Here is a 114,102-nt window from a genome sequence, read left to right as displayed (position 1 = left end):
TTCTCACTGTCGCGTTTGGGAGGGCTCCCCACCACCCGCAGCCCTGACCCTTGGGGCTGGGGCCGGGGCTGCTGCTGTCTTTCCTGAGGCAGTTTCCTGTCTGGCTCCTGGGGGCCCTCGGGATGGCTGGGAGGGCCTTTCCTCTCTTTGCCACCACCCTCCCTCCCATCCCATCAGTTAGAGGGGAGGATCCTGCAAAGTAGCGAACCTCCCTTCTACATCGGGGAACCCAGTGTGAGTCACGAGATGGATAGAGGGTGCTGCAGGAGTCCTCCATTAAAAGAATTGGAAGGAAAGGCTTAAATTCAGAAACAATTTAAGGGGGACAGAGTCTGGAGGAGCTGAGGAGCCAAGAGAGAGGGAAGGAGGAGTCACTGATGTCTGGGGAAGGGAGGGGCAGGCTGTCAAGCATCGCTACCCGCCCCCCCACCTTCCAGAGAGGACAGCTAGGCCTGTAGTGACCTCTTGTCCCAGCTCACTTATCTTCCTGCCACAAGTGGTGTTCCCCACACCCCTGCCCTTCCTTGTTGCCTTGCTTGGGTCCTGCTCCAGGGTGGGGGGTCATAGGGGGCAGGAAACAGCCGGCTTGAATGGAGCCAGGCAGACCAGGCCAGCAGACCAGGCTGAGGCTGGGAATACCATCCTCCTCTCTCCCTGATCTAAGTCCAGTCTCTGTTCTGTTATCAGCTTCTCCTTCAGGTTACATTCCCCCTGCCCCCACCTTTCCCTGCTCTCGCTCTGCACTCAGATTCTCCCCTCTAAAAGTCGTCTCCTCCTGGGCTCTTTGAATTTTCTCATTTGGTGTTGGCAGGGAGTTCATCATTACAGGTGAATCATGATTCATCAAGATGGTGCATGATAGAGACTGAGAGGCAGATGAATGAGGCAGGCCTGAGTGAGGGGCTGATGAGACAGAGGAATGAAATAGTGTAATAGCTCACTACAGACTTGAACCTTGTATTTCTGATACCTGAGGACCAGCCCCCTTCAGCTAGACAGAAGAGAACAGTTTAGGTAAGAAAATACCCAGTAGATCCCATATCATTGACTCCTCAGCTCCACCCCCAGCATATAATCCATCTCTTAGTACCTAGTGTATACCAGTAAAAGAATGAATAAAATGAAACTTTTATTGAGCATCTACTATGTGCTGGGTGATCACTGCTAATTTGCAAGATTTGTCAAACATGCTCCTGGCCTCGAAGATCTTATAACCTGGCAGAAATGCCATTACTTCCCCTTTCCATTGAGACAATAGCTGGGGTTTTTCACTCCAATACCCAGGAATCACTCTCCATCTATCCTGTGGGTGTGAGATCATTTTCTCCACCCTCTGACCACCCAGGACCACTTCCTGGTGAGCTAACTTAGTATCCACTGAATTACACTACACAGGTAAGCATCCATGTCACTACCTGACAATCAGTCCAAACAACTCTCAGGCCCTCCATTCTTTATTATCGCGGCATTTAGGGCACTTCTCTGTCCTCCCCCCCCCACACACACATGTAAGGCTGTCACCCCGTCCCCTGCCCATGATCATTATGGCAGTACCTGTGGGGAGCACCCCCACCCCAGCCCCGACTACTGGCGGGGCTTTGTTTTCTCTGTCCACATCATTATAGTCGCTTGGAGCAGTCTTGGAGTTAGGACTTTTCCTATACTTATTAAACAATTGATCATTTCTTCACCATAAACTGTAGAAATGGTCACTCCTCTTCCCATATCGCAGCCCATGTAACCCTGTCAAGTCTAGAGTTAAACTGACCTGGAAGCCCCTGAGGTTCACACTTTGGCACCTTCACCTTCCTGGCTCCTCCCAAAGGCCTAGTTAATGAGTGCCATCCATTTAAACAGTTTTTAAGGTGACTCACTGCATGAGGACATTTGAGATGGTCCTGAATCACAGCTCTTATAGGAAAGGAATCTAGCAGAGGTTTCAACCTCACCGGTAATGAATCGAAGAGAAGTTTATAAATGAAAAGCCAAAAAAGATGTTTATAAACTCTTTTTAAAAAAATATTTTATTTATTTATTTTTAGAGAGAGGCGAAGAGAAGGAGAAAGAGTGGGAGAGAAACAGCAGTGTGTGGTTGCTTCTCACGTGTCCCCTACTGGGGACCTGGCCTGCAACCCAGGCATGTGCCCTGACTGGGAATCGAACTGGCGACCTCTTGCTTCACTGGCATGTGCTCAATCCACTGAGCTACACCAGCCAGGGCTATTTATAAACTCTTTTGAGTTTATAAACTCAATGAAAGAAAAAAATAATAAATTGTTCATACTAGAGAGAAGACAGATATAAAGAGAATAGAAAATAATAATACAAAGTTATAATCATATGAAGAGGTGGTCAAAGATTACACCTGTAAGAAAAAGGTAGGATGTGAAAGTATTATAGAAGTGCATTGAGAAGTTATTTACTACAAATATTATTTATCCAGCTTATTAAAAAATAGTGCACGATTATATCTAAATACACATCTTTTGTACAACTAAAAAATAAAACATCACAGTAAAATGATAGCAAAACACATCGTTTTTCACGACATGACAAATGGTTCACATTTAGTCATAAATGAGCCCTAATCTGGCTTTTGTAATATTGTTAGTATTTGCCCGCTTAACATTTGCAACTGGTTGTGATCTCTCAATCTAAATAAACATTAACTTTACCTAATTTTACATTCACAATTTTGTTTTCTTAATAAGGGTTCCCCAAACTGTATAAGCTTCAGGACTCACAAAACAGGAACCCAGGCTTCATGTGGTGACCACGAATCTTCCTGAACTCATCCTATGCAAGGTTGTATCAGACACACGCAGAGAAGCCTTTGCTAGTTTATCAGTGATTGTAGGTTTACTTGTATGTGGCCCTAAGTTTCATGAAAGCAGGTACAACATATTCTCAGCATACACTGTCTGGCCCCCAGTAAACACTCAGTAAATCTCATTAACTGTTTATTCTTTATTGACTTGTCTTTAATTTACTGAGCAATCATTTTTGAACATTCTACTATGGGCTAGGACTGGGGACACAGTTATCCTCTGCCTTCCAGGATTTGACAGCTACTGTAAGAGGGTGCAGCCAGGGCCCCCCTAAGAGGGATTTATAATGGAGTCCAGAATTCAGGGTGTCCAGGAAATATTAAAAATATAAGATGTCCTCACCTCCACAAGTCTGAACGGTGGTGAGATACAAGGAGCAGAGCCACTGAAATTTATTTTGCATATCCACAGTTTTGCAAATAACTGCAAAAACAGTTATTTAACATATCTAAAACTTTTGGCTAGTTTCATAGATAAGTAACTGTGGCCAAGCTTTGAGCCAGGGAAATGGGAGTGACTTTGACCCATGACTTAACTGGGAGGCAACTCCCCCTGGTTACAGCGCCTGCTTGAGAGCTTGGAGATGGTTGGCTCCATGCCATGGGGCCCCGCCTGTCCAGACTTACCAGGGCAGCCCAGAAAAGCTGGAAAAATACGGGAATGCTAGCAGGTGTAGCTGATTGTGGGGAGTCAGAAATGAGGATGCAGAGGAAGATTTGCGCCAGGATTTAAACCCAGGCGCTGCAGCCATGCTGGAGACCATGCGGTTCTGGGGCTCCCTTTGCCACGCTGCTTAGAAAGCAGGAAAATGCAGAGCTCTCTCTTAGCAATTTGGAAGAACGCAGGACAGACATTGCAGGAAGGAAAGGGGTTGCTGGTGGGCCAGGAGAAGGTGCCACTGGGTCTGGATTAAGAACTGGAGATCGCTGTGGCGACACAGCTGATGCTGATGGGAACAACGGGAGGCCTGCCAGTCAGGCACAGATCACTGGGAAAGGATCGGGGGCTAGCTGAGCCACAGACTTCTGTTTTTTTCCTGAGATACAGTACCCCTGACTGGACAAGGGGGGAAGGAAGGACTGTGTGTCTGGGGATGTTTTAAGGGATTTTGGGATTGTAGTGAAGACATTAAGTCATTACTCTAAGTCTGTATAACTTTTTTTATATCCCTTTTATTAAGCTATCTTGATTTTTTAAAGATTTTATTTATTTATCTTTAGAGGGGAAGGGAAAGAGAGAGGGAGAGAAATATCAATGTATGGTTGTCTCTGGTGCATCCCCTGCCAGGAATTGGCCTGCAACCCAGGCATGTGCCCTGACTGGGAATCGAACCGTGATCCTTTGGTTCACAAGTAATTGAGCCCACCCTCAATCCACTGAGCTACACCAGCCAGGGTTCTGTATAACTTTTTAATAAATAGTCCCTTACCTTTTTATCAAACTCTGGCATTGACAGCCATAATTCCCTGGCGATGGGCAAGGTGAACCCAGTACATGGGGACCCCGGGAGAGGGGGGGCCCATTCAATAACAATATCTTATCCTCCCCCACCACAAGTCTGTCCTGTAACACTAGGAGTAGAAATAGCCATGAAATCTCTAGCACAGGAGACTATGTACTGAGCATAAATGGTGGTATACAGAGGGTCCCATGGTATCAGGAAGGAAGCACACCTGATCCAGCCAGCAGGGTCAAGGTGACCTTCTTGAAGAAGATGATGCTGTCTGAATGAGTCCTAGAGCCAATTGGCTGGAAAGGTTGCTTTAAAGGCAGAAGATAAAAAAGCGTGAACATGGTGAGATCGTTTTCAAACTGCCCAGAGTTCACAATGCCAAGGTATAGAGTGCAAAGGCAGTGACAATGGAGAAGGTAGAGAGGAGAGCAAGGGCCAGCCTTGGTCATTACAGGATTTTCCAGGAGTGCATGCTTGTCCTGATTACCTTGGGAGCCACTGAAGTACTTTAGGCAAAGAAGCAACATCGGTGAATTTGTCTAGAAAGATTCTACTTATACAACTTTGGAGAATAGACTGAAGGCAGAGAAACCAAATGCAGTTCTCCAAATGACAGCCTGAACTGACATTGGTGTGTGTATGTATCTCACGGGAGGATTTAAGAGGTGTCAAAAAGCTAGAGTAGACAGGATTTAGAACCTGGCTGTGGGGGTGAAGGAAACTGAAATAAAGCATGATTCAAGTTTCAGACTTGGGCCCTGGCTGAGCCACTCAGTTGATTAGGGCATTGTCTTAACATGGGTTTGATCCTTGGCTATGGCATGTACAGGAATCAACCAACAAATGCATAAATAAGTTGAATGGGAATTGATGTTTTGTCTGTCTGCCTCTTTCTAATTAACTTTAAAAAGTTTGACTTGGGCACCTTGGTAGGAGCTAATGAAATGGACCATGGAGGAGGAGAATGATGGGCATGTTGAGTTTGAGATCCCTGTGTACCATTTAAGAGTTCAGAGACAGCTTTTTGGCTGGAGATGCAGGTTTGGGAGGTTTTTTTTGTATATGTGGTGACCGAAGCTGCTGGGAATGAGAATGGGGGTGTGGAGGAGAAACCTTACTACTTCACTTAAAAAATTATCATATTTAAATTATCATAAGAACCTTGTCAGACAGGCAGGAAGGATGGGCATTATTATGACATCTACTTTAAATATGAGACAGGTTCAAAAGATTAAGTGACCTGTCTAGTGCACTCACTAGTAGTCAGCAGATAGGCCTGACTCCACTGGGATGCGCTTCCACTGCACTCAGCACCCAGGACAAGCTTCCAGCTGCACTTCTAAGGCCCTTTCCTTCTTCCTCTTTCTTCCAGGCCAGGCAGAGGGCATTTCTCTCCCTACAACTTGGGGACTTTCTCTTGCAGAGTTTCTACTTTCCACTAGCTATTAAACGGGTATGGTACCTCCCCTAACATTCACCAGAGCCTTGCCCATTCAAGTCTCTAATCTTGGTGCTGGGGATAGAAGAAGGGACCCCTGATGGGCTAGCAGGCGACTGTAACAGCTAGGACTGGGAGTGAGCATCAGTGGGACCTGATATGAAAGAGGGAGGGGGAAGGGCACAGCTCATGACAGAAGCCAAGGCTACCAGAGGGCCAAAAGGTAGTGAGAAGGGAGGCCAGAGCTAAAAGGGAGAGGTTGGAGCAGGCAGTGGAAGGGGAGAGAAGTAGTGGGAAGCTCATTGTCCCAGCAGGGGGAAGTCTTTTGTTTCCTCTCTTCCCTTGGCAGCCTGACAGGATATGAGGCCAAGCCCCCCTCCATGCCAACATCCCCCCACCTACTGGATGTGGCCCTTCCCTTACCATTGTGTCCTTGACAGGAATGGGGCATGGACATTGGCTCTAGGAGGGAATTTAAGGACTATTTGTGGTGGGGGGATAGGCTCTCAGGGTCCTGAAGAGACAAGAAGCTTCTGCAATGGTTCATGGAGCTTGGCAAGGGAAAGCTCTGTGCCTGGGGAGGAGCAGGAAGTCAGGCTTGGGTGGGGCCAGCACAGAGGGTAGCAGGTCAAGCTACATGGCTGTAAGCTGGGCTCCAGACTTGATGCAGGGCTTTGGTCTTCTCCCAGCCCCCACCATTCCAGCCTCGGTGGGGCCTGAGAGCTCACCTGAAGCCGTACTCCCCCACCCCCTCCATTCCCTACGACTGACATCACTCCTGCAAAGGTAGTATGCATCTCCCACTGGGCAGAGCCCAGCAAACTCAGGTGACGTGCCTGGGCCCTCTAAATCCACTTTCCTGGACGCCCTACCTCCCCGAGATCTAGGAGTCTGGCCCCCCAATGCGGTCCCTCAGGAACCCTGGAATTTCATCCCACCCCTACGCTCCCTCCAGGTCCAGTTTGCTCCATCAGCTGTTCCAGCAGGAAGAGCGCCGGGCTCAGCCTCGCCTCTCTTCCCGAGCCTTTTGTTTGCTGGGTCTGCAGGAAATTGTAGGGGCGGTGGCCAAGGGCTCATCTGCCCCAGGGGCCTGAGGGAGGGGGTTCTGAACTCATTAGACTTAATCCTAGGGAGCTAGCTCACTGCTGGGGTGGGAAGGGTGGATCACCAGGAATTAGCATTTAGGGCCTTAACTCGGAGTGGGGCACCCCTGAGTTGGCAGTTTGGAGGTCCTTTTCCCTGTTAGGCGGGCTGGGTGTGTGTCAGTGATATCTTTAAAACTGGAGGCTGAATAGAAACTCCAAAGTCACTTGGGAGACGACACGAGAGGAGAACCCAGTTATTGAATCCCACAACCTCGTCCTACCCGACTCGGATCCCGGGGATCCCAATGGGTGGAAAAGCTGGAGGCAGATCAGACCAAGCAACTTCTGAGGAGTAGGTTGGTTTCCCTCCCGCCTTTAAAAAATTGTGAGGAAGAGGACTAGCACGGACACCCCCTATTCGCGCCTTCCCAGGACGCTACCGCAGAATAGGTGGCGGAGTGGACGCTCTAGCGGCCCAGCGCTCTCTCGATGGTTGCCATCGCTCTCTGAGACCACCCCGGGCGCCGCCATCTTCCCGTTCCAGACGGTGGGGCGGGGCCACCGCAGTCACGTGAGGAGCAAGCTCCACGCCTCGGAGGGTTCCTAGCGGCAACCAAGCCTGGTTATCAGGGGCTGCTTGAGTTCTAGAGACTGTTAGGAGCATGGGAGTTATAGCAGCGAAGAAAACAAACATTCCTATTTCGTGGAGCTTAACATTATATGGGGAGGAGGCAGTCAATGACCAAGATAAATAAGTAAACCACATATTAGGTGCCATTAAGGGCTATAAGGGGGGGGGGAACAGGAAAGGGGATGGGGAAGAAAATGTGGCTCAACTTTAAATGGAGTTGATGGAGAAGATTTAACTAAAAATAATATTTGAGTCCAAAAGAGAAGGGAGGCTCAAGCCCTGTGAACCACAGCATTTTTTTCTTGACTTATAAACAATTAGTTTTCTTCTTTTTCTTTTTAGATTTTATTTATTTACTTTTAGAGAGGAGAAGGGAGGGAGAAAGGGAGCTAGACATCAATGTATGGTTGCCTCTCACACAACCCCTACTGGGAACCTGGCTGGCAACCGAGGCATGTGCCCTAACTGGGAATTAAACCCAGTTAGGGCACAGGCTGACACTCAATCCACTGAGCATACCAGCCAGGGCTGAATCACACCATTTTCTAGGTAACAGCCACTGTGGGCCAAGATCAGGTGATGAGCAGGTAGATATGGTAGGGCTTTGTGGGTAGGTTGGCCATGTAGTACCAGGTTGGCTAAAAAGTCCATTTAGGTTTTTCTTTTGTAAAATAAAATATATTTAATTTTCACTAACAACTTTATTGATTTGGATATTCTGAGCATGTCTGCTGTCTTTTGCTATTAGCTTCTAATGAGTAGAAGCCAGGGATGCTGCTAAACATCTTCCAAGCATCAGACAGCCCCACAGAAAAGAATTACTTGTCCAAAATGTCAATAGTTCTAAGAAGTTTTGCCAACCATTTTTGACTTATTTAATTGCAGTACCTTCTCCATACACTGCACAAATCTTTTTTTGTGTTTCAGTTACGTTTTTACCTTTTTTGAAATAATAAAGCATAATATGTCAAAATGTTGCATATTTTCTTGTTTTCAATATTATAATGTCTGCCCAAAAATTCACCGATTTTGATACATTTTTAAAAAAATATACCGTGATATGACAGCTGTCACAATACAATCTAACAAAATTGTTTCAAATGAAGTTAAAGACAGGTAAGCATTACAAGAGCCATGGTGTGGAAAAAACTAAACAAACTTTTTGGCCTGCTCAATAGGTAGGCCACTCTGGCTCAGAGCAAAGGAAACATTGTTAATACATATGCTGAGGCAACAGGCATAAACTGTTGTAGTAGGACTATAGTCAATGAATCAGGAGGTAATTATGGCTACCCTATGTAAGGGCTTTGAGCTGCTACTTAGAGGAAAATGGGAAGTCAATAGAGGGTTTTGAATAGAGAGGCACCATGACTAGTATTTGCTCTAATTGCATCACTCTAACTGCTGTGTTGAGAATAGACCATAAGGGCAAGGGTAGAGTAGGAAACCTGTTAAGTAATACAAGTAAGAGGTGATGGTGGCTTGGAGTAGGATGGTAAGATGTGGTTTGATACTGGTTATATTTTAAAAATAGAGGCTAAGGAATTGCTGATGGGTTGGATGTTAGGTGTAAGAAAGCATTCAAGCATAACCCCAAGGTTTTTGACCTAAGCAACTGGAAAGGTGGGAGGATAAAAAGAAGGTTGTGGGGTTAAGTTTAGGTGTTTGATTTTGTACATACCAAGTGTGAATTGCCTGTTTGATGTCCAAGCAGAGATGTTAGTACATAGTTGGACATACAGTCTGATATTCAGACTAGTGATCTGGGCTGAAGATACACCCTTGGGGGCACTATTATAGGGAACAGAGTGCAGCCAGGACCCCCCCAAAGAGGGATTTGTAATGGGGTCCAGAACTCAGGGTGTCCAGAAATATTAAAAAATATAGGATGTCCTCACTCCCACAAGACTGAACTGGGGAATGGGACACATGGAGCAAGGCCATTGAGAGTTGTTTTACATAGCAACAGCTTTGCAGCTAACCACCGTCATGGTCATTCAACGTATCTATAACTTTTAACGGGTTTCATGGATATGTTAAATAGCTATGGCCATGCTTTGAGCCAGGGAGATTGGAGTGACTTCCACCCAAGACGTAACTGGGAGGGAAATCCACCCCACCCCTTACAGTGCCTGAGTGAGAGCTTGGAGAAAGGAGAGGGACGATGTGGCTTTTGGTGAGAAAGGGAGAGCCATACAGCTTTGGGGCTCCCTTTGCCATGCAGCTTCGGAAGCTGGAAAGCAAGACGTGGTAGCAATGCAGAGTTCTCTCTTAGCAGTTTGGAATAATGCAGGAGAGATGCTGTAGGAAGGAAAGGAGTGAAAAAACTCTTGCTGGTGAGCCACAGGAAGGTGCCATGTGCATTTTGGATTAAGAACTAGAAATCACGGTGGCAACACAGCTGTTGGTGCTGTGAACCAGGGGAGGCCTGCCAGCTGAGCATGGAATACTGGGAAGAACCAGGGGCTACCTGAGCCACAGACTTCTATTTCTTTTCCTGAGATACAGTACCCTGGACTGAGCAAAAAAGGGGAAGGAAGGACTGTGTGCATTTGTGGGTATTCTAAGGGACTTTGGGATCTCAATGAAAACATTAAGTCATTACTCTTAAGTTTGTATAACTTTTGAATAAATAATTCCTTTCCTTTTCACCAATCTCTGACACTGAGAGCTATTGAGAGCTATAATTCCCTGAAGGTAGGCAAAGGTGAACCTAAAACAGGGGGACCTTGGGAGAAGGGGGGTCCATTTGGTAATAGTATTTTGTTCCACTCCACAGGTCTGTTCTGTAACAAGATGGTATTTAAAACTATGAGATTAACCACACATTGATGTTTCTCTCCCTCTCTTTCTCCCTCCATTCCCCTCTCTCTAAAAATAAAATAAGTAAAATATTTAAATAAATAAAAGTATGAGATTGGATGAGATCATCAGGAGAACGGGGGTAAATGGTGAAAAGGAAGTCCGAGAACCGAGTATCCAGTTCTCAGCAGGGCCTTTGGTCTACAGTGACCTCTTAGTTGTGCCTCCAACACCTAGGGGTGCTCCTGGGTTAAGACGAGTAATGAAGCAGAACCGGCAAAAGGGAGTGAGCAGGAGGAAATGTATGACTGTGGTGTCCTAGAAGCCAAATGAGGGAAGTGTTGGAGAGGATAAGGTAGTGATCAAGTATGTCAAATACTATTGGTAGTTCAGTAAAATGAGGACTGATCATTGACCCATGGGTTGACTAAGTGGAAGTTACTGGTGATTTGATGAGCAGTTTCCTTTTTACTGAGGGGCAAAAGCCTCAGTGTAGTGGGTTTAAGAAGAAACAGACTAGGGGATTGGAAATGACAGCTCATACAAGAAGTTTTGCTATAAGAAACAACAAGGAAATAGAGTGATAAAGGGTGTGTGTGTGTGTGTAGTAGATTCAAGAAAATCTTTTTTAAAAAATGTTTTATTTATTTATTTTTAGAGAGAGGCAAGGGGAAGGGAAGAGTGGGAGGGAAACATCAATGTGTGATTGCCTCTCATGTGTCCCCCCCCCTACTGGGGACCTGGACTGCAACCCAGGTATGTGCCCTGACTAGGAATCGAACCAGTGACCCTTTGCTTCACAGGCCCATGCTCCATCCACTGAGCTACACCAGCCAGGGAGAAAATCTTTTCTTTTTAAGACGAGAAATAGCTCTGGCTGGTATGGCTCAGTGGATTGAGTGTGGGCCTGCAAATCAAACAACCGACCGTGGTTCGATTCCCAGCCAGGGCACATGCCTGAGTTGTAGGCCAGTTTTCCGCAAGGGATGCGTGAGAAGCAACCATACACTGATATGTCTCTCCCTCTCTCCTTCTCTTCCCCTCTAAAGATAAATAACTAAAATCTAAAAATAAAAAAAGATGAGAAATAAAAACATATTGTGTACTAATGGGAATGATCCAATGGAATGGATAAACAAGTTGATGACATGGGACCTAGTAGCTGGTTAACCTTAACTGGGAGCATAATCAGTTTGTCCCTAGTAGCAGGCAGGAAGGCAGAGCAAAGTGTGGTAGGTAGATAGGAGCTTTTAGAGTCTAATCTGCTGGCTTCTGTTTTCTCATTTGGGAAGCAAGGAGGTGAGCTGAGAGTGAGAACAATGGCGGAAGCACTGGAGGGTTGAAGAGAGAGGTGAAGATTTAACAGTTATTTAGGAGTATGGGAGAGTAAATGGTCTACAGAAGTCTTGTCTGAGTGCTAAGCAGCATTAAAGACCCACTTACGTTTCATGGTCATGAATTTGAAATGAGACTGGCTGCCATGGCTGGGGGTTCTCACCAGCTACATTCAGCTACTTGAGCAGGCTCAGGATAGATGGAAAATTGTTTATCAGGGCTGTGGTTTTGACAGGAGGTATAACTAAGTGATATAGGGAAAAAGAGTGCTTTTCACTGACAGTGACCTTTAAGCTGCATAAAAAAGGAAGTGAGCTGAGGACAGTGGAAAGAGGGCAGGATCAATGGATTTGCAGTTCATTGAAATGGAGGATTGTTGGGGTCGGGGCATGACAAAGACCCTTTCCTTGACCAAACTTCAGTTAGGTTCTTGCGAACCCTCTCTGACCTGAGCCCCCATCCTTGCTGGGCCTGCCTATCCCAATTTACAGAGCTACCTGGCTTGCTTTCGGCCAGAATCCTGTTAAGTCCGTTTAGCTAGAGTCCCCCTATGCCTTCTATTTCCTCTTAGTAATTTTCCATTCACTGCCCCCCTCATTTTGCTTGTTAGGTATAAATCCCCAACTATCTTTGCAGTATTTGGGGGTTGAGCTTTCTCCTATTGTCATAGTCCTGAATAAATTCTTTCTTACCATTGTAACAAACATCTGATTTTTTCTTAACGGACCTACTAGATGAGGTGAACACAAAGAGGGAAGGCTTGCAGTTATTGATAAGAACAAGGTCCAGGCATGCCCACTGAGTGGGATAGAAGGTAAGAGCTATGCAGAAGTGGAATTTAAGTGACTGCCAGGCAAGGGTGTCGGAAGTCTTGTCAATGTGGATATAGAAACTACCAAAAATTGCAGCAGGGGTGGTACTGGCGAGATCCAGGAGCCACACCCCACATGGTGGGCAGCAGAGATGACCAATAAAAATGCCACAGTTGAACTCATGAGAACTCTCCCAGGCAAAGCCACATTTCAACTGGTTTGAGCCCTTCTGTTTACAGCCAAACACAAGTGGAGGAAAGGTGGCATTCATTTCCTGAAGCTCAAATGACAGTGTAACCATAAAGGAAAGTTAGAAACGTATTACTGAAGCTCTCTAAACTTCAATTTCCTATTGAGAAATGGAAATAATAGTATGTACCTACCTCATTGATTGGTTATGCATATATTTTTAAAAGATTTTATTTATTTATCTTTAGAGGGGAAGGGAAGGAGAGAAGGACAGAAATATCAATGCATGGTTGCCTCTTGTGAGTCCCCTGCTGGGAATTGGCCTGCAACCCAGGCATGTGCCCTGACTGGGAATCGAACCGTGATCCTGTGGTTCGCAGGCCCGCGCTCAATCCACTGAGCTACACCAGCCAGGGCTGGTTATGCATATTTTTAAAATTTACTTTTAGAGACAGGGAAAAGGAGGGAGAAATAAAGGGAGAGAAACATCAATAAGTTGCTTCTTGCCCACTCCCAACTGAGGACTTGGCCTGCAAACCAGTCATGTGCCCTGACTGGGAATTGAACCTGCAGCCTTTTGGTTGGAAGGCTATCATTCAACCCACTGAGCCATACCAGCCAGGTCTGGTAATGCATATTTAATATAGTACTGCATGCAAATGATAACATTGAGCATTTTGGCATTGTTCTCAAGCGCCTATTCCTTTAACCCTCAGAGTCACCTTATGCGGGAGGTTGTAGTTAATCCCTAGTTTATAGATGAGAAACGTTGCTAGGTGGTGCTGATATTGCTGGTACCTGATGAGAGTGGAAAGGGGCTTCTAATTCCCGGAGGTTCACAAATCCTGTAATTTATGCTAGAGGGAAGAACACCTTATGGGTTGGAATGAAAGCGGGAGGCACACGGAGCAGACCAACTGTTGCCCGCCGCCAGGACTCGTCCGGATGAGCGGCCAATGGCTCCCTCAGGTGGCGGAAACAAAAAGGGCAGCCGGTGGGCTAGGCAAGGCGCTAGGGGTGGGCCCCTGGGGTGAGGAGTGAGGCCAGGAGCTCGAGGACATTCCGGGGATTCGAGAAGCTGCGTAGGAACCCCAAGGGCTTGGACTGACCAGGCCCATTGTTCCGGAGACACACCTGGGCCAGAAGTCGTGGTCCCGCCCACCTGCAGCCTGCTTGCCACCGTAACTGCACGCTCCTTTCATCCATGGCTCTTGCGGACGCCTCTGAGTTTGGAGGGGGGCCCCTCCGGGGAGACCGGCGTTTGTTTGCACCAGGGTAATTAGCACTGTAGGAGCCGTGGCCCACACCCTGCAGGAGACCTGCGCTTGAGGGGTACCCAGGGCAGCATCCAGGGAAGCATCCAGGGCACACGTGGAGCAGGAAAAGCACTAGCTACCGGAGCCCAGAGGGGGCGGGGCTTTCCTGGGCGCACCCACGGGGCGGGGCCGAGCCCGAGGACCAATGGGACGCGTGCGCTGGGGGGGGCAGGCTCCCGGCCTGGCATCCCCGTAGCCCGAGCTATCTTTTCCGGAACCCGCGACCCCTCCGCCAGTAGCGGACCCCTCTGGCTCTCCGGGATCATCCCGGAGCAACTACGTCCTCCGGGTGGGTGAGTGAGTGTTCGGCCGCACCCGGGCTGTGGGGGTGCGCCTGGCCGGGGAGAAAGGGATTGCGGCCCCCTCCTACCCATCCCTAGAGAAAGTGGGCAGGAACCTGGGCGGGGAGGAGGACCCACCTTGGGTTACCTGCCTGTGTTTCTGTTTTGGTAGCCGAAGGGTGTGTTTGGGGGGTACCTCATGTGGCTGGAGGGGTTGGTCAGGCCAAGGTGAAGAGGAGATGGTTTGTGATGGGTTGAGGGAGAGTGGGGTGTGGGAAGATTGGGAAGTTTCTTTTTCCCTGTAGGTGAGGCGACTGTATGGGGAGCTTGAAGGGGGAGCACAGTACTGCGGAGGAGGGGTGAGGAGGGCTTCCTGCCCATAACTCACTTCCCTTTTGGGGAATTTGCTTCCTCTTCTGCTAGTTAAGAAGGGAGAGGACCTTTGCCCGTTTCCAGAACCACTGCCATCCCTAGTCTCGAGGATATGGGGGAAAGGGTGGCCCTCAGGAGCTGAAAGGGGAGGGGCCTCCCCTGAGTTCTGCCCTTGTTGGGGCAGTGGCCACGGCCAGGCAGCCCCCCACCAACTCTTTGTGTGTGTTTCTTTTGAATGAGGCTTCTGGGTATTTGCTTAGAGGTGTTTTCAGGGGCTCAGTGGAGCTGCTTTCCATTCAGGACTCTCTTGTGCAGGCCTTATAATCCATTGCTGGTTCCCTCCACCTGCTGTCAGCCATGGCCAATGAAAACTCTCCTTTGCTGGCCTACCGACTCCTGGGGGAAGATGGGGTTGCCCTCTCTGCCAATGGGGCTGGTGGGCCTGGAGGCGAATCTGCCAGGAAGCTCTCCACTTTCCTGGGTGTGGTAGTGCCCACAGTCCTGTCCATGTTCAGTATAGTTGTCTTCCTGAGGATTGGTGAGTGGATGGGGGGAGGGGCTTACTAGGGGGTGCAGTGGGGAGCAGGGGGCCTTGGGATGAGGTTGTGGAAGGGCTAGAGGTTACTGAGGACCAGTGGGTAAGGGGTAAGGGTGGAGTGTGTGAGTCATCCTCTAACCTGCTTTGCCATGCCTGTCCCAGGGTTCGTGGTGGGCCATGCTGGGCTGTTGCAGGCTTTGGCCATGCTCCTGGTTGCCTACTTCATCCTGGCACTCACCGTCCTCTCTGTCTGTGCCATTGCCACCAATGGAGCTGTTCGGGGTGGTGGAGCTTACTGTATCCTTCAACATCGATGGACTGGGGTCTGGGGTCTGGGCTCTTCCATCTTGTAGGGAGGAGGGAGGGGCCCCTCTCTCCATTCTTGGGGGGCAGGGCAAGAGGGAGGCAGGTTCTAATGAGTGATTTTGAAGAAAGGCTGGTATGGGGAAGGTGCTCAACTTGGCTTTGCCTGTTCCACTTTCTAGTCCATGAGGTATGTGCCAGCTGTCATTTTAGTTCTCTTAACAGTCTTGTCAGGTAGGTTGCATTCATTTTACAGAGGAGGAAACTGGAACTTCAGAGCATTAGGGACTTTTGTGAAGTCACGTGGCTTGGGAGGGAACATGTGCAGAGAGACTAGATGTGGAGGGTCAGCCGCAGAGTGCTTTGTGCCAGTACCCTTCCTCACGCTCCTTTTCCCTTAACACTCACCCCCTGCTCTCACGTTTAGTCATGATCAGCCGGACCCTGGGGCCTGAGGTTGGAGGCAGCATTGGCCTCATGTTCTACCTGGCTAACGTCTGTGGCTGTGCTGTCTCGCTGTTGGGGCTGGTGGAGGCTGTGCTTGATGTCTTCGGTGCTGGTCTGTTCTCCCCACTTGGTCATGGAACCTCTATGGGTTTGCTGGGATCATGAGGGAGAGAGGCCTTCTCTAGGAGATGGGCAAAATGCCCCATTAGCTTGTCTTTCTTTTTTAAAAATTTTTATTTATTTATCTTTAGAAGGGAAGGGAAGGAGAGAAGGAGAGAAATATCAATGTATGGTTGCTTCTGGTGCATCCCCTGCTGGGAACTGGCCCCTGCTGGGAACTGGCCTGCAACCCAGGCATGTGCCCTGATGGGGAATCAAACCGCAATCTTTTGGTTCGCAGGCCCGTGCTCAATCCACTGAGCTACACCAGCCAGGGCAGCTTGTCTTTCTTGAGCTTTTACCATGTACTGAGCCATGTGTAGATGTCAGAGATTGTCCTGGCCCTCAGGGAACTTACCATGTAGTCTCACAGGCCAAGCTAATATCCCTAAAGTCAACAGTAAGACGGGTGGTAGCCAACCAGCAAGGCTAGGATGCTGGTTCAGTTTAGTGAGGGAGTAGGGAAGATGGCCTTTCTGAGGACAGGTGGACCAAGGCAGGGTGTCCATTCCTGCTTCATATCATGGTTGGGTTCCCTCCTCAGGGCCTGGTCTTCTAATTTTGTTCTTTTCTCTGCAGATGCCACAGGGTCCAGTGGGTTCCGAGTCCTGCCCCAGGGCTATGGTTGGAGTTTGCTTTACGGATCCCTGCTATTGGGCCTGGTGGGTGGGGTCTGCACCCTAGGGGCAGGCCTCTATGCCCGCGCCTCTTTCCTCACATTCCTGCTAGTCTCTGGTTCCCTGGCCTCAGTGCTGGTCAGCTTTGTGGCTGTGGGGCCCAGGGTCATCCAATTGACACCTCGACCTGGCCCCAATGGCTCCACCCTGCCACCCCAGGTTGGCCACTTCACCGGCTTCAATAGCAGCACCCTGATGGCCAACCTTGGCGGTGAGCTGGGCTCAGAGGTGTTGGGGTTCTCAGGGCAAGGGGCAGGCAGGTAGGGGCTGGGCCCCATCTGGAATCCCTGCATGAGAACAGATGCCAGAGAGAATTGGGGGTAGGAGGTCAGGACCCGAAACTGTGCAGTTTAATTAAGATCAGTTTGGTGTGTACTGGCTGCTGTGTGTTTGGCCCAGTGGGGCGAGAAGAGTCGACCGCAGGACAGTCACTGCCTTAGAAGAACTTGTTCAGTTGGAGAGATAAGATGTACATTCAGGAAACAATCAAATAGCAGAATAGATTGAATGTGATTCGAGTAGAGAAGAATCGTAGCGGAGTCTAGAGGAGCCAGGTGGGATATAGGCCTTGGGTTGGGGGAGTAGGTGGACCTGGAGGTGGCCCGAGGTAGGCTGTGGAATTCAAGGTCGAGCGAGAGGGAAGATGTCTCAGGAAAGAGCATGGACAAGGCCTGGAGGGAGGAACAGAGTATACAGGAGAAACAGGTGATGAGGAGCTGAGCCAGCCCAGTGCTCTGTCAGGGATGGGATCTTGGTGAGGGTGGTGGGGGAAGCAGGGGCTTGTGGAACGTGAGGAGTGGGTGGTCAGGCCAAGACATCTGGATCACTAGGAGGGATTTTGACACCTTCTCTTCCTTGGGAACAATCTCTTCTAGCTGGCTACGCCAAGGACTACACCACAGGGGCCATGATGACCTTTGCCAGCGTCTTTGCCGTCCTTTTTAATGGCTGCACGGGCATCATGGCTGGGGCCAACATGTCTGGTGAGAGTCTCTGCCTACTGCCTCCTGGGTGTATGGGGCTGCCAGCCTGTGCCCCTACCTGGTGGCTGAAGGCTCAGGGAAGTAGGGGATGGTAGAGGGCTGACCTCTCTCCCTGTGTTCCCCTCCCTCCAGGAGAGCTGAAGGACCCTAGCCGGGCGATTCCTCTGGGTACCATTGTGGCTGTTGCCTACACATTTTTTATCTACGTTCTGCTTTTCTTCCTCTCTAGCTTCACCTGTGACAGGTACCTGGGGAGGGGCAAGCCTGGTCCTATAGGGAGCTCGGGGGTTGTTGGACAAGGGCGATGCACCTGAATCATCAAAGATCACACAGGCAGGGGAGGGGGCAGATGCCCAAGTTGTTGGGGTACGGGAAAATGGGAACTTTCTCCCATGGGAGAGAGATGGAGCTGCTGTTGCCAATGGGAGGAGTAGCTGAGTGGTGCTAGATAATCTGCAGCCAGCATTTGCCACGTGCCTGGTACTGTTGTAAGCACTTGGTTTGGGGGCAATTGGCTTTCTAGGCAATTTCCATGAACAGTTGGCTCCTTGTACATATACCGTTGGGAATGTCTGTCATGTGATTAATTCCAAAGCAGTCCAACTATAACCAATGAATGCCAAGTCTATCCCCCTGGCACACTTGATCTATTACTATGGTCCTTGAGAAAGGGGCTGGGTCAGTTGAGAATGTCCATCTCTTAACCTCACACGATGTTGTGAACCCTGTTCTCATGAGGACCGCAGATGACTGCACATTTATTCACGACGCCCTCCTCTTTCCATTCCTGTAGGATTCTGCTGCAGGAGGATTATGGGTTCTTTCGTGCCATCAGCCTGTGGCCCCCACTAGTATTGATTGGTATCTATGCCACAGCACTCTCAGCCTCCATGAGCTCCCTCATTGGTGCCTCCCGAATCCTCCACGCCCTGGCCCAGGACGACCTCTTTGGTGCGCCGTCCCCTGCCTCCTCGCCCAACTCTGAGCATGCCCTTCGTGTGTGTCTCAGTCTGGGCTTGGCCCAGGCTGATGTGTCTGCTGCGTTTCTATTTGCACAGGAGTGATCTTGGCACCTGCCAAGGTGGTGTCCCGAGGGGGGAACCCGTGGGGGGCCGTGCTCTATTCATGGGGTCTAGTACAGGTGAGCCTTCCTCTTTCAACTGCCCTTCCCTTTACCCTAAGCCCCTCCTGGCTGTGCTTGCAGGACCAGGGGGAACTTACAAGTGGGTTGGGGGACATAAATGAAAAGGCAGGATGCATTGGTGTGGGGCGTGGGGGTGGCTCAAAACTCAGCCTCTTGGTCCTTGTCCAGTTGGTGCTTCTAGCTGGGAAGTTGAATACCCTGGCTGCTGTGGTCACCGTCTTCTACTTGGTAGCCTATGCCGCAGTGGACCTGTCCTGCCTGAGCCTGGAGTGGGCCTCGGCCCCCAACTTCCGGTGAGAGAATGCCTGTGTTCCTTGAAAAAGACAGAGGGTTGGGAAGGACTCACACCAAGAGGGGTGAGGCTGGAAATGGAATAGAGTGGCCTGGTGTTCAGAGCCATCCCTGAGTGTCCTTCCTCCTCTCTGTCCATCTGCAGCCCCACCTTCAACCTGTTCTCCTGGCACACCTGCTTGTTGGGGGTCGCCTCCTGCCTGCTCATGATGTTTCTCATCAGTCCTGGGGCCGCCGGTGGCTCCTTGCTGCTCATGGGCCTGCTTTCTGCCTTGCTCACTGCTCGAGGCGGCCCCAGCAGCTGGGGCTATGTCAGCCAGGCCTTGCTCTTCCACCAGGTTTGGGGAGCTCAGAGGAGGGTGGGGAGGGGAGGGGGCAGCCTGGGAAAACCAACCCTACAAAAAAGGCCTCCTCTTCCCTTGGCTCAAGTCAGGGCTCCTGTCTGAGAGGTGGTGAGTAGGGGTTGCCCACTTGAGTCCTCCTTCCCCACCACCTCACCCTGGCCGCAGGTGCGGAAATACCTGCTCCGACTGGACGTGCGGAAGGAGCATGTGAAGTTCTGGCGACCTCAGCTGCTGCTCCTAGTGGGGAACCCCCGGGGCGCCCTGCCTCTGCTTCGGCTGGCCAATCAGCTCAAGAAGGGAGGCCTCTATGTGCTGGGCCATGTCACCCTGGGGGACCTTGGTGAGTTGCCCGCCACTCCTCCTTCCACTCTTGCTCTCAGCGTTCTTGGTGTTCTTTGTGTCCCGGAGGCCTCATGCTTCTCCCCAGATGATGCTTCCAACCAGCGCACAGCCCTGCCCAGACCTTCTTCTTTTGCCTATTTGGGATTTAGGCTCTAGGAGAAAGTACGTGAGTTTGGTCCACATTTGCTGCTGTCCTTCTCCGCAGACTCTCTGCCCTCTGACCCCGTGCAGCCACAGTACGGGGCGTGGCTGAGCCTTGTGGACCGGGCCCAAGTAAAGGCCTTTGTGGACCTCACCCTCTCATCCTCTGTGCGCCAGGGGGCTCAGCATCTGCTACGGATCTCAGGTCTTGGTGAGCTGCTCCTCCCTGGGTCCCCTCTCCCACTCTGTAGTCCTTTTTCGGTCTCTGCCATCCTCCCCCCTGCCCATCACCCTAGAGTAAACCACAGATTGCAAACTCCAAAAGGAACCCACAGTCTAGTACAGATAAGACATTATACTCAAAGATAACAGACAGTATGTGATCAAGTCTTAGAAGAAATGCTTAAGGACTAGAGATGGGGTGACACCTTATTTTTTGTAATGCAAAATTGGGGCACAGGCTCTGAAAAGAGTGTTATATTTCTGAGGACAATGGGAGTATTATTTGAAGCTGGGCGCTGCCCCATCAAATCTATGACAGATGGTTTCTAACCACCCGAGTTCAAGAAAGGAAGACCACTGTGCACTTATGTGGCCAGCAAAGGTTTTGTAACTAGATGATATCTCAGCTGGGCCTTGAAAGGGGTGGAGAGGTAGGGAGTGGCATAACACGGCCTCAGTGAAGATTCAGAGGGTGTGTGGGGCTGATGCTTTAGTGGAGTGGAAGATTCCCAGCTTGTGACTGTCTCAGTGCTGAGGCCTCTGGTCTTGCATCCCAGCTTCCTCCAAATCCGTGCTCAGCTGCCTCCTTTCTTAGTCTCAGGACTGGCATTTGTCCCCTCACTGAGTACATGCGTCCTTCTCCACTTAGAATCTGGCTAAAGATCAAGTGTTGGACATAGCTCTGCTTGGTGTAAATCAGAACCCTGGGAAATGCTCAGGAGGGGTGTAGCTAGTCTAATTTGCAAGATCAGCTAGAGTTCACACCTGTGGAGGTGTTTGGGGATGTCATAAAGCGCTATGAGATAGTCCCTTGAGCATCTTAGGGCTTGGTCTCTTTTGTGGGGAAACCTATGCCAAGACACCACTACTTGCACGAAATTTAACCTGCAGAAGACAATTCAAATAAAAGGAAAAAGAATTCCTTTAAATAGTACATTCTCCTGGCAGTCCGTTTGTTTCAAGAGAAGGGGTCTTAGAAGAGGTCTTAGGGTCTTCCTGTACAGTCAGCCCTCTTAAAGGGAGGGAGTTAATCTGATTCCACTTTGGTTGTTTAAAAATTAAAAACCAAGAGCTGTTGGCAGGAACTTGGGGTGTTGTGGTTGGTACACACACTGGCCTAGAGGCTAAGAGAATGGGCTCTTATGTCGGGTGCATTATGTTCACCTGCCACCCCAGTATCTACCAGCTGTGAACCTTTGGGCAGGTGGCTTCACTGCTCTGTGCCACGGTTTTCTTATCTTTGAAAGGGAGTGAGTAAATAGTCCCTATGTGATAGCGTTGCTTCAAGGATCAATGAGTTTAAATAAAACAGGAAGTGGTTTCCAGAGGACGTGGCCCCTGGTCAATATGCAGATGTTAGCTGTCCTTTTCCTAGAGACCATGCTCTGGACATGCCATCATTAGGGAAACATTGTGTAGCCCCAGCACCGGGCTCTCATCCTCCCCCAGCAGGGTCTGGGTGCTGTTTCCCTGGATATCGAGGCCATAAGCTTGACTAATCAGGGGTCTGGTCTGCCCAGTGGAGTCAGACTCATCTCCCATCATGAAAAAGGTGTGCTATAAGGAGCTTGGACTGAATGCATCCTACTGCCATGGGAAGTGCTCATTACTTAAAAGAATCCTAAGGTGAACTTTGCCTATTTAAGTCGGGGAGATTAGTCATGGAGATAAATCACATAAATGCATGAGAAAGTGTTTGGGAAAACTCAGTCATTACGCAAAACTGCATAATGTTGTGCTAAGAGCCCAAGCACAGTGCAAACAAATGTCATTCCTGATGTTGCCATCAGCGTGTATGAATGGATGCATATAGCGTGGTGTAAACTCAGCTGGTGAGTCTGATTCCTGTTGGTTCCTTCCTACCTCCCCCTCTGTGCCCCTAGGTGGCATGAAGCCCAACACGTTGGTTCTGGGTTTCTACGATGATGCTGTACCCCAGGATCACTTCCTGACAGACCCGGCTTTCTCTGAACCAGCTGATGGCACCCAGGAGGGTGGGGGCCCAGCCCTGAGTACTCTGTTCCCTCCACCCCGGGCTCCTGGGAGCCCCAGGGCTCTAAGTCCCCAGGACTATGTGGCCACAGTGGCAGATGCTCTCAAGATGAACAAGAATGTGGTTCTGGCAAGGGCCTGTGGGGCCTTGCCCCCTGAGCGGCTGAGCCGGGGGTCCGGGGGCACCTCTCAGCTACATCATGTGGATGTGTGGCCCCTCAACCTCCTGCGGCCCCGGGGTGGGCCTGGCTACGTGGATGTCTGCGGCCTCTTCTTGCTGCAGATGGCAACCATCTTGGGCATGGTGCCTGCTTGGCACAGTGCCCGGCTCCGGATCTTCTTGTGCCTGGGGCCTCGAGAGGCTCCTGGGGCTGCTGAGGGGCGGCTCCGGACACTACTGAGCCAACTGAGGATCCGGGCCCAGGTGCAGGAGGTGGTGTGGGGTGAGGGGGCCCGGTCTGGAGAGCCTGAGGAGGAGGAGGAGGAAGGGGACTTTGTGAATGGCAGGCGGGGAGACTCTGAGGCGGAGGCCCTGGCATGCAGCGCCAACGCCCTAGTTCGGGCCCAGCAGGGGCGTGGCAGAGGAGGGCCTGGTGGGCCTGAGGTTGGGGATGGGGAGGAGGGTCCCACCACAGCACTCACCTTCCTGTACTTGCCACGGCCGCCTGCGGATCCAGCCCGCTACCCCCACTACCTGGCACTGCTAGAGATTCTGAGCCGAGATCTGGGCCCGACACTGCTCATTCACGGTGTCACCCCTGTCACTTGCACTGATCTCTGATTCCCTGTTTCTGAAGTCGAGTGTCCAAGTCTGGCAGCCCACCTTGACTGACGACTGAGGAGGGGAAGGGCCACCTCCTGCCAGCCCTGCACATGGGACACAGAACCAGGTGGAGGTGTTAGGGGACCCTGGGCTAGGGTATCTCTAGATCTCTAGGAGAGGACCCCTGGTGCACTGATCAGTGCATAGCAGCTGCCCCTTCCAGGCCGGACGAGGGAGTCAGCGCTGCCCCCTTTCCCTTTACCGGTGCCTTGATGGGGGCTGCGTCCCTGCTTGAGACTCTAGGCTACCTCAGTCTCCCCCTCACCTGACTGACTCACTGACCCCTGAGGTTGTAATGTGTTTGTTCTGTTTTACTTTTCTAACTGCTGAACGTCAATAAAAGACAACACTACAAGCTGGCTGAACACTGCTGCTGTGGGGGTAGGGTAGGTGGGACAGGAAGAGGGAGAGATGTGTATGGCGGGGTGGAATGTGGGAAAGAGGAGTGCTGGAGTGTCCTAGCGGCGAGGAGGCCACGTGTAGGACTTGGGGCGCCAGCCTGGGTGGGGAACTCGTGGAAATGGAGGCTGCCCACAGTTCCCCAGACTGGGGCTCAGGCCGAAAGCTCTCCATGCTGGACAGCAGGGGGCTGACTTGGGTGGGGGGAAGGAACGTGGTTTAGGGCCTAGGGGGCCACGTGACCCTCCCCCAGGAATGCGCTGACGTCACCGGGGGCGTGGCCACCCCCAAATTGGGGAGGAAGGGTGGGGGGAAGCCAGGAAAAGTTTCTTTTCTGGAGTCCCAAACAAGGTGTGAGACGGAAGAAGGGGTCAAGACCAGAGGCCTGGGGCTCCGTGGGGCCCTGACCGCTGTCTGAAGTCCCTTGTTCCAGGCCATGTCGGGGCCCACTTGGCTCCCTCCCAAGCAGCCAGAGCCCGCCAGAGCCTCTCAGGGGCGACCTCACCCCCGAGGTGCCCCGGGGCCGCCCCCAGCCCACGGAGCAGGTAAGACAGCCCCAGTACCGCTGAGGAGGCCACCGGCTGGCTGGTCGGCTTTTGCAAGTCCCGCTGAGCCTGCCCCTGCCGCTCCTTCCCCAAAGCTAGGCTGGAACCAGCGTCCCCTGTCCTCTCCGCAGCCTTGCTAGACTCCTGTCTCATTCTCGGACCCCAGGTGTGGGGGGAGGTGGATTGGGGTGAGGCGGAGAGGAGAAGAGGGACCTTAGAGAGTCATCTCCACAAGTGTTACCCTTGTCTCCTTCCCCGTCTCCACCTTCACTCTTTTTTCCCCTCACCCAAGCACTCCAGCCCCACCCCAGAGTCAATTTTTGCCCCGTCCCATCTGAGCAGTGTTACCAGGCCCTGGGTGGACCAGAGGATCGGGGGCCGGCCTGGGTGGGGTGCCATGGTGCACCCCAGCGCTCGCAGGTAAGAACCCGGGATTGGGGGGCTGCATGGCATCCAGGGCAAGGGTAGAGACCATGTGATTTGAATTCTCCTTGCTTTCGCTCTATCCCCAGGGGCTCCCCCCAGACAGGGGGGGCCTGCGCCCTGGAAGTCTGGATGCTGAGATAGATTCCCTGACTAGCATGTTGGCGGAGCTGGACGGGGGTCGTGGTCATGTCCCACGGCGGCCTAACCGGCAGGTGACCCCCCCCATCCCTCCCTTGTTCCTTGCCCCTTGCTCCCCTTCCTTCAGCCTGGTCCCTTCTCTGTCTGTTCAGTGCCCTCCCCACCCCCATGTAAGTGATGCACACACCAGTGCTTGGCCACCAGAGCTCAATGGGTTGTCAGCCACTTGAGGGTGGGCCCTTGTCAAAACCATCCGTTACCTGGGTGCCACATACATGGGGTGTGCGTGTGGGTTTCCACAGGTGTATGTCCTATAATGGGCCTGCTCACTCCTTTTGGTCTGCATTTTTTCCCCAGGCTTATGATCCCCCTCAGCCCCCTGCCTACCGTCCTGGCTTGGGCTCCCAGAAGCCAAATGGAGGGGGTGTTCCTCCTCCACTGCTCCCAGCATCCCCCTATGGGGGCCCCACTCCAGCCTCCTATGCTACGGCCAGTACTCCCGCTGGCCCTGCCTTTCCTGTGCAGGTGAAGGTGGCACAGCCAGTGAGAGGCTGTGGCCCCCCCAGAGGGGGGCCCTCTCAGGCCTCAGGGCCCCTGCTGGGCCCTCACTTTCCTCTCCCAGGCCGAGGTGAAGTCTGGGGGACTGGCTATAGGAGCCACCGAGAGCCAGGGCTTGGGTGTAAAGAGGAGGCTGCTGGGGGCTCCAGTCCTGCAGGAGGAGGAAGAGGAAGTGGGTATGGCCACCAGGTAAGCCCTGGGCACTGGGATTTGGGGTTCTCATAGACAACTGGACACTGATTGGGTACTGTGGGGGTGGTGTTTTAAGTCCTGGTTATCAGAGGTCTGGGGTGTCAGAGCCTGCCGGGGGTGTGAGACAGGTCAGGAAATGTAGGAGGGAGGGGACTGGAGTGACACACTGGCTCCTCAAGGCACACCCTTGGACCCTGGGCTGAGATGTTCTCCAATGAGCTTTCTGGTCACCTTCAGGTATTTTGACGGCATTGAAAGCTAGAGGTAGTGCTGAACCCCTGATTCTCACCTCCCAGGTCCCCCTGAGCCAGCCTCCTGAGGAGGAGCTAGAGAGGCTGACCAAGAAGCTGGTGCATGACATGAGCCACCCGCCCAGCGGGGAGTACTTTGGTGAGTTGAGTCTGAGGGTGGGTGGAAAGGGTGGGGGGCTGGAGATTCAGAGGGACAACAGATATGGCTTCCTGGCCTATGCAGGTTGACCCTGTTCCTCCCTGTCCTCAGGCCGATGTGGGGGCTGTGGAGAAGATGTGGTTGGGGATGGGGCCGGGGTTGTGGCCCTGGACCGCGTCTTTCACGTTGGCTGCTTTGTGTGTTCTACGTGCCGGGCCCAGCTTCGGGGCCAACATTTCTATGCCGTGGAGAGGAGGGCGTATTGTGAGAGCTGCTATGTGGTGAGTGGTTGTGGTTAGGGGCTGGAGTCAGCAGAGGCAGGAAGTTTCCATCCAGCATAGGAACTAGATGTCCATGTCCCAAAGAGGAACAGGGCTCAGGGCTGGGGGACTAAAACTGATATACAAGAAGGGAGGAATTAGGCTGCTAAATACTTGCTGCTGAAGGGGGAAAGCAATAGCTCCTTGTAGATTTGAAGCATTTATTTTAGAGTTAAGGGAGTGTGTTAAATTCCCACAATACACTGTAAGGCAGATGTTGAAGGAAACTGAAGCTCAGGGAGGTTACGCAACTTGGCTGGGAAGCCGCAGTGCTGAGATTTGCACTCAGATCTCTCAAGACTACTTTTCACTAAATCAAATGCAGGGGCTACATAAACAGATGGGTGGGCTGTCAGGATGCCCATAGGGCTGCAGTGTGCCTTCCTAGCCTCTGACCTTCCTGTCTTCCTTCCCAACAGGCCACCTTGGAGAAGTGTTCCACGTGCTCTCAACCCATCTTGGACCGGATTCTTCGGGCTATGGGGAAGGCCTACCACCCTGGCTGCTTCACCTGTGTGGTGTGCCACCGTGGCCTTGATGGCATCCCTTTCACAGTGGATGCCACCAGTCAGATCCACTGCATTGAGGACTTCCACAGGTCAGGCCGGATTTTGCGCCTGTTTCAGGATATCTGCTTTCCCCATCTTTCTCCTCGCTCGTTCATGTCCCCGTACCAGCCTCTCCTGTTTCCCACCCTTGTCATGCCTCGTTCTCCTTAACATCAGTTTCTTCCCGACATCCAAGATCATTCTGCTGGCCTTTTCCCTTCCCTCCCACATCCCACCTTCTCTGGGCACCACTGTTACTCCCTTCCAGCCCTGGGGCTTGACAATGCCTTTGGTTCTCTTGTTCTCCAGGAAATTTGCTCCACGATGTTCAGTGTGTGGGGGGGCCATCATGCCTGAGCCAGGTCAGGAGGAGACTGTGCGAATTGTTGCTCTGGATCGCAGTTTTCACATCGGTTGTTACAAGTGTGAGGTCAGGGGGCCTGGGCAAGGGGAAAAGGAGTTCTTGGAGTCCAGGCTCACTGGGTGTGGTAGAACCCAGGGGTCTTGACCTGATTGAAAGCTGTTGCTTCTTTCCTAACAGGAGTGTGGGCTGCTGCTCTCCTCTGAGGGTGAGTGTCAGGGCTGCTACCCACTTGATGGTCACATCTTGTGCAAGGCCTGCAGTGCCTGGCGCATCCAGGAGCTCTCAGCCACTGTCACCACTGACTGCTGAGTCTTCCCAGAAGCACCTGCTGCATTCTCCCTTCCCATCCACTGCCTTCCCTGACATCTGCCTTTACAATTCTGTCACCAAATGCTATGTCCTCTTCCTCCAATCATGAAATAATAATCTCTCAAGAATTTGCAAGACACCCGAAGTCTATTGTCTCATCTGATTCTTCCAGCAAAACAAAACACAATTCTGATTCTTTCAACAAAACACAATTATTGGGACTGCATTTTTAGCTAAGAAGTGACTTTCCCAGACTGCACGGTTCTCAAGAGGCAGAACCTAGGTCTTCATAGTCCTGGCCCAGTTATTTTTGCAACTCTACTACACTCAGTCTTCTGGATCCCTGGGTTCAGTCAACTGAGGATAGAAACTATTGAGAAAAAAGTTAACATTTAATGTGTACTACATAGTTAAGCTTACCATGGCTGCACCTAGTACTGAATATGTACAGACCTTTTTTTCCTTATCATTATTCCCTTATGATAGTACAATAGAGCAACTATTTACATAGCATTTACATAGATTATAAGTAATCTAGAGATAATTTAAAGTATACAAGAGGCTATGTATAGGTTACATGCAAATACTATGACATTTAATATATGAGATTTGAAAATATGCATATTTTGGTATCCCTGGAGGTCCTGGAACAAATCCCCTGTAGATACCAAGGGACGACTGTATACACTTTTTAAAAAAAGATTTTATTCTTATTTATTTATTTATTTATTTATTTATGTATTTATTTTTAGACAGAGGGGAAAGGGAGTCAAAGGGAGAGAAACATCAGTGTGTGGTTGCCTCTTGCATGCCTCCCACTAGGGGTGGGGCCTGCAACCCAGGCATGTGCCCTGGCTGGGAATTGAACCAGTGACCTTTGGTTTGCAATTCCCTGAGCTACACAGTAAGAGCTGTATACACTCCTTTTAATGTAGTCTGGTATAAAGATACCCCACCTCTCAGTGCTGGGAGCAAAGCAGCGGCATGCTCCAGGAGACAGCATTTCCTATTGTCTTCACACTCAACTCACTGACCAAGGACTTGGTGCTATCCCTAGGGTGGTGGTGCATTTAATCTGGGCCAAGCCAGATGCTGTTGACCAAGACCTCAACCTACAACCTGTGTCATCAGAGTACTGGTTGGGATGAGGCTCAGATTTATGTTTTGCTTACAAAAGGGGGTACCTTTGCCAAAGAGAAGAAAACAATGAATGAATGGGTTTTGCACATAGCGCATACCAGGCACCAATAAAGGCTGGTTCTCCAGAAGGAGCACAAAATGGTGGGAGATGCTTTAAAATGGTTGCTCTACTCTGCTAAACGCCCGCACCCCCCACACCCCAGCCATGCGCGGGTAGTGTTAAACAATGCCTAGATGGTATAGAACCGGACACTTCCGGGTAAGTGCAACCTTCGACCTCGGCCTGAGGAAGCTTCCCTTCACTCCGCCCTCCCCAGGCTTGTCTTGGTCCAGCCCAGCCTCCGTAGTGCTTCTCGGTCAAGCAGCTCTCGTTCCGGAAAAAATCGCGAGTTTTCCGGGCCCTCGTTCCTTCCCATCATCCCCCGGTGCTTCGGGCCTTTCCCTGTTTAGTTGTAGTTAGGTCGGTGCGGGTTGTAGTTTGTAATTCCAAGACCTGTTCCGCGAGTGACGCAGGCACTGCGCGAGCAGCGCGCTGACCGCATCCTCAGCTGCCCCACTTTCTTCGCGTCTCCTCGACCCCATAGCTGAGAAACCTGTGTCTCTCACCATTTTCGCGGTCCTCATCGCGCGCCCGAGGCAAGGGGCGGGCCCTGGTTTCTTTGAGAACCTGCGGGCGGGAGCGCGTTACTAACGGCTGCGACCCCTCCCAGGTGGGGGAGGGGAGGGGCCTGGAGGGTCGGGGCTAGGGCGGGATGGCGGGGAGAGGCGGGCCAACCAGGTGGGCTGGAGACCCCTGGGGGCGAGTGGAGCGTCGGGGCCGTCCACCTGCTGTCCAGGAGGGCCTGGGATGGCCGGCACCAAGAAAGCTGGCCTTTGTTGGGAGAGGTGGATGTGCTGCTCCAGGGGGGCGAACGTTTCCTCCTCTTGTCATTAGTACCCTGAGTACCCTTGTCTGGCCTCCAGGCCTCCGATCGCGCTATGGGTGACAGTGATGACGAGTACGATCGAAGACGCAGGGACAAGTTTAGGAGAGAGCGCAGCGACTATGACCGTTCGCGGGAAAGAGATGAAAGACGTCGAGGGGACGATTGGAATGACCGGTAAGATACTTTTTCTCAGTTTTGTACCGCCGTCACACTCTGTTGCACTCCACCCTCATTGTGTTTCCTTTACAATTTTATTAGGGCAACCCATACGAAATCGCTCATCTTGACCGTTTCATGTGGTTCATTTAACCTTTTTGTTCTTGGCCAAAGATTTTTGAAATATCCAGAACGTCAAACCAATAGAGTTAAGAGAGTTTGAGTCTGGAAAAGCAATATTTATAATGTCTTTGAAATGCATCTGTTTGTTGTTTCTAAATTATATCTCGAAGAAAAATAATGTGATAGAATTGACTTCTCTTGGAGAGGTGTCAGACCAGTTTCCAGGTAGAATGTGATTTAATTTCTTGTAATTGTCTTGCTTAAAATCAGAAAGTTCTTTGGCCAGTGATAAGTTTGAGTTGGTACCGATTAGGTTTCTGGGGTATACTTGAGTTGATTATAGGTAGGGTATTTATATTAAGAAACATCTGATGTGACTTCAAATAAAGTAGTCAAAATTAGGAGGAATTGTGGGAGATTTTCTTTTCAGTATAAGAGGTGTCACCAATATCTAGTTAGCTGATGGCAATGGCTTGATTTGGAAACATTACTGGGAAAAAACTTTTGCTCAATTATTGTGATAATAGAGTTTTGAAAAATGAATTTATTATTATTTTTTTTTAATAATTTTTTTAAAAGATTTTATTTATTTATCTTTAGAGGGGAAGGGAAGGAGAGAGGGAGAGAAACATCAATGTATGGTTGCCTTTCGTGCATCCCCTGCTGGGAACTGGCCTGAAGGGAACCTGCCTGCAACCCTGGCATGTGCCCTGACTGGGAATCGAACCGTGATTGTCTGGTTCGCAGGCCCGCGCTCAATCCACTGAGCTACGCCAGCCAGGGTGAAAAATGAATTTAGTAAGTCATTCAGTCTCTAAGTAAATGTGTCTCTTCACTGTGGAGACCCTTGCACTTTGTTTTCCTAGGTATTTTCTAAGAAAGAAGAAAAGGTGTTCCGAATTCTGTAGATGAGTAAGATACGGTTATTGCCTTTAAGGAGCTTACAGTCCTTGGGCCAAATGGCCTGGAGTGTATGCTACAACAGGGTATTTGTGAGAGGTCATCATAAGGATGGTAAGCATTGAGGGAACAGATCTTTATTTTATTTTATTTTTTTACAGTAAAGGAGGGAGAAAGAGAGAGAAACATTGACTGGTTGCCTTTTGTACATGCCCTGACCAGGGACCGAACCCACAACCCACCTGACCAGGAATTGAACTGGTGATTTTTTGCTTTGCAGTACCATGCCCAGCCAACTGAGCCACACCCGTCAGGGCAAGGGAACAGATCTGTTAAGGGAGGAGAGTAATGGTGGAGGTGGTGTGTCAGGGAGAGCTGCAGGAAAGTGCCGCTTACACGTGGAAAGATGAGTGGGAATTCCCAAGACACAGGTGGTTTGAATAGCTTTAAGTTGTGGATATAACATGTGCGGAAAAAAGCATGTATTCTAGTTTTTTTCAGAGTATTGGTTCTCAAGATGGGGTCCACAGACCCTAGGCCCCAGGGCCTAGGGGATGTGTGAGATTACAGCTGTTGTTATGGTAATACTAAGTGTTGTTGTTTGCACTGTATTGACATTTGCACTGAGAGAGCTATAACAATGGTAGGTAAAACGGCTGGTGCCTTAGCACACATCAAGGCAATGTCACCAAACGGGAGGGGGGGATCCCAGCTATTTTCAGTTAATGTCCTTGATGAAGCAGCTTTTATTAAATTGGATTATTGGATATACATTTTTAAAAAGATTTTATTCGTTTTATTTTCAGAGAGAGGGGAAGGGAGGGAGAAAGAGGGAGGGAAACAGTGTGTGGTTGGTTGCCTCTTATGTGCGCCCTACTGGGGGCCTGGCCCTGCAACCCAGGCATGTGCCCTGACTGGGAATCAAACCGGTGGCACTTTGGTTCACAGCCTGCGCTCAGTCCACTGAGCCACACTAGCCAGGGCTGAATGTATTTTTTTAATACATAGGACAAATGGGAAGTATGCATATAGGAGTGAAATGGTTATCTTGAGGAAGAGCATTTGTAGGATTGAAGTGTGAGCCAAATAACAGGTCGTTTTTGTTGTTTGTATTGATTTTAGTTGTTTCTATGGGGTGTCTTTTTAAAAAATATTTATTTATCTTTAGAGGGGAAGGGAAGGAGAGAAGGAAAGAAATATCAATGTATGGTTGCCTCTCGTGGGTCCCCTGCTGGGGACTGGCCTGCAGCCCAGGCATGTGCCCTGACTGGGAATTGAACTGTGATCGTGTGGTTCGCAGGCCCGTGCTCAATTCACTGAGCTACACTAGCCAGGGCATGGGATGTCTTTTTAAAAAATCTGAGTGAAAGATTGTCTAACAGCAGTTATTCATATTTGTGTATCTGGCAGATGTTTTCATGAAAACAAACTAAAAGAACCTGTTACTTCAAGAAAAATTGTCAGGCCCTGGCCCATGTGGCTCAGTTGGTTGGAGTATTGTCCAGTAAATGGAAAGGTTGTGGGTTCGATTCCCAGTCAGGGCACATGTCTAGGTTGTGTGTTCATGCCTGTTTGGAGCACATACGAGAAGCAACCAATCTGTGTTTCTCTCTCATGTAGAAGTTTCTCTACCTCTCTCACTTCTTCTCTTCTTTTTGAAAATTAATGAGTATGTCCTTTGTTGAGGATTAAAAAAACAAACTGTCAGTTTTATAGACAAATGAGAAAGTGTAACTTTCCAGTGAAAACTAAAGTTTTGGAAAACTTATATCTATTAATGTGAAATTATCAGCTTGCCACTACTTAAAGACTTTTCTGAGGAAATAGGTAGTGATACTAAAGATGTGGTCTTTTGATATGGTGTAACAAGATATGTTAAGATCCATTCGTAGAGCAAGATAGAACAATGGATTTTAATGTAGCAAACTAACTCTTACAGGGTTTTAGGTGGTATCAAAGAATATTTCCAGTCATCTGACAAGGCTATTAAAGTATTCCCTATTTAACTACACATCAATGGGAGGTCATATTATTTACATACTTTTTAGTTGAAGAACATATCACAGTAGATTGAACACAGAAACAAATGTGAGAATCTAGCTGTCCCTGTTAAGCCAGATCTTGAAAATATTTGCAAATGTAAAAAGTACCATTTTCTCACTTTTTTTGGAGAATAGCCATTTTTAATAAAAATATGTAATTTATATTAATATACAATTTCAAATTGAATCGGTATTTTTTCTGTTGATATTTTAAATATTTTCTTTATTTATTTTTCGAGAGAGGGGAAGGGAAGGAGAAAGAGTGGGAGAGAAATATCAATGTGTGGTTGCCTCTCATGCGTCCCCTGCCGGGAACTGGCCTGCAACCCAGGCATGTGCCCTGATTGGGAATCGAACCGCGATACTCTGGTTCGCAGGCCCGTGCTCAATCCACTGAGCTACGCCAGCCAGGGCTCTGTTCATATTTTAAATACAGTAAGCATTAATAGCTATAACTCACATAAGCCAAAACTTTAACATTCAATAATTTTAAAGAATGTAAGGGGTTCCTAAGACAAAAAAGTTTGAAAAACCACTTTGAGTTCAGAGCAAAGGATTTTTTTGTTGTGATGGGGATTAAGGCAACTGGTGACTGGTGGTGAGGCTGGGGTGACAGCCAGGAGCCAAAGTTTTGAGCAGTGCTGTGTACCAGCATTTAAGCAAGGGTATGGCACCATCAGATTTTTGTTTGAGAAAGGTCACTTTGTACAGAAGGGGCAGGTAAGCAGAACCAGTGCTGCCCTCAAAGGAGGTGTGACCAGAGGATAACAAGGAAGAGGGCAGTTTTGTTAGGTTGGGAGGCAGTTAGGTTGGGACCCTTTGGTTCTCAGGTCGATGCTCAATCCACTGAGCCACATGAGCTGGGAGGTTGATTCTTGTATGTGCCCTGAGCAAGGATTGAACCTGCAATTTTGGTGTATTGCAATCATGTTCTAACCAATTGCACTTCCCAGCTAGGGCCTAGAGGGTGGTTTCATAATTTTAGGCTTTTAGTCTTGTGTCTCAGGATCGGAAGGGCCTGTCCAGAAGTGTGATCGTAGGATATCCAACTGTGTCTTCTTTACTGTTACTGTTCTTATCTCCAGGGAATGGGACCGTGGCCGGGAGCGCCGAAGTCGGGGTGAATATCGTGACTATGACAGGAATCGGCGAGAACGCTTCTCTCCTCCCCGCCATGAGCTCAGCCCCCCGCAGAAACGCATGAGGCGAGACTGGTGAGATGGCAACAGTTTCTCTATCTTCCTTCACTTATGTTGATAACTTCGATCATTTCCTTTTCTCTAACTTCCTACAAACACATCTTTCTTTGTCCCTTTAAATCCTCGGGTGAGAGATCACATTTGGTATGCTCCTCCTTCTATCCCATCCTCCTTCATGCTCTGGAGAGATGATTCTCTCCTCTGTCTGACTTTTGTGTCCCCCACCCTCAGGGATGAGCACAGCTCTGACCCATACCACAGTGGCTATGAGATGCCCTATGCTGGGGGGGGTGGGGGCCCAACTTATGGCCCCCCTCAGCCCTGGGGCCACCCAGACGTCCACATCATGCAGCATCATGTTCTGCCTATCCAAGCCAGGTAAAGACCTGGGGTTCTAGGGTTCTTGGGAAAAGGGAGTTGTTGGACTTGGGGAGTGGTTGGGATTGCTGAAGACTGTGGCAGGGAGTGGACTAGACACGCGGTGGAGTACCTGTGGGGTGGTCACCATTGATGCCTGGGGTGAGGTCCATGTGTGCAAAGGAAGAGGGCAGCTGGCTACCTCGGCTGCCCCAGCCCCTACAACCAAAACTTCCTGACCGGGCTCCCCTCAGGCTGGGTAGCATCGCAGAGATCGATTTGGGTGTGCCACCACCAGTGATGAAGACTTTCAAGGAGTTTCTCCTGTCGTTGGATGACTCTGTGGATGAGACAGAGGCAGTTAAGCGCTATAATGACTACAAGCTGGATTTTCGAAGGCAGCAGATGCAGGATTTCTTCCTGGCTCATAAGGATGAGGAGTGGTGAGTGCCCCTACTTTCCTATTACCTTTTCCCTAGCATGTTTCACCTGGCCCTGCCAGGGGAACCTGAGCCCTGTCCTTTTCCCATTTTCCCCAATCCAGAACTTCCTAGGGGGTGGGGGATGGGAATTACAGCAGCATTAGCTGATGGGTTCTCCTCCTCACTTCAACGTCTGCCACGGTCCGCCACCCATCTCCCTTCCCCACTGTCCTCAGTCAGTGGGACACCTCCAAGCAGCTGGCCAGAGCCACTTGTTCCCTTGGGGCAGCAGACAGACTGCTTCCCACTTGCTGGATTTGGGTCATTGTCATCCCTGATCACCAGGACCTTGTGTGACTGTGGCATCCTCCCAAAAGCAACGAGTGAATCCAGACAAGAAAAGCAAAGATGTCAGGGTCATTTGACAGAAAAAGAATTTTAATTTTTTCTTTTTGTGGATGTTTTAATTTTAATCAACCATCTTTTCCCCCCTTCCTGCTCCTCCTCCTCATCCTCTTTCTGCTCCTTCTCCTTGAAAAGAGCCAGAACTGGGAACTACACCCGCTCATCGACGGAGCTCGGAGCAAACCCACCTCCACCCCCACCATACCCAGCCCATACATGAGCCCCTGGGCTGAGCCGCGCTGCCCCGGCCAGGCAGACAGGCAGGGCACTGCTGTGCACAATGCAGCAGTTTAGCTGAATGTGATTGCTCAGGCAGTTAGTCAGTCAGGGCCCCCACCGCGGAGTCCCGCGGGGGTGGGGCATCCAGGCCGGGACACCCCAGCCAGGAGCCAGCCGGTGGCCCACCTGACAGCATGGGCCCTGGGCGCGCTAGTTAAATCTTGAGCTCTGTTTGACCAAGCAGCCAAGGTAAAGATCCTGGAGGTGATGCCTGCGGCTTTCCTTTCCTCTTAATGCTCAACTTGTGGCTATGTTCTGTCTTTCACTGTCCTCTTTTTTTCTTTCTCTCTTTGTCTTACTCATGTACTTTTCTCTCTATTTGTGTTCTTGCTCCTGCCTAACACTACTACCTTTTATCCCCCCCCCCCCCCCGTTTCTCTGTCTGGTCTTTAGTTTTCCCCTTTGTTTTTGATATCTGGGACTTTCTCACACTTTATCCTTTTTTTCATATTTCTAATTTTTTTTTTTAACTCAAGGTCCTGTTTTAAATGTCCTCATACTCTACCCTGACCCTCTACCCCTCTCTTCACACTCTCTCTGTGGGCAGTACCTGAGGTTAAAAGGGCACTTCAGTTTCTCCCTGTCCCTTCACCATCTGCTTATTTTTCCCAAGGGGGGGAATAAAGGTATCCTGCCTTTTGGCTTTTCCTATCTGGTACATTTCAGGTTTCACCCTGTCTTCCACCTAAGGGTGGAGGGAGTTGGTGGGAGCAATCCTTTTAACAACTCTAGTTTGGGGTTGGCAAGGAGAGGGGAGGTTCTTTGGGACCTACTATTTCCTTATCCTTCCTTTCAGAAGCTTTGGGAAACTGCACTTTTAAAGTTAGTGTTTCCCAGAGATTTAAGGCAATCAATTTGCCTTTCCAACCTTGGTTACCCCTGTAGTCATTACTCTTCCCAACTGTAGAACTTTTAATTCCTGACTCTTCCCAAAATCTTCTCAGAGCATAAACTCTGGTTCCTTTGGGGGTATTGGGTGTTTTTATTATACTCCTTTCCCCGTTCTCTCTGCTTTTATGGTCTTTTGTGGGTGTGAGAGGATGGGGGTGAAGTCCTTATTTTCCTGGGCCCCTTCCAGTGTCCTGGCCTTGGCCTTCAGTGACAATTTTGTCTATTTCCTCCCCACTTCCTTTATAGGTTTCGCTCTAAGTACCACCCAGATGAGGTGGGAAAACGCCGTCAGGAGGCCCGGGGGGCCCTACAAAACCGACTGAGGGTGTTCCTGTCCCTCATGGAGAGCGGCTGGTTTGATAATCTTTTCCTGGACATAGACAAAGCTGATGCCATTGTCAAAATGCTGGATGCAGGTGTGCAGTCTGGTTGGGCAGTGGGTATCTTGTGATCAAGGTCTTAGTTGGGAAACAGGTAGGTTGACAGAAAGCCAGAGGCTGAAGGCCAGGGCCCTTGGATTGTGACTTTTATTCCCTTTGCTGGTAGCCGTGATTAAGATGGAAGGAGGTACAGAGAATGATCTACGCATCCTGGAGCAGGAGGAGGAGGAGGAACAGGCAGGAAAGCCTGGGGAACCCAGCAAGAAGGAGGAAGGCCGGGTTGGATCAGGCCTTGTGGATGGAGAGCGCAAAGTCAATGAGAAGGAAGACAAGAAAGAAGATGGCAAACAGGTTAGTGTTGGGGCCCCTGGGTGCTGCTGGTGAGTGCCTGGGGAAGAGAATGGAGCTGTTTCATTGGTGGCGGGGTCCATAGGAGTTAGAAGTAGAGGGCTCTGTACTGGGGTAGGGGAGAGGTGGACTTGCGGGCTCAGCTGTTGAAGTGGAAGGGGTTGATGAGGAGATAGATATCCCAGTGACTGTCTTTACCTGTAGGCTGAAAATGGCAGTGCTAGTGATGACAAAACTAAGAAATCTGAGGGTGATGGGGACAAGGAAGAGAAGAAAGAAGACTCTGAGAAAGAAGCCAAAAAGGTAGGGACTCTCTTAAGTGGAGTTAATGTTAGGTAGGGCAGAGGTCCTTGTTATCTGGCTCATGTCCTCTTGCCATGGCTCCCACAGAGCAGCAAGAAGCGGAATAGGAAGCACAGTGGTGATGACAGCTTTGATGAAGGCAGTGTGTCAGAGTCGGAGTCAGAGTCAGAGAGTGGCCAGGCTGAGGAGGAGAAGGAGGAGGCCGGTAGGTTGTACTTTCTGCTTATCCATATGAACGGTGGGGTAGGTGAGAAGTTGGTGAAATTGATGGGATGGTGGTCTCTTGGGAGAGACTGAGTGGTGGGGTGGGAGTTTGACAGCTTTTCTGTCCTCTCCAAAACCAACAATAAAAACTCACCAAGTCCCACCACTTCCTGTGTAGAAGAAACACTCAAGGAAAAGGAGAAACCCAAGGAGGAAGAAAGGGAGAAGCCCAAGGACACTCCTGGGCTGGAATGTAAACCCCGGCCTCTGCATAAGACTTGCTCTCTCTTTATGCGCAACATTGCACCCAACATTTCCAGGGCTGAGATAATTTCTGTGAGTGGGGAAAAATGGCATTGGGGGCAGAGACAACACCCAGGCTCCATTCTTTCAGGGGTGGGGGGAGGCACTAGGTGGAGAGAGCATAATCTGGCAGTGCTTCTAACACTCATCACTATTTCTCTAACAGGGAGGCTCCCTTCCCGTGGGCCCATGTCTTTTGAGGGCTGGTCCTGGTTGTACCATTTACTTTCAAGTGCTACTCTTAAGTTCTTGTTTTTTCCTTATCTGAGTAGAGGCTTATAGGCAGTTCCTTAGGGTTCTGAGGACATGGGGTTTGAAGAAAGAAGTGAATCCTTGAATCACTAAGTGGAGTTTCTGTTCCTCTGCCTTTCCAGCTTTGTAAAAGATATCCAGGCTTTATGCGTGTGGCACTATCAGAGCCCCAGCCTGAGAGGAGGTGAGGAATGAGAGAAGTCTGAACCTGGGTAATTGGAAAGGTGCAGGGGAAGGTTACTGGTTAGCATCACCTCCACTCCAGGATTATGTTGACATCTTTGTTCTTGTTTAGGTTTTTCCGTCGTGGCTGGGTGACATTTGACCGCAGTGTTAACATCAAAGAAATCTGCTGGAATCTGCAGAATATTCGAGTGAGTGCTGGGAGCCAGACTGTTTTGAGGAAGAGGTGTGGCTCTGTATGCTGCACACCTCTTACTGCTTTTTTCGTTGTTTGCTTCTTTCATTTTGCTTCCTATTTCATCCATTCAGTCCGCTCACATTAATTGTGTACTGTTGTCTGTGGGCTAGGCCCTGAGACTGTCCTCAGGGAATTCACAGTCTGATCACTGCTCTCAATAGGGCCAGTCTTCTGGTGTTGGTAAGCTTTCTGTACCTTCCAGCTCCGGGAGTGTGAGCTGAGTCCTGGCGTGAACAGAGACCTGACCCGTCGTGTCCGAAATATCAATGGCATTACCCAGCACAAGCAGATAGTGCGCAATGACATCAAGCTGGCAGCCAAGCTGATCCATACGTTGGATGACAGGACCCAGCTCTGGGCCTCTGAACCTGGGACACCTCCTCTGCCAACAGTCAGTGACTCTCCATAGAACTTTTTCAAAAGCAGCCAATACCCCCTCATCTGTGGGCATCTCTGATCTTACATGATCTGTGGCATTGACCCTTTGTGCTTTCCTGCTTGTTGGCCCCTCTTTAGGCAGCACCTCCAGCTTGCAGCAGAACAGATTGGTGTTAGTGACTATTTGTGGGCTATGGTAGAACAAATACAAACATGAAGATAAATCCCAAGGCAGTGATAATAGGCCAAGTGAGCCTTGAATTCTTTCAGCCTCACTTTGCCTTTCAAATTAGGTTCCTAGGCTACATACTCAGAGGGTCTTTCTATGTCTCACTTGCCTCTCTTCTCCCTCTCAACTAGAGTCTGCCCTCTCAGAACCCAATTTTGAAGAATATCACTGACTACCTGATCGAGGAAGTGAGTGCTGAGGAGGAAGAACTGCTGGGGAGCAGTGGGGGGGCACCCCCTGAGGAGCCTCCTAAGGAAGGGAACCCAGCAGAGATCAACGTGGAACGAGATGAGAAGCTGATCAAGGTGCCAGCAAGAGCAGAGGGTGTAGTGAGAGCCTGGCTCAGGGTGGTAAAAGGCATGAGTATGATGAACTCATACTTTCTTGTTTTCTCCTAGGTTTTAGACAAACTACTCCTCTATTTGCGCATTGTGCATTCCCTGGATTATTATAACACGTGCGAGTACCCCAATGAGGATGAAATGCCCAACCGCTGTGGCATCATCCATGTTCGGGGACCCATGCCACCCAACCGCATCAGTCATGGGGAAGGTGAGCTCTTTGCCTGAGTTCCCTTTGGTTCCCCTTTCTCCCCAGCTACCTCTAGTTTTTCACTCTGGAGCAGTGCTCTGTCACTTTTTCCTCTAATCTCCTTTCATATTCCTTGGCCCTGGCTCACTTCTCCAACCTGCCATCTGTCTTTGTTCCCAAACTACAGTATTAGAGTGGCAGAAGACATTTGAGGAGAAGCTGACTCCGCTGCTGAGTGTGCGGGAATCTCTTTCAGAGGAAGAAGCCCAGAAGATGGGTCGAAAAGATCCTGAACAGGAAGTGGAAAAGTTTGTCACCTCTAACACCCAAGAATTGGGCAAGGATAAGTGGCTATGCCCTCTCAGTGGCAAGAAATTCAAGGTCTGGGATGTTAAGAGAGTTGTGGGACAGGTGGGAGGAGTGGGTTGAGCCAGGAATCTGCCTCCAGACCTGGAAGGAAACATCTTTGGGACCAGGTGGGAGGGGAGGGTGATTATCTTGGGGTATGGGGAGCTAGGGAACTGCTTGCTCAGTTCTTATCCTCTCCTCTTGGCATCCAGGGCCCTGAGTTTGTACGCAAACATATCTTCAACAAGCATGCAGAGAAAATTGAGGAAGTAAAGAAGGAAGTGGCATTTTTTAACAACTTTCTCACTGATGCTAAGCGTCCAGCTCTACCCGAGATCAAGCCAGCTCAGCCACCTGGCCCTGCCCAGAGTAAGATACGATCCATGAGGGTCTACCACATTCCCTCACCCCTGACAGTTGAAGGATTCCTGGTTCTTTAAACAGTTGCACCCTGAAATTTCTTTCTTACCCTCAGGCTTTATTCCTAAAAGCCAGTCGTCTGTGTCCTCCTGCCCCCCCCCCCCCCCCCCCAGTAATTCATGTTCCTGTCTGTGTTGTACTCCCCCCAGGTCTGACCCCAGGACTCCCCTACCCACACCAGACTCCCCAGGGCCTGATGCCCTATGGTCAGCCCCGGCCCCCCATTTTGGGCTATGGAGGTAAGTATAGGAAGGATTTCAAAGGGCTTTGTGGTTTTGAGGGGCTGGGGGAAAGAAAGCAACTAAAATGTAGTTGAAGTAATAGACAGGTTCTCAGCTCAACACTGATCTTCTTTATAGCTGGCGCTGTCCGCCCTGCAGTCCCCACAGGAGGGCCTCCATACCCTCATGCCCCTTATGGTGCTGGCCGAGGGAACTACGATGCCTTCCGAGGCCAGGGAGGTTATCCTGGGAAACCTCGCAACAGGTGAGAATGAGCTAAGATGTCCAAGTTTTATTGCCTGCTTCAAATTGGGACCCTCAACTCTCATCCCATTTTACCTCTTTCTTACCTCACAGGATGGCCCGTGGAGATCCACGGGCCATTGTGGAATATCGTGACCTGGATGCTCCAGATGATGTGGATTTCTTTTGAGCCATCTACTTTTCCTCACTCTTGGTATCCTATACTTACGACTGCTGTGTCCCATCCAGCTCTGAAAATTTTTTGTACGTCCAGCCCTACTGCCAATAAAAGCACTTCTGCATTGACTCCTGAGTACATATTATATACTTGCCAAGATCCTCCCAAATATTGGCTGGGACAGTGGTTAAGCTGGGCCTTGCCATTTTATTGATGCCAATGGTCCCAGGCTCTACTGGGGCTTCCTGGAGGCTTAACATTGGGCATTGTCTAAGCCTCTGCCTTTTGAGAATAGGTAGGTGAGTGTGAGGGACCAGAGTCTCAGTTCCAGGGACTTTGCCTCAGTTCTGGACGGGCAGCTATTTTTCAGAGTTACGGCTGGTCCAACACAGGTTGTAGAAGGAGTTGGGGTCAAAAGTTGTGTTCACCTCCTGCCAGCCCACCCACCCAGCAGCCTGTAGTTCACTGGGGTTTTTCGGAGCACCCCAGCAGTGAGGGTCCAATACTAGGACGTAGGCTTCAATGCCTGGCCCCAGGCAGACTCCCAGCAAGGCTTTGGACCGTGCATCCACATCCCCCCCAACCATTACAGGCCCCCCACCTCCTGTGAAGTGGGAATAAAGCCTCTCCAGTTCCCCCCGAAGCCCAGCTCCACGGGGAACGTGGCATAGGCGCCCCTGGGGCCCTCTGAAGTGGTCGAGACAGAGACTGGCCTCTACGCAACCGATCCAGCTGCGGGAGCCCCGAAACCCAGGGGGCTTGTCGCCCATGTCCTCCAGTGCCATCTGCACGTCCACCAACGTGGGTACGCCCGCAGTTTGGCCATCTGGCCACGAGCATAGCGTCTGTAGGGTGCGGTATCCGCAACCCCAGCCCCGGTCGTCCAGACCGTCGCAGCCGTAGTGATAGTAGAGGTAGTGGCCCGAAAGGATGGCCAAGCGAACGGGGCCATGGCCGGGTGGGGCAAGGCCCAGGTGGACATCTTTTAGCAGCTCCAGGGCGGTAGGAGGGAGCGGAGGTTGTTCAGGTAGGGCAGATGTTGCGTCTGGCGGTGTGGGGCCAACTCCAGGGGGACTCGGGCTCCAACACTTACTCTCGGCTTCGGGTCTTCGGCTAGCTGCAGGAAGGAGGGGCAGGCAGGCTTTGGCGACAACCTCTGAGGGCACTGGAAAGCAGTGGAGACCGAGTCGACCGGCAGGGTTCCCACAATGCATTGCTACGCCTACGCCACCCTTACTGCGCAGACGCGAGTTCTGCCTCCCGGGGGCAGTAGAGGGCGCCCGGTATCCCACCTCTAACTGAGCGAGGCCGCAGGTTCCAGCAACCACCCCTCCATTCCCTCAGCCCTAGTGGTTAGGCATTCTGCCAGATCCCGGCTTCCCAACTGCGCACACGCCTTTGGCTGTAACAGTTTATTGGCAGCCCAGAGGGGCAAAGGCACCGTGGGGTAGGGGCTCGGCCGAGACATGCAGAAGACGCAGAAGACTGGGAGCCCCGGGAAAGGGAGGGAATCAGGGTGGGCAAGGTCTAGGGCTCCTCTGTTATATCCCAGCCCTTAGATAAATAATATATACAGCTAGGGGACTGGGAGGGGCAGGCGGGGTGGCGGAACGTGGGGGTCCCGCCTGGGTCACAGGTCTGAGCAGCGATCCTGCTTGCTGTAATGGTCAAACTGGTTCTTCCAGTGCACCATGTAGGAGCTCCAGCGGTGGAACTCGGCCTTCCACTGGCGCTCTGCCTCATCCAGCGTGTCTGCGGCCCGGGCGCCCGGCGAGGGAGTGGGAGGATGACATGGGGAAGGCCAGGGAACGGACATGGGGTAGGGGGCGTGAGTGCAGGAGGACACAAGGAGTAAGTAGGAGACCACGTGGGGTGGTGGAAAGAGGATCAGAATGTAAGAGACGAAAGACCGGGGAAGATGAAGACAGGGGGACCAGAGAAGGATGGTAGGAATGAGGATGGAGGGGTTGAAAATGACCGGAAGACAGGAGCACGGAACGGATCAGGAGGGTGGAGCATCCATGGATTGATGGGGGGAAAAAAGAGACAGAAATGGTTGACGGTTATAGCCCCACTGGGAGGTGCTATCTAGCCCCAGGTCTTCTCTCTCCCCCCAACACCAGGCTCAGGCTCTAAGGAATAACTACAAAAAAACAGAACTGGCTTTTTCATTTGCATTTAAACAAAAGCCTGTGGGTCCCTGAGATGGGTCATAGGTCACCGCTCCCCTTGTCCAGTTTGAGGCTTTCTGAGGGAGGGGGGGCGCTGGGTCGGAGATCCCTGAGTGGGGCCCTTCCCCATGGTCCGACTACTCATTAGAGGAGGGGCCCAGTGAGGCCAGAGGAGGGGAAGAGGCTGTGGTTACAGCCGCGGGAGGCTGGAGAAGAGGAGAAAGAAAAGGAGGGGTAGGGGGAGGCCGGGCCTGGGCCTCGGGGCAGCCTCCCCGTGGGCGGGGCCTGGGCAGGTGCTGGGAGCCTCCGAGGCTGGTGGGGAGAAGAGAGGGGTTATACACCCCGCCGGCTTCCATTACCCACTCTCTCTCCGCTCCCCACTTCTCCCCGCTCTGCTCAGCCCCTGCTCACTGGCCCCTGCGTACCGGTGGCGCTGAGCAATTTGGGTAGGAAGCCATTCCAGAAGGCACAGGCCTGGGCTCGCAGCCCCCGCCGCACCTCCAGCGGCCGCAGGTTGAGGCTCACATACTGCTGCGTTTTCCCCGTGTACGGCGGCCACTGCAGGGCTTTGGGGTTCTGGGGGTCATTGGGGTCCCTGTGGAAGGAAAGGGAAGGCTCAGCCTCAGGCAAGCCCGACTTGCCCTGGGGTTGGGGAATGGAGATGGAGAGAAGGAGGAGGAGGCAGTCTGCTTCCAGACCCCATGCCCTCTTTGCTCCAAGGAGAGCCCCATCCCTTCCCTCCCAATACCGCTTTAATCCTTCTTTCTCTTCTCCAGTATCCCTCAACATCTAGAGTCTTCTCCTTCCTCCTGCCTGCTTTCTGTCCCTCCTCTCCCTTTCCTTCAACATTCCTGCTCCATCGTTGTCTTTGTTTCTCTCATTTTAAAAAATTCATGATTTATTGAGCCCTTACAGTGTAACCATGCCCAGTCCTATCTCTACAAACATCACATTTGCTTTCAACAACACCCATGTGATATTGGATTTATTGTTTCCTTCTTCGGACAGGTAAAATGTGTGCACTGCAGCTAATGAAATCACCACTGATCCAATTGATCCAGCTCTACAGTTCACACTCTTAACTACTGCGGTAACTCCTCTGACTCTCCTGTTCAGCTCTTCTCTGCCTGCCTCGGTTGCTGTCCTTGTCTTTTCAGGATCTGCCACCCCACTTCCTCCTTCCTTCCTGCCCATTCTCCTTGGTCATTCTCTCCCTCCCCTTCTGTCTCCTCTCCTTTCGGAACTTCCCCTTCTCTTTCTAGCCCTTCTCGTCTGTCTCTGCCTGTCTTCCACTTTCTCTCTCCGTCCCCCTGCCTCCCTAGCTCCCAGAGGCCATCCTCCCCTCCTCACTGCTGACCCTGTGCGGGCGAAGTTGGCCCAGTATTTCATCAGTCGCTGGGCAAAGGCTCTCTCCTCGATGGTGTAGTTTAGCGAGGGTTCCAAGGGGAGCCCAAAGATGAATTCAATCTCGTAGCCGTGGGGCACCCCCATCCAGAGGGGCCAGGAGAGCGTAGACGCACGGTGTTCAAAGATGTAGGCATAGACCCGAGCACCCTGGGCGGCCAGTCGCCCAGCCAGTTGGGCCACAGGGCACACGACATTGTGGTCACCCACCACGTTGCTCATGGCCTCTCTCAGGCGTGCTGGGTCCTCAGGGTTCAGCCAGTCTGTGTAATGCAGCACCACGGCCTCGGCAGCCAGGTCACTTGCCTGGGGGACCCCGACCCGCACCCCAGCCAGGAACTGTGCCCGGCTGATGAGAGACTCGTTGTCTTTGCTGAAGCCTGGGGCCCCGTAAACCAGAAAATAGGAGCCCTCATCCTTCACCACACCCACCAGCACCTGGGGGAACAGGAGGAAGTAATGGGAATGGGTGGAGGTGGGGACAGACATGGACAGACACGCAGACAAAAAACCGGAGAGATGAACAGTTACAGATGCAGAACCACAGAGGAAGAGAGTGTGAGATTGGGGAACAGGTGGAGAGAAGGAAAATATATACCCGTATTTTCTTTTCTCTCTGTCCCATTGGCCGCCCCGGGATCAAACCCTCAAGGAAGAGGCGCCTGGGCCTTTGGGGATGGGTCTTGTGGATCCCTCATGCCTGGGTCCCCAGGGGGAGGGTGGGTGGGAGAACAAGCCTAGAGGAACCAGTTCCACCCACTCCAGCCATTAGTCACCTGCAGGCCCTGGAAGTCTCCGGCGTTGATGAGGGCCTCGGGCGTGTCACTGAGGAAGTCTCCGTCTATCACAGGCACAAAAGAGAAGCGGAAGACGCTTTCCTGAGGCAGCACATGCCACTCGTGGTCCACCAGGTCCTGAGCTGGCCGTGTCCGCAGGCAGGCGACCAACTCTGTGTCATTGCTACCGGCCCCACCTGGGGGACAGCCTACAAGGCGGGCCAGTAGTGTGGCCCTTCGGCGGGCCTCTCCCGTGCCCACCGTAGCCCATGGCCCATTGGGTGCACCGCTCTGCAGCACAGCCCTGTGGAACAAGCTCCGGCTGGGTGGGGACAGAAGGTGCATGCCCACAGAGGCAGCACCTGCACTCTCCCCAAACAGAGTCACTGACATTGGGTCCCCCCCGAAGGCTGCTACATTCTCCTGTATCCACTGCAGAGCCAGCCTCTGGTCCAGGAGACCCACATTGCCTGGGGCCTCCCTGCTCCCTGGCAGGGCCAGGAAGCCAAAGGCTCCCACCCGGTAGTTCATGGATACCAGCACAGTCCCCTCCGCTTGGGCCAGGAAGCGGCCATCATACACATCCAGGGAGGAGGCCCCGCTGTAGAAGCCACCCCCATAGATCCAGACGAGGACAGGGGCGGGGGACGCAGGCCGAGGGTATGGTGTCCACACGTTGAGGTACAAGCAGTTCTCACTCAGCTCACGGTTGGGGTTCCACATCTCGGTGCCCTCAAAGCCAGGGTACAAGGTGTCCACGTATTGGTAGCAGACACTTTGGAAGGCGGTGGCATCCAGCACCCCTGACCAGGGCCGCTTGGGCTCCGGTGGCAGGAAGCGACGGGGGCCCACAGGTGGCTCTGCGAAGGGGATGCCCAGAAAAGCAGAGACAGGGCCCCCAGGGGCCATTAGGCGGATGCCCCGAAGATGGCCCCCACGCACTGTCACCAGCAGCTCTGGGTCCTCCGGGTGCTCGGCTTCTGCCCCTCCTCCCAGGAGGAAGAGGAGGAGGAGAAGAAGAAGTGGGGACGCTGGGAAGAGAGTGTGCAGGGGACAGCATGGGGGCCTCATGGCTACCAAGGCAGGCGGGCAGCTGCTGGGAGAAAGAAAGGCAGAGGATGAAGGCCTGAGGCTGGTAGGAAGGAGGTTAGGCAACGCTGCTGCCCGAGGGTTATCTCTAAGCTTCAGAGACGGTGGGGCAGGCTGGCAAAGAGGAAGCGGGAAATGGAGGATGGGAGACAGACCAACAGAGACAAGGACATAGGCAGAGAAGTGAGAGGGGACAGAGATCAGGCACACATACACCCAGACAGACAAATGTAAGGAACAGAGATGAGACCTTCCAAACAATACCCTCCCCTGCCCCACAGAAGACCCACTACCCTCACCTCCTTTCCCCAGCTGGGTGGACTGGTTTGGGCCCAATGCGAGCAGCGCGGGTGCCCGCACCAGAGGCCGCAGTCCACATACTGGCCACAAGACAGGGGCGGGGCCCTCGCTGACGCTAGGCGGATGGGGGCGCCTGCGGTGGCGTGAAGGCTCAGCCGCTTCTGCCGTTGGCCAGGGCCGGGGCCCGGGCCCTGGAGGGTGGGTTGGGCATTCAGGGTGTGGGAACCGCAAGTTCTAGAGCACCCCAAATCCTGCCTACTCCACACTCTACCCGCCCAAGCCGCCTCATCCGCTGCCTGGCACAGCGCGCTGGTTCCCTTGGGTGCCTGTCAGTTGCGCACCCCTGTCGTCTAGCCCCAGCGAAAGGATTCGCCAGCCTTGGACCCCAGGACTCCAGTTCTCAGTCCGTCCCATGCTGCTGTGCATGCTGCCGCCAGCGGGGGGCACTAGAGACCGAGAAAATATCGGCGCTCCCCGCCCGGAGTAAAGAAGCCGAGAACTTAGGGCGGGGGTCTAGGGGCTTGCGGACACTGCAGAGGGGTCTGACGAGCGAACCCGGACGCCTATGTTCTCGGAGCTCCGGAGATCCCCCACTGCAGGGCGGGGGCGCTATTTTGGGGCAGCAGCTGCTGTGGTTCCGGCATCTCCAGCCAAAGGATCAAAATTCCCCGGGTCGGAACTCCCCCCTCTCGCGGCGGTCACCCAGCCGCCGGCGTCCTGAGATAGGGTGGTGATGGTGCTGAGATTAACTAGGAAACTCGAGTGGGGCTAATTATAACTCGGGGCTTCCGCTGAGCCTCCCCTTCCCTCCAAATACAGACGGAATCCCCGCGGGAGGGGGATGCCTGGGCCTGGCAGGGGGCTTATGCTGGGCGCTTCGCAGGGGCCCCTGCGCTCGGGTGGCGGGACTGGGGTGGGGTCGGGGGACATGGCAGCCGGACGCCAGGGACCTGCGTGGACCGGGTTCCGCCCCAATTGGGGGGCGTCTTATAGTGGCCCCAGACCTGAGGACCAGCGAGCTAGGGGCGCTCGGGGGTCCCCACAGGAAATCGAGAGCAGAGGCAGCAGCCAGCCGTTCGGGGTGCCGGCTCCCTACGCAGGCGACCGTAAGTCTCCAGCGGCGAGCGAAGAGTTAAGGATGAGTGTGGGGTGGCGGGGGGCGTCTCTGGGCAGGCCCGGGGGCGCAGTGGGCGTCAGGTTTGGGGGCCTGGATTCCCCCGGGAGCGCACTGTGCCCCGGACGCGGAAGGGGCCGAAGGCCGGGGGAGGGTCCCGGGCGGGGCGGGAGACTCACCTGAGGCGGCCAAGCGGGGCCGGGCCGGGCCGCGCCGGGAGCTGGAGGCGGCCGATGTTCCCCGGCGCCGGCTGAGCAGACTCTGACAGCCGCCGCCTCCGGCCCCCCGCACACACCCCCTCCGGCCCGCACTGCGCCCCCGCCTCCGCCCACTGTCTCCGCCCCCTCCCCTCCCCACCGCTTGGAGCTGCCACCTCCTATCCCTCTTCTTTCCTGGAAGCCGAGACCCACAGACCCCGAGGCCCTGACAGAGCCGTGACAGACGCCGACAGACGTCCAGACACACCGTGACCCTCACTACCAAAAGACCCACAGTGACGGAGCAGAGGCCCACAAGACCGACAGATGAACAGAAATCCGAGGAAACAGACACACGCAGATCGACTGTCTCATGCAGTGACAGCCACAAACGCAGTGAGACATTGACAGACGGATGGACACTCTAGGACAGGGTGACAGCCTCGGTCGGAGCTGGGGGACGAATAAATGAGCATCCCTGGCCACAAGACAGCAGGGATGGCATGGGGGGAGGACCGGCATGAGAAAGTGTGGCTGAGGACCCCCCTCAGAGGAACGGGCGGTAGTGCTGGAGAAAAGGTGACATGGGACACTCTTGGGGACGAGGGCGCAGCTGTGGAAATGAAGATGTGAACACGAGATCATGAGTGGAAATGAAGGGGACCCCCATAAAGGAGATGGGTGGGGGAAAGTGACTCGTGGATACTTCAGATGGAAGGCCAAAGTGGTGGCACGCAAAAGGGTGCGGTGCAAGGCTGCCCTCCGCTGCCGCAGTAGAAACTTCCGGAACCCCTGCGGGTGGGTTTGCGCTGGTTTCCTGACGGGCGACCTCGGACTTTCGTCAACAGGGGCCGGTAGGTATGACATCACTATGCCAGCCTCTTATTGGCCGCTGGGACGGGCAGGTGGGAGCGGCCTGTCCAGGGGTCCCCTAGACTGTTCCGAGGGGCCGGAGCTGCACGGACCATATCCAGCCCTAAGGGATCACCCATGGGGAAGTGTGGCAGCGAAGGCGTCTCATGCTCGAGGTGGGGGCGGAAAAGTGTGAGGGGGGTGCGCGCATGATTGCGCTGCCCGAAGATGCCACACTCTCTGTGGGTGGCCCACTCCTGAACCTGCGGCCGGCTGCTCGGAGACTCGCTGGAGTGGGCAAGCGTTCTGGCGTGCGCGCGCGAGCGACGGTGCGGGGCGCCGCGTGGGGTGGCCGCGCGCGCTCACGTTCACTCAGCCGCTTAGCACCCCTCAGAGTCCCTGGGTCGCGTCTGCAACTGTGAGGGGCCGAAGGCACTGGATCTGAGGTCTCAGGAGTGTCATGGGAATCCTCACGAATCGAAAAATGTGCGCCTCCCTGGGCGGTGCGGTCCTAGTTCTCCTAGCTGGTGCTCCCCACCCCTACAGCTCGCCCGTGCGCCCTGCGGGAACTGGCCTGGCTAAGTCTGGTCCATTAGAAGGCGGTGGCCGCCAGGTGGCGGCGGTGGCCGCCAGGTGGCGCCGAAGGCAGCCGCTTGGGCCTTGAGGACTGGGTTGGAATGCAGACATTAAGCCTCACGTCATCTCTTCCCACCTTCTGGCTTTCCATGTTCCAGTCTCGAGGCACCCTAAATCCCCTGCAGGGACACCGAGGTTCCCTGCATCCTGCCCGCAGCGTCCGGGCCCCACTGGTTGAGGCCTCTCCGGTGGTCAGACCATATCCCTAGTCATTAGGGTTGTGAATAGAGATAGGAGACAGAAAAATGGACAGCTGGAGCAGCTGTGGGAGAAAAGGATATGAGGCAGGTTTCCCAGTGTGGTAATTATGAATTATTAGAATGATACTAATCAACCATGAATAAATGAACAGAGGCCTGCTCCAGGCCTAAGGCTGTGGAAATTTTTTGCCTGTAAAGGCCCTGATAGCTAGCGATGGTGGCTTGCCTCCCTGTTGCCCTCCAAAAAGGGCTGTCCCATGCAAATGCCTCATCCGACTTCTCCAATCAAGCGTCCTGAGGCCTGTACCACAAAGAGAGGGAAGGAAGAGGCAACTTATAGCTCCGGGTTATTGTGACCTAGTGATGCCTTAGACAGTAGAAGGTGAAAGGACAGGGCGTGTTCTAGGAGCTGGCCCGGCAGAGACTGCCTCAGAGGGGTCGGTGCTGAAAGCCTGGACCTGCCTTTGGAGTCAAAGACAGGATACCTGTGGTGATCTGGAATCTCTCAGGAAGGCAAGTCATACATTCATCTGGGGGGTGTTAAGTGGATTTAGCCAGAAAATGTCCAGATACGCCTGCAGAGGCTGGAGTCCTGCCTGGGAATGGCGTCAGTGAGGCAGTGAGGGATCCATGGGAGGTCAGGGCAAGGAGGGTTGTGAAACATTCTGAAGCCAGTCAGAACTTTATTTCTTTCAGGGGTGGGGACTATGGAGAGTTAGGCAGCAGGAGAGGGAACAGGAAGTAGAGTTTCCAAAGATGCTGGAGAATCTGAGGCAAGAGGGGATGCAGCCATTAATGTCAATACCCCCTCCCCACTCCCCAGGCCTGGGGAGATGGGAAGAAGGGCAGGCAAGCCCAGTACGGGAAGGAGGGATGTAAGGAGGGTTATGGGGGGAGGGTTGGAATTCAAGGAGGGTGTCCTACTACTGGAGCCCCTGAGGTACATCCCCATACCCTGGGTCAGGGAGGGGTCAGGTGAATGTTCACTTGCGTGGATCTGCAAGATGGCATGGAGTGCTAGGGCATGCAGGCCCTTTGCCTCTAATGTAGGAGTTGCGGAAGGAGGCCCGGGTCTCTACAGCTGTAAGTAGCTCTGGGAGATGTGCCCATGGGCCACGCGTGTGTCCTCGGCCTGCAGTGTGTCCGGGGTTGTGAGGGTGGAGACCATGCAGGCTGTGTTTCCATCTCTGGGAGGTTTTTTTAAATTTTAAATGTATATTTTTAAAACAGTGACGAAATATACTTTTATTTACTTTGTTGAGTCAGAGGGTTGTAAAACTCTTCCTTATCAGGAAAACAGAAAGGTGTTTTAGAAGTCCAGTTACCTTGGAGTTTATATAGACAGAGAAAAACATCATAATGTTTTCAGGCAATACATGCTTGGCTCTTTAAATAATTGTGACAAATATCAGAAAGAATTAAGGAATATTGCACTTGTGATCTGTACAAAACACCAACATTTTGGGTTGTACATAATTTAAAGAAATGTCTCAAATATTTAAAAAGAATTCTGTTATAGTCAGTACAGAATTCCTAAGGGGCCATAGGAATTCAGTTTATTATTTTTATTTTTTATTTTAGAGAGAGGGGAAGGGAGGGAGGGAGAGAGAGAGAGAGAGAAACATCGATCGGCTGCTTTCCATACCCGGAACCTGCAATAACCCAGGTATGTGTTCTGACTGGGGAATTGAACCAGTGACCTTTTGGTTTTCGGGACTGGCCAATCAACTGAGCCACACTGGCCAGGGCCATAGGAATGTGGTTTAGAAAAGAAAGGAAAAAAATCCCACTGGAACCACTCAATTTCTTCAAAAATCGCTGAGTAAGGAAAGCGACAGTGAGCTGCCATCCCGATTGTACACGGCTTCTCCACAGTACCTTGACTTAAATCCAAGAGCAAAAGTTAACACTCTTTCTGTGTTTTGGTAAACAACTGCATGGCAAACGTAGATGACCTTTCGCCCTGGATTTTACCTCGGTGTGGCCTTTTAAATGTTTTCTTTAAAAGAGGACAGGTCTGACACTTTTATACTGATGTCACCAAATATTTCTTGGGATCTCAGGAAGATTCACATTCTTTACAGATGATGCAGCACGGGCTGGAGCTCCTGTTAGACCTGCCTCTGATTTCTCCAGTTAATGCACTGGCGTGTGTCATAGTTCCACTCATGTTGATCTCCAGTACCATTCCCCCATGACCACCTCTGCAGGGATATTGTGAACCTTGTGTACATGGAACATTAAATCCAGTACACAGACATTTTCAAAACACTTGCCTAATGTTTATTTATACAGGTACTTGGATGATATCTCCAATGCCATGTTCACTCTGAAAAATCCACACAGAAGACAAAATATAACATTGCATAATGTCTATCAATCAGTTTGTTGTCAGGTTCTCCAATCAATAATCCCCTTTTAAGGAAATTGCAAACACTTGCATCGCTCTTGGATACCATATGGAACACATCCCTGATGATTTGCTGCTGTGTATCTTTGCCGTAAAGCTGGTGGAACTTGGAGAGCTGTGGGTTCCTGTGGTTGCTGAAGATGAGGATCACCTTGATCATAGCCAGGTGCTGGGGGCCAGGGCTGAGGGCGGGTGCCCAGCCTCGCCTCAGGATCTCACTGGTGAGTCTCCTTCTCAGAGGGCTTTTTAATTAGCAGGGGACCACCCCAGAGAGCCAGGATAAAGGGTGCAGGTGCTGGGAGATCCACAGGGCCTTGGAGTAAGCCCTGGACTGGATGTCCTGATTCCTGGGTTATGGCCCAGTACTCCAAGTGAGGCCTCTGGAAAGTCACACTACTTGTCTGAGCCTCAGTTTCTCCATGTGTAAAATGATGGACTGCATTTACGTCAGAATTATGGGGACCACTTATAGGGGTTGCTCCACTTGGTGTTGGGTAGAGTCCTTATGTCTGCATTTTTAGCAAGTCATCAGGGCAGTCCCATGAGGGTGCTGTGAGGACCACCTGAGGAGAAATGCTGGACTAGGTGCCCCCATAGTCAGTCCAAATGTCAGAGGACAATAAGCTGTGTAGGTCATCAGGAGGTGCTGTGGGCAGTCAGTGAGAGCAAGAACTGACAGGGACACCTCTGGCCATGAAGGGAGATGGACAAGAATTTGAGCTTGTTTTTGAAAATGGACAGAACTTCCAGGAACAATTCCTCTTTTACCACCCTTAGTCAACACGGGGCCTCGACTCATCTGTTGAGCCATGGCACCTTTCCCTAAGTAGTCCAACGTAATAACCTCCCCAGTGTTCGCTGTGATCCTGCCCTCCACAGGGATGTCCTTGATTCTTCCATTTCTTCCTTCACCATGTCTGTTTATCCAGGAATTAGTCTTGATTCTCCCACCAGTTCGACCAACTCAGGGAACACTCCTACTTCACTTGCATGTGTGTGTGTGTCTTAATTTTGCTGATACAGGGAACCCCTACTTCTATTGCAGCCCTTGCCCTACCTCTGCCAACAAAAGGGATTCTCATCCCTTCTGTTCATTGGTTAGGATTTAGTTCAGCTATTCGGTACAGGAAACCAAACAATAATGGAAATATATTTTTCTCTTACATAAAGGAGACCTAGAAGTAGGCCATGTATGGTTGGCAGGGTGCCCTGGAGGCCAGAGACCAGATTCCTTTACACAGAACTGTGTTCCTCAACCATCATAAAGCTTCAGTTTCATGGTGTGATGCAGTTGCTAGAGCATCAGTCATAACATCTGCATTCCGGCCCGCAGGAAGGAGGAAGGACTGAAGGAGGGCATTGCTCCTCCCTTTAAAGACATTTTTTGGAAATCATACACACAGCCCTTCATTTACAGCCCACTGGCCAGAACTTAATCCTAAACTCATAATTGGCTATGCAGGAGATTCAGAGGTGTAGTTTTTGTTCTAGATGACTTGGTACCTATCTAAAGTTTTGCTGTCCCAGTACTAAGGAAGAAGAGGGAGAGTAGGTACTGGGGCTAGCCCTTGCTTGAGGCCACTGCCTCAACCTGTTAAGTGGGGTTGTTAACCTGCGGAGTTGGGAGCTTGAGCCAGGCAAGAGACTTTCCTCCCTTCTCCCTACACCTTCCTCTAACACCTTCTGAAGACCAGCCTAAGGTACATCATTTTACACGATTCCTCCCTGGGCTCATCCATCCTGTTTTTACCTTTTTGCTTTTGCTAGTTTTGAGCATTTCACACAGTTTTTAGCCTGTCTCTGGGCAGGCTAATTTTATATTCACAAGTCTGTTAAACATTTAACCAGTTTACAGTATTTCTCATGCAGTTCCTTCTGCTTATTCTCACCCCCTTTCTAGCAGGAAGTAGGGTGGAGTGGCTTTCATATCCTGTACACTGAACGGATTATAGACATTGGTACCCTTCTCAGGTTGATTTCTGTCCATAAACTATAATGGTTCTGAAAGGAGTGAAATGTATAATTTAATTCACCAGGGGTATATTTTGCCTTGTGTTACCATTTATCAGCCCTGGTGTCAGAACCCGGGAGGAATTCAAGTTCCTGGAGTATGACTCAGCTCCCAACTGACAAGGTCCGTGATGTGCAGACCCACTGCCTGTGCAGACTCTGGCTCCAGCCCACCCTGATGCTGGTTTTGGTTTACATATTAGCAGCTCATTCTTGCATGACCTCTTGGGGACAGCTAGGTTGCACCAGGTACTATCTACTATATTGGACACTCCGGGAGCTCCTGAAAATGTCTCCAGCTGTTTCTGCAGGTATCAGCCAGCCAGTGAAGGCATCCCAAAGCAGAGGTTCCTTGGAGGAACCTGGCTGTGATTCCAGGGACAACAGACGTTGTACACAGGAGGGTGCAGAAGTGGGCAGGGCTTGCCTGGGGCTCCCCCATCTTCACTGGAGACAGTGCAGGCTGGCTACATGGCCAACAGTTCTGTGGACAGCTGGAGCCCCAGGTCAATGTCCACAAGGTTGGGGGAAACCAGAGTGAGTCAGTGAGTAGTCAGATCCAGTGTTACTTTCATGTTAGCGTTTACTGGGGGCTTGTTTGCCAGGCACTGGTCTGCATACTTTGCTACAAAATATCACCCCAGCTCTGGCAGGTCAGTTGGTTGGAGTGGGTTGGAGTGTCGTCCAGTACACCAAAAGTTTGCTGGTTCCATTCCCGGTCAGGACACATACCTAGGTTGTGAGTTCGATCCCCGCTTGGGGTGCATAAGGGAGGCAACCAATCAATGTTTCTCTCTCACGTTGATGTTTCTCTCTCTCCCTCTCCCCCTTCTTCTTTCTTTGAAATCAATAAATCTATTCTTTTTTTTATTTTTATTTTTATTGATTATGCTGTTACAGTTGTTCTATTCCCCCCTTCATTCCCCTCCACCCTACCTCCCCATCCCCACCGTTATCCCCCCTTTAGTTTATGACCATGTGTCTCAATTCCTTCAGATTCTATATTTCCCATGCTATTCTTGCCCCCCATTTATTTTCTATCTACTGTCTATGCTACTTATTTTCTGTACCTTCTCCCCCCTTCTCCTCCTCCCACTCCCCTGTTGCTAACCCTCCTTGAGATCTTCATTTCTATGTTTCCACTCCTGATCTAGCTGTCCTTTTAGTTTGCTTTCGTTTTAGGTGTGGTTGTTAATAACTGTGAGTTTGTTGTCCTTTCACTGTTCATGTTTCTTTAACTTCTTTTTCTTAGATAAGTCCCTTTAGCATTTCATATAATAAGGGCTTGGTGATGATGAACTCCTTGAATTTGATCTTATCTGAGAAGCACCTTATCTGTCCTTCCATTCTAAATGAAAGTTTTGCTGGATAGAGCAATCTTGGTTGTAGGTCTTTGGATTTCATGACTTGGAATACCTCTTTCCAGCCCCTTCTTGCCTGTAAGGTCTCTTTTGAGAAATCTGCTGACAGTCTGATGGGTACTCCTTTGTAGGTGACTGTCCCCTTAGCTCTTGCTGCTTCTAGGATTCTCTCCTTCATTTTAATTTTGGCTAATGTAATTATGATGTGCCTTGGTGTGTTCCTTCTTGGGTCCAACTTCTTTGGGACTCTCTGAGCTTCCTGGATTTCCTGGAAGTCTATTTCCTTTGCCAGATTGTGGAAGTTCTCCTTTATTATTTGTTCAAATAAGTTTTCCACTGGTGGCTGTTCCTTTCCCCCTTCTGGTACCCCTATAATTCGGATGTTGGAGCGTTTAAAGATGTCCTGGAGGTTCCTAAGACTCTCCTCATTTCTTTGAATTCTCGCTTCTTGACTCTTTTCTGTTTGGCCATTATTTGCTTTCTTCTGGTCCACTCCATTGATTTGAGTCCCAGTTTCCTTTTCATTGCTATTGGTGTCCTGTGCAATTCCATTCATTTCAATTAGTTTTGCCTTCATATATTTGTCTAATTTGTCGGTATAATCAACCAGTTCTGTGAGGATCCTGATGACCAGTGTTTTAAACTGTGCGTCTGAGAGTTTTGCTATTTCTTCATTGCTTAGATCTATGGGCTCTGGGGCTTTGAGATATTCTTGCGACATTTTTGGTCTGTTCTGGCCCTTTAAGTGTGAGAAGCGGTGCCTTGGACTCCCAGGTCGCTGGGTTGTGACGCTGTATGTGGGGGCGTGGTAGAGCGGGGAAATGGCGACCCCCTCTGCTGTTTCTCACAGCTGGGTGAGGATTAGCGTCTTAGGTGGTTTTCCTGGGCCGGGCCACTCAGAGTCGCTGGGTTATGACACTGTATGTGGAGGTGGGGTCAGAGCAGGGAAATGGCGGCGCCCTCCACTGCCACTTGCCGCGGGAACCCACCTGGCCCCAGTCCAACCGCCTACTCCCTCGCCTGTCCGCCCGCGCACAAATGCGAGATCATAGTCAACACGCAGCACCGCTCCCCCGCTGTCTCCCCTGCCGTCGCTCGCCTGGTGGCTCCCTCGGTCGCTCACTAGGTCCAACCCTGCGCCTGGATTCTGCGCGTCTGGATTCCGTGCCTGAGTCCGGCTGACCGAGTCCTCCTGTGCAATCCCGCTTCACCAGCCGCTGGTTTCGCCCCTTACCGGTCAGGCTGAAGAATTTGTTGTTAACGGACTTCCGAAAAGTTCAATTTTCCGTGTTCTGGCTGTGTTTTCTGTTGCTAATATTTAGTTGTCTCTAAACTTGGTTGTGTGAGAAGGCATGGCACATCCACCTATGCCTCCATCTTGGCGGAAGTCAATAAATCTATTCTTAGGTGAGGTTTAAAAAAATTGTCCCATTAACTCCTGATTACAACATTCTAGAAGGCACGCCCTATTCTTATAATGGAACAGCTGGGAAACAGAAATTGAAGTGCAGAGCGATTAAGCTTTTGTTTACTTTAATCACCTGGTAAGTGGAGGCCTTGGACTTTGGATGAGAACTCTGACCTGCACTGGTGTTGGCGTATTACAGAGCCACTCACCTGTTCTATGGCTTCCAGAAAATGAACTAGAGTTCAAAAAACAGAAAGGCAGTGGGGCAGGCCCCTTTTTTGAGTTTCTGGAGACACCGTCCCACCTGCCTCCCACTCTCCCCCACTCCCTTCCCCACTTCCATCCCTCCTCACTCCATTTTTCTCTCCATTTCTCTTTCTCTCTCTCAGGCCTCATTTGGAGATTCTGCCTGTCAGATCTTCCAGACATCTTGGACCATGAAAACAGGTCTAGGTGACAGGCTTCTGGGCATTGCTCCAGCATTCCGAAGGGGGAAGGCAGATGAAGAATACCCAACTCCGGGTGATAAGAAAGGCAGGTAATGGTTTCTACAGTTCTCAGAGATCTTTCCTCCTCTCCACTTGGGGCCTCACACCTCCACCTCACTCCCATATGCTGACAGCTCTCCTGAATGCAGGACTGGCATGTTCAGCCAGGTGAGGGCTGGAGGGCGTGGGATGCCCACCCTCCACAGTGGTCAGAGTCTCTCCATCCCATCCTGAACCCCCAGGCCACCACAGTGGTCCCTCAGCTCCCAGCATTATCTCTCTAACTCTTTCCTCACCATCCCCATCTCAGGGGCCACTTCTGAAGTCTCTTTACTCTGCCCAGACCACCTCCTTTCCTGGGGCTCCATGGTTTTCAGGGATTGAGATTAAGGGGGAAAGGGTGCCCCTTCTCCAGTTCCTTCTCTGTAGGCTGAAGGGCTCTTAGAAAAATGGGAAGTAGGGTCTGGCATCTTTAGGGACCCTGGAGTTTGAGGACAATGGAAAAAATTTAGGTAGTGAGGTAGAAGAATAAACAAAGCAAAATAAAACTCATTGATACAAAGAACAGATTGGTGGTTGCCAAAGGTGAGGGGTGAAGGTGGTCAAGAGGTACAAACTTCTAGTGACAAGATAAACAAGTCCTTCTAGTTTCAAGATAAACAGTCTTGTGGATGTAACATGTAGCGCGGTGACTGTAGTTAATAATGTATCGTGTATTTGAAAGTTGCTAAGAGAGTAAGTCTTAAAAGTTCTCATCACAAGAAAATAATTTGTAACTCTGTGAGGTCATGGACATTAACTAGACTTATTGTGGTGGTCATTTCACAATATATATGTATATTGAATCATTATGTTATATTATACCCCTGAAACTAAGGTAATGTTATATGTCAACTATATAGCAATGAAAACAGAACAAAATAAACATGCTACAGGCCATTTAGATAACCAGAAAAAGCATACTGCTAATCCTGAAAGTATTTTTGAACACATTAACTATATAGTACCCATGAGGATAGGGTTGAACAATTTGTGTTTTTTAAATATAAATTTGTGAATGCTTTTTGTATATTATAGATATTAACCCTTTATCTGTCATTCGCATTACGAATAATCTGCCCCCCCCACATCTATTTTGTCTTTGTATTGTTTTGGCATCTTTCCTTTACACACATAAAGTTACTTTTTTATGTAGTAGGATATGTGGAATTTTATTTTTATAGGTTTTGGGTTTTGCATTTTGATCAAAGTAGTTTCTTCTTCAGGTTATACACATAGTCTCATAAAGTTTCCCCCAGAATTTTTAGTTTTTTCTCATGTCTTTCATTTAGTTTGCTTTATTGCTTATTATTGCTTATTATTGTTGTTATTGCTTATTGTGCATTTCTCCTTCCTTTCTTTCTTCCTTTTTTCCCCCTTATTGTAGGTGGTCTCTGTTCTAAGGATCAGCATGAGGTGTAAACTAAAGTCTTCTCAAGCCTTTTCTCATCCTTTCCCTGTGCATGTATGGTCACTTTCTGATTTTCCCCAGGAATGCAGTTGTTTTTGAATGTCATAGTCTTTAATTTCTGATTCCTAAAAGGGAAAAGAAAAAAAAAAAAGGCGGGGAAGGAAAGCGTACCAACATTTTAAATCCCTTGAAAGTGGGGGAGGGGCCTGCAAGAATTGGGAGAGGTACAGTAACAGTGGCTGTCTCTTTTCTTGCACCTTTGTGATCAGAAGCAGCAATTACTGATTAGAACACAGACCCAAGATACAGGAATACATGGACCTTTTGCCTACCCTAGCTCCCACAAGCCATGGGCAAGCTGCTCCAGGAACACGGTGCACAACTGCTTGTCATGTGGTTGAGAGTGTGGAATGGGCAGCTGCTACTGTGCTAAAGCAGAAATTTACCAAAATTAACATCAATTTACTAACTTGGTCTTCCCCTGGAAGTTGCAAGCCCTCAACAGACTCCAGAGTTGCAAAAACCGTTATAGCAGACAGATTCTGCAAATGGAATTGTTGTCTAGATGGGGGATAGATTCTTTGTGTCATACCCCACAAAATTCCTAGAATCCTCCTCTAAATTGTTTTTTAATTACCTTCCAACACATAATACAGTCTTCAAGTTGTTAAAGATAAAGCCAGACACTAGTTAAAGTGGTAAGGACAGATTTTTAATCAGTAATACACTATTGCAATAGGAAAAAGAGTTCAGCATGAACTGAACTCCACTTTGATTTGCAGAGGTAACTAGGCATTTAAAGAGAGATTGAGGGAATAGGGAGGCAGGTAAGCAGGACCTCAGGAGAGTCAGGAAAGTGAAAAATTACAAAAAGGGGGTGTGGGGTTGGTCTATGTGAAACTCATCCAGGTTTGCTAAGTGATGTTTATTAACATCAGGCTGCCCTGGCTGGTGTAGCTCAGTGGATAGAGCGTGAGCCTGCGAATCAAAGGATCACGCTTCGATTCCCAGTCAGGGCACATGCCTGAGTTGCAGACTGCTTCCCTGCAGGCCAGTTTCCAGCAGGGGATGCATGAAAGGCAACCATGTATTGATGTTTCTCTCCCTCTCTCCTTCCCCTCTAAAGATAAATAAATAAATAAATAAATAAATAAATAAATAAAATCTTAAAAAAACCCCAAAACAAACAAACAAAAAAACATCAGGCTCCTACTCTCTCCATAGGTTGGGACAGGGGCTCTATCATCAGGTGTTGGCTGGAACAGTCAGTTATTGTGGCAGCCTTGAGTCTTCTTAGACAAGCACTCACTTTAAGGAGGGCTGAGGTCATGCTAGGGGATGGCCTTGAACTGTTAGAAACTAAGTTAATGTTTGTTCAAGTCTTTATAAGCCAAGTTTGAGGCTTAGTTGAGAAGAGAGCTCAGAGGATCCTAGCTAGAGTTTGTTCGAGGAGGTAATATTTGTTAAAGTAAAAACTATAGGTACAGCCTAAGTTCCCTATTATTCCCAACCTTGGTTCTTTTTTAAAAAAAATTTAATTATTTTTTGAGTACGGTTTTCTGTCTTTTACTCCCATCCCAGCCCACCCCCCTGCCCCGGTGCTCCCCACCTCCCTCCCATTTCCACCCCCCTTGTTGTTGTCCATGTGTCCTTTATACCAGTTCCTGTAAAACCTTGGTTCTTTCATGCTTCTTTGAACTACCCTTACCCCTGTTATTGGGGTAGGTGAGCTGCTTTACAAATTTTTAAAAATAAACTAGTTTATTAGGACTTCCGCCAAGATGAAGGCATAGGTGGAAACATTGTGCCTTCTCACACAACCAAGTTTAAAGACAACAAAGTTTTAGTAAAAAAAGGTGCAACCAAAACACAGAAAACTGAACTATACTGAAGTCCAACAACAACGAGCCCTTCAGCCAGACTGGTAAGAGGGACGGAGCCAGCAACTGGCGGAGCGGAGTTGTGCAGGAAAACTCAGCCAGACCGACCCAGGCACGCAGGTGGTGGTTGGCAGATCCCAGGCGTGGGGTTGCAATGGGCGGACCCAGTGAGGGCGCAAGGCGGCAGGCTGACTGCGGTTACACAATCACGCGCAGAAAAACCAGGTGAAGGAGTGAGCAGTGAGACACCTGTGCAGGCCCCAGTGGTGGGAAGCAGCAGAGGGGACTACTATTGCCCCTCTTTGACCCTGCCCCCACATACAGCATCACAACCCAGTGACTGAGTTGCCCCGCCCTGGTGAACATCTAGGGCTCCGCTCCTCATATGTAACAGGCGTGAACAGATGAAAACATGGCTCGAGAAGAACTCAAAGCTCCAGAGCCAATAACTGTAAATGACTATGAAATAGCCAACCTATCAGATGCACAGTTCAAAACACTGGTGATCAGGATGCTCACAGAACTGGTTGATTTTAGTCACAAATTAGAGGAACAAGTGAAGGCTAAACTAATTGACATGAAGGGAAGTACACAAGAAACCAATAGTGATGGGAAGGAAACTGGGACTCGAATCAAAGGAGTGGACCAGAAGAAAGGAAAAATTGACCAAACAGAAAAGGATGAAGAAACAAGAATTCAAAAAAAATTAGGAGAAGCTTAGGAACCTCCAGCATATCTTTAAACATTTCAACACTTGAATTATAGGGGTACCAGAAGAGGAAGAGGAACAGCCACGAGTGGAAAACTTTTTGAACAAATAATAAAGGAGAAGTCCCCCAATCTGGCAAAGGAAATAGACTTCCAGGAAATCCAGGAAACTCAGAGAGTCCCAAAGAAATTGGACCCAAGAAGGAACAGACCAAGGCACATCATAATTACATTACCCAATATTATAATGAAGGAGAGAATTCTAAAAGCAGCAAGAAATAAGGGGACAGTCACCTACAAAGGAGTTCCCATCAGACTGTCAACTGATTTCTCAAAAGAGACCTTACAGGCAAGAAGAGGCTGGAAAGAAGTATTGCAAGTCATGAAATCCAAAGACCTACAACCAAGATTGCTCTATCCAGCAAAGCTTTCATTTAAAATGGAAGGACAGTTAAAGTGCTTCTCAGATAAGATCAAATTCAATGAGTTCACCATCACCAAGCCCTTATTGTATGAAATGTTAAAGGGACTTACCTAAGAAAAAGAAGATAAAAAAGATGAACAGTGAAAGGACAGCAAACTCACAGTTATTAAGAACCACACCTAAAACAAAAGCAAACTAAGAGGACAGCTAGATCAGGATCAAACCATAGAAATGGAGATCGCATGGAGGGCTAGCAATAGGGGAGTGGAAGGAGGAGAAAGGGGGAGAAGGTACAGAGAATAAGTAGCATAGATGGTAGGTAGAGAATAGATAGGGGGAGGGCTAGAATAGTATGGGAAATATAGAATCTAAAGAACTCGTGACACATGGACATAAACTAGGGGGGGAAATGGTAGGGGAGGGGTGTGCAGGGTGGAGGGGAATGAAGGGGGGAAATGGGACAACTTTAATGGCATAATCAATAAAATTTAAAAAAAGAAAAAATAAACTAGTTTATTGATTCATTTTATTTTTAAAAAATTTTATTTATTTATCTTTAGAGGGGAAGGGGAGAGGGAGAGAAACATCAATATATGGCTGCCTCTTGTGCATCCCCTGCTGGGAACTGGCCTGCAACCCAGGCACGTGCCCTGACTGGGAATTGAACTGTGATTGTTTGGTTCACAAGACCGCACTCAATCCACTGAGCTACACCAGCCAGGGCTCGCTTTCCAAATTTTAAACTAAAATTTGGAAATTTTATACTTATGTGTGTGTGCATGTTTATAGGAAATATATATTTGTATTTTAACAAAACTGTGTCTACCGGTTCCACTGAACAAGACATCTGAGGGTCTTTCCATGTTGGTACCATTCTATTTGATTCAAGCATAGTGTGACTTTCCATAGTCATTCTAGTTTCCTATTCGGGGTTATCTGGGTTGTTTCCAATTTATATCAGAAATGCAATAAACTGGACAGCAACAATCCTCATTAATGCCTCTTTGAAGTGTTTCTTGGAATGGTGGAATTACTGGGTCCTTGAGCATTTAAATCTTATTAGGTTTAAATTGCTTTTTTAAAACAGCCCAACCCACTTACACTCCCAGCAACTGGGTAAGAGTGTTTATTTTTCATACCTTTTGTAACACTGATTGGAATCAAACTTTCAGATACTTGCTAATTGGCTGGATCAAAACTAGTTATTTTGTTTCTACTGGCCATCTGTATTTCCTTTTCTGGGACCCAGCCCAAATCCTCGGATAGTAAAATGACTTCTGATTGGATTCTGCATCGCTCTCATGGCCTTGGCCATGGGGTCACAGTTCCAGGGTCTTGCTAATGGCAAGATGGAGAGAGGGAAGGGCAAGTGGCAGTGGGAGTGAAGGAGAGTGAGGTTCCGCCTTCTTCCTGTACAGCTGGAATTGAAACTAAGGAGAGGCTGTAAGAACTGGCCCCAGACTCCAGAGTCCAAAGTCTTGGCAAAGCTTATTCTCCATCCAGTTTTGCTAGTTCTTGGTGGGGGGAAGGGTGGGAGGGGTGGGGAGGAGGCAGTGTTCTAGGAATTGCTCTGAGTATGTCAGCCAGGTGGAGGTAGGGGTGGGGAGGGTGTTTGTTTGTTTACCAGCAGCTCTCCCTTTCCGACTCCTCCTGGGCTCATCTTATCTTCTCCGTCACTTCTTACAACAAAGTCAGAGATATAGGGAGAAGTGAGATGGGGTGGGATAGTGCAAAAGAGAAGGAAGAGACCATGTGATCCACCACATGCTCAGATGGGCAGGTAATCCAGTTGGAGCTGGGTCTGCTGCATATACTGTGGCTACCTCCCTGCTGCTGTCCCCTGAGCTTGTGCCTACTCTGCCCCCAGCCCTCACCACAAGGGGCCCATGCAGCTACTTGGGCTCCTCAGCCTCCTATGGATGCTCAGGGCCTTCCTGGGGGCCACAGGTAAGGGGGTGAGGTCAGTGGGGCAGGGTTGCAGAGACCCTCCTGATGTTCTAGGCCAGGGATGTTGGGGCGAGGGTGTTAGCTCTCAGGACACAGGGAAGGTTGGGAAAGGATTGCTTTCCCTTGAGCTCTGCTGCAAGGAGAATTGAGACAGGGGAAGGAGAGGGAAGTTGGGTCCAGCTGGTATTGCTCTCCACCAGCAGGTTGTAGAGGTCTGCACTTGAATCAGAAGGCGGGGGAATAACCTCTTTCCAGAAAACTGCTCTTCCCACTTTGACTAGTTTTCTGAGAACCCCTTCTCTTCTGTCAAACACTGTCCCAGGCCTAGTGCTCACTTCACCTTGGACTCTGTGCTTCTTTTTACTTCCATTCCTGCTGCCCTCCTGCGAGTCCCTCCCTCTTGCCCTGGGATACCTCCTCTCTTTGGGGTGTCTCCAGCTTTGGTCCCTGATGTCCCCTCCTCCAGCTCTGCCTCTAACTCTCCATTCCCACTGGGCCCATGTTTCTGGGCACAGGGGTTGTTGGCAGGGCTGGGGTGGGGGATCTTGAAGTCTGATTTGTTCTCAATGGGTGGATCTTAGACCAGCTGGTGTGGGGCCCTGGATCTTTTTTATCCCACCTCTCAAGAACCCTGCAATTTATCTGCAATTACCTTCCCTCTGCCTCTCAGTGTCTGCTCCTGACCCCCAATCCTAGTCCTTCCAGAGCCAGAGGCCCACACTCCATCCCCTCACTACCCTCCAGGGCTACTGCTTCGATGAAAGGGCTCTAGCCCAAGAATCTTCATAACCTCCTTACTTCCCTGACACATATACACTAAGCTGAGGTGGGCCAAGGGTAGAGGCAGAAACAAGAGCTCTCAGAGCAAAGATATTTGGGTGGGAGGTGAGAAGGAAGCTAACCCTAAGTTCTGACCAAGACAGAGGTGTACATAGAAATGATTTGCTTCCTTGCACAACCAAAAGAAGCATAACAACCAATTTAAAAATAATAAACAACCAGAACTGACAGAAAATGAAACTGCATGGAACTCTGAAAACCAAGAAGTTAAAGATATATTCATCTAGATGAGTAAGAGGGACAGAGACGGGCAGCTGGAAGGAGAGGACCACAGCAAGGCAGCAGACTGGATGGTGGATGACGTGGGGGCTGGCTGACTGGGAAACTAAAGGCTCAAAACCTCTAGCTATAAATTTCTATGAAGTTACAAAGGTGAAAGAAACTCCTAGTTTCAGAGAGAGTTTGTTGGAGAGGTCCACAGGATCCTAGAATGAACACAAACCCAACCAGCACCTGGTTGGGAATCAGCACCCAAAAGGGCACAATCTGCTTGTGGAAAGGGGGGGAAGTGATGGAAAGTGGGGCTACAGCAGAGCCCGTTGGGTGGCATTGTTTCCTCTCTGACCCCTCCTCCACATACAGTGCCACAACACACTGAAGTGCATTGCCTCACCCTGACTATAATACCTAAGGCTCCACACCTTACAATATAACAGGTGAGCTGAGACAAAGAAATATGGCTCAAATGAAAGGTTAGATCAAAACACCAGAAAAAGAACCAAGCAACGAGAAGATAGGCAACCTGTCAGATGCAGAGTTCAAAACACTGGTAATCAGGATGCTCACAAAATGATTGCATTCAGTTGCAAAATGAAGGAAGAAATGAAGGCTACTCAAAGTGAAATAAAGGAAAATATACAGAAAACCAAAAGTGAAGGGAAAGAAATCAGGACTCAAATCAACAATTGGGAACAAAAGGAAGAAATACACATCCAACTGGAACAGGATGAAGAAACAAAAATTCAAAAAAATGAGGAGAGACTTAGGAACCTCTGGGACAACTTTATGCACTACAACATCTGAATCATAGGGGTGTCAGAAGGAGAGGAGGAAGAGTAAGAAATTGAAAACTTACTTGAACAAATAATGAAGGAGAACTTCCCCAATCTGGCAAAGGAAATAGACTTTCAGGAAGTCCAGGGAACCCAGAGAGTTCCAAAGAAGTTGGACCCAAAGAGGAGCACACCAAGGTGCATCATAATTAAGTTAGCCAAGATTAAAGATAAGAAGAGAATCTTAAAAGCAGCTGGAGGAAAGAAGACAGTTACCCACAAAAGAGTTCCCATAAGACTATCAGCTGATTTCTCAAAAGAAACCTTGCAGGCAAGATGGGGCTGGAAAGAAGTATTCAAAATCATGAAAGGAAAGGATTTACATCTGAGATTACCCTATCCAGCAAAGCTATCATTTAGAATGGAAGGGCAGATAAAGTGCCTCCCAAAGAAAGTAAAGTTAAAGGAGTTCATCATCACCAAGCCCTGATTACATGAGATGTTAAAGGGACTTATCTAAGAAATAGATAAAAACTATGAACAGTAAAATGACAAACTCACAACTATCAACAACTGAACCTAAAAAACAAAGATAAAAACTAAGAGAACAACTAGAACAGGAACAGAAGCACAGAAATGAAGATAATATGGAGGGTTATTAGCAGGAAGGGAGAGGAGGCAGAGTGGGGGGAAATGTACAGGGAATAAGAAGCATAAATGGTAGGCATAAAATAGATGGAAAAGTTAAGAATAGTATAGGAACCAGAGGAGCCAAAGAATTTATATGTACGACCCATTGACATGAGTAAGGAAGGGACTGGGAAATGCTGGAGGGTAGGGGTGGGTGTAGGATGGAGGGCGGAGGTAAAGGGGAGAAAAAAATTAGGACAACCATAATAGTATAATCAATAAAATATACTTAAAAAAAAGGAAGCTAACCCTGAGTGGACAGGTAGTCTAGGCACTTTCTGATGGCAAATGCTATAGTTGCATGAGTCTTCTCTGCCACTAACTCACAAGATTAGGAAATCTTTGTCTGTCACTCTTACCACTTGTAAAATGAGATTGATGACATTTATAGAGAGAGGGGTTCATGTTTGTAAACTAATTTACCCAGTGGGAGAAATAGAGTAGGTAATAGAAAGTATATCTATTTTTATTATTAACACTCACAGGTAAACCTTAAGGTCTCCAGGACTCATGCCTGCCTGCCTGCCTGCCTGCCTGCTGAGGGATCTCTTTTTAAAAGTACATTTTATTGATTATGCTATTAGAGTTGTCCCATTTTTTCTCCCTTTTATCCCCTTCACCCCTCTCTCTTCAGCATTCCCCACCCTCTTAGTTCATGTCCACAGGTTGTACATATAAGTTCTTTGACTTCTCCATTTCCCACATTATTCTTAACCTCCCCCTATTTTCTACCTACTATTTATGCTTCTAATTCCCTGTACATTTTCTCCCATTTCCCTCTAGTCCTCCCCAGTGATAACCTTCCATGTGATCTCCATTTCTGTGATTCTGTTTCTGTTCTAGTTTGTTTGCTTAGTTTTTGCTTTTGTTTTTTAAGTTTAGTTGTCAATAAATGTGAGTTTGTTGTCATTTTACGATTCATCCTTTCCTTTCATGATTTTGAATACTTCTTTCCAGCCCCTTCTTGCCTGCAAGGTTTCTTTTGAGAAATCAGCTGATAGTCTTATGGGAACTCTTTTGTGGGTAACTGTCTTCTTTCCTCCAGCTGCTTTTAAGATTCTCTTCTTATCTTTAATCTTGGCTAACTTAATTATGATGCACCTTGGTGTGCTCCTCTTTGGGTCCAACTTCTTTGGAACTCTCTGGGTTCCCTGGACTTCCTGAAAGTCTATTTCCTTTGCCAGATTGGGGAAGTTCTCCTTCATTATTTGTTCAAGTAAGTTTTCAATTTCTTACTCTTCCTCCTCTCCTTCTGACACCCCTATGATTCAGATGTTGTAGTGCATAAAGTTGTCCCAGAGGTTTCTAAGTCTCTCCTCATTTTTTTGAATTTTTGTTTCTTCATCCTGTTCCAGTTGGATGTGTATTTCTTCCTTTTGTTCCCAATTGTTGATTTGAGTCCTGATTTCTTTCCCTTCACTTTTGGTTTTCTGTATATTTTCCTTTATTTCACTTTGAGTAGCCTTCATTTCTTCCTTCATTTTGCAACTGAATGCAATCATTTTGTGAGCATCCTGATTACCAGTGTTTTGAACTCTGCATCTGACAGGTTGCCTATCTTCTCGTTGCTTGGTTCTTTTTCTGGTGTTTTGATCTAACCTTTCATTTAAGCCATATTTCTTTGTCTCAGCTCACCTGTTATATTGTAAGGTGTGGAGCCTTAGGTATTATAGTCAGGGTGAGGCAATGCACTTCAGTGTGTTGTGGCACTGTATGTGGAGGAGGGGTCAGAGAGGAAACAATGCCACCCAACGGGCTCTGCTGTAGCCCCACTTTCCATCACTTCCCCCCCTTTCCACAAGCAGATTGTGCCCTTTTGGGTGCTGATTCCCAACCAGGTGCTGGTTGGGTTTGTGTTCATTCTAGGACCCTGAGGGTCCCTCCAATGGATGCTCCTGTGAGATTGGGAGTTTCTTCTGCATTTGCAGCCCCCAAAGGTTTTTATAGTCAGAGGTTTTGAGTCTTTTTTTTTTTTTAATTTACCACACTGGAACCCTGGGTTGTGTGGTCTGTCTCTCTCTCCCCAGTTGTTCCACCTGGTTTATCTGAACATAAGTGTGGGACCTTCTGGTCCACCAGCCACAGCTTTGATGTGCATCCTCTTCACCCCACCTGCTCCTCTCCACCCCTCCTACAAGTATGAATGAATGTTTCTTCTTTAAATCCTTGGTTGTTGGACTTCCATACAGTTCAATTTTCTGGCAGTTCTGTTTTTTTAAATTTATTATAAATTGGTTGTTGTCCTTCTTTTGGTTGTTTGAAGAAGCAAAGCATATCTACCTATGCCTTCATCTTGGCCAGAAGTCCTGAGGGATCTCTTTCTGGCAGTGTCCTCCTTTCTGTCCTGTGTCTCAGATTGTGTGGTCCTCTTTCCCTATCTCTCAATCTCAGTGGAGTCTGAGCTTCTGTCTTTGGTCTTCCCTTTGCTGTTCTATACATAGCTTTCTCCTTTCTGACCCTTCATCTCCTGGTGCCCAGGATGTGTCTCCACCTCCAGCTCCACCTTGGCTAGGTTCTTTCTCTCTCTAATGAAGAGGAGAGTCAGACCAGACAGCACTGAGTCACAGGGAGAGCAGCAGAGGTGGCAGAGAGCCAGCAGGGACCAGGACTTCTGGGTAGTAGGTAGAGGAGGGAGGAGGATGCAGAGTAATGGAAGGGAGCAAGGAGGAAGGAGTGGGGGTGTCAAGGAAAGAAGGTAGAAGCCTTTCCTGAATCCGCAAGTGACTATTCCAGAGCTGGAAGGACGTACCACTCAGATGAGGTTGACAAGTTACTGAGGGTATCTCCCACCTCCCTTCCCACTGGAGAGGCTGCTCTGGGGATCAGATAATATTGGCCTTCAGAACCTGAAAGTCCTCAGGCCCAAAGTGCCACTGACTGGGGAATAAGTAATAGCACTTCCTGCCTTCTATGTTACATATATGGAAAAATTAAAAATGAAAAGCCTATGGGGTATTATGATGACAAAATGACCTATGAATACATTCTTCTGTTCTATTTACAATGCAGGAACTTCATCCACAGCCACATACTCTTCTCATGCACTCCTCCCCAGGGAAGGAGCAGCCCATGCTGTTCTCAGTAACTACCCACGTTCCAAAGGCAAAACTGGGTGGCCACTCAGCACCCCTAAAACTACTTCTCCTATCCTGGCAGGAGGGAAAACATACCTATGACTCTCAACACCTCTTCACACTTCAGACATATTTCTGAAACATTTCTCAAATCTCCAATCAATTCCAACACCCCAACAACTCTGACATCCTAGTTTGTCATCAAGGTAGAAACCACTCCACCTACTACAATTGTCTATATGAGTGCTACAGAGTGCATCAAACCAACCAGATGAGTAGTCACCACCACTTACCCCACCACTACATGCATAACAATGACTCAGGTGACCTTGCCCAACACTTATACAACAGCTGTGACAGGAAATAACACACTATCTCAAAACATGTCATCAAAAACTGTAGCAAGCATAGTACCTTTGGCTACAATGACATCCTATGAATCCAGCCTAACAGGGACTACCATGGATACACAGCAGACATCCACAAAAACAGAACCAGAATCAAAAACTTCAGCCCCTTCACAGACAGGCAAGATGACAGACACAACCTCTTATGCTACATTTACCAGGAAAACCACACTTACTCCAACCAGTGACATTTCCACAGAGACTGTCACAACAGAGATAACTTCTACTCCCACTGTGACATCCTCAGTCACTCCCACAGAAACAGTCAGTTCTCCCACATCTACCACCTCTACCCCAGTGACCACTAGTACCCTGACATCTACTACTGCTTCCATCTTCTGCACCTGTTTCAGCCATGCAGCCAGGGCCCTCTTTCAGCACAAACACTATGCTCATGTTCTCCTTGATTACTATACACTCTACTACTCAGGCCCCACCCACCCATAAATCTCCCTCCACCACTGTCACTATGGTCACAAGTGAAGTCACCACTTCTGCTGACACTTCAACCTTTGCAACCTCAGTCACAGCAACCCCACTTACTTCCTCCAGAGTGGCAAAATCCATGACTGCTCCCATCCTCAGGAACCAACCTCCACCCTGACTGTGACTCAGACTGCTCCAGACAGACATCAGTACTTCACAGGGCTCCTCCATGGGAAGCACACCCACACCCACAGTCACCCCTTCTGTCCCTACCATGGGCACCATGCACACATCCACAGCCACTACTCCGTCTACAGAAATCCCTACCACTGCTTCGACATAGGTCACTTTCACATCTACAGGCACCCTTGGGTCCTTGATCCCCATGACTGAATGCACCTCAACATCTATCATTTGCAGTATGCTGGCCACCCCCACCAATATCATCACATCATGCCCCACCACACACAGTACAGCAATAACAGCCAATGGCATCTCAGTCTCTGCCACTACGCTAGAGATGGTGCTTTGCTCTCCATAACTTTGGATACATTTTCATGTCTTTCCTGCCCCTTCTTCCTTCAGTGAGTACATCTACAAATGCAGTAATCAGTTCTTTTAGTACCATTATCTCTTCTTCAACATCTGAAATAACACGTTTGTCTTCTGTCTCTTCTACCAGTGCTAATTCAATGCTCTCTGCTATCTTAAATTCTCCCCATTCCTCACAAACCCTCACTGCAGGTACACGTTCTTCTGTCACTGCTTCTCCTACTTCATGTGAAACTACAAAAAATTCTTTAATCATATCTTCTCTAATAACCTCTTCTATTGGAACAACTCCGACTGTTTCGATTTCCCCCACCACCCCATGTCCAGAATACATATCTGTTACAATAGTGCCTACTTCTCCCACCACTCCATGCATAGAAATTGATCAAAATAGTAAAGCTACCTTTACTCCCACTATCCCATTATCGGTCTTTACCTCTACTACTGAGATGGCCACCACCTGTCCTAGTTCCACCAGTATGACAACAGTATTTCTTACACATATGGACACTTCTACTTCATATTTGGAAATTGATCCCACCAACATCATAACTGAGGCCCCTAATTCTCTCAGCCCTGGGACTGACTATTCCCATTAGCATAGTTTCGACAAGCACACAAAGACCCACCAGTGGTACCTGGATGAGCTCCTACTCTGTAACCACCCCACCTGTGTCCAGCTTCACTAGTCTCCCACTGACCATGGAGTGAAGCAGCAGCTTTCCAACTGTCATGATAATGTTGAGCAAGTTGACACACCCCAGCCCAACCATGACCAGGACCCCAAAGACATCAGTGGTCACCACTCAGACTCCCACCACTTTTACATCACCCGGGACAACTCTGACCACTACTCAGATGACCACACCATCTCTACTGACCACCAACCCAGGTTGGACCTCCTTTCTCCCCTACTAAATTCCCATGTATCCAATGTCTGGCTCTATTCTAAAATTCCCTTTCTTCCTGTGATATCCAGGCACCTGTGACAATGGTGGCACCTAGATACAAGGCCATTGCCTTTGTCCCTCGGGGTTCTCTGGGGACCACTGTGAGCTCCAGGAGATCAGATGCCAGAACAAAGGTCAATGGGATGGCCTCAAGTGCCACTGCCACAGTACCATCTATGGATCCCAGTGCGAGTTTGCTGTGGAAAAGGTGGAACTGAGTGAGTTGCCCGAGTCCCGCCCTATGTACTTTCTCCTGGACGGTGCCCCTGACTCTCCCTGGGCCCAGCCCTGTGGTTGGCCTGGAGTGATCAATACCTGCACCCCTGCCTTATCTCCCAGGCCTTCTCCCATCCCATCTCATGCCTCTTTTCTTTCCTCACCTCAGGAGATGGCTGAGACCACAGTCCTTCTAGGACCTCTTCCCAGTCTGAACTGCTCAGAACTATATTAGTTTCTAATTGATATTGTAAGAAACTTCCACAAACTTAGTGGCTGAAACAACACAAATTTCTTTATTTGGCAGTTCTGTAGGTTAAAAGTTCAATGTGGGCCTTGTTGCACTAAAAGTAAGGTTCTGACAGGGCTTTGTTCCTTTTCAAAGGATCTATTTCTTTACCCTTTCTAGATTCTAGATCCTTCCACACTGATTGTCTCAAGACCCCCTCTCTCCATATTCAAAACCAGCAATATTGCATTTATAACTTTCTTCCACCCTCACATCTTCCTCTGACCAATTCTGACTTTTCCTGCTCCCTCTTCCACTATTAAGGACTTTGTGCTTATATCGGGCCCATCTGAATAATTTATGTTGATTTTTCACATATTAAAGTCTAAAGTCAACTGATTAGCAACCTTAATTACATCTGATTACATTTGATTCCTCCTTGCCATGTAATATAACATATTCATAGGTTCTGGGAATTAGGACATAAACATCTTTGGGGGCTATTAATCTGTCTCCCACTGGGGCAGACAAGGGAGAGACCACAGGTCTGACTTCTGTGTATCCTGACTTCTTTCTTTCCCCCATCTCAGGACAACTTATCCCATAATTCCTACATCTCTTCCTCCTGCTATTCAGTTAGTCCTCAGAGAACATGGGGAGGGGCATGGCAAGAACCTCTGGGTTGGGGTGGTGGTGGTGATGTCAGATAGAAGTGTATGGTGTAGATGGTGATTAGAACAGAGCATGCTGTGTGCAGAAATGGTGGACACTGAAGTGGGCATGGAGGTGTCTGTCCAGCAGACATTCACCCCAGACCTCAATGATAACACTTCTGAGGCCTATATAGATTTCAGCAACACCTTCAAGAATCAGGTGAGGAGAAAGGGGAGGGGACTCAAAGGTCCTCACCTGGAGCTGAGCTTGGGCTCCTGAATGACCTCAGGTCTGGAGGTTTAGACATGAGCCCAGAGATCCTTGGCATTTCAAATGAAGAATGTTTACGGAAACATGCAGGGGTTCAAGGATGTGGAAATCCTGTCCCTGAGGTTAGAGACTCTTCTAAGGTCACAGAAATAGTGTTAGGTGAGGGGAGTGGGTGCGAAGAAAGGCTGAGAAGACATCCCTTGGTTTTGGAAATCATCAGATTTCATAAGGAGAGGGATGAAGAGAGTATGCAAAAGAATCACTCCATGGGGGGCATTTTAAAATCCCTACCCAAGGATATACTTATTAACTTTAGAGAGGGAAGAGTGGGGGAAGAGAGACAAGACAGATAGATAAAGAGAGAGAGAAACATCAATGTGAGAGAGAAATATCGATTGGTTGCCTCTAGTAGGTGCCCTGACCAGGGACCAAACCCACAACATTTTGGTGTATGGGACTATGATCCAACCAACAGAGCCACCTGACCAGGGCCATGGGGGATTTTAGAGATTATTTTCTGGGGTAATTTCTCTGTAAGAGTAAAACCACCATTACCTTTTTAAGTGCATTGTAAGTAGAGGGACTGCATGGGACATGCAGTGAGGTGGTGCACGTGGGCTGGTGGGAAGCCTGGTGTCTGGACTGTAGATTGTCTCTCTCTGACTGGCATCTGGTCTGCTGGGTGGGTCAGTATGAGTGAGGCAGAGAGTCCAGGATGGCCTGGTTTGGTGATGGCTTGAAGAAATGCAAAAGAACGGCAATCATTCCTTGTTCTGCCTTCCCAGACTGACCAACTCAGGGATGCTGGCAGCTCCTTCTGAATGTAATGTCTGAAATCCCAACTCATTGTCTCTGGCCCCCTTCTTCCCAATATGTGTACCTATGGTTGGTCCTGGAGGTGTCCTGCTAAGAATCATGTGTCCCAAGCCTGGGTACCATTCAAGGCCCCTGATCCCCTTGACCCTCTCAGGAATGGAAGCATCGTGGTAGACTATTTGGTTCTGTTGGAGTTGCCTTTCAGTGTCCAGCTGGAGAATGAGTATGAGAAGATGAAGACAGCCCTGAAGGAGGATCTCCAGAATGCCAGCAAGAACAGCTGTCTGAATAACCAGAGTGAGTTGAGGCTGTGGGCCTTGGGCTGGAGGGAGGGGTCAGTGTCCCAATCGCCATCCCAGCCTGTACTAGTTCAGACAGGGGTCTCCTGGGTTCAGGTGCCAACCTTAGGATATCTCCAGCAAGTTTTGAGAAGGGACACAGGTCCACAGCTAACTGGGTCAAGAATGGGGCTAAGGAAGAACTTGACAGAACCTGGATTCTGGGGAAGAGACCCATGACAGTTCTCAAGGCTTCCAGGATTGCTGAAGACTCCTGGTTAATCATGGATATGATGAGGGAGGCCAAAGGAGCCTTCCCTTGCAGCCCATCCACACGCTCCCCTTACTGGCAGAGCCCTTGCTGCCATTCACTGTGCTTGCCCTGCTTCCTTGGCCATGAACCCTTGACCTTTCCCACCCAATTCAACCTGTGTCCCCCCAGCCCTGTGTTATAAGCATGACTCCATCAAGGTGAACAACAACATCACCACGAAGCTGACCCTGGGAGGTGAGGGAAGGGCAAAGGGCTGAGTGGCCCCTGGAGGCCATGACTCCTCTCACCAGGGACATCTGCCCATCAAAATTTCCTGGGGATGCTGGAGAGACCTTCTGGGGAGGCATGTGAGGTGGCCCAGCAGTACTGCCCTTCCTGGGCAGCAAGGAAGGTGAGGAGAGGGTGTGGATCCTGGGGGCCTGACCTGCCCTCCCTTCATGTAATCCTAGGGTCTACCCCACAACACCCCACTCTTGGAAATGTGGTCTAGACATTCATTTTCAGAATCATTATAGCTAGGGCCCTGAGTTGCGTGGATGAGGTCACTGTCTGCCTCTACCCTCCCCATCCCATCTTCCCAGCCATCTGTTGCTGCACAGCTGCCCAGGATTTCTACTTTCCCTTGGTGGAGGACAGCCAGCTCCACTGCGTTACCAAATGCACATCGGAAGTGGATGGCACCATTGACCGTAACCAGGGCCTGTGCTTTCTAGAGAAAAGTGGTCCGGCTTTCCGGTGAGGCCCGCCTACAGCCTGCAGGGTCTACCAGGCCCCCAGCCCCTCTAAGCCACACCCATTCTCCTTCGGGTGGAGTCCCGCCCACCTGCTAGCTCCTGCAGGGTAAAGGTGCTGAATGACCCTGCCAGGGAGGCGGTGAGGGTCTGAGGCCTGAGGCTGCCTCCTTCAGCTGCTTCGCCACGAACATGCACTGGTTCCTGGGCTCGCTGCGAGATGTCTGTCTCCTGGAAGGCGCTGATTGGGGGCCTAGCGGGGGCCGTAGCCCTGCTGCTGCTGGTGGTGGCATTCGGCATCTTTGTGGTGGGTCCCCAAAGGAGGCGCTGCGAACGTGGAGACTGGTGAGCAATCTGAGGGTGGGGGTGAAGGTGGTAAAGGGGTCTCAGATGGGACAGCCCTGCCCTGACTACGTGCACCTTGATTCAGGTCTGGGGACACGAAATGGTTCCTGATGTGGGATGAGGACTCTGTGGGAACTTTTACCAACTTGGGCTTCCGAGACGACAGCACAGGTGAGTACTTCCCCTTGGGGGAGGAGCAGGAGTTTCCCTCAGCACCACTTCGGCCAGAGCAGGACCCGAATATCTCCCTCGCTCAGGACAGACGTATACCTCCTGCTAGGGAGCTCAGCTCGCTGCTTGCCCAGTCCTCGCTGTGGAACATCCAATGCCCTGCACAGGCCACTCCAGCAAGGCAGGCACAGGGGCAGAGGAGCAGCCTGGACCCTGCATGACTCATGTCCCCACCCCTGCCTCTGCCCCATTTTCCCTTCCTCTTTTCTATCTCTCTAGCCAAGAAGGAAAACTTCCATGTGGCCTTGGAGAATGTGCCCACCAATGTAAGGGTGAGGGGGCAAAGGGAGGATGGTTGGTAAGGAGCTCTTCTAGGTCCAGCTCCACATGCCCTACTCCTACAGGGGCTGAGCTAGGACCAGGAGGCAGAGACCTCCCAGCCAGTCTGAGCAAGGTGGCTCCCTGTTCTCACTCCCTCTCTCATGCACTCTGCGGCAGGTACGCACCCAGACACCTGAGGTGGCCTTGTCCTGGATGTGAGCCCTGCACTACCCCTCCACACTGTCCCAGACAGCAGGAAGGAACCACCTACACTGCGTCCATTTCCAGAGATGGTCCCGGTCTCATGCAGCTCAGTGTCCTGGTTTCCTTGGGCAAAATGAGAACATCCTCTGACATCTTTCTCCCGCCTTGGGTGAAACCTACCTGGAGACTAAGTTCAGATCCAGGCTCCACTGTCGAACCTTGGGCAAGTCAGTAACTTCTCTGAACCTGTAAAGTTAGTATAGCATACTTGTTCTGATGCCTTGCACAGTTATTATGAAAACCAGAAGTGCTCAGTCAGTCCTCTGTCCCACTGTACCTTCCTGTGTCGGCCCCCATGCTTAGGTGGCTTCCTTCCTTCCCCGTGTCCTTGTCTGAGTCTCCGGCCTTAGTCTCCATTTTCCTGTGAACATTCCTATTGCCTGTTCCTCAGCCTATACTTATAGCCAGCCCGAAGCCCATCTCAGCCTCCTTCCCTCCTTATATAACTTCCTGCCCTACCCCTTGCTCCCATTTCATAAATCATCTCCCCCTCTGAACCTACTTCTTAAATCACTCCTCCCCCACATCCCAGCCCCCAGTGTAGTCTCCTCCAGGACCATACACTCCCCTTCCGCATCCTTGTACCTTCAGCCCTAAGTCCTTACTCTCCACTCCAGTGCTCCAATCTGGTATCTTCCTTCCTCCCCCACACCCCTGTCCTTAGATGGTGTAGATGCCCCTTTCATCTTAGGACTCTGCAGTTGTGTTCCCCAGGCTCAGGTCCCCCATTCTGAGGCTCCATCCCTTCCTCTCCCCCTAGGGATCTTGGATCCCCATGGGTGGGGCATTGGGACATGGGTTCCCCCAAGTCCTCAAAGGTGAGGGCAAGTAGGCCCCTGAGGGGAAGCTCCCTCAACCCGCCCCTCCTCATTTCCCTCATTCTCGCTCCCCTCCTTTACTGCCGCATCCCCCTTCTACCCGCTTCCCAGCTCCTCCTCCTTGCCCTCTTTCTGCTCCTACCCCTGTCCCTGCAGTAACCTCTGAGGCCAGAAGCCCCCAGCCTCCTGAGCAGGAAGGTCTCTTTTGGGGCAGGAAGCCTCCAAGTCTCTAATTCTCCCGTGGAACACACACAAAAAAACACTTATTGTAAAAGAAGCTGCTCTGTGTCTTTCTCCTTGCCTCCTGGGGCCTCCACTTGGGTTGGGGAACAGGGACGTCTGGAGGAGATGTTATAAGAGAGCCTGGGAAAGCTAGTTTCTGGGGGGCCCATTGTCTTAGGGAGTGGGAAACCCCTCCATCAGCAGCACATGGGTGCCAGTTGGGTTCATTATCTGTACTTTTCCCTTCTTGACCTCAGGAGCTTAGGGCTGAGTCAAGGAAGTAGGTAGCTCAGACTGGGTGAGCGGCTATTTGTGCTGATGGGTAAGCTGGGCCTCCCAAAAGATCTTGAATCTTGAGACTCTCTAACCCTGGGTGGCAGACACACTCATACCAGGGCCTGCCATGCCCAGGGCTTGGGCCCTTCTGCTCCCTCTATTGTAGGCAGCCAGGCCTGCTGAACTGGAACTGAGGGCAGTCAGAGCTGGCAGTGTGAGGCTTTTTGAGTGAGGGTTTGGAAAAGGTTCCTGGGACCTTTTCCCAGGACAGTCAAGGGCCTGGCAGTGGCCAGGGATGGCAATCAGGAACATAAAGCCTCATGTGTGAATGGAGTCCCACCCAGGGGAGAGGCTGATGGTTGGAGGCTTTGGGGAAGGTTTGCACTACTTTGAAAAAGGCCAGCTTGAGGTGGGTGATAGTGAAGGAAGGCTAAAGGAAGGAGGGGCTTCTCAGGAGTTGTGGTGGAGGGTTCTTCACTCAGCCCAGCCTGTTGCTGGCTGCTCCTTTCAGGGTTTGTCTCCCCCTCCCTTATAGTCACCTCTCCCTGGCATTTCCTGGCTCCTGACTGTTGGCAACCATCACACACTCACAGCTCTGGCTTCCCGCTCCTCCCTTTGGCTCAGCCCCACCTGTGTCTCTGGCTTACTAGCAAGACCCTGGCTCTGGGTGGTCAGCTCTCCAGGAGTTAGAAGGCCTCCCTTCTAACAGGGTTGACAGGCTGCTCTTTGTCCAACTTTTGTGGTCACTAGGTACCACTCACCCAGCCCCATTATTGCACCTCCACCCTGAGCCAGCCACTGTCTTTCCCCAAAGTAAAGGTCCCCAGGGTCCTTTTAATATGTGTTCCCTCACTGGGAGGTGCTCATTTCTTGGTCCCTCCTGACAGGCGAAGGTCCTGCAGCCAGGGCTCTGCTCTCTGGGAGATGCTGGTGATTTTGCATTTTTCCACTGGTTCTCTGTCTCTGAGCACTCACCACTGCCATGACACCTGATGAGTGAGACCCAGCCTGGCCCAGAGCTCCCTGGTGGTCCCTGCATGTGCTGGCCTCAGGCAGGGCTGCAGCAGGTGTCTGGCCTTTATCCTTCTGCCCTCCCTCCCTTTGCAGGGCATGGGGTTCCCAAAGGGCTGGACACCGGCCATGACCGCATCCTGCCTTTGGGAGTGCTGAAGTGGTCACCCCAGAGACCTATGGGTACAGAGGAAGAGGCATGGCCTATGGTTGTAGAGTTGATGGCCAGCACCAAGTGCCTGGTTCAGGGGCTGAGTTGGGGCTGAAATCTACCCCCTAGGCCCTCCAGGCTTTCCCTGGGAGAAGAGGGACTTTTTCTTTACCTAGACGGTGGTCTCTGCCTGCCTCATCCTGGGGGCTGCTTCTGCCCAGAAGGCTAGGTCTTTCTGACCTCACAGAGGCACTCACTATCCAGGCTGCCAGCCCTGGCTGGGGAGGCAAGGAGTCCATGGGCATCTGGCAGCTTCCCTGCTTGCTTGGGGAGAGCTTCAGGGGCCCCTAGGAGAGCCCCCTCTAATTGGAAATGGCTGAGGGGCTGAGGGGGAGACAAGCTCCGGGCCCCTTGTTGAACCTTGTCAGGGCCATTTGTCTGGGAAGTGGCAGATTGAAAGCTGATTTCCAGTGGATTCTCCCATGCAGAACAGACTCCCTTGATTACCCAGAGACAGGGAAGAGCTCTGGGGAGGAGGTGGGCAGGGCAGACACTGGGGCCAAGGGCTATGGGGGATCAATCCCAGGGTCCCAGGTAGAAGAGGCAGCTCTTGAGCTGAAGGAGCTGCAGGGTGTTCAAGGAGGGATGGCAAGTGGGTAGGAGTGTCTGCAGGAGGGAACTAGGCCCTCAGAGTCCACCTCAGCCTGACGTGCTGACGTACCTCCTTCTCCCTTACCCAGACATGCTGAGTGGCAGTGCCTCAGGTCAAGAAGGGCTCAGGGGAGAAGAGCAAGGGCTCTGGGTGTTTAAAGCATGTGGATTTAGGGGCATTATAAGAATACATTAATTACAGCTATATTAGCTTTGAAGTAATAAACAGAGTATAGGCAGCTATGATGGGGCATCAGTGGGGATGTCAACCTCAGGAGGGGTCCTACCTGTTCCCACTCCTTCGGCAGACTCCGGGCCTCACTCTAGCCAAGCTGTCTGAGAACAGGGATGGGGGTGGCGATGATGACGATGGTGAAGGGCCCAATAGTCAGCAAGAGCACAGCCTCTGTGTGTCCAGCTGTGCATTAAGAGAGAACCACCCTCAGAAGTAGAGGCTCCTGTTCCTAAGGCACTGACACAGGTGAATCCATTAGCATGCAAGAGTTAAAAACCATCTATCTATGATAAGCACAGAAAGCTGTCAGGGGTCGGGAGGTTGGGCAAATAGGGTCATTCCAAGGACCAGAAAATCTGATGATACCTGGAGGCCAACTGTTCCCATTCACAGAGGGCTCTGCTATTTACAAAGGCATTTCAGAGCTCCTATGACTCTCACAAAGGAAATTGTGTAGGCGAGTGAAGGCAGACAGGAAATTGAGGCTCAGAGGGGGTGAGTGGCCTACCTGGGGCCACACAGCAAATAATTAATATGCTGTTACCCGTTTAACACTAGGTTTGTGCTGCACCGTCCCACACTGAAGGACCTCAGCCCCCTGCAACACCCTCTGTGCCTGAGTGTATTCTGAGTTTCCAGGGAGGGGTTTGAATATTGGGTCAGAGACTACCAGTAGCATCTGTAGTTTTCTTAGTTTCTAATCTGCACCCTCCCCTGGGTAGTCCAGTTCACTGTGAGGACTGATGAGGTTTTGCACAAGTAAACAGTAAGGCGCACAAAAGGCAGTTTGAGTAGGTAGGAAACACATGCATGGCTAAGCAGGGGAGCCGAGGGGTGGGAGTTCCTGGAAGGCAAGGGGACGTGTACTGCATGGGTGTGAGTTTCGAGGGGGTAAGTTCAGTGATGAGGGGGCATTTTTGTGTGACAGGAGCATTAAAGCCAAGTGGAGGTTTTCAGACACCAGAGGACCATATGGGTGGGTTGCCCCATGCCAGAGCAGATCTGAAGAGAAGCAGTGAGAGCTGTCCTTGAACGAGGTCACGAGGGTCCAGCTGGGGATTCAACTCCCTGGGAAATGGAGAGGAAAGTTCTAGTAGGTGATGGGCTGTGAGGGCACCGGGGTAGATGGTCCTAGATCTTATGTGACTGAGAGGGGAGGGGCCTGTTTTGGGTGGTTGACAAATCAATAGGTGGACCTATTGATTTTGGGTGACCATGGAGTTTCTGGGTGGAGCTGTTCTGGAGGCCTCGGGCTCAGGAGGGAGCACAGGAGTAGATTTCTGCATTCCCCATTAATTGCAGGGGCCACAAAGTTCAGACAATGCCAGATCAACATGGGGCTTGGAACCTGTACCCTGTTTTGTGTACATAAAGTTCCAAAGTGCTCTTAGTCAGGGTTGGGGAGGGGAGCTCCTCAAGATAACAGTGGGAGATGGGGACTGTCCTGGGGGGTCTGGGGCAGGAGCTGAAAGGGGTCAGAGCTCTGTAGCCTAGAAAGTTGAAGGTGGAAGTGGAAATGATGAGCAAGTACAAAATCAGGAAGAATGTGGTAGTGGTGAGAATAGATTTGTCCACAATAGACAAGGGGGCAACTTTGAAACTTGTGTGATATAAATTTAGAGCAGTTAAAAGCCTGTGCTATTTTATACCGAGAATAATAAACTTACTCATTCAGCACACACTCCTAGGCCAGATGGTGGGTGCTCTGGACAATGTAGGGTGAATGAAACAGCTTATCATTGAGTTTTTTAGACAGGAACATGGCAATGGTACAGAAAGAAGCATACCCCAAACCTGGTGCTGAGGCTCTGAAAGGGGCCCAGGATGCCAGAGGAATCTGGAGATGGGCCTCCGAGGCTGCTCCTGCCTGGGCTGATTGGGGAGGTTGCAGGGAGAGGTGGATTTATAGTTTGGTGGCTGTTGAATAGTACAGGGAGAAAGTATTAATAGTTATTCAAAGGCCTTAAACAAATTCCAAACTAACAAAGCCATACATAGTTATAGGAAGAATTAGAATACTGATTTAAAAACTTCCTGGGGTAAACTTCCTGGGGTATAGCAAATTGGGAAGCCATGCTGACCCTGTAGTCTGGCCATCATATATATATATATATATAATAAAGATTTATATATATATATAATAAAGATTTTATTCATTTTTAGAGAGAGAGGAAGGGAAGAAGAAACAAAGGGAGAGAAACATCAATGTGAGGGAGAAACATTGATCAGTTGCTTCTCCTATGCACCCTGACTGTACATGCCCTTACTGGGATAGAGCATGCAACCCAGCCATGCGCCCTGACCAGGAATTAAACTGGTGACCTTCTGCTTTGTGGGACAACACCCAACTAACTTAGCCATACTAGTTAGAGCTCCTATTTTCTTCTCATAGCCTTGTTGGACATTTGAGTTTCTTTCTTTGCTCAGCTTCCTAGTTGAGCTTCCCTGACTCTGGAGAGTAACTTTGGGAAAGACAGCCTCACCTACTCTGCCTCATCCTTTGTGTATGCCATTGCCACCAGAATCTTGGACTAGGAAAGGTCTGAAGCTCTTCACCCAGGATGCTGTTCAGGGCAGCATTTCCTTGTCCCTTCCAGGAGTGAGTTAAAGTCTTGGGCACAGAAGGGGTTGTCTGTCTGGAATCTGGGGGGTGCAGCAGAGCCTTTAGCTTAGGGCTTCCGCTTAGACAGTAAGCAGGGAAGAATAGCAGAAGTGGGGAAAAGGATGAGTAGGTGGCATCTTGGGACCTGAAAAAGATGAGAGATTCCAAAGGATGAAGGGCAGCCTGGTGAGATGGAGAGGGGCCAGGACTCTTGGAGCTTGTGGGTGTGCCCTGAGAGATGACTATCATAGAGATGGTTAAGGACAGATTGAATGGCACCAAAATGGAATAAGTGATATAAATCCAGGAATAAAGACAAGAGAGAGCTGATGTCCAGAGTCCATCCCAATAAGTATCCTGGTTTTCATTTGTGTCCTAGAGCCCACTACATGGCTGCCATGGCCTCGTCCATCTCCCTGCTTTTACTCTCACTGCCCCTTCAGTATGAGCACAGTTGGGATCGTGGTATTTTGCTGGACATTCTTAACTGCTTCTCAGTGAAGGCCAGAGCTAGCATCATGTTGCTAGCTTTCCCTCTGCTCCCACTCACCTCTCAGTGTTTAGCTGCACCCCAAGCATTTCTCTGGGCTTCTGTTCATACCATTCCCTCAGCTAGAACACTTTTCTTTCCTCTACTCTCCAAACCCTCCCTTGTGCTAAAAGTAGAAGCCAACTTTAGGTTGTGCCTGAATTCCAATTTATCAGTTGGTTGAACTAGGAAAGTATTTAACCCTCAGAAACTCAGTTCATGTGTAGAACAGAAATATTAATGTCAACCTTACAGAATTAAATAAAAGAAAGCATGTGGAAGAATTTTCATTATTCATTTTCTTCAGAAATGCTCCCTGAGCACCTGCTCTGGGTCAGGCTGAATCGAGCAGGAATGTTCTTTCCTCTCATGGAGACTCTGCTCTCAGAGGGGGCAAAGGCACCCCATTGGTCATGGCACCCACAATCATTGAGTTACAGTCCCAGTGGGGCAAATGTGGGAATCTGGCAGGTGGCCAGTAAGTGCCATGTCTCCCCACCCCTATTCATTCTTTGTGATTCAGTTAGGGACATGATCATACACTGCCTATATATGCCTTTTGATTGTTTGACTTGTCTACTTTTATAACTTAAAAAGCCCAATATAATTTATAATGCCTAAATTCAAAAAACTTCTTTTTAAAGAAGAAGAGCCCTGGCTGGTGTAGCTCAGTGGATTGAGCGCGGGCCTGTGAACCACACGATCATAGTTCGAATGCCCAGTCAGGGCACATACCTGGGTTGCAGGCCAGTTCCAGCAGGGGACTCATGAGAGGCAACCATACATCGATGTTTCTCTCCTTCTCTCCTTCCCTTCCTCTCTAAAGATAAATAAATAAAATCTTTAAAAAAAAAGAAGAAGAAGAAAGATAATACTTTCTCTTTGAAGTTTTCCTCAACAAGAAGGGCAGAGGGGTTGTTCCCTCCCTTTCTCTCCACTGTTCCTCTGCACTTTGCCTCCCACTCTCCCCACTTGAGGGCTTCAACTATCCCCACATTGGGGATGAGGAGCCCAATGAGGGGTGGTGGCTCATTGGTCTTTGATCCTCAGGGCTAGCATGGTCCTGGCAATCACAAGTACTGTTGTGGGAGGGAAGCCTGAACAGGTGGGCTGCAGAGCTGAGAAGTAGTTTTCCCATGGGTGCAAAAAGGCAGGAGCCTGAGGACCATGGTTGCCTTTAGGTGAGATACAAAGGGGCTTCTGAGGTGCAAGTGGAGGAGTGGCCATCAGAGGCCAAAAGGGCAGAGTGGCCCTTTGCTCAAGGGAGGAACGAGTGGAGAAGGCAGCTCTGCTGCCCGGCCTGGATTTCCTCTGAGTCCTGCCACCCTTGGCTTTGGGTTGACCAGAGCCCACAAGTGCACTATCTCCCTGATCCGCCTCTATCTACAACTCAGGGATGTCTCCACCTCCATTCTTGGCAGCCTTTCCAGCTCATCCTCTCTGCTTCCACCATGCTGAATTAGAACAAACCTAAGTCAGAGGCAAGAAGATTAGGCAAAACAACCCTGACTGATGTGGCTCAGTGGATTGAGTAATGGACTTCAAACCAAGGGGTTGCTGGTTCGATTCCCAGTCAGGGCACATGCCTGGGTTGCGGGCCAGGTCTCTAGTAGGGGGTGCTCAAGTGGCAACCACACATTGATGTTTCTCTCCCTCTCTTTCTCTCTTTAAAAATAAATAAGTAAATAAATAAACAAACAAATAAAGTCTTTTTAAAAAAGAAAAGAAAACAAAGATTAGGTAAAACAAATATAACTGCTGGCTTACAAACAACCAAGCAATCTTTTCCATTTTTCTCATCAATTTAGAATTCAAAAAATCTTAGACATATTTGCACCTTCCACCTCAACTGTATTAATCAACCATTGATGATGCTCTTCCCCTAATGTTTTGATGGTGGTCTGCAAAACCAAAGATCCAGAACTGTTGATGTGGGTGACATATCTTCACTGATTGTTCACTCCCCATCTATACTGGGCTCCAGTCCTGGTCCACCCCTTGGCCTCTCCCTGAGAAGTTTTCAAAACCATGTGAAAATGGCATCTGGGACAGTGGAGGGTGCTGCTATTATGACTGCCTCCATGATCCCCTCTTCCAGTGGTCAAGGAGGGAGGTGAAAAAGATGTAGTTCCATGGCATCTTTGGGGAAGAGAAAGGGACTGTTAAGAGGGACAAAAAGCCACATGCACTGCCCTCTCAGGAAAATACCCTATAAACCATCTGTAGAATCTCTAATAACCCCTAGGTTTATGGCATTATAGTCACAAAGGTTCTTTCTATACTGGATCTTATCAATCTCATAGGTAGGGTGAAGAGGAACCAGGGACTACAGTCCCCTTTTACAAAGGAAAAGAGGGTCCTACATGTGCAGTCACATGTTTTAAGTGGCACAGAGGAGATGGAAGAAGCCCTCTGGTCCAAGGGCTCGGACCCTGCACTCTTACTATTAGACAACTGTAGCCCACTGAGTGAGTTGCAGGACCCAGGGTACAGGAGGAGCTCACCTGGGCAGGTTGTGAAGACCACAGGATGGTCAGGCAGAGGTGGGAGTGTAGCAGGGTGAGTGGCTTACCTTAGTATAAGTGTGTCTGGAGACAAAGGACAGGGAGTAAATTATGTATGGTATTGTGCTTTAGCTCTCCTACTGCCCCTGGTCCAGTGGAAACTGCTAGGATAAAGGGGAGTTTCAGATATAAAGGAAAACTAAGTATCAGCCGGATGATAGAAGGTGAGTGAATGGGCTTCAAGTCACAGAGCATGAGGAGCAAAAGGAATGTGCATGGGTATTAGTGTGAGTACAATTGTCTGCTCAAATTTATGTTAGAGCACCCAAGTAAATGAACATGTCCCAGTGTGCTCAGGAAGGAATGTGCAAGCAGAAATATATACATATTTCTACACAACCATACAGCTTTGTCAAAGCTCATAGCCATACTACTAGCAATTCAACTTGTCAGTTGCAGCCAACCCCTCCCCCCAAATAATCTAGTGACATATTGTCCTTTAGACAAACAATAGTATTCTACAGAGGAGACAAAGGTCTAGATCAAACCGTCCAAAAGCTGTCCAAATCTACAGGTTCCCCTGACACTTCCTATATATCCCTGAAAAGTAAAGCCTTTTACTTTTCTGATGAGCTGCAGCTATCTCTCAGCCAGGCTGAGACAGACTGCCCCTAAACTCAATGACAAATTCACAGACCACAGCATTATCTCTGATTCTTCTTAATCCACAGAATCACCTTCATCCTCCTTTACTGAGAATGTGTCCACATCAAGTTCCAGTGAAGTCTTTTTTAAAATATATTTTACTGACTATGCTATTACAGTTGTTCTAATTTTCCCTCTTTGCTCCCCTCTGCCTGGTACCCACATCCCTCCAGCAACACCCCCCTAGCTCATATTTATGGGTAGTGCATGTAAGTTCTTTGGCTTCTCCATTTCCTATGCTATTCTTAAAATCCCCTTGTCTATTTTGTCCCTACCAATTATGCTCCTTAAATCCTGCACCTTTTTCCCCATTCTTCACCTTCCAAGCTGATAAGCCTCCAAATGATCTCCATAACTATGATTCTGTTCCTTTGCCATGTTTGTTTTTTAGATTCAGTTGTAGATAGTTGTGAATTTGTTGCTTTTTTAAATGTTCATGGTTTTGATCTTTTTTCTTAAGTAAGTTCCTTTAACATTTCCTGTAATAAGGGGTTGGTGGTGATGAACTCCCTAGCTTTTCCTTGCCTGAGAAGCACTTTATTTTCCCTTCCATTCTAAATGATAGCTTTGCTGAATAGAGTAATCTAGGTTGTAGGTCCTTGACTTTCATGACTTTGAATACTTCTCTTGAGCCCCTTCTTGCCTGCAAAGCTTCTTTTGAGAAATCAGCTGACCGTCTTATGGGAACTTCTTTGTAGATAATTCTCTGCTTTTCTTTTGCTGCTTTTAAGATTCTCTATTTATCTTTAACCTTTGGCATTTTAACTGATGTGTCTTCATGTAGTCCTCTTTAGGTCCAACTTGTATGGCACTCTCTGTGCTTCCTGGACTTGTATGTCTGTTTCCTTTGCCAAATTAGGAAAGTTTCTTTCATTATTTTGCAAATCAGTTTTCAATTTCTTGCTCTTCATCTTCTCCTTCTGGCACAATCCCCTATAATTTGGATGTTGGCACATTTGGAGATGACCCAGAGGTTCCTATGCTTATCCTTATTTTTTAAAAATCTTGTTTCTTCTTTTTGTTCTGGTTGAATGTTTATCTCTTCATTATTTTTCAAATTGTTGGTTTAGATCTCCATTTCCTTCCTTTCTCTCTTCGTTTTCTGTGGATTACTCTTATTTCACTCAGTATAAACCTCATTCATTCATTCATGCTGTACTTAAGGAGTTTTCTGAGCATCCTAATAACCAGTGTTTCGAATTCTGCAACTGATAAGTTGGCTATCTCTGTTTTATTTAGTTCTTTTTCTGGGATTTTGTTCTGTTCTTTCATTTGGGCTATATTTGCTCATTTTTTCAATTTAGTAGCCTTCCTGTGTTTTTTTCTCTATATGTTAGGTAGAGCTGCTTTTATTTCCTGTCTTAGTAGTGTGGCCTATGTTGAAAGGCATCTGTAAACTGTGTGGGGCAGAGCCTTAGATAATTGTCATTGCAGGGTACCTGCTTTACTGCTTTGTGGCTATGTGGGGAGGGCTCAGAGAGTGGGTGATGCTGCCGCCTGACTTCTGGCAGTTCACCCAGCACTTGCCCAATTTCCAATCACTTCACCCCCTTTCCTGCATGCGGCTGGCACTCTTCCAGCTGCTGCCCTGCTGGCAAACTCTGGAGTGGGTAGGTTTGTGTATGTTCTAAGACTGTGTTAGCCCTTTAAGTGGTGAAAATCCAGCAGTTTCTTCTGCTGCCCCAACGCCCAATGGTTTTTACAGTCAGAGGTAACAGGGATCTCTCTTCCCAGGACTAGAATCCCATGCTGTGCTGTCTGGCCTGGTGGTGTGATGACGGGGTGGTGGGCTGGAATTGCTCACACTGAACCTATCCCTCCCGATTGTTCTGCTGCTCCCACCACTGCCTTTCTGTGCCCACAACCTCTCCACCTGTCTTTGTGACTTCTCCCCTCTTACCTGTCTGGATGAATGTGGCTTCTTTAAATCTTTGGTTGTCAGACTTCCATACAGCTTGCTATTGTGATGGTTCTGGGTGTTATTAATTTTGAGATCTGGTTGTAATTCTATGATTGTGAGGAGGTGAAGAATGTCTACCTATGCCTCCATCTTCACTGGAAGTTTCCAGTGGATTCTTGACCTCTTCTGGTGGTGAAGTACCATCAGCCACATATAGTCCTGTGGAATCCACAGTCTATTCCTACAATACAAGTTCTTCTCCCTCAAATCCAACATATTTTCTACTAATTCCCCGACCACTGGATGCAGTGCCATAACTCACCCTGAATTACCCTCTGTCTTCACAACTACGCTTGATCTTTCCAAGTGAACCCTTTCCTCTGGAATCTTGCATACCAAAGATGATAGAAATGCTACATCCCCTTCAAGCCCTGGTCGTGTATTTACTCTCAGTGCTGTCTCAGCATGAAAAATAAAAATTCTCATGGACAGATCCACTGTCTTTATAGGCATTCCTGATTCATCAAAACATACTGCTATCCTGGACTGCACCATTGCCATTACATCAAGCCCAGGTGAACTCCACCAATTTCGGTGCATTAACAACATCTTTTTCTCTAGGGTCCAACTTCACAACCACCTCAAAAGTGTCCAACATTTTCTACCTACTCTTATTGCAGAATGGACAATGAAAGTCCTGCATTCCCACCAAGCCCCAGTGAGCTCTCTACCTGCACTGTGGTCTCCAAAGACTATGGTCTCCAGTGGTCAGGTAATAGACATGACTCTCAGAGGAGCCAACTGACTTCAACCATGTTTCTGATGTGTATGAAGCCACGGTATCTTCTGAGGTTTCTCATACAAAAGGCATTGGAAGTTCTGCAGCCACATCAAACCCTGAAGAGTCACCTACAAGTCCAGCTGTCTCAGAATCAACTGCCACAGCAGCCACCCAGGATTTCACAGACCACACAATCACCTCTGATTTCTCTAAACCCAGACACATCAACAACCACTTCTGCCAGTGATGATGGAAGCCCTGGGTCCACATTAAGTCCTATTGAATCCTTTATTACTTCTGCTGGTAATGGACAGACAAATGTCCATTGGACACCTAACCACATATTTTTAAATATTTTATTTATCCTTAGAGGGGAAGGGAAGGAGAGAGGGAGAGAAATATCAATGTATGGTTGCCTCCTGTGTGTCCCCTGCTGGGAACTAGCCTGCAATCCAGGCATATGCCTTGACTGGGGATCGAACCATGGTTGCTTTGTTCCCAGGCCCGTGCTCAATCCGCTGAGCTACACCAGCCAGGGCTTCCAACCACATATTTTTATCAAGGACCCACTTTCTATACAACAGGCTCAGATGTGTCCAGACCAACTTTTTCTACCTACTCTTTCTTCCTATAGCACAGACAATGCAAGTTCTGCTTCTCCATCTAGTCCCAGTGAGCTCTCTACCTGCACTGTGGTCTCCAAAGAAACAGACATGGCTCTCACAGAGGAGTCAACTGTCTGCACTACTGTTTATGATTCATCAAAATCATTTCCTCTGAAACCTCCTTTATAAAATCTAAAGGATCTTGCACAGATAGGTATCAGGAAACAACACAGCCTTTACTGTGGAATCCACTGTCTAAAGAATTCACTCTTCCCAGAGTCATCTAACAGTTCCATGTGATATCTTCTGTACTAGTTGGTTTACAAACCATTATTTTCCATCTGATTCTTGTGATTTAATTTTCACCACAGTGGTCTCTGGGCAAACATCCCCAACCCTTCTTGAAGCATCCACTGTCTATACAATCATATTTGATTTCCTCACCCAGCTTTCAGCTGTCACCTTCTCTACCACTGTTAATGGAAGTCCTGTTTCCATATCAAGCTCTGGCCAAACAGACAGTTTTCATGGACAAGATAACTGTCTACATCACCATTTCTGATTTGTAGTTATACAGCTTTTGTTGATACTTCCTCTACCACTTTGAGTGGTGGTCCTGAATCCTTGTCAGGTTCTGCCTTATTGCCTTCCATGACCACGAAGCCTTCACTGAGACATTCAGTGGCTTTATCACTACTATTTATCTCTCCAACACAACTGATTTATCCAATGCCTCTGGCATCACAGCAGATTTTAGTCCATTATTCTTATAAAGCCCATCTATTCTTCTATTTCCCCAGTCACCTCTGGACAAATATTCACCGCCTTGGGTGAGGATTTCACTCTCTTTTTCACCAGCAGTGATTCTGTCAAGTCATCTATTTCTACTTTCATTGCTTCTGCCACAGACAGTGCTAGTCCTGTCTCCCCATCAGTTGTCAATTCTTCTTCTACAAGTCGAGCCATCTCTGGACTAACAGCCACCACCTTCAGTGGAGGATCTATAATCTTCCAAATCAGCCTACAGCCACCAAACATAACAGTGTCATCTGACAGCTCCTGAACCACAGTCCCTGATACCTCTTCTTCAGCTTCAACTATTCCAGGCTTATGCTCCAAGCCAGTTCCTGACCCTTCTTCAGCCATTAAAACATCTGGTTTTTCTCCTCTTCTATCTCCACTTCACACTTCTACTTATCCTCCCTTCCCTGAATTCAGTGCCACTTCAACTCTCCATTCCCTAGCACCTTCACAACTGTAATGATGACCCACTCTCCAACTATGACACCAAGTGAGTCTCTCTGTATTTCACTCTGTGGACCTCTCCTGTACACCTTTCTTCACCAGCTAATCACCTTAGACTTTTTTTGTGGTCTTGTTTCACCCTTTCCACATTTTCTTGCTGCCAGTGCACATTGTCCCTACAATCGGATATTACTCTGTTTTGATTGATAGGCTCTTGTTTTCTTCAGTCATCCTCTTTCATCTCTTGTTTCATTATGCCTGTTGTCACTTCTCTTCTCCCCACTATCTCCTGGGGATTGAGGTGGCAACTGAGGGGTCTTGGTTGCTGTATGATCATCTGGCTCCATGTCCCTCTTTCAGTGCAATTCCTGAATGATGGGACTTGGAACAGGAGCCAGTGTTTTTGTCCCTTGGGCTCCCATGGTGATTGCTTTGCATTTTACCCCATCCACAGAGCAGTGCCAGAGTGGGACTACCTGGAATGGAAAAGAGTATGTCTGTCCCCAAGGCCAACTTAGTTACCAGAGCCTACACCTTTTGGATTTCTTCTTCTTAGAAAGAAGAGACCTTTTCTGAGACCTGTAGATTGCTTCCCAGCTCCTTAACTATTTAAAATGGGAGGACAGCACTGGAAGGATCATCTATTACCACAGCTTCACTCTGTAGGAAGAGGAGAAAATGTGACTTTTACCTAGGCCAAAACACAGGTAGAACACAGACTTTCTGCTTCCCTTTTCAGTGCCATTTTCACTAGCTCACATGCCCTTCTCATCAGGTTGTTTCTATTTCAGTCCTTTCTGGAACCTACCACTTAGTTTTCTCTGGGTTGTGATCCTGGCCACTATTCAGAGACAAGGGGAAGAATTTTAGTGACTCCTACCTGTTTCTTGAATTTTCATCTTCTCTTCAACCCATTTTTTCTGCCTCCCTGAGACCAACAGGTGGAGAATTAACCAATTTCAGGAGACATTACTGAAAGATGAATTTCTCATGCATAATGTGGCCTGTTCCCACAGAAATCCCAGAAAAAAATCAATGCCATGTTAAGTGTTACAGTGAAAGTGACTTCACAGAACAGAAAAACATATCCTTTCAGTCATACTGGGACTTCACTCAGCTGTTCAAGAGCAGGGGAAGGCCAGATTTCCAATGTGGATGTCTGATGTGAGAGGAGATGCAGGAGTTCATCCTGATTTACTGTTAAGGGTTTCTCAGCTCCTGAATCCCTTTAGTCTACCCACATCCTGGGAGGGGTCTTTGGAGAGCTTCCTTCTTTGAATCGTACCCAACCCACATCCTGGTAGAGAGAGTGTCTCTGTGCCTTCCCGTCTTTCTTTCCTATGGGCTAATATATGGGATCCCTAGGGGAAGAGGCCCTGGGGGTGCCTCCAAAATATGGAACAATGGCTGCTTCCTGCTCCAGACTTGTATATGCTCGCTGCCTCTTTTTTTTCCTCAGATGAATAAATCTTACATGGGCAATGACTTCCCCCAGTTCAGAAGTGTGATCATTAGGAAACTGCTGTGAGTATGTGTGAGGGGTGGATTTATAGACTGTGGGAAACCCCCTCTCTTCCCTTCTTCCTCCTATCTGGAATGGTCAGAGTATCAGTACCTGGCTGGACCAGAGGGGCCCCAGTCCTGAGGCAACACCTGAGGTCTCTGAGACTATTCATTCATTCATTCATCATTCATCTAGTCAACAAACTTGTATTGAAAATTTACTCTGTTCTTGGTGCTGGGAACATAGTGGTCCTGGTCTTCATGAAGCTTAGAGTGGCAGAACACAGACAGCAAAGAGGCTGTGCAACCTGGTTAGAGTTATGGTAAGGGACACCCAAGGTGCAATTGGAGAGGTCCTGGAGGCAAGCTTGGTGAGGTGGAGGGAAATCTTCCTGGAAGAAGTGACAACTAGGTTTGAAAGAGGAGGAGGAATAGGCCAGGTAGAGGGTAAGGAGGGGGAGGCTGTTACAGCTGGAGAAGCAATGATGAGGAGCCCAGAGGTGAGAGAGAGAGGGGAGCAGATTCCAGGAATATGAAAAACTGGCTGCCTGAGGGCAAAGGAGTCATGGTGGGAGAGGTGGTTGGAAAGATGACCCCTACCAAGTTATTTAGACTTCAAGAATCAGCAGTTATGGCCCATGTGGGATAGTATTTGATTTGCACTGCAGACTACAGCCTGGCTGCTGGAATGAGAATGGTGGAGGGATGACATGATGGTGGCCTGGACCAGACGTATGTCAATGCAGAAAAAAAGTAGTCTGGTATGAAGGGTTTTTACAGGGCAGGACCAGCAGATCATAAGGATTTGATGGGTGGGAGAAGGATAAATGAAACCAGATTTCTGGGGTGCTGAAAGTATGCTGTCCCTTTGCTGAGGTGAGAAACATAAGGAAGAGTAGGATGGAAGAAGATGGTAAATTTGGTGTAGGCCATGTCAGGTTTTAGGTGCCAGGGTCCAGCTATGCAGAGGGATTGGGTGATGCAGCAGCCAGCAGTCAAACATGTGATAGGAAGAGTTTGAGTGGAAACACCAGTGTTTGCATCCCTGGAAGCCCTGGGAGTAGATCAGATGGCCCACAGATGGCCCCAGCACAGAAGTGGCAATATCCCAGGAAAGAAGCACAGGGAGCACCAGCACCTAAGGGAAAGGTATGAGAAAGAGATCTCCCTAAGGAGAGCAGAAAGAAGCAGAAAAAGGGTTGGAAGGGTTCCCTGAGGTTGTCATGTCCCAGCAGCTGGGGGAGGAAAAGGTTTCAGGAAGAAGAGAGATTCACACTGTCAAGAGCCCTGGGTTTCATGGCTCAGGGTCCTCCAACTCTCCCCTCTCCTCCCACTTTGGCACTGTTAGCACTATTGTCTCCATCTCTGTTTTGGCCCAGGATATTTTTGATTCAAGTCCTCCTGGGTCCTGCCCCTGACTTGTCTGTCACAGTGCCTGTGAGCCATGGCCGATCTTGTCTCAAGATCTCTTCCCTTAGCAGCATTGCTGGCCACCTAACAAGAAGCTTCTATGTTGGAATCCTATGTTTCTAAAGTGACTTCATGTTTCTTCATTTCCATAAGCTCATTTATTTGGTTTTCAAAACATAATTCAAGAGCCTCTATTTTTAATTTTGTAATTTAAAATATTTTTTTTGTGGTAAAACACCCATAACATAAAATTTGCCATTAACCACTTTAAGTTTATAGCTCAGTGGCACTAAATACGTGGTGGCACCAGGCATTGCTCGGCAGCCACTGGCACCTTCTGTCTTCAGGATGCTCCATCTTTCCAAACTGGAACTCTGTATGCCAGAAATATGAGCTACATATTCCCCCTCACCCCATCTCTGGCAACCTTCTCTCCACTTTTTCTTTCCATAAATTTGACTACTCTAGGTACCTCACATTAGTATTCACATAAATACTCATAGCGTATTTGTCCTTTTGTGACTGACTGGCTTACTTCATTTAGCATAATTTCCTCAAGGTTTATCCATGTTGGAGCAGGTGTCAGAATTTCCTTCCTTTTTAAGGCTGAATAACATACTTGTAGACCTATGCATACAGACCACATTTTACTTATCCGGGTATCCATCAGTGGACACTTGTGTTGCTTCCATGTTTTAGCTACTGCAAGTAATGTTGTTCTGAACGTAGTTGTACAGATATCTCTTTGAGTGCTTGCTTTCAATTCTTTTCAGTAAATATCCAGAGGTGGAATAGCTAGGTTATACAATAGATCTATTCTTAATTTTTTGAGAGTCCCTCATACTGGTTTTTGTAGCAGCTACACCATTTTACATTCTCAGCAATAGTGCACAAGGGTTCAATTTCTCCACATCTTTGCCCAGGAGCTTCCAGTTTTAGGAATGAATTTGGCCTGTTGGCATTTCCTGTGATCACTGATATTTTGGGATCTTAGATCGTTTTGCTCTACAGGCTTCCTCTAGGTTATTAACTGCTGGAGGGAAGAGTCTTCAGTTTGTCCTGCCTTTGAGTCATAAGACTGATTGTCTCTCTCCACCCCTCTTGCTTCTTGGGCCTCTCTTTCTGGGAAATATGGGATGACTGATGAACCACCAGCTCCTGGTTCTAGCCATGGCAGTGTCATGGTGAAACCTGGCATTGTCTTAGAGAACACTTCATAAGTGCCCACTCTGATGTCCTGGAAGACATTTTACACTTCAGAGTTTCAGGAACTGTTTGCAAACATCACTAAGATTGTAAACGCCAAGATTTATGAATGAGACCAAGAAGCTATCCAGTAATTCTGAAGAGTGCAAAGGTAGGCCCAGCTTTTCCCTTTGGCATCGTTGGTGGGGAAAGGATGAGAGGGGATCCCTTGGGGAGGTCTCAGCCTCATCACCTGCTTCATCCCCTATCTCTCCTCTCTTCTGGAACTTCAGATCCCTAAAGGCATCTAGGAGCCAGGCCCAGGTGCCTTCCCAGACTCTATAGTGTTCCCAGCAGCCTCTCCCTGTCCCATAATGAGGTTGTCAACAGCCTTGATGTCCCCATTTGAGTTTGCTCACAGGCCCAGCTGCATCTAGGGTTGGGCCAAAACCCTAGTAGTCTTGTTACAGCATGGAGGGCATAGTAGAAAAGAAAGAGGAGGCTGGCTACCCCAGGGGGCAGAGGGCAGCATCTCTGTTTTGCTTTTTTCTGCCACTCTTGGCAGACTCCTCAATCCTGTGCTTTGATGAGGAGCTCACCACTATGAATGAGACTTTGAAGCTGGGCTTTGGAGTAGTGGGTGTGGGGAGGGCATAGTGTGGGCAGTAAACATGGGGGCTATGGCCATGTTAATGAGGCTGACTTTTGCTGTCTACCCCTCACCCCCAGAACAATGCACTCAGAAGTCAGTGAAAGACTATGCCTACATCTACTATATGGATGAGGTGAATGGGAAGCTGGCCTGAGTGATTGACTGCACCTGTGGATGAAATAGAAACTTAACTGTCACCAGGACAAGTGCCAGCTGCAGAGAAGTGGCCTCTGGTGCCTGCGAGTGTCCAGCCCCTCTTAGCCCTGTGCCCACCCTCTTGGCTGGTAGAGCCACACCCTTGCCCACAGTCACCTGAGAGGGCGAGATGGGGGTGGGCAGGGCTCAAAAGGCACCACCTCACCCATCCCCTGCATCCTTTTTATTGCTACCTGAGACTCCCAGCCCCACCAGAGAGAGGGGGAAGCACAGATTACAGACCTGAGCATCCTAGGACTGAGCAAGTTCTTTTCTGAGAAGGTTTTTAGTTATTTCCAAGTCTATATATATGTCTATATCTATCATTCATTCTTTTGTTATCCCAGCCACGGACCTATTATTACATCAAGCAAGAAGTTCAGGAGACTATAAACTAAAGTACAAAAACCATAACATAAGAGGCTTGTCATGGTGCCAGCTACTTAGAGATTAGATGGGAGGAGGCACCCATCACTCTCAGATTCTGAATTCCTGCTTTGCACTCCTCGGTTCCCACCATCCCCTCACTGCCACTTAGCCTTGGGGAGTCAGGGAGGCTACCCAGCACTTGTTTTCAAAGTGAGAGTTGGTTTCCTGGACTTAGAAATTGATTTTTTTCTTTTCCTTTTCTTTTTCACATCCTAAAAGAAATGGATTTTTTCTTTTGGGATGTGAAAGATGTTGGTGGGCTAGCCTGAGCTTGCAGGTGTGTCCCCAGATATCCAACCTCAAGCACACACTGGTACTGGGCAGAAGCCTGTGAACTGAGTGCCAGCAAAAGCCTAGTATGCAGGAGTGCGGGGGCCGTGCTGGTACTACTGGTGGTCATGGTGGTTGGTCTGACTGTCTTCTCTGGCTGATTCCAGAAGAAACTGCACAGGTGAGCTTCTGGGCCTGGGTCTAATGAGGAGCCCACATTTGAAATATCTCAGCTCTGCTTCTTTTAGCTCAGCAACTGGACGTCAGCCAAGGCTGACAGGGTCCAGCCCCTCCCACCTCTGGGTGCAGCACAGAGCAGCCTGCTGGTCTAATAGGGTGTATCCCTTTGGCAGAGAAATGGAAACTAACACTTATGTACTGAAACTGGATAATGTAATGAAATGATGTGGCATTTGTAATCACCTTGGCTGCCACAGAGTCCAGGACACTGGAATGCTGGGAATGGTCACACTAGGACACTGAGAATGTGCTGTCTGATGTCACTTGGCCCAGCTGCAAAATGAATAAGATTTATTTGAGAAAGTTGCCATGAAATGCCACTCAGCACAAGCCTTGAAGGCTGGCAGTTGGCAAAGGGAGCCACTCTGACACTAGCCCTGTGCCCCCACCTCACAGATCAGGAAACTGAGGCCCACTGAGAAGAGTGGAGGCAGGGCAGGCCATGATGATGTTCCCAGGCAAGCTTTTTGTTTTGGACAGCTTCTCCCTGACTCAGGGCTTGGCCATAGTCAGACCCTTCTGGAAGCTGATAGTCAGGGCCTCCTGAGCCCCCTCTTTCACTTCTCTGTCAGCAGCTGCTCACAGTGTTTCTGTTAGCAGACAAGAGTATAATGTGCTCAAGAGTGGCAAAGAAAAGCCATCCTTGGCAGTTTCAAGAACATAGACATCTGGGAAGGTACCTCTCATCTGGGGCAAAGTGGGGTGAGCAAAGCTGGAGGGTTAAAAGCTGGGAAGTCATCTCAGCCAGAACTGGTGTGGTTGTGGGTAACATTTGTCCTGCCAGCTCGTCCCACATTGGCTTTGACATCCAGCTGCTGTACAGCATCCTGACCTGGAGCTCCCACGAGCAGCCCCTAATGACCTCCAGTCTTTTCTCAGCCCCTCCAGCTGGTGTGCAGTCTCCCCCCACCATTTCCTTCTTCCACGCCTTTCAGCTACTGCACCATTGTCTGAAAGGTTCCCCTCGCCCAAGTCTCTGCACCCCCAATCCCGCTCTGTTTCCAAGATCAGGTTCAGACATTGCCTCTCTGTGTATTCAGCCTTCTCTGGCTCCCAGAGTCCCTAGCAGCCCCAGGCCCAGATGCTGTGGAAAACTATCATGTCATGGCTGTCCACCCCAATTCCCACCTCTGAGCAAGTCCTGCCTCCCCAGTTCTGAAAACACTATGGAGGGGAAGGAGGGAGGGCTGGGGGCTGGTTCCTGCTCCCAGAGAATACCCCAAGTGAGGGCAGCAGACATACACAGTGCAAGGGATGATAGGATTATGTCCAGAAGTCTGCCTGACCCAGTCTGGGCAGAGGGTGCTGCCTGAACCTCTGATTCACTGAGGACTTAGAGCATTGCTACCTATGAGCTGGTGTTTAAGCTGTGTGCTGCCTGCTTCCAGTGAGGAGCAAGGCCTTACCACAGTGAGAAGGGACAGGGTGTTCCAGGCAGGGGGTACTGCTTTAAAAAAGGCATGGAGGTGAGAAAGAGTGTGGCCTGCACTGAGACTGTAGGCAGGTCCGTGGACATGAGGTTTGCAGAACCAGGTCATGGAGGGCTTCGTGGGCCACAGTTAGAATACCTATTGCAGGAATTAAAGGAAGATGTGCATTTTGAGCAGTTTACTCAGGTGCATTTAAGGAGACAGCACTAAAGTGGGAAGACTAAGGGAGCGGCTTCCCAGTAATACAAACAAGGGACAATGAAGCTGAGCAAAGGCAGTGAGGACCGGGAAGAGTGAACAGCAGATGAAAGAGTTCAGATCCCAGTGAGAGGGGCAGGGCTTGTTGCTTACAGGTTTGGGGAAGGAGAAAGCCTGGTTGTGGGGTGTGGGGGTCCACTGCCTTAGGCAGGAACAAGAGGGAGAAGCAGCAGGGGGTGCATGCTGAGTGAGGTCTGACTGGGGCTGACAGAGGATGAGGTGGGCAGAATGTGGGCATGGGAAGGGAGGGAGGCACATACAGGGCCCTGGAGATGAGTTGAAGAAGGCCAAGAGGAGTGGTCGGGAGGGTTCTTTCAGCCTGTGGCAGAGGAGGAAGTTACCTAAAAGACTGGGGAAGTGGGTGCTGAACCCATGGCAACTTGAATGAGTAGATTCAGGGCACAGCTGGTTTCTGCCTGCATATTACCATCACTGAGTGTGTACTGGTGACCCTGAGCAGTCCCTTCCCCCCACTGCACTCTGACCCCAGTCACTCCTGTGCCCACACTCATTATGGCCATGACTTCTGACCTCAAGACATATCAGGTGCTGCTGCTCTGGTTCCCTCTGTTCCTGCATCACCCTGGGACAACTCCCCAGGCTCCAGAGTTATCAAGACCCACCTCACAGATAAGCTACAAGGGTAGAAGGATAGATGGGCCATGGGCTATGCAGTTTAGGGCAGATTTGGACTATTTCTTTTTTCACAGATTTTATTTACTTATTTTTAGAGAGATAGTAAGGGAGGGAGAAAGGGAGAGAGAGAAAGAAACATTGATGTGAGAGAGAAACAGATCAGTTGCCTCTCGACTGGGGACCTGTAACCCAGGCATGTATCCCTACTGGGAATCGAACTAGTGACCTTCTGTTTTTCAGAATGATGCCCAACCAAATGAGCCACACCAATCAGGGGAGGACTCTTTCTTTCACTAGATAAAAATCTCCCCTCTGTGTCTCTCCAGCCTCTTCCAACCCACTCTCACCCCAGTCATTCTCCACACAGATCAGAATTTGAAGAACAAATTCAGCCTTAAAACCACCCATAGCCACTTCTGGCCCTCCCTAAAGAATGTGGACCCCACCACAGCTAGGAGCTGCTCCCATTTCCCCACTCCTGCCCCCTGCCACCCTGAGGCTTCCAGAGAAGGGTAGGGCACATTTGTTCCAGAAGCGGTCCTCTGGCCTCACCTCCTCTCACTGACCCTCCAGCTGCACCTTTAGAGGCCCAGTGAGGTGACAGCTGATCAGTGAGTGGGGCAAGGACTCCCAACCCTCACACAAGGCGGTGAGCTCAGAGCCGACAGGCTGGGCCCTGACCCCTACTGTGAGCCCCTCTCAGCTCACAGGAGTCCCAAGGTTGCCCAGACACCACTGAATCCTTGTTTGTTCTATCTACAGTGACTCCTCACTTTGGAATTTCCCTACCAATAAAAAAAGTCTAAAGAGCAGAGTGTGGTGTGTTCCTTCCTCTCCTGCGGTGGCCTCTGGAAAGGCGCTCTGCCAGGGGAGAGCGCCCCTCCCAGGGTCGGGTGCCGAGTCCAGACGTGGGGTGCTTTTATCCCCTTCTTGTGCTGACATATGGAATACAGAGCCCCTCACTTTCTCCAGGCTGGGCAGGACCAGGCTCACCTCTGCTTGGGGTCCCTGTGGCAGGTGAAGCTACAGTCAGGTTCTGGTAAAAGAAGGGAGCACTCAGGGAGTCAGGAGTGAGAGCAAAGGAGTGAGCACTTAGTTCTGCTGACCTTGAGGGGGTGCCCAGGTCATTCCAGATGGCCATGGGGCCCATGTCCACAGTGAACCTATACCTCCCTAGGATAACAGACCCCAAACTCTCAGTCATCCCAGGATGGTGTGGCCATGACCAGCACTCTGTGTCCTGGGGGCTAGGGAGGGTTACCCACAGGAGCAGCAAAGAAGGCTTGGCAGAGGGGATGGAGTCAAACACAGGCCACCTTTCTTCTTCAGGCTCAGGTCCAGTCCCCTCTCATCCACCCCTCACCTCCCTTCAGGGGCCTCCTCAGTTCTCCCAGGTTGCTTCAGACCCAGATGCCTGCCTTTCTGTTGGGGTGTGTCCATATGTTGCCTACACAGGGAGGTGCTCCCCCTTCTCTGACCTTTGGCCTGTCATGTGTCAAACTCCCAGACTGACTCAGATATTCCCTGTTTCTCAGATCTCTAGTGTCTCAGGATCAAAGGGCTCTAGGGCCCATTTATTTCTAAGGTTCCTTGGCTGATCTTTAGTTCGCTTATTTCTAAGACAGCAGAGGACAGGTGCGCTACCCTCTGAGCTCCGATGTCAAGATTGGTGACAATGACAGCCTGCCTGCTGCCCCTTGCCCTCCTGCTCCTGTCTCACCTTGGTACTATTGATGGAGGTGAGTGACCCCCCAGCACCTGCCCCTCACAGCTCCAGCCCCACCAGAATCTCTGAGATCTGCCAAAGCCCTAAGGATGGCTGCTTCCTGAGGGCACAGGTGGGGGCTTTCTGCCTGGAGTGCAGCCTCAAGCCCCTTGTCTTCTCTTCTACCCTTCCCATTGAGATTTGGGGGAAGAGCAAGGGCTTTGGAACTTATTCAAGTTAGCCTCTCTTAGCCTCAGCTTTCTCTCCAGAAAATGAGAACACTGACTTGCTAGCACTAGAGGTTGGATGAAATCCCCCAGCACAATCCCTGGCGTATGACAGATGTTCAGCCGATGTTAAGGTCTGTCCTTACCTTGTGAATGTGTCCTTCCCAAGGAGGAGACAGGGGTACCTGTCAGCTCCCATCCCTGCACCAAATGCCCATTATCTTTTTTATATAACATGAGAAAAAGGTCTTAAATCTCTGCTCTTTATATAACTCTTGTCCTGGCCATTTCTCCCTCACCCCACCCTCTTCATGTCTCAAGGATGTCACGAGCCTGTCAAGTGTCCTAGAACCAGGAGAGGGGCCACTGCTATAGCCAAATGGGCAAAAGATAGGGTTTTGGGAGCTCCAGGTTCTAATCCTATTGTGAACCTGCTATTACACCATGAGGGTACTCAGTTCATTATTGGCCTGTTTCTCCCAATAAAGAACAAGGGCCCTCTAGGGTCCTTACAACTCAACTGCTCTGGGCTCCATGACTGTGGGGACCTCACTCAGGTTGGCAGAGGATGACAGCGGGTCCTTGTCAGACCTTCCAGGAACTCCCTCTGCCCCTCTATCCACCCAGAGAAAGAGGGAGGTAAACCAAGGCAGAAACCAAACCATGGGCCTCAGGACCCCCAGCAACTTGAAATGTCATCTCAGGGTGGCCTGAGCACAGATGGAAGGGGGTTTGGAGACAAAGGTCAAGGCCTCATACCAGGTCCTGTGATTGTCACTCAAATTACCATGTCCTGGACTTTGTCCTGCCCTCAGCTCTAGGAGCAGTGGGACCTCCTCGTCTCCTGGCCCCAGAGCATGGTCAGCTCTTTTCCAAGGAGAAAATAAGATGGGGGAGGGGGAGAAAGTATACCTGAGCATAATCCTGGAAACTGTATCCTCCTTGGCCCAAAACTAAGCACAAGAGGCAGGGCCTTCTCTGAATGCCAACCTGAGCGCTGACCAAGGGAATGAAGAGGATGGGGAGGCACGGGGATGGAGGCTGCATAAGGATGGGGCAGTGTCTTGGCTTGTTCTAAAGGCCATCACTTGGCAAAAGATCCCCAGTGTGGCATTACCTGGAGCTACTATCTTATTAGTATTAAGAATGACAGCCATGCCTGGCTGGTGTGGCTCTGTTGGGCATCATCCTGCAAAGTGAAAGTTTGCTGTTTCGATTCCCGGTCAGGCACACACCTGGGTTGTGGGTCAGGTTCCTCAGTTGGGGCATGTACAAGAGACAACCAATCACATTGCTGTTTCTCTCACATATTGATGTTTCTCTCCCTCTCTTTCATATTCCCTTCCTCTCTCTCTCTAAAATAAACAAACAAATAAGTAAATAAAATCTTAAAAAAAAGAAAGACACCCTCTTCCTGACGCCTTTTCTAGACCTTCCAAACTTGTAGTCACTTTAATGTTGTTTTAGTCAGGGAAGATCTTTCTGGCTCCCTGCTTTTCATCTCTCCACCCTTCTGCCCTCTCCTTTCCCCCTGTTTTTTCTTTCCCTCTCTGGCCCTCCTTTCCCCTTCCCTCCCCCTCTCTTGGCCTTCTTTCTCCTCCTTCTTCCTCAATGCCCCCGCCCACCCCTTGGCCTCTTCCCCACATTCCATACTTTGGCTCATTGTGTCTCTAGCCTCAGTCCCTGCTTTGTGAAATGGAGTCTTTCAGATTCTCTGGCCTACTCTTCAGGATTCTGTGTTCCCACCACTGGGCCTGGCATTGGCTTGCCTACAGAGCCCTGGCCAGCTTTGAGTGGCATCTGACTCACCCATGTCCCCTCCCTGTGGACCCAGAACCACATCCTTCCACTGACTACTGGGCAGGGGATGCCAGGATAAGGCATGGGCCTCCTATTGGCCTCCACCTGGCTTTTCCTGGATAACACATCCTCTCACCACTTCCTAACCTTCCTTTATCTAGTACACACTGGTTATATGCACACCAGCAAAATACAGTGTCCTGTCCACCCAGCCCAGTGCCATTCAGCCTTGGGAAGCATTCTCTCACCTTCCATACCTAGTAGGAATGGGACCAAGATGTGGATATTTACTCACTTGTCTTTAATGTGTCTTTCTACCTTTCTACCCTGCCCTGTCCACACCTGTCCTGGGGTCTTTTACCCACCTCTTGTTTCCACCACCATTCTACTTTTGTCCTCCTCCTGAGAAAGCCTAAGGAGCATACACTTAAGTGATTACCCTTTCCATTTCCCTGTGGGGGCGACTTTTCCTGCAGGTCCACCTGTCCAGCACAGATGAAAGTAAATAAGACATGATCTGCTTGGGGAGGAGAGGTGGCTGATCCCTCAAAATGGAAGGGCCTCGAGCCCCTTCCTCCAGGGGCTTTTATTGGGTTGTAATACACAAGAATACGGGGCAGCAAGGATCAAACAGTAGATAACATTTCAAAGAAATCTGAGGGCTTAGTCTGAGTCAGAGTCTGTCAGGAAGGGGGGTTGCATAAACTTTGGGAGACATACTCATTTCCTGCACAGACCCTTATCATAGGAATGAAAGCGCTCTTAGCAGAGCAGATTTCACAGGTTTATCAGGAATTCTTTGTGATGCCAGAATTTTCCCCCGGGATCCACTCTGGTAAGGCAAGGAGCTGAACCCCTCCCCATCAGTTATTTAGGCTTAAGGAAATTAGAGCCAGGAAGGGCTTGGCTTCTCCCAGAGGACATGGGGACTCGGGCTATGTCACATAGCCAGGGGGGCATGGGTCTATTGCTCACTCTTTGTTGCAGCCCCCTGAGTCCTTCCATCATGGCCTCCCAAGTGATCATGTCTGGCTTAGGTTGCTACCCGCTGTGAGGAGATGTACCCATCAACAATAAAGACCAAGCTTTGGGGGCAGGGAGAGAAAACTGAGGCAGCATTTGCTACCAGAGACAAGCTTTGTCTCCTGTGGCTCCCATTCCAGAGGTCCCTCACTCATCCTTAGCCATAGGTGGTAGAGTTACAGTTCCTGAAACCAGGCATAGCAGTCCACAACATTTCCCCACCTCTAACCCCACTCCATCTACAAGGTCTGCCTCCTTTGAGGATTCTTCCTGGGTGTCTCTGCTACCTTCGCCCCCCAAACCCACCCCTGCAACCATGGGCGACCAAAAAAGGAGTACATTTTTTCCTTAGAGATGCCATAACAAATTAGCACAACCTGGGTGGCTTAGGACAACAGAAAGTTTTTATTTCATGGTTCTGGAGGCCAGAAGTCCAAAACTAGGTGTCAACAAGGCTGTGCTCCTTCTGAAGGTAGCAGGGATGGATGGGTTCCGGACTTCTCCTATGGCTTCTGGTGATTTGCTGGAAATCTTGGCATTCCCTGGCTTGTAGACACATCACGCATCCCTGCCTTTGTCTTCACATGTGGTTCTCTCTGTGCACATGTCAGTGTCCAAACTTCCCCTTTTTATATGATATCACTTCTATTGGATTATCCTCAAACCATTCCAAACTGGAACCCATTAGTTTTCTAGGGCTGCTGTAGCAAGTACCACACATGTTGTGACTTAAGACAGCAGAGATTATTGACCACAGTTCTTGAGACCAGAAGTCTGAAATCAAGGTGTCAGCAAGACCATGTTCAGTCTGGCGGCTCTAGGTTGGATTCTTCCTCACTTCTTCGGCTTCCTGGTGTTTTTTGGGTCATTCTTGGGGTTCTGTGGCTTACAGAGAACCCCTGTAGTCACATGGCTGTCTTCTCCATGTATGTCTTCACACTGTCTTCACTCTCTGTGTCCAAATTTTCTATTTTTCTAAGGATACCAGTCATGTTGGGTTAGCACCCACCCTAATGGCCTCACCTTAACTTGATCGCCTCTCTAAAAACCTGTCTTCAAATAGGGTCACATTAGGAGGAAGTAGGGATTATAATTTTAATATGTTTTTTTTGGGGGGTACACAGTTTAACCCATAATAATTGCCCCAAATCAAAAAACATATTGGTTGCTGAGAGTGCAGAAACTAGGCACTGATACAGCTGGCTGGAGGGAGTGTAACTAGCACAATTCCACAGAATGCCACTTAGAAGGAAGTAACACAGTGTTCAATGCTTCTGCTCTTTCACCTAGCCACTTCCATGTTTAAGAATTTATCCCATCAATATACTCGCACACTTGTATAAAGTCGCGTCCACGAGGACATTCATATTTTCTGTTGTTGTCATGACAAAATTCAATAAATTAGTCACATAAAACAACACCCTTGGATTATCTCACAGTTTCGTGAGCCGGAAGTTGGGATACAGATATGGTTCAGCTGGGTTCTCTGCCTAGGATCTCACCAGGCTGGGGGCTGCTCTGTGGAGGAATCCTCTTCCAAACTCATTCAGGTTGTTGGCAAGATCAAGTTTGCCACAAGGTCCCCTTCCTCTAAAAAGCCAGTAATGGTGTGTCCTCATGCTTCAGATTTCTCTTCTGATCCTGCCTCCTTCTTTCAAGTGCTCATGAGAAAACACTGAGCCCGCTTTGATAATCCAGGTTAATTTCACCACTTTGATTATTAACTTTAATTATACCTACAAAATTCCTTTTGATGCAACATATTCTTGGAAGTAACACCAGGGAGTACCGATCATGGGGGTCAAAATTTTGCCTACGTCACAGCCCAAATATTCATCCCAGGAGACTGATTAAATAAATTACAGTACATTTATTCCATGGAACTCTGTGCAGTCACTAAAAAGAAGGAGGCAGCTTAATATGTTACTGACATTCAAGAAAGTAAGTGAAGAAAAGCAAGACATAAGACAATGTATATGGTATAGAACAATATGGGCTTTTTAAGGATATATATAAATCCTTAAAAAGCCTCACAGGAAACCATTTTATAGTAGCTGATTTTGAGGAAGGAAATGAGAAAAGGCAGGAGAAAGACATTTTTCAGGCTGTCTTTTGTACCTTTCAAGTTTTGTACCATGTGTGCACCAATTATTCAAAAATCAAACCCATTTCTCCTTCCTCTTCTTCTTCCTCCTCCTCTTCATTTCCTCCTCCTTTTCTTGTTTTTCAAAACAATTTTTAGGTAGGTTCTGAGAAATCTCAAGCTAGGGCTATATTTTCCTTTACTGAAGTATGATCTTACTGAATACTCTACCCAGCACTCTGTGAATTATGAGTTTTTCCAGTTTGACTAGTGGGAACAGCATTGTTTTCATCCCTATGTGAATGCCAATTTCTGTTCCTTCTAATCTTTTCTAGTGGTATTTCCTTGAACTTGGATAGTTTCTTCATAAGCAACCTTTATCGGTACCATGCATTGCTCTTTCCTCTCCAGTAACTCTGTCTTATGAACTCAAGCTGCCTGGTCTCCTAAGACTCTTGTCCACATCTCCCCAAGTCAGGAAACCTGCTAGGATCTACCAGGGTTCTCTTTCCCTGCACTGCTGCCTGGAATCTGTTCTTTATTTTTTTTAAATATATTTTATTGATTATGCCATTGCAGTTGTTCTATTTCCCCCCTTCATTCCCCTCTACCCTGCACACTCCTCCCCCACCATTCCCCCCTTTAGTTTATGACCACGTGTCTCAAGTCCTTTAGATTCTATATTTCCCATACTAATCTTGCCCTCCCCCTATCTATTTTCTACCTACCATCTATGCTACTTATTTTTGTACCTTCTCCCCCCTTCTCCTCCTCCCACTCCCCTGTTGCTAGCCCTCCATGTCATCTTCATTTCTATGTTCTGCTCCTGATCTAGCTGTCCTCTTAGTTTGCTTCTGTTTTAGGTGTGGTTCTTAATAACTGTGAATTTGCTGACCTTTCACTGTTCATCTTTTTTATTTTCTTTTTCTTAGGTAAGTCCTTTTAACATTTCATGTAATAAGGGCTTGGTGATGATGAACTCCTTGAACTTGATCTTATCTGAGAAGCACTTTATCTGCCCTTCCATTCTAAATGAAAGCTTTGCTGGATAGAGTAATCTTGGATGTAAATCCTTGAATTTCATGACTTGGAATACTTCTTTCCAGCCCCTTCTTGCCTATAAGGTCTCTTTTGGGAAATCCACTGACAGTCTGATGGGAACTCCTTTGTAGGTGACTGTCCCCTTATCTCTTGCTGCTTCTAGAATTCTCTCCTTCATTTTAATCTTGGCTAATGTAATTATGATGTGTCTTGGTGTGTTCCTTCTTTGGTCCAACTTCTTTCAGACTCTCTGAGCTTGCTGGATTTCCTGGAAGTCTATTTCCTTTGCCAGATTGGGGGAATTCTCCTTTATTATTTGTTCAAATAAGTTTTCCACTCATGGCTGTTTCTCTTCCCCTTCTGGTACTCCTATAATTCAGATGTTGGAACGTTTAAAGATGTCCTGAAGGTTTCTAAGCCTCTCTTCATTTTTTTGAATTCTTCGTTTTGTTTCTTCATTCTTTTCTGTTTGGTCATTTTTTTCCTCTTTCTGGTCCACTCCTTTGATTTGAGTCCCAGTTTCCTTTCCATTACTATTGGTTTCCTATGCATTTCCATTAATTTCAATTAGTTTAGCCTTCATATGTTCCTCTAATTTGTGACTAAAATCAACCAGTTCTGTGAGCATCCTGATCACCAGTGTTTTGAACTGTGCATCTGAAAGTTTGGCTATTTCTTCATTGCTTAGATTTATTGGCTCTGGGGCTCTGAGTTGTTCCTGAGCCATGCTTTGATCTGTTCGTGCCTGTTACATATAAGGAGCGGAGCCTTAGATGTTCACCCAGGTCACTGGTTTGTGATGAGGAATGTGGGGGTGGGTCAGAGAGAGGCCACTCAGGTTGCTGGTTTGTGACGCTGTACATGGGGGTGTGGTCAGAGAGGGACAATGGTGGTCCCCTCTGCTGCTTCCTGCCACTGGGACCTGCATGGTCTCTCGCCGCTCACTCCTTCACTGGTTTATCTGCGCGCGAATGTGTGACTGTGGTCAGCCCTTGGCGAGTCCACCACCTTGGGCCCTCAGTGAGTCCGCCCACTACTCCACACCTGGGATTCGCCCACAGCTGCCGGTGTGCCTGGGTTGCAAGCCCGGGTCGGTCTGGTGGATCTTTCCTGCCTGACCCCCTCTGCTGCTGGCTCTGCCCCTCTTACCAGTTTGGCTGATGGGTTCGTTGTTGTCAGACTTCCGGATAGTTCAATTTTCTGTGGTTTGGCTGCGTTTTTGTTGCTGAAACTTTGTTGTTTTAAAACTTGGTTGTGTGAGGAGGTGCAGTGCTTCCACCTACTCCTCCATCTTGGCAGAAGTCTGGAATCTGTTCTTAAGCCAATAAGCTAGGGCAATTGCAGGGCTCACCCTGTCCGTTTCCCGTTTCTTGAGAACCGCTACCCTTTGTTGCCTGACATCTAGTGTATTGAAAATCATTGTTTCATATACTTTGTATGGTTACATGGTTGTTTGGGGGCTGGGTGTTGTTTTAGGTAGGAGGTTAATCCAACCCTCATTACTCCATCTTGACCTGAAGTGAAATCCAAAAGCTTTGATGAGGATCTTTCTTAGTGTTTAATCTATTTTACATACTTAGCTAACTACATTCCTTTAAACATTTGAAGTTGCATTTATAAAATTAACACATTACATTTTTTGTTTAAAGATTTCAAGTGTTTGGTTAATAAACAAAACCTTTCTAAGCACACAAGAAGCTTCATAACTCTAATGCATTAAATGTATTTATTTTAAAACTTCCCCAAAACTAAAGTAATTTTACACACCTAATAAATTAACTATTTATGGTGAATCTTAAGTTCTCTTAAACATTCAAATACTATCTACAACCCCAGTAAGATTTCAATGTAAAATAACAGATATAAATCCATCACTCAATTATATATTTTCAGTTGAAACTACAGGTTGGTTTAATAAAAAATATTAATACTATGGTTTGAATTTTTTAAGATGATGAGAGTAATTGTGTCTGTTTTAGCTCTTCACTCTACTAGTTAGGATATTTTTGTATCTGCTGTAACAAATGTGCCCAAATGTGTAATAGCTCCACCACAATAGAATTGTCTTCTTGCTCATACAACAATACAAGAGAGATGTTCCTGGTTGGCAGGTAGCTTTCCTTCATGTGCTGATTCAGGGACTTATATTTCTTCTCCTGAGGCTCACTATTCTCTTGGGCCTTCTCACCATCTGCTTCCGACAGGCAGAGCAATTGGGACCATGAGGGAAGCTTTATGGGAGAAGCCTGGAACCAGCATCCATCAGCTGTGCTCACATTCCATTGGGAAGGAGGTAGCCACAAGTAAACACTTACTTTCTCGAAGTCTGACTCCTGAATTGGGCAGGAGTTCCCTGTCTAATACCTCACCATGTGACATTGTCCTGGCCTCCTCAAGGACTTGTGAAACCTCATCCCCTAGCCCCAATTTTTTTGCTTTACCTCTGTGTGGACTAGGTCCTGATGCCTGATTTCTAGACTGTAACACAAGGAGGTAGTTGAGGTACCAGGGCCCTTTCCAGAGGAGGGTGGGGGAACTCACAGAAGTCTTGAGGGAATAAAGGATCCTCAGATTGGGAATCAGGGTTAGAGCTCCAGCAGACTAACTTCCCTTTCTCTCAGATGTCAGCGAGGGCAAGACTGTTTAGAATAGAGGAGGGTGTATATTCCAGGAAGATGACTAGGACCCCCAGAGCCAACAGAGCAATAAAGCAGGTGAAACACAGTAGCCTAGGAAGTAGATCAAAGGAGGCCCCTTCATGTAAAAAATTGGAATAATCTTCAGTAGGCTGGCAGAGAAACCTGATTTTACAGGCCATGACTGCTTGGATACTTGGGTCTCATAAATATTCCTCAAAGGTCAAGGGAAATGAGCCAGGCTATGGAAGAAGGTTGAGGCTCAATATCACTAAAAACAGGTTAGGAAAAAAAAGATATGAGACACGAAATGCCTCTAACAACTACATTCAGTTTATTTCAGACAATGCACTGTGACATGAATATTTCTCTGAAAATACCTTTAGCCAACAGTCCACTATAAATATGATTTCTAGCAATGACTCCTGTAAAGCAAAAAGAGTATATATAGCTTATCATTAAAAGCTGTAATAAAAGGGTTAACATACTTGGACTAATTCTAAATAACCTCACATACATTATCGAACTGAAAGTACCACTAACATTTATTCATCAACTCTTAAGATGAACTATCTATGAAACGCTGATGCCAGCACCAAAAATTAGACTACTACTAAGGGCCCAGTGCATTCACAACATTATGTAATGACAATGCCAACTCTACTGAAGGGTCTGCTGACCAGAATATACCTTCATATCAGTTACTAAAACCCCTCCTGGTACAATTTCAAAAAAAGTTACTAGAGTATCAACAGCAATTAATGTAACCAGTGCACGAGAGAAATCCAGTAAGAAGCTAATGCAGACAAACAATGGCCTTCAGGAAGTGAGAGCCTTCTCACAAACAATCCAGAGATTAATATATCTCCAACAATTTCTACAGGACCTACCAACTCTACTGGAGAATCTACAGGAACAGGTACACCTTCAACAGTGACCACTGACAACACCACTCCCAGTACAAATTCCAAAGAAAGTAGCAAAAGTTCAAAAATGACAAGTGAAACCAGCACCTCAGTGAAATCCACTGCAGACACCAAGATATCAGCAACAGGTACTCTTATGAGAAATTCCCAGCTGATGACATCTACAGAATCTGCTTTATCTTCAGAACTTTCTATAAGCAGTTCCGCCTCTAATGCAGGGTCTACAGAAGCTGGTCCATCCTCAACTACAGCTGACAGCACCACTCATAGTTCACCCTTCACAGAAAGTACCACAGTTTCAACAATGACCAGTGAAACCAGCACCCCAGTTACATCCACTGCAGACACCACAACACCAGGAACATTTACTTCTATGAGCACGTCCCCACGACCTCCACAGAATCGACTTTATCTTCAGCACCTTCTACAAGCAGTTCTGCCTCTACTGCAGGGTCCACAGGAGCTGGTACATCCTCAACCACATCTGACAGCACCACTCATAGTTCACCCTTCACAGAAGGTAGCACAGTTTCAACAATGACAAGTGAAACCAGCACCCCAGTGACATCCACTGCAGACACCACAACATCTGGAACACTTACTTCTATGAGCACGTCCCCACTGACCTCCACAGAATCGACTTTATCTTCAGCACCTTCTACAGGCAGTTCAGCCTCTAATGGAGGGTCTACAGGAGCTGGTACATCCTCAACTACTGCAGCTGACAGCACCACTCCCAGTTCCCCTTTCACAGAAGGTAGCACAGTTTCAACAATGACAAGTGAAACCAGCACCCCAGTGATATCCACTGCAGACACCGCAACACCAGCATTTACTTCTGTGAGCAACTCCCCGTTGACGACCTCCACAGACGACTATGTATCTTCAGCACCTTCTACAAGCAGTTCCGCCTCTACTGTAGGGTCTACAGGAGCTGGTACATCCTCAACCACTCAGCTGACAGCACCACTCATAGTTCACCCTTCACAGAAGGTACCACAGTTTCAACAATGACAAGTGAAACCAGCACCCCAGTGACATCCACTGCAGACACCACAACATCTGGAACACTTACTTCTATGAGCACGTCCCCGTACTGACCTCCACAGAATTGACTTTATCTTCAGCACCTTCTACAAGCAGTTCCACCTCTACTGCAGGGTCTACAGGAGCTGGTACGTCCTCAACGGCAGCTGACAGCACCACTCACAGTTCACCTTTCAGAGAAGGTAGCTCAGTTTCAACAATGACAAGTGAAACCAGCATCCCAGTGACATCCACTACAGACACCACAACATCTGGAACACTTACTTCAATGAGCACGTCCCCACTGACCTCCACAGAATCGACTTTATCTTCAGCACCTTCTACAAGCAGTTCCACCTCTACTGTAGGGTCTACGGGAGCTGGTCCATCCTCAACCACAGCTGACAGCACCACTCATAGTTCACCCTTCACAGAAAGTACCACAGTTTCAACAATGACCAGTGAAACCAGCACCCCAGTGATATCCACTGCAGACACCACAACATCTGGAACACTTACTTCAATGAGCACGTCCCCACTGACCTCCACAGAATCGACTTTATCTTCAGCACCTTCTACAAGCAGTTCCACCTCTACTGCAGGGTCTACAGGAGCTGGTCCATCCTCAACAACAGCTGACAGCACCACTCATAGTTCACCCTTCACAGAAAGTACCACAGTTTCAACAATGACCAGTGAAACCAGCACCCCAGTGATATCCACTGTAGACACCACAACATCTGGAACACTTACTTCAATGAGCACGTCCCCACTGACCTCCACAGAATTGACTTTATCTTCAGCACCTTCTACAATCAGTTCCACCTCTACTGCAGGGTCTACGGGAGCTGGTCCATCCTCAACAACAGCTGACAGCACCACTCATAGTTCACCCTTCACAGAAAGTACCACAGTTTCAACAATGACCAGTGAAACCAGCACCCCAGTGATATCCACTGTAGACACCACAACATCTGGAACACTTACTTCAATGAGCACGTCCCCACGGACCTCCACAGAATCGACTTTATCTTCAGCACCTTCTACAAGCAGTTCCACCTCTACTGTAGGGTCTACAGGAGCTGGTCCATCCTCAACCACAGCTGACAGCACCACTCATAGTTCACCCTTCACAGAAAGTACCACAGTTTCAACAATGACCAGTGAAACCAGCACCCCAGTGATATCCACTGTAGACACCACAACATCTGGAACACTTACTTCAATGAGCACGTCCCCACTGACCTCCACAGAATCGACTTTATCTTCAGCACCTTCTACAAGCAGTTCCACCTCTACTGCAGGGTCTACAGGAGCTGGTCCATCCTCAACAACAGCTGACAGCACCACTCATAGTTCACCCTTCACAGAAAGTACCACAGTTTCAACAATGACCAGTGAAACCAGCACCCCAGTGACATCCACTATAGACACCACAACATCTGGAACACTTACTTCAATGAGCACATCCCCACTGACCTCCACAGAATCGACTTTATCTTCAGCACCTTCTACAAGCAGTTCCACCTCTACTGCAGGGTCTACGGGAGCAGGTACATCCTCAACCACTAGCTGACAGCACCACTCATAGTTCACCCTTCACAGAAAGTACCACAGTTTCAACAATGACCAGTGAAACCAGCACCCCAGTGATATCCACTGTAGACACCACAACATCTGGAACACTTACTTCAATGAGCACGTCCCCACTGACCTCCACAGAATCGACTTTATCTTCAGCACCTTCTACAAGCAGTTCCACCTCTACTGTAGGGTCTACAGGAGCTGGTCCATCCTCAACCACAGCTGACAGCACCACTCATAGTTCACCCTTCACAGAAAGTACCACAGTTTCAACAATGACCAGTGAAACCAGCACCCCAGTGATATCCACTGCAGACACCACAACATCTGGAACATTTACTTCAATGAGCACGTCCCCACTGACCTCCACAGAATCGACTTTATCTTCAGCACCTTCTACAAGCAGTTCCACCTCTACTGTAGGGTCTACAGGAGCTGGTCCATCCTCAACCACAGCTGACAGCACCACTCATAGTTCACCCTTCACAGAAAGTACCACAGTTTCAACAATGACCAGTGAAACCAGCACCCCAGTGATATCCACTGTAGACACCACAACATCTGGAACACTTACTTCAATGAGCACGTCCCCACTGACCTCCACAGAATCGACTTTATCTTCAGCACCTTCTACAAGCAGTTCCACCTCTACTGCAGGGTCTACGGGAGCTAGTCCATCCTCAACCACAGCTGACAGCACCACTCATAGTTCACCCTTCACAGAAAGTACCACAGTATCAACAATGACCAGTGAAACCAGCACCCCAGTGATATCCACAGCAGACACCACAACATCTGGAACACTTACTTCTATGAGCAACTCCCCGCTGACGACCTCCACAGAATCGACTTTATCTTCAGCACCTTCTACAAGCAGTTCCACCTCTACTGCAGGGTCTACAGGAGCTGTTCCATCCTCAACTACAGCTGACAGCACAACTCCCAGTTCACCCTTCACAGAAAGTACCACAGTATCAACAATGACCAGTGAAACCAGCACCCCAGTGATATCCACAGCAGACACCACAACATCTGGAACACTTACTTCTATGAGCAACTCCCCGCTGACGACCTCCACAGAATCGACTTTATCTTCAGCACCTTCTACAAGCAGTTCCACCTCTACTGCAGGGTCTACAGGAGCTGGTCCATCCTCAACAACAGCTGACAGCACCACCCATAGTTCACCCTTCACAGAAAGTACCACAGTATCAACAATGACCAGTGAAACCAGCACCCCAGTGATATCCACAGCAGACACCACAACATCTGGAACACTTACTTCAATGAGCACGTCCCCACTGACCTCCACAGAATTGACTTTATCTTCAGCACCTTCTACAAGCAGTTCCACCTCTACTGCAGGGTCTACAGGAGCTGGTCCATCCTCAACCACAGCTGACAGCACCACTCATAGTTCACCCTTCACAGAAAGTACCACAGTTTCAACAATGACCAGTGAAACCAGCACCCCAGTGATATCCACTGTAGACACCGCAACACCTGGAACACTTACTTCTATGAGCACGTCCCCACTGCGACCTCCA

General features: G+C 49.1%; 6 protein-coding genes and 1 pseudogene across 18 annotated transcripts; 4 read left to right on the top strand and 3 right to left on the bottom strand.

Annotated features, from left to right (window-relative positions):
* The first annotated feature begins 14,057 nt into the window (after positions 1–14,057).
* Positions 14,058–23,524, top strand: SLC12A9 (solute carrier family 12 member 9). 5 transcript variants are annotated; one of them, XM_037134937.2, is made up of 14 exons: positions 14,058–14,178; positions 14,858–15,080; positions 15,243–15,377; positions 15,811–15,942; positions 16,569–16,877; positions 17,542–17,649; positions 17,782–17,893; positions 18,443–18,600; positions 18,708–18,790; positions 18,962–19,086; positions 19,230–19,422; positions 19,594–19,768; positions 19,976–20,122; positions 22,017–23,524. In XM_037134937.2, exons 2-14 carry the CDS (start codon positions 14,900–14,902, stop codon positions 22,904–22,906), a joined length of 2,748 nt encoding a protein of 915 aa, XP_036990832.1. In that variant the 5' UTR covers positions 14,058–14,178; positions 14,858–14,899; the 3' UTR covers positions 22,907–23,524. The 5 variants fall into 5 exon arrangements, with proteins under 5 accessions (XP_036990832.1, XP_036990834.1, XP_036990830.1 ...); XM_037134939.2 differs by having other exon boundaries at positions 14,843–15,080; XM_037134935.2 differs by having other exon boundaries at positions 14,058–14,182.
* A 148-nt stretch (positions 23,525–23,672) lies between these two features.
* TRIP6 (thyroid hormone receptor interactor 6) lies at positions 23,673–27,276 on the top strand. Of its 2 annotated transcripts, XM_037134943.2 has the most exons (9): positions 23,673–23,892; positions 24,185–24,312; positions 24,405–24,530; positions 24,814–25,203; positions 25,503–25,596; positions 25,708–25,877; positions 26,336–26,514; positions 26,774–26,894; positions 27,006–27,276. In XM_037134943.2, exons 1-9 carry the CDS (start codon positions 23,784–23,786, stop codon positions 27,135–27,137), a joined length of 1,449 nt encoding a protein of 482 aa, XP_036990838.1. In that variant the 5' UTR covers positions 23,673–23,783; the 3' UTR covers positions 27,138–27,276. The 2 variants fall into 2 exon arrangements, with proteins under 2 accessions (XP_036990838.1, XP_053511292.1); XM_053655317.1 differs by lacking the exons at positions 24,185–24,312; positions 24,405–24,530 and having other exon boundaries at positions 23,677–23,892; positions 25,079–25,203.
* A 1,404-nt stretch (positions 27,277–28,680) lies between these two features.
* SRRT (serrate, RNA effector molecule) lies at positions 28,681–40,864 on the top strand. Of its 4 annotated transcripts, none has more exons than XM_053655315.1 (20): positions 28,681–28,913; positions 29,241–29,377; positions 33,510–33,638; positions 33,855–34,001; positions 34,235–34,423; positions 36,224–36,393; positions 36,524–36,708; positions 36,910–37,008; positions 37,096–37,213; positions 37,391–37,548; positions 37,890–37,951; positions 38,063–38,141; positions 38,391–38,579; positions 38,927–39,100; positions 39,194–39,347; positions 39,514–39,707; positions 39,887–40,043; positions 40,232–40,333; positions 40,454–40,580; positions 40,729–40,864. In XM_053655315.1, exons 2-20 carry the CDS (start codon positions 29,256–29,258, stop codon positions 40,730–40,732), a joined length of 2,559 nt encoding a protein of 852 aa, XP_053511290.1. In that variant the 5' UTR covers positions 28,681–28,913; positions 29,241–29,255; the 3' UTR covers positions 40,733–40,864. The 4 variants fall into 4 exon arrangements, with proteins under 4 accessions (XP_053511290.1, XP_036990842.2, XP_036990840.2 ...); XM_037134947.2 differs by having other exon boundaries at positions 28,682–28,913; positions 40,244–40,333; positions 40,673–40,864; XM_037134945.2 differs by having other exon boundaries at positions 28,682–28,913; positions 40,673–40,864.
* A 61-nt stretch (positions 40,865–40,925) lies between these two features.
* Positions 40,926–41,615, bottom strand: UFSP1 (UFM1 specific peptidase 1 (inactive)). Its single transcript, XM_037134948.2, has one exon. It carries the CDS (start codon positions 41,519–41,521, stop codon positions 41,096–41,098), a length of 426 nt encoding a protein of 141 aa, XP_036990843.2. The 5' UTR covers positions 41,522–41,615; the 3' UTR covers positions 40,926–41,095.
* A 507-nt stretch (positions 41,616–42,122) lies between these two features.
* On the bottom strand, positions 42,123–47,872 carry ACHE (acetylcholinesterase (Cartwright blood group)). Of its 5 annotated transcripts, none has more exons than XM_037134987.2 (6): positions 47,770–47,871; positions 46,476–46,667; positions 45,088–46,183; positions 44,265–44,749; positions 43,333–43,502; positions 42,123–42,488 (listed from the first exon to the last, which is right to left on the bottom strand). In XM_037134987.2, exons 2-6 carry the CDS (start codon positions 46,553–46,555, stop codon positions 42,367–42,369), a joined length of 1,953 nt encoding a protein of 650 aa, XP_036990882.1. In that variant the 5' UTR covers positions 46,556–46,667; positions 47,770–47,871; the 3' UTR covers positions 42,123–42,366. The 5 variants fall into 5 exon arrangements, with proteins under 5 accessions (XP_036990882.1, XP_036990883.1, XP_036990885.1 ...); XM_037134988.2 differs by having other exon boundaries at positions 45,088–46,180; XM_037134986.2 differs by lacking the exon at positions 42,123–42,488 and adding an exon at positions 42,548–43,219 and having other exon boundaries at positions 47,770–47,872.
* A 3,591-nt stretch (positions 47,873–51,463) lies between these two features.
* On the bottom strand, positions 51,464–52,045 carry LOC119041607 (AP-3 complex subunit sigma-1-like; annotated as a pseudogene).
* A 5,056-nt stretch (positions 52,046–57,101) lies between these two features.
* MUC3A (mucin 3A, cell surface associated) lies at positions 57,102–113,228 on the top strand. The gene is given in 17 exon segments (XM_053655337.1): positions 57,102–57,202; positions 63,482–63,561; positions 70,735–71,126; positions 71,128–71,437; positions 71,522–71,710; positions 72,695–72,810; positions 72,907–72,983; positions 73,832–73,974; positions 74,398–74,463; positions 74,811–74,964; positions 75,137–75,169; positions 75,171–75,305; positions 75,391–75,632; positions 75,756–75,808; positions 75,975–76,012; positions 112,459–112,524; positions 113,162–113,228. Coding segments are annotated over 17 exon segments (2,262 nt in total).
* The last annotated feature ends 874 nt before the right edge of the window (positions 113,229–114,102 follow it).

Source organism: Artibeus jamaicensis, unplaced genomic scaffold (genome assembly GCF_021234435.1).
Source record: "Artibeus jamaicensis isolate MK-2021 breed Jamaican fruit bat unplaced genomic scaffold, CSHL_Jam_final contig_956, whole genome shotgun sequence".
In the NCBI taxonomy this organism is placed as follows: Eukaryota; Metazoa; Chordata; class Mammalia; order Chiroptera; family Phyllostomidae; genus Artibeus; species Artibeus jamaicensis.
Note: the sequence above shows the minus strand (reverse complement) of the source record. Positions and strands in the feature narration are given on the sequence as shown.

Bases quoted from the DNA above. Each gene is read 5' to 3' on its own strand.
- SLC12A9 (XM_037134937.2), top strand. From the start codon at position 14,900: ATGGCCAATGAAAACTCTCCTTTGCTGGCCTACCGACTCCTGGGGGAA. The intron at 15,081-15,242 runs GTGAGTGGATGG...TGCCTGTCCCAG, and splicing joins AGTTGTCTTCCTGAGGATTG to GGTTCGTGGTGGGCCATGCT. The intron at 18,791-18,961 runs GTGAGCCTTCCT...GTCCTTGTCCAG, and splicing joins ATTCATGGGGTCTAGTACAG to TTGGTGCTTCTAGCTGGGAA.
- ACHE (XM_037134986.2), bottom strand. From the start codon at position 46,555: ATGTGGACTGCGGCCTCTGGTGCGGGCACCCGCGCTGCTCGCATTGGG. The intron at 43,503-44,264 runs GTCAGCAGTGAG...TTCCTTCCACAG, and splicing joins GCCAACTTCGCCCGCACAGG to GGACCCCAATGACCCCCAGA. The intron at 43,220-43,332 runs GTACGCAGGGGC...TCTCCCCACCAG, and splicing joins CAAATTGCTCAGCGCCACCG to CCTCGGAGGCTCCCAGCACC.
- SRRT (XM_037134945.2), top strand. From the start codon at position 29,256: ATGGGTGACAGTGATGACGAGTACGATCGAAGACGCAGGGACAAGTTT. The intron at 37,549-37,889 runs GTGAGTGGGGAA...CTGCCTTTCCAG, and splicing joins CCAGGGCTGAGATAATTTCT to CTTTGTAAAAGATATCCAGG. The intron at 39,348-39,513 runs GTGAGCTCTTTG...CCCAAACTACAG, and splicing joins CCGCATCAGTCATGGGGAAG to TATTAGAGTGGCAGAAGACA.
- UFSP1 (XM_037134948.2), bottom strand. From the start codon at position 41,521: ATGGCACTGGAGGACATGGGCGACAAGCCCCCTGGGTTTCGGGGCTCC.
- TRIP6 (XM_037134943.2), top strand. From the start codon at position 23,784: ATGTCGGGGCCCACTTGGCTCCCTCCCAAGCAGCCAGAGCCCGCCAGA. The intron at 24,313-24,404 runs GTAAGAACCCGG...CTCTATCCCCAG, and splicing joins GTGCACCCCAGCGCTCGCAG to GGGCTCCCCCCAGACAGGGG. The intron at 25,878-26,335 runs GTGAGTGGTTGT...CCTTCCCAACAG, and splicing joins ATTGTGAGAGCTGCTATGTG to GCCACCTTGGAGAAGTGTTC.